At 36.1% G+C, this 101,920-nt stretch overlaps 4 protein-coding genes across 11 annotated transcripts; 3 read left to right on the top strand and 1 right to left on the bottom strand.

Annotated features, from left to right (window-relative positions):
- The first annotated feature begins 7,106 nt into the window (after positions 1–7,106).
- On the top strand, positions 7,107–8,668 carry LOC126690988 (uncharacterized). Its single transcript, XM_050386077.1, has 3 exons — positions 7,107–7,439; positions 8,121–8,208; positions 8,298–8,668. The coding sequence occupies exons 1-3, from the start codon at positions 7,107–7,109 to the stop codon at positions 8,666–8,668; spliced, it is 792 nt and encodes a 263-aa protein (XP_050242034.1).
- Positions 8,669–16,875: 8,207 nt separating this feature from the next.
- LOC126692119 (MDIS1-interacting receptor like kinase 2-like) lies at positions 16,876–99,113 on the top strand. Of its 7 annotated transcripts, none has more exons than XM_050387610.1 (4): positions 16,876–17,430; positions 59,095–60,336; positions 97,621–98,346; positions 98,569–99,113. In XM_050387610.1, the coding sequence occupies exons 1-4, from the start codon at positions 17,025–17,027 to the stop codon at positions 98,982–98,984; spliced, it is 2,790 nt and encodes a 929-aa protein (XP_050243567.1). In that variant the 5' UTR covers positions 16,876–17,024; the 3' UTR covers positions 98,985–99,113. The 7 variants fall into 7 exon arrangements, with proteins under 7 accessions (XP_050243567.1, XP_050243565.1, XP_050243566.1 ...); XM_050387611.1 differs by lacking the exon at positions 16,876–17,430 and adding an exon at positions 97,547–97,620 and having other exon boundaries at positions 58,570–60,262; positions 97,855–98,346; XM_050387608.1 differs by lacking the exons at positions 16,876–17,430; positions 97,621–98,346 and adding an exon at positions 61,300–61,461 and having other exon boundaries at positions 58,557–61,062; positions 98,731–99,113.
- Positions 17,439–20,292, top strand: LOC126692121 (MDIS1-interacting receptor like kinase 2-like). The gene is made up of 2 exons (XM_050387612.1): positions 17,439–19,524; positions 19,751–20,292. Exons 1-2 carry the CDS (start codon positions 17,775–17,777, stop codon positions 20,164–20,166), a joined length of 2,166 nt encoding a protein of 721 aa, XP_050243569.1. The 5' UTR covers positions 17,439–17,774; the 3' UTR covers positions 20,167–20,292.
- On the bottom strand, positions 77,615–79,757 carry LOC126692122 (transmembrane 9 superfamily member 5-like). Of its 2 annotated transcripts, none has more exons than XM_050387614.1 (5): positions 79,327–79,757; positions 79,109–79,252; positions 78,792–78,966; positions 78,202–78,686; positions 77,615–77,991 (listed from the first exon to the last, which is right to left on the bottom strand). In XM_050387614.1, the coding sequence occupies exons 1-5, from the start codon at positions 79,725–79,727 to the stop codon at positions 77,775–77,777; spliced, it is 1,422 nt and encodes a 473-aa protein (XP_050243571.1). In that variant the 5' UTR covers positions 79,728–79,757; the 3' UTR covers positions 77,615–77,774. The 2 variants fall into 2 exon arrangements, with proteins under 2 accessions (XP_050243571.1, XP_050243572.1); XM_050387615.1 differs by having other exon boundaries at positions 78,792–78,951.
- Positions 99,114–101,920: the final 2,807 nt, after the last annotated feature.

Below are 101,920 nucleotides of genomic sequence, written 5' to 3'. Positions count from 1 at the left end.
TTTAACAAGAATTCTAGATAAATTGGTGTGGATGCTGTCAAACAATCAAACTTCACTCACTTCGATGACTTGGTTGATTAAAATGATCGTTAATGGAATTGGAATCATTAGGTTGGATAGGGAGGCCGCCACAAGGACTTATAAGGCCGATGATCAATAGGTTGGTTTGTATAAGCAGGTCGAACGATGTTGGTGGGAATTAAGTTTGACGAGGCGAAAAGAATGTGGAATGATGAGAAGAGATTAAAAAAAGGAAAGATTTTTAGAGAAAGAAAAATATAATAGTAAAGAATAAAATGAATATTTTTATGAAATAAAGAAAGGAGAGTTTGATGCTATTGCATGAAAATATTGTCAACTAAAGTAGAAGAAGTAGCCTTCTTTTTTTTTAACTTAAAATTTAAGATTTGACTTTTAGATTGTCTAGAGCTAAAGCATATTGCGCTTTTCTTCTCCAATTGTAAATTGATCACCAGAATTATTCCAAGTCAAATATTGGGATTATGGTGGTATTGGTATCCGAACATAAACTAGGATCTGTCATTTTCTATGTACAGAAATTAGAGGTAGATAATTGGTCTTACCCCTCACCCCTTATTAACTGAGTTGTGACTTGAGAGTTGGTAAACATTTGCTAATATGTATGCCACTTACATGGTCAGTGGTCAGTGGAAGCATTTTTCCTTTGCAATTTCATTTATGCCTGCATTGATTGAGCTTGTGCTATTCTGGAACTGGAATTACCCTTCTGACTCTTCCAGTTTTTCAACTATTGTTTTGGTTCGGCCACAGAATACCAGATGTTGATCAGAATGGAATTGAGTACTCAAAGGCAAACTGATCGGAGGAAAATATGCCTCCACCAAGAAACTTTTTTGTAAGCGACTCTTTCTAGAACCACCATCCTTTGTGCCAGGGCACCACTACCAACCGCGACACCATGTCATGACCACCTCATACAAGACCAAGAGGTCCAGGAATGCTACAATCACCATCCTCTGCATCTCTACAAGGTGACATTGACTGATACTTGAATTGGGGTGGTTATTTGTATGAAATAAACGGATATGTAGTTTTGCTTTCAATTATTTTGTGACAAAGGGATTGATCCAAGTAATTCTTTTTACCTGGACTTGAGCCTACTAAAACTAAAAGTGACCTGTGCCAAACGTATTTCAATGCAACATGATTGGTAAATGCCAGTCATCCAATTCCTAGACCATGAATAACAATGTAGGTGTGGGTGAGGTCATGGATTTTGAATCTATTGTGTTGAGTTCTTCTACCAAAAAAAGAAAAATATTGGAAAACAATTACTAAGGGCTCCTTAAGCCTGTCAGTCAAGAAAATAACCAAAATGATGTGTTATCTCTCTTTGGGTCAACATGAGAAAGAATTGAGCTTTTTAGTCACCTCCTCTTTAGGACTCGGTCCATGCAATGGAAACCAATTGATAAAGCATAGAAGCCAATGGTTCCAAGCATCAAGAAGACGACGTAGAATATGCAAGCATTGTAGCCCAGAAACACTATCAGGTTCATTGAAATTCTGGCGTTTGCTCTAGCATAGAAATAGAGACCATATGCAAACATGAAAATGGCAATTGATCCCCCACGAAAGACAGATCTGCATTGTAGATAGACTTGGATCAACAGATAGATAGATAGAATTTTTTTTTTTTTTTTGGAGAAATCAGATAGATAGATATTAGATGAAAACAGTGGTGGCTCCAGAAATTTTTTCCAGGGTGTTCCTTAAGAAGCATAAATTATACAATCTAATAAAAAGAGAAATTCATATATTGACAACAACAACAACAATAAAAAAACACGCAAATACATAAAGTTTACAATTGCCTTCTACGAGTTTTCATATTTTGAAATCGTTGCATGATAGTCTCATTATCAATGCTATAAGCTACATCTCTTTCAATATGCACAATCAAGCAATCATTCATCCACTGATCTTCCATTTGATTGCGTAGTTCATTCTTTATATACTTCATTGTTGAAAAACTTTTTTCTACTGTTGCAGTAGCAACATAAAGTGTCAAAACTAACTTCCTAAGCGAATAGACTAATGGATAAGTCTGATGCTTCCTTGTGTTCACTAACTTTTCAACAAGTTCACTAACTCCTTGAAGCTCTAAAAACAAGTCATTGTTGTGCATATAAAAAATGTAATTCTGAAGTTGAGAGTCATGTGCCAAGAGATCTGTCTCAAGAAAATCAGATGGATAGAACTTTGCTAGACGAATCAAATTTTCCTTATCAAAAGCCACTAATGAATCACTTGGATTGAAGCAAGCCATACAAAGGAGCAAATCGGTATTCGCCTCTGAAAAACGGTTGTTAAGCTCTTGAAGTTGCATATCTATAACTATGTTGAATAGCTTAACACGATAATGATGTAAAATTTGTATTTTGTTGGGTGTTGCGTTGCGACCTCCCACTAACTACAAATATTCCATCCATGTTCAAGATAGGAATATCATGTGTGGTACAAAATGAAGACACTTCAGTCAATAAAGATATCCATTCATCATCTCTCATCATTTGCAATTGTTGCTTAGACACTTTAACAAGATCCATAGTATTTACTATATCTTGATTTTTTTTTTTTTTTTTTTTTTGCAATGCTATTGACAACTCATTTGTGATCCCTAAAATGTTTTTCATCAAGTATAGAGTAAAGACAAATTTAAAAGATAGAATTGACTTCATAATAAATCGAGCTTCATCTTTTTGGTTGGAGAGGCCATCTTCTTCAATAATCTCAAGTACATCAACAATAGCAGAGAACATCAAAATCAAGTTGAGAATAGTCCCATAATATGATCCCTAACGTGTATTACTAGGATGTTTAAGATTTGTCTCTTGATTCAAACTTTGCCCACTTTTATGTACACCATTCTCTAAATCTTTTTTAATTTTAGCAAATTGTGCATCTCGAAGAGCATCTCATCTTTTACAAGAGCCTCCAATAACAATTACTAAATTACTAACCACATAAAAAAATTCAGCAATATTAATGTGATTTTTAGCAATGGCAACAAGTGTCAATTGAAGTTGATGAGCAAAACAATGGACATAAAATGCTGACTTATTTAAAGTTTTGAGACCATTGATATCAACTTGCATATTATTAGCCCCGTCATAATGTTGCCCATGTAGTTTCGATAAACTCAAATTATGTTCACAAAGTTAACATTCAATAGCATATTTGAGTGACAAAGCGGTGGTACTTGCTACATATACAATACCAAGGAACCACTCTATAATAATTCTTTTTTTGTTTACATAACGAAGAACGAGGGCCATTTGCTCTTTCACTGAGATATCACGTGACTCATCAACTAATATTGAAAAGAACCCATTGTCAAGATCCTTGATAATGGCTTTGAATGTTTCACATGCAATTGCATTCACAATGTCTTTTGAATATCATGGTGGGTAAGCTTGCAATTTTTCGGAGCTTTTTGCAACAATTCATTGATAAATTCATTGTGATCCTCCAAAATTTGTAGAAGCTCAAGGGAATTTCCTTTATCACTTGAACCTTGAGATTCATCGTGACCACGAAAAGCTAATCCCCGGCATAAAAGGAATCTTATGCAATCAACTATTGCATTTAATTGAACTTGATATTCAATTTTATCTTGATTTGATTGCTTAACTAAAACACTTTGAATGTATTGCTTTTCTTTCATTAGATTTTCACTCTTCTTGACAGCTTGGTTATGAGCACTATTAACTCCTCCAACATGGGAATTTAACTTCATTTTCTGATTCCAAAGTTTGAATCCCTTCATTACAAAAGTCTCACCTCTTCCTTGCTTACCAACATCTTGCCCAAATAGGTAGCAATATAAACAAAATACTGCATCCTTGTCTATACTATATTCCAACCACTTTCTATTTACATACCATTCGGATCTAAGGCTGCGTTTGAATCGGTGGAAAACCAATTTCAGAAATCAATTTCCGGAAAATGCATGCGTTTGGCTGTCACGGAAAACATTATTTTCCGGAAAATGATTTCCTGTTGATCGAAATTTTCACTTTGACCACGGAAATGAATTTCTGCCTTCATTTTCACTTCAATTCATTTCCGGGTCTTGCAAAACGCAGAGAGAGGGAGAGAAAAAACAGAAAACATAACACGAGAGCGAGAGAGAAAGAACAAAAAAAAAACAATCGAAGAACACAACAGCCAACGAGCTAGATCAAGTGCGGAATAGATCAAGCCAACGAACGAGATCAAGCCAACGAACGAGATTGAAGCCAACGGGCGAGATCAAGTGCGAGAGCTCCGATCGATCCAGCCACCCAGAGCTCCGATCCGGCCAACGAGCGAGAGAAAGAACGAGAGCCAACGATCCACAAACCCCGATCGATCCAGCCACCCAGAGCTCCGATCCGGCCAACCAAACACAGAAAGAACGAGAGCCAACGATCCACGAACCGACACCGATCTACCTCACATCGGTCACGCCGAGCTCTACCAGACGACCACCGCGCCAAACGCCGCAGACCCACGGTGAGTGACAGCTCAAACTCACACCGATCCGGCACACACTCACCTCACCTCCGACCCACACGTCCGATCCACACACTCACTCACCTCCGATCCACTCACCTCACCGGTCCAGCCCATCCTCCCGATCCGATCTCTGAAATATATATATATATATATATGTATATATTTATTTAGTTGTTTATTTATATAAATATTTATATATTTATTTATATAAATATTTATATAATTATTTACATGTTTTTATTTATTAATTTTTGTATTATACATTGTTTATAACTGTGTATTTGTGGGTAATGTATATCAAAATTTTGGGACTTTTCTGATTGCAGGTTATTTATTAATTTTTTCAATTATCCATTGTCGATTAAACTGTGTATTTGTGGATTATGCATATGAAATTTTGGGGCTTTTCTGATTGCAGGTTATTTATCAATTTTTTTAATTATCCATTGTTTATGAAACTGTGTATTTATGGGTGATGCATATATCAATTTTGGGGCTTTTCTGATTGCAGGTTATTCCCAATTGGTTTGTGGTCTGAAATTTTTTTTTAGAATTTTGGGGCTTGACTGGTTATGCATGATTGGTTTTTGCTGTGATTTTTATTAGAATTTGGCTAGTTGGGTTATGTGTAGAAATTTTGGGACTTCACCCATGCTTGGTGTTATTATGTTCTTGCAGACCAATATGTGTGTGTTTAAACCTTCATTGAAGGTGCTTTGGGTATATAGGTGATTATAAATAGAATGTAATGTGATGGTATTGTGCTATATCAATGTGCAGTTATCAATGTGATGGTATTGTTATAGTGTAAATAGAATGCAATGTGATGGTTTGGATGTTATATGTTTGTGGCTGATTTTATTTATGGTGTAATCAATAGCATACTTGTTTACATACCTCTTAGACTACAATGTTTGTGATTTTGTTAGATGAAGAAAAAAACCAAAGCCGCAATTCTTGCCTCAGTTGCATCTGTCCTCCTTGTGGGGGTTGCATTGTTAAAGAAATTATGACGTAGACGTAGAGAACTGCCTAGGGCGCCTTATGTTAACCATGCCGCCGAGAGAGAGGAATACATAAATAGTGTTTTGCATGAAAGTGAGAGACATTGTGTGAATCAACTTAGGATGAAGCCTATAGCTTTCCACCACTTATGTCACATCCTCACTGAGGGGGAGCACGTACGTCCGACTGTTCACATGTCTGTTATAGAGCAAGTGTTCATTTTCTTGCACATTATTGGTCATAATGTGAGGTTTCGTGTAATGGCTAGTCGGATCTATAGATCAACTGAGACTGTTCATAGATACTTCAAGGTTGTCCTTAGGGGGGTCCTGAAATTATATAGAGCTCTAATAAGACTGCGTAGCGAAGATACACCTCCAGAGATAAGGAATAGCAGAAGGTTTTACCCATATTTTAAGGTAAATATTGCGACTTGTGTGTTTTTGTAAATTGTGAAGATTTATGTAATTTTAAACCATTATGTCTGTCGAAAATTAGGATTGTGTTGGAGCAATAGATGGTACACATGTTCGTGCATCTGTGTCACCTGAAATACAAGGAAGATTTCGTGGTCGCAAAGATGGAACCACGCAAAATGTGTTAGCTGCCATTAGTTTTGACTTAAAGTTTACTTATGTGTTGGCTGGATGGGAAGGCAGTGCACATGATTCACGTGTATTAAATGATGCATTTGCTAGGACAGGGGGATTTTCAATTCCCGATGGTATTACACGATTACTTCACCCTTTTGGTTTGTTAGTTTAATAAATATTATGTGTTTTCCTAAACATAGTAGTGATTTGGTTTTTTTTTTTTTTAATATATGTAGGTAAATTTTATCTTGGTGATGCTGGGTATGGTAATAAAAATGGAATATTGTCACCGTATCGGAGTGTACGATATCACTTGAAAGAGTTTAGTGATTGTCTTCCTGAGAATGCGCAGGAATTGTTCAACCTCCGACACTCTTCATTGGGAACTACCATTGAGCGAGGGTTTGGAGTGGTGAAAAAACATTTTCGAGTGTTGGATGCAGAACCATATTGGTCTTTCCCAACCCAAGTGAAAGTAGTGTTAGCGTGTTGTGTGGTTCATAATCACATTATGGGGGTTGAACCAAATGACCATATTATGGAAGATGCAATGAACCAAGTAGAGTTTAGTGACCACCAACAAGAAACACAATCCCGTCAGGAGTCCGTCAAAGATAGTAGATCATGGAATGCTAAAAGAGATGAGATATGCCAAGCCATGTAGTCTGATTATATCAGGAGTGGAGAGTAGTACTTTATTTAGATTTCTATGATTGTAATGTGTTTTTTCTTTTTGTTTTTTTGTAAAGACAATGTATGTAATATAGACTTTTGGTGATGTAATGAAAAAGTATTTTTAGCATTACATTGTTATTTGATGGTATTACATTGTCATTTCCATAGTTAGCATGTTCCATTCTGTTGTGCACATTCATAAGTGTGGTTGTATGTGTGTTTGATTTGTTATTCATGTTCCGAGCGTAATTACTAAATGCTACTCTCACTATACTATTTTCATATGTAGTAATGTCAAAGGGCAAAGAAAAAGTTAGCGGCAGTAAGCAATTTAGGTGGCTGCCACCTATGCATGAGATGATGCTAAAGATACTTACAGAGGAGGCTGGAAAGGGCAATAAGCCCTCTAATACTTTTAGGGCCGGCTCCTTTGCTCTTGTAGCGAAGGAGATAACGGCCCATTTCGGGGTTGAGTGCCACCCTGTATTTGTGGAGAACCGGATGCGGACTCTAAGGTCCATGTGGGGAACTATTCAAGCTCTTAGAAAGAAAAGTGGATTCGATTGGGACGAAAATCTGAAAATGATAACTTGTGATGCTAAAACATACCAAGAAGAAGTTATGGTATGGCTTCCAACTATATTTTCTTAATATAGATAATAATATATGTTTTTGCCTTTTATATGAAATTTATAGTGTCATTCTTTTTAGGATTCCATTGCTTTTATAAGGTTTTCCAAACATGACTTTCATGTCACCTTACCTATGTATTATATCTATACATATCTATGCGTTTTCATCTATCTATATGTGTATATGTGTCTGAGCTACAATTTTCTTTGGTTCTCGGTTTGGTTGCTAATAAAATGTTGGGAAAGTAAAGAAAATATTGATACTTTCTTTTTAAGGTGATTTTTTTAATGGGTTTTTTTCAGTTATGACTTGGGAATAATAGGAAATTAAGGACCCACTGTTTTCTTTGATCTTTCTATTTGGTTGCTAGGAAGAAGTGAATGAAAGAAAACAAAGTTTTTAACCAAAAGATTTGTGCTTGCTGTTCTAATTTTTTTTTCTTTTTTTTTTAATTGGGCTCTCTTAGCAGTGAAGTGTGCATAATAGTAACATAATGTATTGACTTGTTTCATCCTTATTTGAGAGTTTTTTTGCATTACTTGTTTGATTACTGAGAAAATGTAGGAAAAAGTATGGAGTATTTGCTTTAATTGTTATTGCATAGTCTTTTATATTGAATTTATGAGTGAAGTTATTATTGCATTGTTATATACGTTCTTTTCTCCCTTACAGGCACATCGGAAGCATACCGAGTATCTGAACAAAAAAATTGAGTTTTACGATAAATTAGCGATTGTGGTGGGGAAGGACACAGCCACAGGTGGCTTTTCTAAGTCCGGAGTGGATATCGAAAATGAGCCAAATAATGGGGATAATGGGGATAATGGGATAGTGCAGAGTTTGTTGCAGATAATGTGGAGGAATGTGTGGTTGAAAAGGGGAAGAACGCAAATGAATCATCCACCACTGGGTCGGGAATTTCCAAGTCCCGCAAAAGAGGGCGTGCAGCTTCTAATGCTGATGATAGTGTGCTGATTGATCTGTCTGATCAGCTGAAGGAAATAGCTGTCGCTCTGAAAGAAATTAATCGGGGCCCGGTAGATTACACAACTTTGTATAATGAGGTAATGGCTATGATGGCGGATGGATATAGCGAAGATATGCTCGCTACTGCCTTCGACCATCTTTGTGAGAATAAGAAGACGGCACGTGGATTTTTAGCCAAGAATGCTAGGTTGAGGAAGCTGTGGTTAGATGGTTATTTTTTCTCACAAATTTGATTTGCTTATTTCATGTTGACTGTGATGGTAGATTTAGGAATTAACTTTTGTTGTAGTATTAATATTGACCTATCAATGTATTATATATGTACTCTTTTGTATTATTGGGACGATACAATTGCCCAAATTATGTATTTGTACTGTTCAGATACCACAAATAGGAATCATTTTTGTATGCCATTGAGGTGTAATGCCAATGGTGAACGATTGATGTGGATGTTTTTATATAAATATTATGGGTATATTCGAATGATTATGTTTGATGTTGAACCAAATGACCATAATTTTTGTATTGTTACAGATATGTATAGGGAATGCAGGTTCTTGAATTTTATCTATAAGAGCAAAATATAGCTTCAAACTAGTTATTTAAGCTCTAGCTCCAGCTCGATTAACACCATGGTTTTGGTGAATTGGAGGCTTATGATAGTTATGGTGATGTTGGTGCCTATCTTCTTTGCGTTTATTGGGCTTAGGATTATGCTTCGGCTCAGCTACTTTTTCCTTAATAGCATTGATCTTCTCCAATTCCTCCAAAACTTCATTCATGGATGGACGATTTTTTGGGTCAGATTCTAGATCATTTTCCGTAAAATGATCCAAACTATTTTCCGTAAAGTATTTTCCGAACCAAACATGGGAAAACGTTTTCCGTAAAGTATTTTCCGTAAAGTATTTTCCGTAAAATATTTGGACGAACCAAACACCGGAATTAATTTTCCGTAAAACGATTTCCGTAAAATATTTGGACGAATCAAACACCGGAATTGATTTTCCGTAAAACGATTTCCGAGACAGCCAAACACCCGAATTCATTTTCCTTTTCCGGAAATTAGCATTTCCGGAAAATATGTATTTTCCGGAAAACGTTTTCCAGCAACCAAACACAGCCTAAATTGATGTGATTTTCCAGAAAAATATGATGAAGGGTAATCATCAAGGTTTTGGAAAACAGGTTGACAAGGGCCTTTTTGTAAATAATATCTTCTTATTTCATCATGATTATTAGGATGATAAGATGATATCTTTTCTCGTAGCCTAGGATCTGAAGGAAGATTTTTTAAGTTAAAGTCAACACGAATTCGCTTAGAAGATGATGATGAATCTTGCACATGAGATGAATCTTGGGTACGTGGTTTTCTTATCAAATATTTGTTCATAATTCTAGCAAAAGAATAAACAATAAAATATAACTTCATTTGAAATATTAATAAAATTATTAATTATTGTTGTTTAGTTGTTTCATTAATTTGTTTCTCTTTTATAAACTATAATTTGTTATATTGTTGTTTCATTAATTATAAAATTATTAATTGTTATTTAGCCTAACATAGTAACATAATTTAATTTGTTTGTCTTTTATAATGTATTTGTTAATTAAATTATTAATTATTGTTTATTAGTTGCTTTCCCCAATTAATTATTAGTTAATTAAATGATTGTTTATTAGTTGCACTACTACACTAGAACACAACCACACACCCCATGCCCCCATCCACCCCCTAATTCAACAGACAAGCCCTAATGCCCCATGGCCCCCAATCACAAGACTAAAGCCAATTAGATGAAGCCAATTAATTGTATCTCACGATTCTTACCAAAAGACACCAACACCAACACTAAAAGACAATTAATTGTATCTCACCAACACCAACACCAACACCAAAACCAATGGATAAAGCCAAAGCAAATATTAATAAAGTTATAAATAAAGCTAAGCAAAGGCAACAGACAATCACAGTGACAAATAGAGAATCAGATAAAGTCTTAAAGAGAGAGAGAGAGAGAGAGTCTCATTTCATAATTTCATTCTTCAGATAAAGAATGAGAGAGACTGAGACAAAGATGAAATACCTTGAGGTTGATGGAGCACTGGAGCAAGGAGGCTTGAGGCTGAGGGGTGGTGTTGTGGGGCACTGGGCAACACGTTGAGGCGAGGAAGACCAATCTCCGATCCGATGTGTTCTGCAGTTCTGGAGCTTGAGTTTGAGGCCCAATTTGGCGATCTCCTTCTCCAATCCATTGGTTCTGCAGACTATCGTTCTAGAGCTTCGATCCATTGGCTTTGCAGACTGCCGTTCTAGAGCTTTCAGTATATTGGGTTAGGTTGTATTTTTTTTTTTTTTCTTTTTCTTTAGGTTAGGTTTCTTTCTTTCTTTCAACATCTATTAGTGTTTGGTTGCACTGTCTGTTGGTTTATGATTTTAGTATATTAGGTTTTGGTTTTGGTTTTGGTTTTTTTTTTTTGGAGAATTCGTGGGTTTGCTACCTATAATTTGTTGGGTTTGCTTTACCTTGTTTTTTTTCTTTAGATTGGGTTTGCTTTACCGATTGATGTTGGGCTTTTTTTCCTAGGTGGGCTTGCTCTGTTACAATTTTTATTTGTTTATTTATTTATTTAGATTTTAGTTCAAATTTTTTTTTGGGCTTTTTTTTTTTTGTTTGAAAGTAGAACAAATAAATTTTTATTTTATTTTATTATTTGAGGGTGTTCCTAATTTTTTTTAAAGGGTAAACAAATAAAAAAAATTTAATTATTATATATAATTTTTTTTTTTTTTTAGGTCAGGGTGTTCCTGGGAACACCCAGGACTGAATGTGGCGCCGCCACTGGATGAAAAGGCATTAGTATATTGCTTCATGGAAATAAAAGAACTAATCAGGTATAAGAGACTTGGTTACAAATTACTCCTTGTAAAAATAAGATGGAGAATGGAATAATGAGTTTCAATACTTACAAGTTGCCTGTGTGACTTATCGTCAAACATTAACTTTGGTTTACTCTAGTTTTGAAGGACTTCTTTATATTATATGATGTGTCAGTTTGGCTAGATTATATTGCAATTTACAACTATAAGTTTGGGTAATTTTGATTTTCCCCTCTAACATTGCATAGTGCATGAGCTTACCATTAAATATAATGCCACATTAGCTCAAAACGATGTTGTTGTGAATAAATCAATTGAATCTTGGAATTACGGTTTATTGAGTCACCATCATATTTAAATTTAATTAAATCTTTCACACAGTATTTCCATCAATCTATGATTTTTGATATCTCTCTATGATTTTCGATATTTCTCTCAATCAATTCAATCTTCTTCGTTTTTGACCAAATTTAGCTATTAATGATAAACTTTATTTTTTTTTTTTATATAAATAAATTTAAGGTTCTTTTGATTAATAATTCAGAAGGCCGTTTTGATTGAGTGGAGTTAGTTTATGCAATAGAAAAGTAGCTGCCTTGATCGGGAAACGATGCATTATGAATAATAAAAAAAAATCCTCGACATAGCAAATACAGACGCGCAATATTTATTTCTTTGACAGTAATAGGGTCATGACTTGAATTTTCTAAGAGCTAACCCATGATTGGGGCTAGGTGAGTTTGGTCCCCTTCTTTGCAATTGCGTGGGTGGCTCCCCTTCTTTGCAAGTCGCCATTAAGGAATTGTCTTCACTGAAATATCAAAGGACCATGACTTCTCTGAACCTTTTTTGCATAGACTGACTCCAGTCAATACGGCCATCAGTCTATTCTTAATCCTAAGTGAATTCTATTTTTGAATCAACATAACTCTATATAAGCAATCAAGAGGCTTTATTACAAAGTCCTTGTAAAAGTAAGATGGAGGGTGGTGGTAATGAGTTCAATACTTTCATAGGTTGCCCCTGTGACTTATAGTCAAACATTAACTTTAGTTTGTTTATTATTTATGAAATTTTGTTTATTTTAGTTTTTGAAGGACTTCTTTAGATTATGTGATTTTTTAATTTGGCTAGACTAAATAAAAAGTTACACTCTTAAGTTGATTTGTCAATTTGGCTAGACTAAATTGTAATTTACACTATTAAATTTGAAAATTTTAAATTTTATCTTCTAAAGTTTCAAAATTTTTAATTTGCACCCCTAACATTGCAAGTGTTTGGAATAAGACCCCTTTGCCCCTATTCATGGATGAGGCAACCATTAAATGTCACTTTACCTAAGACCAATATGATTTTGAATAAATCAATTAAATCTTGGAATTTTAGTTATGGAGTTACCATCATATTTAACTTCAATCAAATCTTGAATGGTATATCCAACAACCTTGATTATATAATTTTTGACATTCTTAATCAATTCAATATTCTTTGCTTTTGACCAATCAGCCCCAAACTTGGGTTAACCACAGTTCAATTTCAATAGGAAAAAAACCAACTTATTCCACACGTAATTTCCAATAACCACAAAAATGCAGGAACGGAGGCTAGCATGAATCCAGACTAAGTACAGTAAGTAGACTGATGGCCGTATTGACTGGAGTCAGTCTATGCAAAGGGACCCCTGCAATGGAAAATTAGCTTGCTTTGATCCAAAATTTTCCAGAGAGCAATATTTCTTTGAGAGTAATAGGATCTTGACTTGAAGTTTATAAGAGCAAAGTAGCTGACCCATGATTGGGGCTAGGTGAGTTTGGTCCACATTGCATTTGCATGGGTGGTTCCCCTTCCTTGCACAGGTCGCTGGTAATCAATTTGTCTTCACTGAAAAATCGAAGGACCACGACTTCTAGCAAGTAGCAACTAGAGCTTTTGCTATATGAGAGCACCAATAATGCTACTCGATCACCTATCAGATTTTTAATACTCAACCGAATTTTAATTTTCAAATATATATCCTCTAATATATTAGGATAAAACTAAACCTAAAAGTTTATACCTATGGATTTTGACCCATTTTTATTTTCTAATCGACTCAATCTTGTGGTAATTATCCAATGTGGGTTTTCTAACACTCAACTAACCATATTACTTCCACGTGAATTTTCCGACAAAATGTGCTAGATGCCGCTGCATTAGGAGGAAAATCCAACTAAGAAAAAAAAAATTCCAGGATGCTTTTACATTGATCTAATCTTCTTCAGCTTTTTATTACTCGTAGCTTATTATCCTACTCCTTGCAACTTCCATTGTTATTGTATCCTTGGTTCCAATGTGACAAAATTAAATTTTTTATCACCCACTCTTTCTTGTGGTAATTATCCAATGTGAGATTTTTAAGAGTTAACAAACAGAATTACTCCCATGCGAATATTCTAGCAAAATGTGCTAGATGCTGCGGTTGAAATAGTCATCCAACTTCAGTGCCATGTGACAATGTTTCCCCTCAGTTGCATTAGGAGGAAAGAAAAAACCAAAAAACAAAAATTCAAAGATGTATTTACACTGGACAAATTTTCTACAGTTTTTAACTCGTAGCTTAATTTATAATATCCTTAATCCTTGCAGACTTCCATTGTTTATTGTGGCCTTGGTTCCCTTTGAAGCATATTTTCTAATTTACTGTTGATTAGTATCAGTTTCATATACCAGGAACCAACTTTGACCGTGGCGGTTCCAAGATATTTTTCTAGGAGAGTTAGCTATGACAAAACTAAAAACTTGTAATGGAGGCAAGTAAAAAATAAAATGCTAATTTTTTTTCTTCTGTATATACAACTTCCATATTATATACAATAATTTAAAATACAATATAACTATATTGTACAATATTAATAGTCTAAAAAATTTATTAATAGTTTAAAAATCGGTAAGATAACAACCATTAAATTCATAAAAAAATATAATTAAATAATTAATACTACATTTTTTTCAAATTAATAGCAACTTATTATATTTATATGTAATATCAATTAAATAAAAATATAAAATAAAGAAGAATAGTAACACACCTAGGAGTAGGACTAGGAGCAGATGTGAAATTAAGATAAAAATAGTAACTAATATAAGTTTTTTCTTTTGAAGTGTATGGCTTTTTAATCATATACGTGGTTACTTTCTTAGAATTTAAGCAAGCACTAAAATATTTTTTGGACTTGGAAATCTATAGAGCATTTATCAGACTACTTGATCAAATGAAGAGAAAAACTAAGAAAATATAGAAGTGAAAGAGAGATAAGGAGAATGAGAGGAGAATCACATATGTAGATAGAGATCTGTTAGTTGTAATGGTAGTGTAATTTTTTGCTTATGAAGAAGAAAAGTATAGAGAAAAACAGCTTCATTCCATTATCAATAACAAAGTAAGCCAAAGTCCCAGAGAGAAGGTTTTTTTTTTTTTTTTTTGTTTTTTTAACAAATGAGCAAAAATTTGGAACAATTTTTTTTTTTTTTTTTTTTATAAAATTAAATACTATAAGTGTAGTGCTACTGGCACAATACTTTCATAAAAATTTTACAACAAAATCTAGATGGCAAGTTGTTAAATATATGTAAAAAAGTAATGTCAATTATGGGTCCAAATAAAAAGTAGTTACAACCTGTCACATATGTGAAGATATTGTGAAACTAGCACTAGGATGATCATATTAAAATTTATTTCAGTTGGGTTTAAATAAAATTTAGGGTAAGATGTTCAAATTTTTATTTCAAGGGTCAAAATTTTTATATATTATTTAAAAAATGGATAAGTCTTTGAACCCCTGGCTTGAACATGGAATATCTAACAATAATTTGTTAATTACATTGCTAAAATGGTGGCTTACTTGAATCACCGCCGCAGCGTATAGTAATTGGACTTGTACAATTCCATAAATAGGGTTATTGTAGTTGGCTCTATGTCACTATGTAAATCTGTTGGGGAAAAATCCTAAATCCCCTTAATGTCTATGTGTGAATTAAAATATATATCTACCAAGCAATAGCAATATTATGGAAACAAAAAATTCAGCAAGCACCACATAAACACAATCACACAAAAACACCAAATCTTACGTGGAAAGCCCTTCGGTGTAGAGGGAAAAACTACGAGGCAGCTCCGAAATATATCCATCATGAAATAGAGATTACAACTATCAAGTTTATATTGAACTTGAATCCACAATAAATTGGATACACAACAAATTAAATCTCAAGGAGTAAAATACAATCTCACCACAATACTAGTAGCAAAATCTTTCTCTGAATACTCCAACTCTCCATGGTTGTAGCACTTAAAAACCTCCAAGAAAACTCCACCAATTTATCTTCCTTATGTCTGTAGCTTGAGCAAAGAAAAATGTCACATTTTTCTTTTTCACTCTCTCACACTCTCACTGTGTATCTCTCTATTTCTTCATACTGCAACTATCAAGCTGAAACTCTCTCTTTCTCTGTGTTTCTTGCTCACTTTGGAGCTCACACAAAATGGCCAAAAATGGCTCTCTTGCTTCAGCTCTCCACTTAAGGCCGAATGGCCTTTCTTTTCTTTTTGGCTTCATTTTTTTCTTTTTCTTCACAGTGGCAGAGCTAGGAATTTATATTTGGGGGGGGGGGGGTCAAACATAAAATTAGACAATTAATTATTTCTCTGTGTATATATTAATTATATCCATACTAATAGTAATGTACATACAATTTAATAATCAAAATCTAAAAGTGTATTATTTTTGAAAACTTGTCCATGAACCTAGATTTTTCAAATTAAATTATCACCTATTAAAAAATAATGACTAATTTTTTTTTTAAAAAAATACTAATAATTTAAAGATTTTTAAATAAAAGACAAACAATCATTCAAATTTCAATATATAAAAATATATCTATAACTACAACCAAATACATGTTATATTATTTTATATATAAATTAAATGATAAAAATAATATATTTTAATCGTATACATTTATAATGTTATGATATATTGATTATTTTAATATTTTAAGAACAAATAAAAATATGAGAAAAGTCGAATCAAACAAAATGAAAAATAAAATAAAAGTACATGGTAAAGTGTGAGTAGCCTACACAGCTACACACCAGCTTTTGCAAGAAGTATTTTAACCACACACGAGAATAATTTAAGTGCTATATCCACAATATTTTTACAATAATTTCATAATAAATCTTAAGTGGTAAGTTGTTACTAATTTTAATTTTAATCCACAACTTAAATAACTTTTTTGCAAACTTATAACAGCCAATAATAGTTTACCACTTAAAATTTATTGTAAAAATATATTGTATATAACATTTCTTTATCAAAATAACTCTACTCTATATATGTGTAAATATATACTAATTTTTTTCCTAATGTTTTGGGGAGACCAAGGCCGGTCCCAATGTGACTCCGCCACTGTTCCTTCAGATTGTCCAACACGCTCAAGTCAAGTGTCATTAAGAGACATGGCTCAAAGTAAAAAATAGAAAAGCTAAAAGAAAAATAATAAAAAAAGGGGGAGGAAAAGAAAAATGTAGCACATTCGTCAAATTGACTTACAGTCTTGGGTTGGTAAGGACTTTATTTCAATGATTAAAGTGTGTTGAGTGATGAATATATAACAATCAAACATTTGCCCCTTTGCAACGCACTCATCAATCAATCATAAACTCTAACATGGCTCCCTCTGTTTCCATTTCTATTCTAATAGTAGCATTATGGGTTCTTTATATCTTGATGCACTCCACAACTATGGTTATTGCAGCTGGCTCTGTGGCAGAATCTAATTCATCAGCGCTTGAACTAGAAGCGAAGGCTCTCCTGAAGAGTGGGTGGTGGGATTATTACTCCTACGATCATTGCGAGTACTATGGAATCATATGCAATAATGGTGGAAGCGTCATAGAGATTAACATGGTTAGGTTCCCTCTGCGAGCTGAGATCAGTAAACTCAACATCTCTTCCTTCCCAAATTTAGTCCGTCTTGATCTTTCTTATAATTGGCTTACGGGGAGCATTTCAGTTGAGATAGGCACCATTTCAAAGCTCACCCACCTTGATCTGTCCCATAATTCTCTCACAGGTAAGTTGCCTCCTTCACTTGGAAACCTCACTCGATTGGTGGAATTTAAAATTTCTTCAAATTCTATCATCGGTGAGTTACCTCTTTCACTTGCAAACCTCACTAGATTACAGGTATTTGACATTTCCTCTAATCTAGTCAGTGGTTCCATACCCAAAGGATTAGGTAATTTAACCAATCTTTCCATCTTGGATTTGTCTTTTAATAAAATTAATGGTTCTATAGTGCCAGAAATTGGATTGCTAAAGAATTTGTTGCAATTGGACCTACAAAAAAACAATCTCACTGGTCCAATCCCTTTGTCTATAGGTCATCTAACCAGTTTGGTTTCTTTGTCTCTTTCTATGAATCAAATCAATGGTCACATTCCACTAGAAATAGGCAACATGAAGAATTTGAGTTACCTGTACATCGATAATAACAAGCTCATTGGTCCCCTCCCTTCATCTCTTGGTCATCTAACCAATTTGATCTCTGTGTTTCTTGATTTGAACCAAGTCAATGGTTCCATTCCTCCTGAAATAGGCAACATGACGAATTTGGAAGACTTGCATCTCAATAATAACAATATTGTTGGTCCAATCCCTTTGGCTATAGGTCATTTAACTAGCTTGCAAACTTTGTCCCTTAGTGGGAACCGCATTAGTGGTTCCTTCCCTGTGCACATTTTTAATTGCTCTTCACTCTCCAACATAATATTCAGCCACAACTACTTAACTGGAAGCATTCCCTTTCTGAACAGTAGCCTTTTTCCATTAAGATGGATTGACCTCAGTTATAATTCTATTAGTGGAGGAGAAATACCTCTTACGGGTTTAGAATTTTTGGATGTCAGCTACAATAACTTCAATGGCTCCTTTCCTAACTTAATAGGCGATATGGAGCATCTGCGTTACTTCAACCTTAGCAATAACAAAATTGTTGGTCAAGTTCCTTCTATTATAGGTCAATTAACTAAGTTGGATACGTTGTCCCTTAGTTGGAACCAAATCAGTGGCTCCATCCCCAAAGAAATAGCTGATTGCAAGTGGTTGAGTGAATTGTTATTGAGCCATAACCACTTAACTGGAAGCATTCCATCTCAAATTAGTGACCTTCAGTTTTTAAATGCTATTGACCTAAGTTATAATACTATCAGTGGGGAAATTCCTTCTAAACTAGGGGATTCACAAACTTTAAAGATCTTGGATCTCAGCAACAATAATCTTACTGGAAATATTCCGGATCTTTCAGATTTAATATCTGAAGTGAACTTTTCCCACAATTCTTTCCATGGTCAGATCCCAGATGGCTACTCATATTATGCAACTTCAAAGTTCATCGGCAACAAAGATTTATGTGGTGATGTCGAAGGCTTCCCTCCTTGCCCAAGATCCATTGTCCATCAAATAAAATTTTTTGTTCCCTTAATTGCTTTCACTATGTTTTTACTTCTTGGGTATTTTTTCCGCTCTCGATGTAGAGTTAGGAAAATGTCATCTGAGTCAAGGGAAACAAAGAATGGGGATTTGTTCTCAATATGGAATTATGATGGAAAAATTGCATATGAAGACATCATTGAAGCAACAGAGGACTTTGACATTAGATATTGTATTGGAACAGGTGGTTATGGTAGTGTTTACAAAGCACAGTTGCCTAATGGTAAAGTGGTTGCCTTAAAGAAACTTCATCGCTTAGAGGCTGAGGACCCAAATTTTGACAAGAGTTTCAGAAATGAGGTCAAAATTTTAACAGAAATCCGACATCGAAATATTGTGAAACTGCATGGTTATTGTTTGCACAAACGATGCATGTTTTTGGTCTATGAGTATATGGAAAGGGGAAGTCTATTTTGTGTCCTACACAACAATGCTGAGGCTGTAGAATTGGATTGGATGAAGAGGGTGAACATAATCAAAAGTACAGCACATGCATTATCTTATATGCATCATGAAGGTGTCCCAATAATTGTTCATCGAGATATAACAAGCAACAATATTCTATTGAACTCTGAGTTAGAGGCATTTGTGTCAGATTTTGGCACGGCTAGACTCCTTGATTCAGATACCTCCAATCAAACTTTAATGGCTGGGACTTATGGTTATATTGCTCCAGGTGAATTATATATTATTTTCGTAATTATCCTAGATATTATTTTGAATCTTTAGTCACATGTAGAGCTTTCTATATAGTCATTCTAGTTAGAAACAATTACTTTTATGATGGAAGTTTTATACACTAGCAAGTTTTGTCCAAACGTCTAGAAGAAAAAAAAAAAGATTAAAGTTAAACGAAAGATATTAATTTTTTTTCATACCTATTTTTTGTCCAATATTTGCAGAATTGGCCTATACTATGAAGGTGACTGAAAAAAGTGATGTTTATAGCTTTGGAGTGGTGGCATTAGAAATATTAATGGGAAGGCATCCAGGCGAACTCTTGACATCATTATCATCATCTCAAAGTGTGATGCTAAATGAAATATTAGACAAGCGTCTCCCACCTCCAAATCGTTTGGTTGCACAGGATGTTTTTCTTGTTGCTGCAATTTCATTTGCTTGCTTACGTGCTAAACCAAAGTCTAGGCCAACAATGAAATTAGTGTCTCAAGAATTTCTTTGTCACAAGAAACCAATAATGAACTCCTTATGTGCAGTTTCAGTATGGCAGCTAAGAAACCAAGAAACATATATGGTTGGAGAGAGTGAAACCCATTTTGAAAGTCCTTGTTTTCTGGTTGAGAAAGATAATGTTTGATGAGCTTCTATGAAAAAATTGTTGTGTATTACAATAACAATAGCTTAAAAATCCTGTTTGTAAGTTGTAATTGTTGTTCTTTATGATTCGTAACCTGTATTTTGTAATATGAAATTTAAGTCTTCACCACTTTTCTAATGCAATCACGGAGGTTGCAAAGGCTGATCTATATGCTTGATGCTTAACTCGAAGATTTCATACTTGTTTGACTTACTCACATAAGATTCAACAATAATAATGAAAAATCTATACCTCCCTTGCTATCTGCTCCCAACACACGCAACCCTCTCTCAAAAAAACATAATGAAAGACTTTCTACTTGCACTATCCGTTCTAAATTACACCAATATGATGTTATCCTCTTTCAACCCACATTACAATTGCACACTCAATACCTCTAACTCCCCCGTTCTTTTCCATTCCAATCATCCACTGCTAACACCTTTGTTGTTTTTGTAACCCCATGACCTACTAATTCAACCTTCTAGTAATCAAGACCTTATTATGACTTTTAATTTGAGAATTATAACATAATAATAATAATAAAAATAAACATACATATCAAATTTAATAAAAGATAGATCTAAATGAACGGATTTGTCTGTATAGTGAAGTAGGTCGCCACCATTAGGCAATAAATTCTGATTCTCATGGAGATTCCCTTTTGGTCACCAAATTTCATGTGATTCTACAATTGGCTTAGATAATTCTACTAGTGCCTTTTTACTATTTGAATTATGATAAAAATTTGAGCTCTATGTTCTACATTAGATATATATTGCAACTGTCTTGAAAAATCAGACTAAGCAAGATTGAAAAGGAATACAATGGATAGATTTTATGTGGTTCTTTCATGTGCCTACATCCAAAGGAGCCAAGGAGGGAGCTGCTTTCACCCGCTATATGAGAAATTAGGCTTATAACAATGTTTATATATAGCGTACCCTACCCAGTGGAAATCCCCAAAATACCCTTGATGCCAATAAATAATGCATTGACCTAAAAACAAATATGAGGGAACTCTAATAGCAAGAAAATACTATGATAAACATTGGATAACAATTCTTGTGGTTTTTTTTTTCTTATTTTTTTTTCTAGGTCTAAGAGCCAATTATGCTACTAGAGTTGTACAATGACAATTCAAAAAATAATCTCCCCGTCGGCCTATGGATATACCCATTTTTACACCTAATTTCATAACTTGTTGAATTGTGCAATTGAATGATTGATGAAAGGTTATGTCGTGTCCATGCAATCAGTAGTGGGTTGAAAATGTTCATTACTCACAGGGTCATAGTCGCACAAGTCTTATATAACAAAAATTATCTTTTCATAATTGATAAATCCAAGGAAAAAAAATATAGCAAACTTTCCCATGAAACAAACAAAGACTTAAATAGAACCAAACCAACCTCCTAGGGATGTACTTCACATAATCATATCTTGAACAGTCTCTTAATAGCAATTTAAAAACACCCTTAAAAAAGAAAAAGAAAAAATGACATCCTAACCTTACGTAGATTAGCAGTGTTTATGCCATTACCTCTGCAATTTTGTCAAAAGATAAACATCCAAGGTAGCTTTTCTTTTTTTTAGAACCTAGATTAGATAGGATTTTGACTTAATAATTACCGTATTGGAGAAGTGTGTAATCCTTAGAGACAAAGAGAAGGAATGGAAGGGAGAACGGGATTAAATTACACGTTAAAAAAAAAAATGCCACATTAGCTCAAAAGAATGTGGTTTTGAATAAGTCAATTGAATCTTGGAATTATGGTTTATGGAGTCACCATCATATTTAACTTTAATTAAATATTTCATAGTATTTCCAACAATCTTGATCATATGATTTTCGAAATCACTCTCAATCAATTTAATCTTGACCAAACACACCTTGCCCCAAACCTGGGTTAGCTATTATAAATTTCAAGTAAAAAATTATCAATTTCGTATTCTTTCCCACTTATTACAAACCACTGTTCAATTTCTTCAATAGGAAAGGACCAACTTATCCCGCTCATAATTTCCAATAATCACAAAAATGCAAGAATGAAGGCTAATCTAGTTCCCCTTGATGGTTCTACTTTGATATGTGGTTGAATAGATAATAATCTGTGAGGTAAACCTTGGGTAAACCATCCACTTTTCTTTTTTCTTTTTTAAGGTACTTTTGATTTATAATTCGGAAGCCTGTATTGACTGACTGAGAGGAGTCAGTTTATGCAATAGAAATGAAGCTGCTTTAATGACCAAAGTAATTTCAATACCATAAAAAAAAAAAAAATCACAACTTTTACCACTACTCTTCTACATAACAAACTATAATTGATTGCATGTTACTTTTACATGAACTCACTACTTTTTGTTTGCCACTAATTGTTTACCATGAAGAGTCGGAGACAATGCTCTCTTTGATGTTCAGAAACGCATTGTTAGTTTCTGGGTAGTAAACCTCGAATCCACGAGGAGTTTTTTAGATTCACAAGTGATTGGCTTGGAATCACAAGAGAAAACAATAGACAAATGTCTAAATTTTTATTGATAATAAACTATGAAAAACGTTTACAGACTTAGGGGCCTATTTAAGGTTCCGTAAAACGTGACAAACAAGAAAATATATTCTAAAATAACTCCTAATTGATATTTCACCATAACAGGAACCAAATTTGGCCTAAAAAGCATTAAATGCACCTAAAAATCATTAAATACACCTGAAAATAAGAAAATAAATCACCTAAATCTAAAATAACAAAAATTACATAAGAAAATATTGTGATTAAAAAAATTACAAAATTTAAATAAACTGTGTCCTACATCACAGTTGTAGTAAGAGTTGTGGTAAGAGTTGTACATCTATTTGTGGTACTAGAATTTTTGCAATGGTAAATCTAAAAATCTTGGAGAGAGCAAATATAGATGCGCAATATATATATTAGACAGTAACAGGATCTTGACTTGAAGTTTATAAGAAGAAACCCAGTTGAGTTAAATTGGACCTCATGGGTGGTTCCCTTCTTTGCAAGTCACCAGTAAGGAATTAATTAATTGTCTTCACTAAAAAATCAAACGACCATTACTTCAATAAATGAGACCACCTAAAAAATCAAGAGATTTGTCTTCGCTAAATAATCTACTCGGCCACTGTCAGAATTTTAATTTTCAACTACGTACCATCTAACATGACAAGCCTTGCAAATTGCAATCAACCAGCTGCCACTTGTGAATTATTTATTAATATTGCAGAAAGAATTAGCTCTCCTTATCCTTTTTCATATTGCTACTGTGAGAATCACGTTCGTATTCTTTCAAAGTTGGAATATATATTGATGTGCATTAAATATATATGATAAAATACTCTCATATTTGCATTTTTTTACCATATTTTTATGCTATCTTGTGATTGATTATATATTATCTTTGTTTAATAGGTGATAAGGGTTTTACATGCAACGTGGAGCTAAGTCAATCGCTAACCCATCTTGAAGGACGTGGAGGGCATGAAGTAAAGAAAAGAAAAGCAACACTAGCTAAGCAAGTAGAAAGAAAATTAAAGAAAGGAGGTCCAGGCCTAATGATTCAAAGCCGACATGAAAAGAATAAGGACCTGGAGACATGTGGAGCACAAGAAAAAGAAATTAAAAAAATAACAATAGAAGTGCTTTCATGGGTCAAAGAGATATACAGTAGGCTTGGGGTTTTAATTGCTCTTTGTTAACTTGGGCTTCTCTTTTGGGCTAGTCTTTGGTTTCGGCTAGGCACAACTTGAAGTGTAGCGTGTGGCTTACAATCCTAGTTTCACTTGTATTAGGAATTTTCATAGAGTCAGGCGGCTTCTCTTTTGAAGTGCGTGTCTTTGTGTGATATAAATAGAGAGCAAAACAGAAAAAATAAGGGGACTGAATAGAGAGGCTGCGGCTAGGACTGGTGCGTAGGCTCCTACGTGTTCTTTTTGTCTATGACTTTTCTCTAGCACTATGACTATTTCTTTCTCTATTCTATTTGTTTAGTTTAATGGTTAGTATTTTATTTTTATGTTTTCTTTTAATTACTATGAGTAGCTAAATTTATAATTAGGGTTGAGGATGAAACCTTGTTAAGGATTATTAGTAATATTTATGTGATTTGATTTTTCTCACAATAATTGTTCTTTAATGATTTAAATTGTTCTTGCTTCATATCAATTGACTAAGATGAGATTCTAGATATGAGTTCAATCATGTTTTTCTCATGATTTAGGATTTGTCTTAATTAATTGAATGCTTGGTTTATTAATTCTTGATTATAAAATCGGATATATCTTGTAATTTGTTTGACTACGGATACAATTTATGATTTGATTTTACACTTAAGAAGCGAAGAAGAACATGCTTTTGATTTTTAAAATAAGGGTTTAAATGATGATATTTTCCATGATAACAAGATTGATTTCTAGATTATCATGTAGTGAGTTGGGAAAAATTAATGATCATAAATATATGCTAATATGACTTACAAGGCGGATTCCAAAACCTTAATTCCTTTCTCTTGATTGTTTACATCTTTTTATTACTTTATATATTTTTCTTAGTTTAACTATTTGCTTAATTTTATTAATTGCTTAGTTTATATTATTGTAACCAACCAATTTTTATTTAAACTAGATTAGGATTAATTTGGTTAAGGTTTAATTAATTTTCCTACATTCATACAAGTCTCTGTGGGTTCGACCTCGTTCTTGTCCAACTATACTTCGGTACGGTTTGTACACTTGCGAGTATTTTAAAATTTCACAACATATATCACATACTATGGGGTCTTTGGTCATGGATGTGACAGTCAACATCATCAATCATAAAATTCTACATCTTTTTTTTTTTTTGGTTATAAATTGTGATTTTTAGGGTTTTAGATTCTAAATGTGCTTGAATCTTCTTTTTTTTCTTCGATTGATAAATTTTAATATACGATTCTGTGTTTTAGATATTAAAAGTAAAAAGTTTAAATTTTGTTGTGACTTTATTTTTTATTTTTGGCCTTATCCCTCACCCCTTATTAGCTGACTTGTGACTTGAGAGTTGGTATACATTTGCAATTTTGCATATAAGCAACTCACAACATCAGTGGAAGCGCACACATCCTTCACAATTTTCATTGATGCTGCAGTGATTGAACTGGAATTACCCCTCCAATTCTTCAAGTTTTTCTTTTATTGTTTTGGTCTGGCCATAGGGTACCTGATGTCGATCAGAATGGAATTGAGTACTAAAAAGGCAAACTGACATGAGGAAAATATGCCTCCAAATTCCTTGTAACTTCCAGTGAAGGTGAATTTTATTCCTTTGATAGGAACTGATATGATCATTTATGACTAAATATTGCTTCCATTGCCACTACAATAAGCTTGGTGTTTCATTATTTTCTGTCTCCGTTACCCCACACCATGAAGCTTTTTGTTAAGGGATTCTTACCAGAATCACCATCCATTGCCAGGGCACCACCACCAACCACCGCAACATGACATGACCACCTCATACAAGACCAAGAGGTCCAAGATTGACGCTACAATCACCATCCTCTGCCTCTCTTCAAGATGACATTCCCTGATACCTGAATTGGTGAGACAGTTTGTATTATGTATTTTTGGTTTCTGTTAGTTTGTGACGAATGGATTGATTCAAGGAATTATTTTATTTTATTTTTATTTTTTATGATAACAATCAAAATAATCTTATGGAATTGAAGTAGTTCTTCAAGGGAACTAGGCCTCCTTGGAATTAAGAAGTAAGAACAAGAAATAGAAACTAAGAGATAGACAAGGAAGAGAGCAATTTGCTTACAATTAGCTATAGCTTCTTATAGTACAATTCCCTTCCCAAGACGAGTCCCCAAATCCCAATCCGTTACAACAGTATCAACTAACTAATCCTAACTAACAACTGACTATAATGCCAACTCAAAAGCCAAAGGCTAACTTCCAATGCAACTAACTTTCACCTAACTCAAAAGCCAAGGCTAACTGCCAAGCCAAGGCTAATTTTACCAAACTCGAGTTCCAAAAACAGCCAGCATAACTAAATAACTTCAAACATATGCTATTCACCTAAAGTTTTTCTTAAAATGTACTATTTTGCAAATTTTTCCTGAATTAATTATTTTTTCTATGCCTAGAAAATAAATTCACAAACCAAGAAAATTATTCTTAGAAACTAAATTCACAAACCAAGAAAATTATTCTTACATCCAGGAGGGCAGAATGGCAAATCAAAATACGAATATGCCTCACTGCAATCGAAAATAAATAAATAAATAAATAGAGATGCATCAAATTCATAAGGAGGTCCAAAAAGTATTTTTCTTTTTAATTATCTCATGCATTCACAAAAAGTATACACAACCTTAGTTGCTCACGAAAAATATGATTAGAAAACGTTGAAAGAGATGAGAGATTTCAAAGAGAAATGTAGAAATGAATTACCATGGACTGATGGACCTCTTTGATTAGGATAAGCTATGCTGGCGAGGAGAGGAATGTAATTGCCTTCCTGGTTGCTCTTTGATGACCAAAAAACTGCATTATTTTTGTGTAGTGTTCTTCATATTACTTCCAACATTATATACTTATTTCACACACTTTACTATTTTTTTTTTTTGCTTCTTAAAAAGAAATATTATATATTATTTTTAAATGAAATGATGAGATTAATTAAGATAAGTAAAAAGAAACTCCCTACACTATGTCATTGAAGGTGTGTTGAATGAGGCCAGATGGGGATGAGGATTGATTAGTAGACAAGTTGTCAAAGAAAACAAAATTAAGGTTATAAAATAGAAATAAATCCACTTAACTTTGTCAAGGAGACTTTGAATAGAAAAGCTAATCCATCGACACAACTTATTTACACATTGATTGAAATTGGCTATCAGCACACATTATTGTCCTTACCTCCTTCAGAGTTCAGATCTGCACTAATGTGCCAACACTAAAGTTCAGTGTGGCACACTCGCTGACACTAAACTAAACGCTGACGTTTTGTTTAGTGATTATCAAGCAAAGAACACCAAACGGTGTCGTCCCAAACTATATAGCCTTTGGTTCCAAAAATGTCTCATATAGCGGAGCATGCGGAAAATTCTGTTATAGGAGACTAAAGTTTGTTACAGGGTCTTAATTATGGTGTTATTAATGTATTAGTGAATCGGTGTGAGTGTGTGGAACTATAGAATAATATTCAGTTTTTACAATCTCTCTTAAAGCTCTCTGTTTCTTTTCTCAGAATTTTCCTTTAAACAGTTTCTCTCTTTTTCTTTTACTTTCTTTCCTTGATCAATTGTGAAATAGTGTTGCTTTGCTTCAATCTCTATCTTTTCCAAAGATTAAAGGTTTACAATTTTTTCAAATTGGAGAGAGAGAGAGAGAGAGAAAAAAAAACCTTTTTGGCCACAAGATTCACTAATAAATTCAAATAGAATGAGTTTAAAATTGGAAAATAGATTACTTTATTTTCCAAGAGAAAAAAAAAATGGAAAGCTCTCTCTCTCATGAGGAAAAGGAGGAACTTGTACGTAGCACAAAAAAGGTAAAAAGTGTGAGCCATGCTGGCTTTGGCGAAGGCCATAGCTTTGACCCTGTGTCACCGAGCCATGATGGAGGATAGTGGAATCCAAATGCATCGTTTAGAGATAAACTATTAGGAGAGATTCCAGGGGTGTTCTCACAAGCCTTTAACTTCGAGGATGGAATGGATGATGATGCCAAGTTGGATGAGGAGGTGGAAACGCTCTGGCAAGGGCTTTTAGCTGTAAAAATCCCCAGTGAACTCAAACGGAGAATCTGTAAGCCTTGGGTAAGTGCTTTTATCGTGAAAGTGTACGGTCGGACTGAAGGGCTCAACTTCATTCAAGCTAGGCTCCTGGCTCTATGGAAACCAGCAGGGAGGTTAGATTGTGTTGACTTGGGTCATGGTTTCTTCCTCACAAGGTTGTCGCTAGGTGAAGACTATGAAAATGTTTTGAGGAAAGGTCCGTGGTTTATCGGAGACCATTTTCTTTCGATTAGGCCATGGGAACCAGATTTTAAATCGGCTCTTGCAAGTGTATCTTCCATTACTGTGTGGATTAGACTAAACGAACTCCCTATTGAGTACTATAACGCAGAGGCACTGCAGCTTATTGGGAATGTCCTTCGTGTTGACACTTTTACGACGTCGGAAACTAGGGGAAGGTTTGCAAGGATGTGTGTGCAAGTCGATGTGGAAAAGACTTTGGCTACTGCGATTATGATAGTGAGGCTTGAACAGCAAATTTACTATGAAGGAATTCAAAAAATGTGCTTTGAGTGCAGTCGTTTAGGCCATAGAAAGGAGTACTGCCCTCACATTGTCTGGCAAGGACCGTCGTCCTTGGAGGCGGGATCGAAGGAGGCTGGTGAGACTTGCTCTAGTTCACGCTTTGCTCATGTTCCTGACGAAGCAAGGAGCGGGGAGGGGACCAGTGGTGTACTACTTGATTCTGAGCAAAGTACAGAGCAGGCGGATGTGCATGAAGGTGTGTACGAGCCTTGGATTGTAGTAGGTCATAGGAAGAATGGGAAAAAATCGTTGAGGAGTGGTGGGACCTCGCCTTGTTAAAGCAATGGGATTGATATCAGAAATACTGAATATATGGATAAAGGGAGCTCAGATTGAGCTGCTGTGTTGGATGGGGTAAGGCGAAAGTTGGCTTCGCAAAAGTTTTTAGATATGGCCCAGATTTCCTCGGTGGTCCAAAGCTTTAGGCAAGTGAGTAAGGACCAGGCCCAGCCAAGCCCAACTCTTAAGTTGGAAAGTAGTGATATAAGGCCCATTTTAGCTCAAAATAATCTGAGGCTTTCATCGGTTAAAGGGAAGAAAGGGGCAGCTCGGAGCAGAATCACCAATGGAGATCAAGGTAACGCAAATCAAGGGTTGGTAAGCTCAAATCATACCGGCCTTAAGCTTTCTCAAGTGAGTTTTGATCGGGTTGGGAATGATGGTCATCGCATCAAATGTGATGGGTAGGGAAGATGCGGCGGTGCTGATGGGATTAAATTCACTGTCGGCACGGGGTCATCGAGGAGTGAACCGGGTGAGTTGGGCTTTTGTCCTGGCCAAGGTGCGAGCAAGACGGAGCCGGTTGGTGTTTTTCTTCAGCCTTCTTCTCAAGGAAGCATGGAGAGTGAGTAGGTTGGTGTGGGAAAAGGCATGGGTCACAGTGAGGTTTTTCCTGGCGGTGATTCCGTCGTCTATGAAGGCATGCACGCGGCTGGGGGAGCTTCTACCTCAAATTCCTCAAGTTTCTATGCTATGCAGTGTGAAGCTAAGGAGGGTTGTGAAACAGAGGGGATGGAGCTTGAAGCAAGAGGCGCCTTTGAGGATCCTCAGTGTTAATTATTCCTCTTTTTTTTTTTTTTTTTTTTTCAATAGTCTTTGATGAATGTTATTATTTGGAATTGCAGAGGTGCTTTGAAGCCCTCCTTTAAGATTCGTGTTGGTAAGTTGGTGCAGAGTCATAATCCAGCTATTCTGGTTGTTATGGAAACTCGTGTTGGGGGAGATAGAGTTAGAGAGATCACAAATTCGTTGCCTTTTGATGGCGCTTTTCATATCGAAACCATTGGGTATGCAGGGGGCCTGTGGGTTTTGTGGAATGCTGACAGGGTTGAAATGGCATTGCTTTCAAATATTGAACAGGAAATTCATGCCGAGGTAAAGGTACATTTTACAAACGATAGCTGGTTATTATCTGCTATGTATGTTAGTGTTAGATGTGCCAAAAGACAAGTTTTATGGAAAAATCTGATGAGTGTTGCTAAATTGCATAATTTGCCCTGGGTGATAGCAGGTGATTTTAATGAACCCCTCTTTACTGAGGATAAATTTGAGGGCAGGTCGGTGAGTGTCAATAGGTCATTACTTTTTAAAGAGTGTTTGGATAGATGTAATATGATGGATATTGGGTTTGCGGGACCCTGGTTCACTTGGACTAATAGAAGGGAGGTTCAAGGTTTGATTCAGGAGAGAATTGATAGATATTTTGTGAATCCGAGTTGGTGTGTGATATACCCTGATGCTAGAGTAACTCATTTGACACGGTGTCACTCGGACCATTGTCCAGTGCTTCTGGAGACGCAATCGAGAGCCCAATGTGGGAAGATTAGACCTTTTCGATTTCAGACTGGATGGTTGTTGGATCCTTCTTTTTTTCCTATTGTGCATCAAGCCTAGGAGAGGTATAATAGGCTAGCTGATGTTATTAAATGTTTTACTCAGGAAGCCAAGGAATGGAATAAAAACCAGTTTAGGAATATTTTCAATAGAAAAAAGAATTTGATGTCGAGGCTGAATGGTATTCAAAGAGCTCTTGCTCTTAAGCCTTCAGATTTTCTTGTGAATTTGGAAAATGAGCTTCTAAGGGAGCTAGACGTTGTGCTGAATCAGGAGGAGGAGTTGTGGGCATTGAAGTCAAGGGTGAATTGGATGATTCAGGGTGACCGTAATACAAATTTTTATCATGTTTCTACTTTGATTAGAAGGAAGAGGAACCAAATCATGGCTATAAAAAATGCAGTGGGGGATTGGATTCATGAGGAGAGGGGGATTAAGGACTTTATTAGGTGTGGTTTTGATCGGGTTTTCCTATCTTTTCTTTCTTGTGTGCCTAAAGCGGATCCCACTATTTCTCAGTGGCAGTCTAGGCTCTCGGATTCAAAGAAGGAGAGTATCAGTGGGGGGGCTTCTAAAGCAGAGATTAAGGTAGCCCTTTGGTCTTTGAAGCCTTTTAAAGCCCCGGGACTGGATGGGCTTCATGTGGGGTTTTTCCAAAAGTTTTGGCACACTGTGGCGAATTTCGTGATTGAAGAGGGTCAAAAGATTTTTGCAGTTAGAAGAGTGCCAGACGTTTTAAATTGTACCCACATTGCCTTGATTCCAAAAATTTAGGGTCCTGAAACCTTGGGTAATTATAGACCTATTAGTTTGTGTAACACGCTGTATAAGGTGATTACTAAGATTATTGTGGCAAGGTTGAGGCCTTACTTGGATAAACTCATTTCTCCAATGCAAATGGCTTTTGTTCCGGGAAGGAAAGGGATTGATAATATTATTATTGCTCAGGAGATCATTCATGGCCTTGGGAAGAAGAAGGGTAGGACTGGCTATATGGCTCTCAAGATAGATTTGGAGAAAGCTTATGATAAACTAGAATGGAGTTTCATTAGAGATATGCTTATTCGGGTTAATCTCCCAATAGATATTATTGACCTCATAATGAGTTGTGTGTCAACTGTGTCTTCATCCATTTTATTCAATGGAGAAGCCCTTGATCCAATTTTCCCCTCTAGAGGTATAAGGCAAGGAGATCCAATCTCTCTGTACTTGTTTGTCCTTTGTATGGACTATCTTGGGCAGCTTATTGAAGAGAAGTGTAGTGGGAATCTTTGGCAGCCAGTGAAGGCTTCTCAGAGTGGACTTGCATTCTCACATCTGTTCTTTGCAGATGATTTGATTCTCTTTGCCAAAGCAAATGGGGTGAATAGAGCAGCCATTAGAGATGTTTTGGATACTTTCTGTAGCATTTTTGGTCAGACAGTGAGTGAGGCTAAGTCGAGGGTGTATTTTTCTCCAAATGTGGATAGGGATACTAGAGAATCACTTTGTGATATATTGGGTTTTACTTCAACACCGTTTCTATGGAAATACTTGGGTTTTCCACTGAAGCAGCCGGGTTCTTCTTCACATGATTATGACTTTATTTTGGATCGAGTGAAGCAAAAACTAGCCGGGTGGAAGGCAAATTGTTTATCCTTGGCTGGCTGTAGGGTGCTTATTCAATCATCATTGACTGCTATCCCTTCGTACATCATGTAGTGCTCTTACCTTCCGAGAAGGGTATTGGATGGGCTAGATAGGGTAAATAGAAATTTCCTTTGGGGATCTACAAATTCAGCCAAAAAAATCCATTGGGTTGGGTGGGAGAAGGTGACGAAGCCTAAGGAGGAAGGGGGTTTGGGGCTGCAAACAGCCAGAGGGAGGAACGTGGTTCTTCTATCCAAGCTTAATTAATTGGAGGTTTCATATGGAAGAGGAGACTCCGTGGGTGAGAGTTTTGAAGATAAAATATTGCAACCAAAGAAGAAGAGAAGCTGCAAATGCGGATACTCTCCCTTGCTCTCCAACTTGGGCAGCTATGAAGAAAGGGGTGGACACCTTTAATAAGGGAAGTAGATGGTTGGTGACAAAAAATAGTAACCTGAATATTTGGCACAACAATTGGACGAATGGGGGACCCCTTAGGAAGCTAATTCAAGGTCCTATTTCCCAAGAAGCAAATGGATTGGAAGTTAAAGACATTATGCTTGATGTGGGCTGAGATTGGGAGAAACTTACGTTTGAATTAACTGATGAAATCAAAGGGATGATTAGTGCTATTCCTATTTCGACCTTAGTTGGTGGCTCGGATAAATTGACTTGGGCTAGATCTCCTAAGGGGGTATTTGATGTCAAAAGCGCTTATGGGTTTGTTATGGAGTCTTCTAATACTAGTACCTTTTCAGCTAGTTGGATTTGGAAGGCAGATTTGCTTTCAAAAATTAAAATGTTTATTTGGTTGTGTGCCTATGATAGTATTGGTGTCAAACATTGTTTAGGGAAAAGAGGAGCGGTCCAAGATGAGGTTTACCCTTTTTGCTGCAATGGTGTTGAAACCATTCTTCATGCCTTGAGAGATTGCATCCACCTGAAGCAAGTGTGGAATCAGGTAGGGGTAAATGCTTCTAACTTTGACTTTTGGCACTTCAATTTGATAGACTGGCTGTCTCTTATTGTTAGATCCAATGTTAAACTGAATGATACGGGTTTGCCTTGGAAAGTGGTTTTTCCTTTTGCTATTTGGTGGGAGAGACCTAAGCAAGGTTGGAAGAAATTGAACATGGATGGGGCTTGCATGGGGCTTCATGGGTTGGCTGGTTGGGGTCACTTCCAGTTTTGCCGCTGAGTTGTGGGGTTTGTGTGAAGGCCTTCAGCTTTGTTGCAACTTAAATATTAGCTGTCTTGAAGTTGAGATGGATGCAAAGACCATTGTTGATGTTGTAGGGAATCTAGATTATGTTAATAACATTATCTCCTCTATCTTAGATGATTGTAGACGTTTGATAAGCAGATTCCAACAAGTCCATTTTAAGCACTGTTTTCGGCAAGCAAATCAATGTGTTGATGGTCTAGCCAAGAAAAGCTTAAGGATGTATGCTGATTTCCTTAGTTATGATAGTCCACCTGTGGACATTTTAGATGTTTTTGAGGGAGACCTCAATGGGATGTATTCCGTTAGGATATGTCCTGACTCTTCTTTTGTTGTTTAGCTTTTCTTTAATGTTTTCACCAAAAAAAAAAATAAATAAATAAAATTAAAATAGAATAAATGGTTTTCACATTTCAGTGCAATTCGATTATGGTCTGCTTGACTCTGCCACAATGAATGAATGCGTTGAAATAGTTGTAGATAGAAAGTGGAAAAGGAAAATGGCATTGGAACCAAAGGCTATATAGTTTGGGACGACACTGTTTGGTGTTCTTTGCTTGATAATCACTAAACAAAACGTTAGCGTTTAGTTTAGTGTCAGCGTGTGTGCCATACTGAACTTTAGTGTTGGCACATTAGTGCAGATCTGAATTCTGAAGGAGGTAAGGACAATAATGTGTGCTGATAGCCAATTTCAATCAATGTGTTAATAAGTTGTGTCGAAGGATTAGCTTTTCTACTCAAAGTCTCCTTGACAAAGTTAAGTGGATTTATTTCTATTTTATAACCTTAATTTTGTTTTCTTTAACAACTTGTCTACTAATCAATCCTCATCCCCATCTGGCCTCATTCAACACACCTTCAATGACATAGTGTAGGGAGTTTCTTTTTACTTATCTTAATTAATCTAATCATTTCATTTAAAAATAATATATAATATTTCTTTTTAAGAAGGAAAAAAAAAATAGTAAAGTGTGTGAAATAAGTAAATAATATCGGAAGTAATATGAAGAACACTACACAAAAATAATGCAGTTTTTTGGTCATCAAAGAGCAACCAGGAAGGCGATTACATTCCTCTCCTCGCCAGCATAGCTTATCCTAATCATAGAGGTCCATGGTAATTCATTTCTACATTTCTCTTTGAAATCTCTCATCTCTTTCAACGTTTTCTAATCATATTTTTAGTGAGCAACTAAGATTGTGTATACTTTTTGTGAATGCATGAGATAATTAAAAAGAAAAATACTTTTTGGACCTCCTTATGAATTTGATGCATCTCTATTTATTTATTTATTTATTTTCAATTGTAGTGAGGCATATTCGTATTTTGATTTGCCATTCTGCCCTCCTAGATGTAAGAATAATTTTCTTGGTTTGTGAATTTAGTTTCTAGGCATAGAAAAGATAATTAATTCAGGAAAAATTTGCAAAATAGTACATTTTAAGAAAAATTTTAGGTGAATAGCATATGTTTGAAGTTATTTAGTTATGTAGACTGTTTTTGGAATTCGAGTTTGGTAAAATCGAGTTCCAACCCAAAATCAAGTTTAACAAACTCGAGGTCCAACTAGTATAGGTCTAGCGTGGAATTAAAAAAAAAAAAAAAAAAAAAAACCACATGGAACTTGAGTTTAGGAAACTTCAGCCGCATGCTATTCACCAAAAAATTTTTAAAAAATGTACTATTCAGCAAATTTTGCCTAATTAATTCAATAGGATCTGCTCTCAAATTAGTATAAAATTTATGATTTCCCATTCCTATGCATTTTCTAATCGACATCGCGATAAGTAGATCCAATGCCCAACAGAAAGAAATCGCTTCAAGAAGTTACAGCAGGGGATTGCTATGTCAACACTGGGTATGTATTGAGATTCAAGACGAAAACAGTGGAGAAACTCCTTTGTGAGAAAACTCTGACGAGAGAAGAAGTTGCGAAATTTAGAGATGCAGTTTTAAATGAAACTATGTACGAGTTGTACTATGATAACATTGGATTGAAAGTGAGAGTTGGAGATAACAAGTCCGTAGATGAGTACGGCAAATTCCAAGAGCTGGAAGAGCAACCAGTATCAGAACCAAGAAACTTGTTGTTTCTCTACGAGCCATGGATTCTCTGAGATTCTGAGAGAGAGAGATTTTGACGAACTTGAATATTTAGGAGGGAAAAGCTGTTAGTGTTGCTTGCTTATATACTGTTCGTTACGCGGGTTCTTTTAATCTAGGTCGTCGATCTTTTTTGATGGAATTGATCAGAAATTTTGGGCGGTAAAAGATTGACTTGGATTCTGTTGGACTGGCAGGTAGTTATTTAATTTGGATAACAGAATTTTGTTGCGGGCAGTGATCGAGTCACAAGTTGGTGAAATAACCATCTCACGGTACTTTCCTTCTTGAAACTTTTTATTTATTTATTTATTTGTGTGTGAGAGAGGAGGAAATGGAAATAAACTTGAGTTTGGGTTTTGAGACAATAAAGCGTGGGGCAGTTAGGAAAAAATATTTGTATGCGGATGCATATCTTCATTTAAATACGTTAGCATGACTTAGAACCAAGAAACTATAAGCTTGACATTTCATTATAGTGTCTCCATTACCCTACACCAAGAAACTATTTTGTAAGGGACTCTTTCCAGAACCACCATCCATTGCCAGGGCATCACCACCAACTGCGACACCATGTCATGACCACCACATATACGACCAAGAGATCCAGGATTGCTACAATCACCATCCTCTGCATCTCTTCAAGGTGACATCGACTGATACTTGAATCGGTGTGGCTATTTGTATGAAATAAACGAACATGTAGTTTTGCTTTCAATTATTTTGTGACAAAGGGATTGAATGGCTTACAGATTTGCATCAGCATGCTAAATTAACAACTAAGGGAAGTCATTTTAGGTAAAACACCCATTAGGGGATGAAAATTTAGATAAGCATTAATAACTAGAAAGTTCCTTTTGAAATTAATAACTGAAAGTACCCTTTCAAATTAATTAGGTAGACTCCATCATGATAGCTGTTCCTATAATTCTCCAAGGTATATGTTAAGAGATTCAATAAGTCTAAATGCACAACCAATTTCACATTTTTTTTCCACAATTGCTAGGTTGTAGGTTCCACAACTACTAGGTGGTAGGTTGTGATTGGTGTATAATAAAAATAATGTTAGTACGTAATAGTCCCATGTGAAAGTTATGTTGCACTAATCACATACTTGCACCTCAAATGTAAATGAGTAGTGAAATTTATAGTGTATAACATTGTTGTAAGAGAACTTCCTCCACCACCATTGGTGATCTTGCTTGTATAGCTGATGGCATGTACAGATGATTCCCACAAACACAATTAGTGCAATGATAGAAATGAAGGCTGTAAACATAGTACGAAATGCACCACAAACTTTCAAATTGTACAAGCTTGCATAGATATCATCCATCATAGAGAAGATTAAGCTGAAAGGAAGAAGATCCCCAAGGAACATTTGAGTAGGTGTCCTCATGTACCAAGCCTGATTTATAATCTCATTTTTTAAGTGTTTGGTGGAACAAGTTATTTCAGATTCATTTAGGGAAGTCCGCCTGGAGATGCCACCCACAGTTAGGAAACTGATACCAAAGAATAAAAAAACGATAAGATAAGAGGCTCTATCATCATATTCTGATAAATCTGACACGCTCTCTATTGTTATCGCCACTATAGTTATGGCAAGACCTGTTAAGATCACTGAAACAAGGTACAGGGCCCCAGTTTGAATAACACATTCTATCTGCAAGAAAAATCTTAAACCACATAATTAAAAACCTGAATTGAAGCCAGAATAATAATACAGAAAATACGAGATATTGTACACTTTGATTGTTGCTCTTACCCATCCATGTGTTGTGAAGCCAGAGTGAAACGAAGTAGCCTTGTACCCAGAAAACCATGATGCGAAACTATATATCACAATGAGCGGAATATACAGGCTCTTATCGGAGCAGACATATAGGTAACCTGCATTTGCCAAAACAAAGAGAACGCAAATTCTGCAAATGGAATTCATTAGTGAACTCTAGTTATGATAATATGACTTTCAAAAATTAATGCCTATGAAAAGTTAAGAAATTCGAAATTGTTATATAAGTTTTTTTTTAAAAAGGCTATTAGAAGTATAAATGAAAATGAAACATCATAGAATTCATAAGTGATTATAAGCATTGAAATTGTTTGCAGTCTTTTGAAACCATTGGATGGCCCATTAGTTAACCATGTTAGGCTAGAGTTTTGGTGGACTTAGAAAAAGACAATTGTCAGTGTCAGACATGTTTTTGTACAAACATTCATCTTTGTATCCAAAAAAAAAAAAAAAAAAAAAACTCTGTCAAAGCAACCCACAAAAAATCAAATATAAATCCTTGAAGAAGTACTTTTTTGCTAAGCTTCAATGTCATTAAACAACAACGGAACTACAAGCGAGATTTATATATAAATCCTTGAAGAAGTTGTACTTATTATTCATCTTTTTAAGTATCAGATTAACAAAAAAAACTCTTGTTCATTCTCAACTTATCACCAAATCTGACTGCCATTACTTAGTCATGTATTCTGTATCCAGTATCCACATTGCACCCCAATCTGCACTTCTTTATTATGAGACAACAACGCCGCAGAGTAATTTTAGGGATGCTACAAATTTAATTATATAAGCCTTATAAACTGATGTTTCACCAATTACAAAACAATAATTAAGACATTTATTCATTATGCGGCAGATATGACTTACGTAATGAGCTGTTGAATTCCAACACCTAGAACGGCCCCAAGTAGGGATGAGTACCGAGTGTTGAAGTAAGCACTGAAACTCAGAAACGTAAATTGAAAATAGAAGAAGAAGAAGTATAAACGGTGCTGTCTTGTGTCTTATTTTAAGTGAGGCTGAGTTAAATGAGGAAACGGTGTCGTTCAAGTTATTAGAACGATATCGTTTTATGTATAGCTTCTTTAAGTGCGAAACGGTGTTGTCTCTTTCAGAAGTTCTCTGTGCAGTGAGTACGCAAGGTTCTTGGAGCACTCTGTGTTGCAGTTACAGTTCCAGCAATAACCGTCAATCCAGCCAGGCTGTCACTCCTGAATTTACGCTCCTAAATTTACAGAGCATAAAGTGCAACTAGTTATGAATCTGTTAAGAGCAGTTGTAATTCTGGAATGTTCAATCTGTGTTGTACTTAAGCTATAAATAGAGTAGGTGCTAATGTATTCAGATTAAATTTGATCAAATAGAAACCATTTTCTCTTCTCCTTTTTCTTTTTCTGTTTTCTCTCTCTCTCTCTTTTATCTCTGTGATCCGCCATTGTTAACCATTCATCAAACTTCAAAATCTTTCACCGAGGACATCTGCACGCATCGCCATGACTATGAAGAGGACAGTTAAAATACTCTCTAAGATATGACACAGTCACTGTTGGGTCCATTGCACCATGAGTTCAGCCCACTTGTAATAGACATGATCATTTAATGAGCTTGTCTTTAATGTTTCTTATCTTTTCTTCATCATGTACAAAAGTCAGCATTAGTAATTGGGTTGGTTGGCTTAGGCGTGTCCAACATGCTGAAGGAAGAAAGAAAAGAAAGAAGCAAAAGCAAGAGTTATTCTGCTATGGCAGAGCTGAAAGGAAAAAGGAAAGAAACAAGCAAGGCCATTCGGCCAATGAGAGCTAAAGAAAGAGATTTTGGTTGAAGCAAAGTCAAAGTAAGTGGCTTGCACTTATTGTGACTTGATGTGAAGAGTGTGAAAGGAAGAAAAGAAGGAAAAGATGAAGAAATAAATAGAGAGGCCATTCGGCCAGTGCAGAGTGTGAAGAAAAGAAGTGAAGTCCCAAAGTGTGAGGACTAGTGCAGTCTTGAAGAGCTGCGTGAGTGAGAGCAAGCAAAAGAGAAAAGAAAAATAGAGAGAGTAAGAGAAAATACACAGTGAGAAAGAGAGCAGTGAGTGAAAAGAAAAAGAGAGTTTTTTTACTCAAGTTGTATCTCTACATGTTGTAATCTCTATTTAATATAGTGAAATTATTCGGAGTTTGTCCCGTGGTTTTTTCCTTCAAGGAGAAAGGATTTCCACATAAATCTTTGTGTTTTTATGTGGTTGTGCTTCCGCTGTGCTTGCTAAAATTTATTCATAGTAATATAGAATTTTTTCCAACAGTCACAATACAAATCAACCCAAACCAGAGACACAAGGTGAAAGCAGCATCATAAGGCACATGATCATCTACTCCAACTTGCTCCGAGAACCCCCTGACCTTGTCTTGATTCTCCTTCTTGGATTCCAACCCAGATGACAGAATAAGTGAAATTGATGTCACCCAAAACATCCTCAGTTATATCCACGGCAGAATCGATGTCACCCAAAACATATACCTTTTTTTTTTTTAAGAATTTAAGATCTGACTTTTAGATTGTCTAGAGCTTAAGCAAATTGCACTTTTCTTCTCCACTTGTAAATTGATCACCAAAATTATTCCAAGTCAAATCTTGGGATTATAGTGGTATTTGTATTCGAACATAAATTAGGATCTGTCGATTTTCTATGTTCAGAAACAGAGGTTGTGACTTGAGAGGTGTTAAACATTTGCTTACGTTATGTATATGCGCAACTTACATGATCAGTGGTCTGTGGAAGCATTTGTCCTTTGCAATTTTCATTTAATTCTTTTTACCTAGACTTGAGCTTACTAAAACTAAAAGTGACCTATGCTTTCAACGCAACATGATTGGTAAATGTCAGTCATCCAATTCCTAGACCATGAATAACAATGTAGCTATGTTGGCGAAGAGAGGAATGTAATCGCCTTCCTTGTACTCCCGACCTTCCTTCCCTGAAGGCTCAGTTCTCAGCTATGAAGCACGGGTGCGTTTCGGGACTCGGGTGCGGGTGCGGGTGCGGGTGCGGGACTCGGCAATTTTTGAAAAAGTAGGGTGCGGGTGCGGCGGGACTCGGCAATTAAAAAATTATTAAAAATATTTTTATTTATATTTTCTATATATTTTTACTATTAAAATATTCTTAAAAAACACATTAATATACTTGATTCACAAAACAAAGAAAGAATAAGGCAAGAAACGCATCTGAGGCCAGAATTTCGGCCTCTCCGGCGATTTTCACGGCCGATTTCGGCATGTTTCGGCCGATTCCGGCATGTTTCGGCCGATTCCGGCCTGTATCGGCCGTATCGGTCGCCGGCCGATATGGCCGATACGGACCGATTCGGCCGCGTCGGCGCCGATTTTGCCCGCGTCGGCCCGAGTCGGATCCGCCACGTGGCGCGACGCGGCACGACGCGGGACGGACGCGCGGTCTGCGGCGTCCCTCCCGCGTCGCCATGTCCCGCCGCGTCGGACGCGGGTGCGCCGGCCTGGGAGCCGCGTCCGTGCATCCTTGGTTCTCAGAGATTGAATTGCGAATACCAAAACTGGCAAAGCAATCGGTATCAGAACCAACAAACTTGTTGTTTCTCCACCAGCCATGGATTCTCTGTGATTCTAAGAGAGAGAGAGAGAGAGATTTTGAAGAGCTTGAATATTTAGGAGGGAAAAGCTGTTAGTATTGCATGCTTTTATCTACTGTTCGTTATGCGGGTGTTCTTTTAATCTAGGTCGTTGATCTTTTTTGATGGAGTTAATCAGAAATTTTGGACGGTAAAAGATTGACTTGTATTCTGTTGGACTAATTATATGGGATAATAGAATTAGATGCGGGCACCGAGCAGTGATCGAGTCACAAATTGGTGAAGAGACTATCTCAAGGTACTGCTTGAAACTTCTGGTAGCTGAGGAGTTAATTGACGAAATTACCCTTAATGGGAATCAAAGAAAGATATGTATGCATAATGCATCCAACATATAATGATAGAAGCATGGTTTGGATAATGGGCAAGACTTAGGTACAGTATTTATGTGTTGTTTCTTAGGTTCTCATTTTAAGATTCTGCTATGTGGATTTTTTCTCATGGGATGGAAATGCATATTTTAGTTAAGTAATCACATGGTTAAATCTTAAGAAACGAATCTAAGGAATATCACATAAGATATTATATCTAAGTTTTGTCATTGGATAATTAGTTGTTTGACTTTACTTGCCTTATGTAAGAAGTGTTTGTCACAAATGTGGGCTTAATTGGACTAAATCGACCAAAGTGGACCGAATAAACCAAAGCGGATCGAATGGACCGAATAGACCCAAGTAAACTGAAGTGGACCAAAATAAACCAAATGGACTGAATGGACTAAAGTATATCAAAATACTATATTAATATGGTTTAACAAGAGTGTATATCATTTTTATTTCTTTTTTAGGGTACATATCTTTAATTTCTAATGTTTATTTTGTTTTGTATTTTTAAGTTCAAAACTAAAGAGTTTGGCCCAAACGGAAGAAAAATTTTAACTTTTCAATTAAAAAAAATTTTGAGCCCAAAACTGAAAATGCAACCTAAAAAAAGAAATCAATTTAAGGTCCAAATGGACCGAAATAAATTGAAATGGTCACTCCAACGATACCTCCTTAAATTATTGTCAGTGGGATGGAATTATATGCAATGATGGTTCCATTCCCCTAGAAATAGGCAATATGAAGAGTTTGATTGAGTTGAAATTTAGCAAATAACAAGATAGTTGGTCAAATCCCCTCCACCTTGGCTAATTGCTCGTTGTTAAACTCCTTATCTTTAAGCCATAACTACTTAACCGAAACTGTTCCCTCTGGGATTAGAGACCTGTCCCTCCTAATTTATGTTAACCTTAGCTAAAATAACCTTACGAGCAACATTCTCCTTTTTCTCATTAACATAGCTCAATTTAACTTGTCATACAATTCTTTGGAGGGTCGAATCCTAGATATTTTCCAAAATTATGCATTCGAACGATTTTTTGGCAATAAGGATTTATGTGGTGACATCAAAGGATTTGCTCATTGCCCTCCAACTTCTCAAACCATGTGCCAAGTAAAAATTTTGGTTCCCTTTACCATTTTCTTTGCACTTTTACTTATTGGGTATATTTTTCACTCTCGATGTCAGGTTAAGAAAACAAAATCAGAGACAAGGAGTGCAAAAAATGGGGACATGTTCTCAATATGGAATTATGATGGAAAAATTGCATATGAAGAAATCATTAAGGTCATAGAAAACTTTAACATTAGATATTGCATTGGAACAGGTGGTTATGGTAGTGTTTACAAAGCACAATTGCCTAGCGGGAAAGTTGTTGCGTTGAAAAAAATTCATCGCTTAAAGGCTAAGGACCGAACTTTTGACATGAGTTTCAAGAAAGAGGTAAAGATCGATGTTAACAGAACTTCAACATCGAAATATTATGAAACTTCATGGTTATTGCTTGCATAAACGATGCATGTTTTTGGTTTATCAATACATGGAAAGGGGAAGCTTATTTTGTTTCCTAAGCAACGATGTTGAAGCAATGAAATTGGATCGGAGCATAGCACATGCCTTATCTTACATGCACCATGAATGCATACCACTAATTATTCATCGTGATATATCAAGCAATATCCAATTGGACTTGATCTTGTAGTAATCTTCTTTCCTTTGATGTACAAATCTCCAATCTGTGACTAATTCCTTTGCACGGATCCTAGTACGTGACTAACTTCGGCAACTTGAATAATCATTGTTGGCTGCAAAGTTCTTCACTTCATTAACAATGAAGATCAGGAAGCACTTAGTTACAAAACCCTATGGCGTACAAATGCAGTAGCTTCTCACAGAGAAAATTAAACTCTTGGTTTCTATATCCATGTATGACGGCTTTTAAAATAAGTATTTTAAAATAAGTATATGTCTAGGGTTGTGAGAAAAGAAACCCTAAACAAATAACACAATAGTGGGCCAAATTTCAAATCTGGAAATCTTAAAATCGTAAATCTTGATAGATCGAGCTTGTGTCAAGATATGTGTCAAGCTTCCCCTTTAGTCTCGATAGCAGCTGAAGATGATAAAATATTGGGCCTGATAGGCTTACCTTAATGGGCCTGACGGATTGGGTCTCTTGGGCCTGTGTGAAGATGGTCCCAGCTTTGAAGGCCCATCACTGACTGACACAGTAAGGGCCCATGATCCGAAACGTCCATAGCCCAGAAAAACCCTAAGATCCGGAAATGGGAATCCTTGCTCACCACGCTTAGAAGAATTGGGAGTAGAGTCCCACATTGAAAAGATGTGGAAACCAAAAAGGAAAAGTCAACCCTTTATCACTATAAAAGGCCTAATACCCACAGAAATCGAGGTACGCTTTAATGAACCCTCTCTGACGCACTAAGTAAAACAGAGGAATTCTAACTTGACCGTCGGAGAGCCTTTGGCCGGCACCACACCGGTGCTCTCTGAAGGATTCTTTCGATTGTTTCGTCGTGCAGGTTCGATTCGAGTCGCGAGTACAGTGTGACCCATTGGTGACAATTTTCGACGTCATCAGTTGGCGCCGTCTGTGGGAAACGCGTACGGTAACATTATCGCTTCCTAGACAAAAGAGTTACATGGTACTCACACGCTCGATGGCAACCACAAATGACGTCCAAGAAGAAGCTCCCACGACTGCCCTTGAGAGACAGGTCAAGACGCTCGCCGCAGCCGTGGAGCGCCTCACCAAACAAAACCACGACCTGGTAGAGCAGCTGAATCAAAAGAGTGCGGCAGTGAATAGCCAAGGAGAAGATCAAGAAGGGAACAGTGCGGAAAGGAGAAATAATGACGGACCACAAGAGAGTAACGCCCCAAGCAAACAAGTGCGACGGGACGCTAGCATCCCTTCAGTGACGGATACAGCTCCACAACCCATCATCGCGGAGATGCAGGCGATGAAGGAACAGATGGAAGTACTGATGAACGCTCTCAAGGGGCGAGTGTCCGCTCTCAAGGGGCGAGTGTCCAGTGATCTTGACGACCTTGTCAACCGGACTGACTCGCCATTTACGGCATCCGTCAATTCCTTTCCCCTGCCAAGTAAATTCCGCATGCCAAGTATGGATAGTTATGACGGAATCAAGGACCCTCTCGATCACCTAGAGACCTTCAAGACCCTGATGCACCTTCAGGGAGTGGCAGACGCAATTATGTGCAGGGCGTTCCCTACAACCCTAAAGGGCGCAGCAAGGATCTGGTTCAGCCGGCTAACACCAAACTCCATCGGCACCTTCAAGGAGCTGAGCACTCAATTCACTACGCACTTCATCGGAGGACATCGGTATAAGAAATCCACAGCTTATTTAATGAACATCAAGCAGAGAGAGGAGGAGACGTTACGGGCCTACATATCACGCTTCAATAAAGAAGCGCTCTCGATCGACGAAGCCGATGACAAGATACTAGTGGCAGCGTTCACGAACGGGCTGAAGGGGGGTAAGTTTTTGTTTTCCCTATACAAAAACGACCCAAAGACCATGTCGGAGGTGCTTTACAGGGCCACCAAGTATATGAATGCTGAAGACGCACTATTAGCCCGAGAAGACAGACCCAAGAAAAGAGACAGACAAGAGGACCCCCGACAGGACCAGGGGCGGAAGAAAGGACGGATGGGAGATCGGAGGGAGGAGAGACGTCCAAAACCAATGGGCGGAAGGTTCACAAGTTTCACTCCGTTGACCGCTCCGATAAACCAAGTCCTAATGCAGATTAAGGACGAAGGATCCCTGACGTTTCCGGGAAAGCTGAAGAGTGATCCCAACAAAAGGTCCAGAGACAAATATTGCCGCTTCCACCGTGACCATGGTCACGACACGGCCGATTGCTACGACTTGAAGCAACAAATCGAAGCCCTTATCCGACAAAGGAAGCTGAAGAAGTTCGTCAGCAAGGAGAGAACGGAGCAACACCCACAAGAACAACACCCCCGTCGAGAAAACAAGCGACCAAGGCCCCCATTAGGGGAAATAAGGATGATAATTGGAGGAACAGCCGCGGCCGGATCGTCGAAAAAGGCCCGCAAAACATACCTTCGGATGGTACAGAATGTCCAGTTGGCGGGTACAGTGCCAAAGATGGCAAGAAGGGAAGGCCCCATTATCGGGTTCTCGGAAGAGGATGCAAGACGCCTACACCATCCACACGACGATGCCCTCGTCGTCACCTTGCGGGTAGGCGACTACAACATCCACCGAGTGTTGGTCGACAATGGTAGTTCGGCCGACATCTTGTATTATCCGGCGTTCCAACAAATGAGGATTGATAGGGAGCAGCTAATACCGACAAACGCCCCGCTCGTTGGTTTCGGAGGGAGTAGAATATTCCCTTTGGGCGCAGTCACGTTATCGGTGACAGTAGGAGATTACCCCCAACAAATCACCAAGGACGTAACATTCTTGGTGGTCGATTGCTCGTCAGCCTACAATGCTATTATTGGACGACCCACGCTCAACTCGTGGAAGGCGGCAACATCAACTTACCACCTGATGATCAAGTTCCCAACGGAGTATGGGGTAGGAGAGCTACGCGGAAGTCAAATTGCCACACGAGAATGCTACGTAGCTATGATGGAGGTGGAAGACCATATCCAGGCCTTGAACATAGAAGAACACCGAACGACGGTAGAACCTACAGAGAAGCTAGAGGAGATAACACTCGACAGTTCCAATCCAGATCGAACCACCAAGATCGGAACGCTTGCCAAACCCGAAATCCGTCAAGAGCTCGTAGCGTTCTTGAGGAGCAATAAGGATGTGTTCGCTTGGAGCCATGACGACATGCCAGGAATCGATCCCTCGGTCATGGTACACAAGTTGAATGTGTTGCCCTCGTTCCCACCCGTCCGACAAAAGAAGAGAGTATTCGCCCCGGAACGAGACCAAGCAATAGCGGAAGAGGTCCGCAAACTCCAAGAGGCAAGCTTCATCAGGGAAGTCTACTACCCCGATTGGCTGGCGAATGTGGTAATGGTGAAGAAAACGAGTGGCAAATGGCGGATGTGCGTGGACTTCACCGATCTTAACAAAGCATGCCCCAAAGATAGCTATCCCCTTCCAAGGGTCGACATCCTAGTAGACTCGACGGCTCAACACCAATTGCTAAGCTTCATGGATGCTTTCTCGGGTTATAACCAGATCCGCATGCACGAGGACGATCAGGAGAAGACTTCGTTTGTAACCAGTCAAGGACTCTTCTGTTACAAAGTAATGCCATTCGGCCTGAAGAATGCAGGGGCAACATACCAGAGACTAATGAACAAGATGTTCGCACAGCAAATCGGGAGGAATGTCCAAGTCTATGTCGACGACATGCTGGTGAAGAGCCGGAAGGAGGAAGACCACTTGGAAGATCTCAAGGAAACATTCGGCACGCTTCGATCCTACAACATGAAACTCAATCCGGGAAAGTGCGCGTTCGGTGTAACGGCAGGCAAATTCCTAGGATTCATGGTATCTCAAAGGGGGATTGAAGCTAACCCGGACAAAATCCGAGCCATAATGGAGATGGCCCCCCCGAGAAACGTGAAGGAAGTACAGAGCCTTAACGGCAAGGTAGCGGCATTGAATAGATTCGTGTCGAGAGCGACGGACAAGTGTTTACCCTTCTTTCGAACATTGAAAAAGTCATTCGAGTGGACGGACGAGTGTCAGCGAGCCTTCGAGGAGTTAAAAACCTATCTATCTTCACCACCCCTATTGAGCCCCTCGCAGCCAGGAGAAGAACTCTTCCTCTATTTGGTTGTCTCCCCGGTGGCCGTCAGCGCTGCCTTAATCAGAGAGGAGGACAGGGCACAGAAGCCCGTGTACTACTCCAGCCGGGCGCTCCGCGGTGCCGAGGAAAGATACCAACCTATGGAGAAACTCGCCTTTGCGTTGGTCACGGCGGCTCGCAAGCTCAAGCCCTACTTTCAAGCCCATACCGTGAACGTAATGACCGACAAGCCCTTGCGAAAGGCACTGAGTAATCCTGAAGCCGCGGGTCGACTGACGCTGTGGGCAATAGAATTGAGTGAGTTTGACATCAAGTATCGACCACGTGTGGCCATTAAAGGACAAGCTATAGCCGACTTCATAGCAGAGTTTACGCGGGACGCGTACAAGGGGGCAGAAGAACCCCCCCAGTGGAACATCTACACCGACGGATCATCCAATAAGCGAGTCGGAGGAGCCGGCATAGTATTGCTGTCACCTGAAGGAGACAAGATTGAATGTATGGTCCGTCTCGACTTCCCCATTACCAACAATGAAGCAGAATACGAAGCGGTGGCAGCAGGACTCGACCTAGCCAAAGCCGCCGGAGCTGAAAGTGTGGTCGTGCATTGCGACTCTCAAGTCGTGACCAATCAAGTAAACGGAGATTATGAATGCAAAGGGGAAAGGTTGAAGAGATATCTTGATCAAGTAAGGGCGAGAGTCGACGGGCTAAAAGCAATGTTCGTCCAGATCCCCAGGGGAGAAAATGAGCTCGCCGATCGGCTAGTCAAAGCCGCTTCAGCAGAACATATGACGGCACCGGGTAATGTACTTTCCTTTGTTCAAATCTTTCCGCGCCGATCGGCTAGCCAAAGCCGCTTCAGCAGAACATATGACGGCACCGGGTAATGTACTTTCCTTTGTTCAAATCTTTCCGCTAATAGACCCCGACAACATGCAGGAGATACGCTCCGAAAGAAACTGGACTACGCAGATAACTTCATACTTAAAGGACGGGTTACTGCCAGAAGAAAAGGAGGCAGCAAGAAAGCTAAAAGTCCAAGCGGCGAGATTCGTCTTAATAAAGGATATTCTTTACAAAAGAGGTTTCTCCCGTCCTTATCTTAGATGCCTGGGGGCTGAAGAGGCAGACTACGTGATGAGGGAAGTACATGAAGGAATATGCGGGAACCATTCTGGATCGCGGTCGTTAGTGCACAAACTGGTACGAGCTGGGTATTACTGGCCAACCATGCAGAAGGATGCCGAATCCTACGTTAAAAGCTGCGACAAATGCCAGAGGTTCAGCAATTTTATCGGACAGCCAGCTGAAGAACTAACCCCTATAACGGCTCCATGGCCGTTCGCTCAGTGGGGACTAGACATCATGGGACCTTTCCCAACGGCGATAAGGCAGCTAAAGTTCTTGGTAGTGGGTATTGACTACTTCATGAAATGGGTAGAAGCGGAAGCTTTGGCCACCATTACAGAAAGGAACATTAGAAGCTTTGTCTGGCGGAGCATCGTATGTAGGTTTGGTATCCCTAGAGTTCTTATCTCAGATAACGGGAGGTAGTTCGACAACGGTCACTTCCGGGATTTCTGCACACAGCTAGGAATAAAAAACCACTACTCATCACCCGCCCATCCTCAGGCTAACGGCTAGGTTGAAGTCACGAACCGATCCCTGTTAAATATTATCAAGACTCGGCTCGAGGGGGCAAAGGGTATATGGCCAGAAGAATTGCCGAGCATACTGTGGGCATACAGGACAACGGCGAGGACTCCGACAAGAGAGACACCATTTCGACTGACATACGGGAGCGAGGCAGTCATCCCAGCAGAAGTTGGGCTCACAAGCTACAGGGTTAACAACCATGAAGAGAGCAGGAATGACGAATCCATGAGGCTACAGCTGGACCTGATAGATGAGGTTAGGTCGACAGCAGAGCAAAGGATCGCTAGATACCAGGATCGCATGTCCAGACATTTCAACTCCCAGGTCCGACACAGAAACTTCCAAGTAGGAGACCTCGTACTCAGGAGGGTCATGGGCGCAACTAGAGACCCTACACAGGGAAAACTCGGCCCCAACTGGGAAGGACCTTATAGAGTTACGTCGTGGAAAAGGAAAGGAACATACCACCTGGAGACAACAGACGGAGAGAAGCTACCGCATCCATGGAATGCCGAGCATTTGAGGAAATATTACCAGTAATAGTGATACGACAACCAGTTTTTCTTTTAAGACTTTTTGGCATTATTAGCTTTTCTTTTAACTGTTTAACTATTTTTGCTACAATCTTGTCGTGCCTTTTTAAGCCCGGGGGGGCAGGCACTTTTCCTTTACGCATTTCTATCAACTTTGATTTTCTACTTGGATGTCATTACAATTGCCCACAAAATAACTGAGGTCCACCAAATGTACGGATGCAAAATAAAGTCCATAAGATGGACGGATCCTTCTAAAGGATGATCACTTGAAGTCCACAAGATGGACGGATAAGCCTACGAGGATTATCACTTTCAACAAGATGGACTGATACAAAAAAGAGTCCACAAAGTGGACGGATCACTAAGGTGATGAAACATGAGTCCAAAAAGTGGACTGAAACATGAGTCCAAAAAGTGGACTGAAACATGAGTCCACAAAGTGGACGGATCACTAAGGTGATGAAAAACTGTCCCCAAAGTGGACGGATCACTAAGGTGATGAAACATGAGTCCAAAAAGTGGACTGAAACATGAGTCCACAAAGTGGACGGATCACTAAGGTGATGAAAAACTGTCCACAAAGTGGACGGATCACTAGGTGATGAAAAACTGTCTACAAAGTGGACGGATCACTAAGGTGATTGAAAAACTGTCCCCAAAGTGGAGGGATCACTAAGGTGATGAAACATGAGTCCCCAAAGTGGACGGATCACTAAGGTGATGAAACATGAGTCCACAAAGTGGACGGATCACTAAGGTGATAAAACATGAGTCCAAAAAGTGGACTGAAACATGAGTCCACAAAGTGGACGGATCACTAAGGTGATGAAACATGAGTCCACAAAGTGGACGGATCACTAAGGTGATGAAAAACTGTCTACAAAGTGGACGGATCACTAAGGTGATTGAAAAACTGTCCCCAAAGTGGACGGATCACTAAGATGTTGAAATACATGTCCACAAAACAGACGGAAATAATAGAAGAGCGTGAAAGCGAAGTGGACGGACAACTAGCTACGTTAAAATTTTCTACAAGTCCATTAAATGCACGATACATTTAAAAATGATGTACAACGCCACAAAGTGGACAGTCCTCATAATAAACCTCCCAAAAAAGATGGAAAAGGAAAATCCTCACCGATGTAAATGCTCAATCAACACAAGATAACAAGCCTGCAATGTGGACGGAGTATCACAGATAAACAAATATTCTCACAAAAATCCTTCCTCAAGAAGGAGGACGGATCTTTAAACAGAGTACCAAACAATTATAAAAAGCATATGTGAACATTAAGCCAAAAGCCCCAAAGGCAAATGTTTAATACAATTAAAAAGGACGGATTGTCTTGAAATGTGAATAAAAAAAAAGAATGGACGGATTGTCCTCAAAATGAATTACATAGACGTTAATCTTCCTTTTGCTCAGCAACTTGGACATCCTTCGACGGGACGGACTCTCCGTCTCCTTAAGCAGCACCGTCGCCAAAGAGGTCCTCCGTATTTTCGGAGGCGACAGGGAGGGCAGAAGTCTGGGCTTGGTCCTCAAGTTTGACCATTGACAAATCCAGCTCTGGATAGGCCTTCTTGACTTGACGGAGAGAATCATCGAAGCCTTGAAGGAAGGAGTCCGACAGCTCGCCCAAACAGGACTCCGAGCATCGGTACTCCTCGACGGCTACCTCTTTCGCATGACGGATCTCTTCCCTGAGTTCTTTGATCTCCGCCTCTTTTTTCTCTATGGCCGTCAGCGCAGAGGCCGTCTTCTCCTCCAGCTCCTTCCTTGCCTTCTCAGAAAGCTCCAACTTCTTCTCCATCTTGGACCTCCATTTATGGAGTTGTCCGAGCTCTTCCTCCGTCTGCTCCGCCTTCGCGCGCACCCGGTCCAAGGTACTCTCACGGTGGAGACATCGGTCCAGTAGTCCCTTCATCATGACCAAGAACTGCGAATAGAAAAGAGACCGTCACATAATGTAAATAACAACAAGAAAGAAAAATAAAAACTTATTTGACGAACATAACCAACCTGAGCGACGGCAAAGAGGCCCGTCTCCCCCATGGCCTCCGTCGAATGGTTTCCCAGATCTTCATAGTCTTCTGCCGTGATGATGGACGACAGCTTCTCCAATGCATACTTGGAGTCATCACGGAGAAGGGAAGGAGGTCTCTCTTGCTTACCGTCTGGGGCCGTCATCAATCCCTTACCCTTCCCCTGCTTCGCTGGGGTGACGGTCTTGTTACCCTCAGCCATTAAACCAACCACAGGTTCAAGAGAGACCTTTGGTTGCTTAAATGGACGGTCAGATTTTGATGTCGGTTTCCTCTTAGGGGCTGAGGTCGACACCTTAGGTACCACCTCGCCAGATTCCCTCTTCTTGACGGCTTGGGATTTTATCAAAGCTCTCCTTTTTGCGTCCTCCATCTCTACAAATAGTGACGGATGAAATTAAAACTAAGTAAGGGCAGTTAAATGGCAAAGTAAAGTTGACGGGCTTACGTCTATGAACTCGTTCGTCGTATCTAATTGCCTCTTGGGTGGGCTCAGGACCGTCTCAATACCAATGTATGGTCCTCAGGTTCACCAACTTAGCCCAAGTCCTTTCCTCCGGCGTAGTTTTCCTGCAAATCTTTTCAAGGAAACTAAACTCCTCAAGGCTGACTTGTGGGCGCCGTCTACCTGCAGAGAAAGATGATCAAGATATACACATAAAACTGGACGGATATGAAAAGCAATACAGAATTAAGACGGACGCATACGTGTCTGGTTTATCACTGCCCAAGTTGTGTCGACGGGCATGTACTCCGTCTCCCCTGGATGGTTCATCCATCTGTCACCCTCCAGGAAGAAGTACCGACTCTTCCAGTCTCTATTTGAGTCTGGGGTCTCAAAGATCACCTTCAACAAGGGGCTCCGACTCGCAAAACTATATATCCCCCTTGATCCAGAAATCTTGTCTGGACGGTAACAGTGAAGAAATTCACGGACCGTCAATTTCCTTTCCCCGTTTGACATTGCACCATAAAGAATCTCCATGGCTATGAAGACCCTCCAGGCGTTAGGGGATATCTGGGTGACGGACAGCCCCAGATACTGTAAGAGTTCCCTATGAAGTGTAGAAAGCGGGAATCGAAGTCCAGCCTTCAACGCTTGCTCGTACACTCCGACACCGCCTACCCCTTCATAGTAACACTTCTCCGACACGTAAGGTAGACGGATGGAAACATAGTCAGGGATTTGGAAGTTGGTTCTGAAGGTGCTGAAGTGTTTCTCTCTGATGACGGATGTAAACCTATGCACCGTCCACTCTGGCAACATGATGAACTGCCTTAGTCCATCAGCACCTACAACGGACTCCAGTGCTTGATCCCCGTCGTCATCGGAACCCTCTATTTCAACTATCTCCACATCCTCATTTGTTGAGGATGAAGAGGAGGCAGACGGACTCCTATCTTCGCCGGGGCTCTCTTGGTCTTTATGACCGGACGGGTATACATCCTCGTATTCCGTCCCATCACGAACCACCGACTGGTTACTTGACGCACTAGACATTTCCTACAATTGACAATGAAACCTAAGACCGACGGGTTTGAAAGTGTTGACGGGTATGGAAAGCCTAACAACAATACATGGACGGAAATGTAACTTGACTATAGTAAATTAGAAGCACTTACCAAACTTAGTAGAGGATAGGTGACGGTTGGTGTAATCAGTAGATATTCGTCCTCGACGGATTACTCTGACAAGGTTGACGGCTTCGCTCTGACAAATGTTTTCTGAGTGAAAAGTGAAAAATGAAAGAGTGAGGCGCCTTATATATATAGGAGGTGCACGGAAGACGAAGCGACGCTTCGATCCTATACAACGACCATTCAGAGAGTGACACGTGGCATGCTTAATAAATGCTGACAACCTGTCAGTACGTACCAACAGATTTGTACCCGTCATGTAACCGTCAACTTGATGAATCTTCCTATGACGGGTTGATCCATCTGGAACTGTCGTCCTATCTTGCATGAATACGTCATAAAATGACCGTCATACCCATACGTAAGGACCGTCACCCCATTGATCCTTTGACCTAAAAGGTGACGGACCATTGGGGTGAAGGGGGCAACTGAAGATGATAAAATATTGGGCCTGATGGGCTTACCTTAATGGGCCTGACGGATTGGGTCTCTTGGGCCTGTGTGAAGATGGTCCCAGCTTTGAAGGCCCATCACTGACTGACACAGTAAGGGCCCATGATCCGAAACGTCCATAGCCCAGAAAAACCCTAAGATCCGGAAATGGGAATCCTTGCTCACCACGCTTAGAAGAATTGGGAGTAGAGTCCCACATTGAAAAGATGTGGAAACCAAAAAGGAAAAGTCAACCCTTTATCACTATAAAAGGCCTAATACCCACAGAAATCGAGGTACGCTTTAATGAACCCTCTCTGACGCACTAAGTAAAACAGAGGAATTCTAACTTGACTGTCGGAGAGCCTTTGGCCGGCACCACACCGGTGCTCTCTGAAGGATTCTTTCGATTGTTTCGTCGTGCAGGTTCGATTCGAGTCGCGAGTACAGTGTGACCCATTGGTGACAATTTTCGACGTCATCAGCAGCTATTTGTTGAGCTATGTGTCAAGCTTTAATAAAACAACTTTTCTTCCTTTATTTCTTGGATCAATCTTCATGTCTTTAAAGATACTACTTGATATGTTTGATAAACATACTTCTTGATATATTAAACCAACTTAGATCTACCTAATTACAAGTAAAGTGCGTTTTGTCAAAGAATTAACCAGTTACATAGAAAATATGACCCTAACAATTATTATCATTATTCTATAGTTGGGGGAAAGGAGATTTGGCTCCGGATGTCTTCATTGGAAATACTAAGAGGTGCCAACTATTTGAACTATAAAGATCTTGACACCAATTCATTTAATATGATTGATTTTATGGGAACCTAGAATACAAGTTAAAAAGTAAATTACTAAGCTAGGGCTTTACCTTAGAGGGAGCTCTTCTAGAAATTCTCAAAGACTAGGGCCAAACCCAAGCGGGTTTGAAAATAGTTTTCTCTTTTATTTTATTTTTTATTTTTCCTACCATTTTTGTTTAATTAATGGTGATGGTTTCTGTGTGCGTGCGCACATGTAAGCAACTAAGAGACTTGGTTACAAATTCCTCCTTGTAAAAATGATATGGAGAATGGGATAATGAGTTTCAATACTTACAAGTTGCCTGTGTGACTTATCGTCAAACATTAACTTTGGTTTACTCTAGTTTTGAAGGACTTCTTTACATTATATGATGTGTTATTTTGGCTAGATTATATTGCAATTTACAACTTTAAGTTTGGGTAATTTTGATTTTCCCCTCTAACATTGCATAGCACATGAGCTTACCGTTAAATATAATGCCACATTAGCTCAAAACGATGTTGTTGTGAATAAATCAATTGAATCTTGAAATTATGGTTTATTGAGTCACCATCATATTTAAGTTTAAATAAATCTTTCTCAGTATTTCCATCAATCTATGATTTTTGATATCTCTCCATGATTTTCCATATTTCTCTCAATCAATTCAATCTTCTTTGCTTTTGACCTAACTTAGCTATTATAAACTTCGGGGTTTTTTTTTTTTAATATATAAATATAAGGTTCTTTTGATTAATAATTCAGAAGGCCGTTTTGATTGAGTGGAGTTAGTTTTTTTTTTTTTTGCTGAATGAGTGGAGTTAGTTTATGCAATAATGCAATAGAAAAGTAGCTGCCTTGATCGGGAAACGATGCACTATGAATAAATAAAAAAAATCCTCGACATGCACAGACACGCAATATTTATTTCTTTGACAGTGATAGGGTCATGACGCGCAATATTTATTTCTTTGACAGTGATAGGGTCATGACTTTGAAGTTTCTTAGAGCTAACCCATGATTGGGGCTAGGTGAGTTTGGTCCCCTTCTTTGCAATTGCATGGGTGGCTCCCCTTCTTTGCAAGTCGCCATTAAGGACCATGACTTCTCTGAAGCTTTTTTGCATAGACTGACTCCAGTCAATACGGCCATCAGTCTATTCTTAATCCCAAGTGACTTTATTATAAAGTCCTTGTAAAAGTAAGATGGACGGTGGTGGTAATGAGTTCAATACTTTTACAGGTTGCTCGTGACTTATAGTCAAACATTAGCTTTAGCTTGTTAATTATTTATGAAATTTTGTTTATTTTAGTTTTTGAAGGACTACTTTAGATTACGTGATTTTTTAATTTGGCCAGACTAAATAAAAAGTTAAACTCTTAAGTTGATTTGATATTTCAGAGAAGTCACTTAAATAGACTGAGTAGGCTTCTCTTAACTTTCTAAGAGAAGTCAACTTTTTTATTGAACTCATCAAAGGTCCCCAATTAACAATACCTAAGTGAATTCTATTCTTGAATGAACATACCACCGTCCAGCATATCAAAAAAAATAAAATAAAATACCACCGTCCATGTTACTTTTACAAGGACTCTGTAATAAAGTCTCTTGATTCCACTGTTATTGTATCCTTGGTTCCAATGTGACAAAATTAAATTTTTTTATCATCCACTTGTTCTTGTGGTAATTATCCAATGTGAGATTTTTAAGAGTTAACAAACAGAATTACTCCCACGCAAATATTCTAGCAAAATGTGCTAGATGCTGCTGTTGAAATAGTCATCCAACTTCAGTGCCATGTGACAATGTTTCACCTCTGTTGCATTAGGAGGAAAGAAAAAACAAAAAAACAAAAATTCAAAGATGCATTTACACTGGATAAATCTTCTACAGTTTTTAACTCATAGCTTAATTTATAATATCCTTAATCCATGCTGACTTCCATTGTTTATTGTGGCCTTGGTTCCCTTTGAAGCATATTTTCTAATTTACTGTTGATTAGTATCAGTTTCATATACCAGGAACCACTTTAACGGTGGTGGTTCCAAGATATTTTTCTAGGAGAGTTAGCAATGACAAAACTAGAAATTTGTCATGAAGGCAAGTAAAAAATAAAATGATAAATTTTTTTTTTTTTTCTATATATACTATATACAACTTCCATATTATATACAATAATCTGAAATACAATATAACTATATTTTACAATATTAATAGTCCAAAAAATTTATTAATAGTTTAAAGATCGGTAAGATAACAACCATTAAATTCATAAAAAAAATAATTAAATAATTAATACTACATTTTTTTTCAAATTAATAGCAACTTATTATATTTATATGTAATATCAATTAAATAAAAATATATGATAAATAAGAATAGTAAAACGCCTGGCAGTAGGATTAGGAGCAAATGTGAAATTAAGAAAAAAATAGTAACTAATATAAATTTTTTCTTTTGAAGTGTATAACTTTTTAATCATATACGTGGTTGCTTTCTTAGAATTTAAGCAAGCACTAAATTACTTCTTTGACTTGGAAATCTATAGAGCATTTATCAAAATACTGGGTCAAATGAAGAGAAAAACTATGAAAATATAGAAGTGAAAGAGAGATAAGGAGAATGAGACAAGAATCACATATGTTGATAGAGATTTGTTGGTTGTAATGGTAGTGTAATTTTTTGCTTACGAAGAAGAAAAGTATAGAGAAAAACAGTTTCATTCCACTGTCAACAACAAAGTAAGCCAAAGTCTAAGAGAGAAGGGTTTTTTTTTTTTTTTTTTATTATTATAAATTTTAACAAATAAGCAAAAATTTGGAACAAATTTTTTTAATAAAATTAAATACTATAAGTGTAGTGTTACTAGCTCAATACTTTCACAAAAATTTTACAACAAAATCTAGAAGGCACGTTGTTAAATATATGTAAAAAAGTGAAGTGGGAGTAGCCTACACAGCTACACACCTGTTTTTGCAGGAAGTATTTTAACCACACACGTGGTATCTGGTGGAGGAGAATAATTTAAGTGTTACCTCCACAATATTTTTACAACAATTTCATAATAAATCTTAAATGGTAAGTTGTTATTAGTTCTAATTTTAATCCACAACTTAAATAATTTTTTTGCACATATGTAACCGTCAATAATGATTTGTCACTTAAAATTTGTTGTAAAAATATTATAAATATATTATTTTTTTATTAAAATCTCTCTCTCTCTCTCTCTCTCTCTCTCTCTCTCTCTCTCTCTCTCTCTCTCTCTACTGGGGGACCAAGGCCCCCTTTGGTCCTGACGTACTGTTCCTTCAGCGTGTTCAACATGCTTAAGTCAAGTCTCATTTTATTTTTATTTTATAGGAAATAAATTGACGTAGTTATTATTTTTTTGGTTAAGAGGAATTTTATTAAAAAAGAACTAAAGCTCAAGCAGAGAAACAGGGCAAAGCCTGTTCATGTACAAGCCTTTGGAATCAAACTCCAACAAAACTGATATGTCCACAGGAGGACTTTCAAAAACAGTAAAATCATCCTCTAGAAGACCTCCCATCCTAGCTAGAGTATCCGCACAGCGGTTAGCTTCCTGGAAACAATGCTTGAAGCGAACTTGAGGAATTTGCTGTATCAAGTGTCTACAATCATCCAAGAAAGCAAAAGCAAAGATATTAGAATAATTGGGATTCACAATAGCATCCACAATAGACTTTGCATCCAACTCTACATCTACTGCTAAGATGCTGCGATTTACACAAAGACTAAGCCCGTCTCTAAGAGCCCATAGCGACGTAGTTATTATATATATGTACAGACATGGCTTGCTTGAAGACTTTTGGAGGCAAGCTCATATATGAGCGTTGGCAAGGCACGTGGGCTGGACCCACACGGTGCTTTGCACCCCAAAAATCATCAGCTCTAAAACTAAAAGCGAAGGAAACCTTTAATTTTTTGAGAAACCTTTAATTAAGTGTTAGAAATAAATCAGGATCATTACATCATTTATTGATTCCACTAATCTAAGGATATTATGCAGGAAAAATTATTGAATGTTCGAAGTGTATTATAAATACATATTTTTCTTTCTCACATAAATTGTGAATTTTACCATAAATTTAATTAATGATATTCACAGTTATGTGAAAAAGAAAATTACACATTTATAGCACTCCAAAAATATTCAATAATTACCCCTCATATAGAACTTTTTTTTTTTAGAAGCTTTTTTTGAGAAGCAGAACCTTTGATAAAGTGTAAGAAATAAATTGCGGCTATTAAACCATTCGTGGATTACACTATTCAGATTCTTAAAAAAAGAAGAAAAAAAAAATTTGCAAACTTCGCAGCAATTCCACTGTCAGTAATCTAACAAGGGCGCAATTGCATTATGAGTTTCTATTCAAAAAGAAATTTCCAAGATGATTACGTGGAAATCATGCCGGTAGATTCATGTAAATTTCTGCACTTCAACAGGGTTCAAAAAGACGATGCTTCGTGATAATCACGTTGGTATTCATTCAAAGTAAAAAATAGAAAAGCTAAAAGAAAAATAATAAAAAAATAAAAAAGGGGGAGGAAAAGAAAAAAGGAGCACATTCGTTAAATTGACTTCCAGTCTTGGGTTGGTAAAGGACTGTATTTCAATGATTAAAGTGTGTTGAGTGATGATAATATAACAATCAAATATTTGCCCCTTTGCAACGCACTCATCAATCAATCATAAACTCTAACATGGCTCCCTCTGTTTCCATTTCCATTCTGATAGTAGCATTATGGGTTCTTTATGTCTTGATGCACTCCACAACTATAGTTATTGCAGCTGGCTCTGTGGCAGCATCTAATTCATCAGCGCTTGAACTAGAAGCGAAGGCTCTCCTGGAGAGTGGGTGGTGGTATGATTACTCCAACGATCCATCCTTAAATCATTGCAACTTGGATGGAATCATATGCAATGCTGGTGGAAGCGTCATAAAGATTGACAGGAGGGGTATGCTCAATTACATAGATGCGATCAGTAAACTCAACATCTCTTCCTTCCCAAATTTAGTCCACCTTGATCTTTCTCGTAATTGGCTTAAGGGGAGCATTTCAGTTGAGATAGGCACCCTTTCAAAGCTCACCCACCTTGATCTGTCCCTTAATTCTCTCACAGGTAAGTTGCCTCCTTCATTTGGAAACCTCACTCGATTAGTGAAATTTGACATTTCTTCAAATTCTATCAATGGTTCCATTCCCAAAGATTTGGGAAATTTAACAAATCTCACCCATTTTAGTGCCCAAGGTAATCCACTCATCGGTGAGTTACCTCTTTCACTTGCAAACCTCACTAGATTACAGGTATTTGACATTTCCTCTAATCTAGTCAGTGGTTCCATACCCAATGGATTAGGTAATTTAAAGAATCTTCTAGAATTAAGATTGAGAGATAACAAATTTACCGGAGCAATCCCTTCTGCTCTTGGCCTTTTAACCAATCTTTCCATCTTGGATTTGTCTTTTAATAAAATCAATGGTTCTATAGTGCCAGAAATTGGATTGCTAAAGAATTTGTTGAAATTGGACCTACAAAAAAACAATCTCACTGGTCCAATCCCTTTGTCTATAGGTCATTTAACTAGCTTGCAAGCTTTGTACCTTAGTGGGAACCAAATTAGTGGTTCCATCCCTGTGCACATTTCTAATTGCTCTTTACTATACATAATATTTAGCCACAACTACTTAACTGGAAGCATTCCCTTTCTAAACAGTAGCCTTTCATTTAGACGGATTGACCTCAGTTATAATTCTATTAGTGGAGGCGAAATACCTCTTACGGGTATAGGATTTTTGGATGTCAGCTACAATAACTTCAATGGCTCCTTTCCTAACTTAATAGTTGATAATATGGAGCATCTGTATTACTTCAACCTTAGCAATAACAAAATTGTCGGTCATGTTCCTTCGATTATAGGTCAATTAACTTACTTGGAAACGTTGTCCCTTAGTTGGAACCAAATCAGTGGCGCCATCCCCAAAGAAATAGCTGATTGCAAGAGTTTGAGTGAATTGGAATTGAGCCATAACCATTTAACTGGAAGCATTCCATCTCAAATTAGTGACCTTCAGTTTTTAAATGCTATTGACCAAAGTTATAATACTATCAGTGGGGAAATTCCTTTTAAACAAGGGGATTCACAACCTTTAGAGTTCTTGGATCTCAGTTGCAATAATCTTACTGGAAATATTCCGGATCTTTCAGCTTCAATAAAAGAAGTGAACTTTTCCCACAATTCTTTCCATGGTCAGATCCCAGATGGCTACTTAAATTATGCACCTTCAACCTTCATTGGCAACAAAGATTTATGTGGTGATGTCAAAGGCTTCCCTCCTTGCTTGCCATCTTCCCCAAGCAAAAGTAGATCCATTGTCCATCAAATAAAATTTTTTGTTCCCTTAATTGCTTTCACTATGTTTTTACTTCTTGGGTATTTTTTCCACTCTCAATGTCGAGTTAGGAAAATGTCATCTGAGTCAAGGGAAACAAAGAATGGGGATTTGTTCTCAATATGGAATTATGATGGAAAAATTGCATTTGAAGACATCATTGAAGCAACAGAGGACTTTGACATTAGATATTGTATTGGAACAGGTGGTTATGGTAGTGTTTACAAAGCACAGTTGCCTACTGGTAAAGTGGTTGCCTTAAAGAAACTTCATCGCTTAGAGGCTGAGGACCCAAATTTTGACAAGAGTTTCAGAAATGAAGTCAAAATTTTAACGGAAATCCGACATCGGAATATTGTGAAATTGCATGGTTATTGTTTGCACAAACGATGCATGTTTTTGGTCTATGAGTATATGGAAAGGGGAAGTCTATTTTGTGTCCTACGCAACAATGCTGAGGCTGTAGAATTGGATTGGATGAAGAGGGTGAACATAATCAAAAGTACAACACACGCATTATCTTATATGCATCATGAAGGTGTCCCAATAATTGTTCATCGAGATATATCAAGCAACAATATTCTATTGAACTCTGAGTTAGAGGCATTTGTGTCAGATTTTGGCACTGCTAGACTTCTTGATTCAGATACCTCCAATCAAACTTTAATTGCTGGGACTTACGGTTATATTGCTCCAGGTGAATTATATATTATTTTTGTAATTATCCTAGATATTATTTTGAATGTTTAGTCACATGTAGAGCTTTCTATATAGTCATTCTAGTTAGAAACAATTACTTTTATGATGAAAGTTTTATACACTGGCAAGTTTTGTCCAAACGTCTAGAAAAAAAAAATAGAAAAAATAGAAAAGATTAAAGTTAAACGAAAGATTTTAATTTTTTTATACCTATTTTTTTGTCCAATATTTGCAGAATTGGCCTATACTATGAAGGTGACTGAAAAAAGTGATGTTTATAGTTTTGGAGTGGTGGCATTAGAAATATTAATGGGAAGGCATCCAGGCGAACTCTTGACATCATTATCATCATCTCAAAGTGTGATGCTAAATGAAATATTAGACAAGCGTCTCCCACCTCCAAATTGTTTGGTTGCACAGGATGTTTTTCTTGTTGCCACAATTTCATTTGCTTGCTTACGTGCTAAACCAAAGTCTAGGCCAACAATGAAATCAGTGTCTCAAGAATTTCTTTGTCACAAGAAACCAATAATGAACCCCTTACATGCAGTTTCAGTATGGCAGCTAAGAAACCAAGAAACTTATATGGTTGGAGAGAGTGAAACCCATTTTGAAAGTCCTTGTTTTCTAGTTGAGAAAGAGAATGTTTGATGAGCTTCTATGAAAAAATTGTTGTGTATTACAATAACAATAGCTTAAAAATCCTGTTTGTAAGTTGTAATTGTTGTTCTTTATGATTTGTAACCTGTATTTTGTAATATGAAATTTAAGTCTTCACCACTTTTCTAATGCAATCGCGGAGGTTGCAAAGGCTGATCTATATACTTGATGCTTGACTCAAAGATTTCATACTTGTTTGACTTACTCACATAAGATTCAACAATAATAATGAAAAATTTGTAGGGAAAACAATTAATAAAATCTCTACCTCCCTTGCTATCTGCTCCCAACACACGTAAACCTCTCTCACAAAAACATAATGAAAGACTTTCTACTTGCACTATCCATTCTAAATTACACCAATATGATGTTATCCTCTTTCGACCCACATTACAATTGCACACTCAATACCTCTAACTCCCCCGTTCTTTTCCATTCCAATCATCAACTGCTAACACCTTTGTTGTTTTTGTAACACCATGACCTACTAATTCAACCTTCTAGTAATCAAGACCTTATTATGACTTTTAATTTGAGAATTATAACAAAAAAATAATAATAAAAATAAACATACATAGCAAATTTAATAAAAGATAGATCTAAATGAACGGATTTATCTGTATAGTGAAGTAGGTTGCCACCATTAGGCAATAAATTTTGATTCTCATGGAGATTCCCTTTTGGTCACCAAATTTCATGTGATTCTACAATTGGCTTAGATAATTCTACTAGTGCCTCTTTACTATTTGAATTATGATAAAAATTTGAGCTCTATGTTCTACATTAGATATATATTGCAACTGTTTTGAAAAATCAGACTAAGCAAGATTGAAAAGGAATTCAATGGATATATTTTATGTGGTTCTTTCATGTGCCTACATCCAAAGGAGCCAAGGAGGGAGCTGCTTTCACCCACTATATGAGAAATTAGGATTGTAACAATGTTTATATATAGCGTACCCTACCCAGTAGAAATCCCCAAAATACCCTTGATGCCAATAAATAATGCATTGACCTAAAAACAAATATGAGGGAACTCTAATAGCAAGAAAATACTATGATAAACATTGGATAACAATTCTTGTGGTTTTTTTTCTTGTTTTTTTTTCTAGGTCTAAGAGCCAGTCTATGCTACTAGAGTTGTACAATGACAATTCACAAAATAATCTTCCCTTCGGCCTATGGATATACCCATTTTTACACCTAATTTCATAACTTGTTAAATTGTGCAATTGAATGGTTGATGAAAGGTTATGTCATGTCCATGCAATCAGTAGTGGGTTGAAAATGTTCATTACTCACAGGGTCATAGTCACACAAGTCTTATATAACAAAAATTATCTTTTCATAATTGATAAATCCAAGGAAAAAAATATAGCAAACTTTCCCATGAAACAAACAAAGACTTAAATAGAACCAAACCAACCTCCTAGGGATATACTTCTCATAATCATATCCTGAACAGTCTCTCAATAGCAATTTAAAAACACCCTTAAAAAAGAAAAAGAAAAAATGACATCCTAACCTTACGTAGATTAGCAGTGTTTATGCCATTACCTCTGCAATTTTGTCAAAAGATAAACATCCAAGGTAGCTTTTCTTTTTTTTAGAACCTAGATTAGATTGGATTTTGACTAAATAATTACCGTATTGGAGAAGAGTGTAATCCTTAGAGACAAAGAGAAGGAATGGAAGGGAGAACGGGATTAAATTACACGTTAAAAAAAAAATGCCACATTAGCTCAAAAGAATGTGGTTTTGAATAAGTCAATTGAATCTTGGAATTATGGTTTATGGAGTCGCCATCATATTTAACTTTAATTAAAATTTTCATAGTATTTCCAACAATCTTGATCATATGATTTTCGAAATCACTCTCAATCAATTTAATCTTGACCAAACACACCTTGCCCCAAACCTGGGTTAGCTATTATAAATTTCAAGTAAAAAATTATCAATTTCGTATTCTTTCCCACTTATTACAAACCACTGTTCAATTTCTTCAATAGGAAAGGACCAACTTATCCCGCTCGTAATTTCCAATAATCACAAAAATGCAAGAACGAAGGCTAGCATGAATCCAACGAGTAAAAAAATCTGTGAGGTAAACCTTGGGTAAACCATCCACTTTTCTTTTTTCTTTTTTAAGGTTCTTTTGATTTATAATTCGGAAGCCTGTATTGACTAACTGAGAGGAGTCAATTTATGCAATAGAAATGAAGCTGCTTTAATGACCAAAGTAATTCTAATACCATAAAAAATAAAATAAAAATAAAAATTACAATTTTTACCACAACTCTTCTACATAACAAACTATAATTGATTGTATGTTACTTTTACATGAACTCACTACTTTTTGTCTGCCACTCACTGTTTACCACGAAGAGTTGAAGACAATGCTCTCTTTGATGGACATAAACATATTGTTAGTTTCTGGGTAGTAAACCTCGAATCCATAAAGGGTTCTTTAGGTCCACAAGGTGATAGAATTGGAATCACTAGAGAAAACAATAGACAAATGTCTAAATTTTTATTGATAATAAACTATGAAAAACGTTTATAGACTTAGGGACCTATTTAAGGCTCCGTAAAACTTGACAAACAAGAAAATATATTATAAAATAACTCCTAATTGATATCTAACCATAACAGGAACCAAATTTGGCCTAAAAAGCATTAAATGCACCTAAAAATCATTAAATGCACCTAAAAATAAGGAAATAAATCACCTAAATTTAAAATAACAAAAATTACATAAGAAAATATTATGATTAAAAAAATTACAAAATTTAAATAAACTGTGTCCTACATCACAATTGTAGTAAGAGTTGTGCATCTATTTGTGGTACTAGATTTTTTGCAATGGTAAATCTAAAAATCTTCGAGAGAGCAAATACAGATGCAAGTCACCAGTAAGGAATTAATTAATTGTCTTCACTAAAAAATCAAACGACCATAACTTCAATAAATGAGACCACCTAAAAAATCAAGAGATTTGTCTTCGCTAAATAATCTACTCGGCCACTGTCAGAATTTTAATTTTCAACTACGTACCATCTAACATGACAAGCCTTGCAATTAACTAGCTGCCATTTGTGAATTATTTATTAATATTGTAGAAAGAATTAGCTCTCCTTATCCTTTTTCATATTGCTATTGTGAGAATCACGTTCGTATTCTTTCAAAGTTGGAATATATATCACATACTATCAGTGGCGGAACCAGGAATTTATATTTGAGGGGGCCAAACATAAAATTAGACAATTAATTATTTCTATATATATATATATATATTAATTATATTCATACTAACAGTAATATACATACAATTTAATAATCAAAACCCAAAAGTATACTGTCAAAAAAAAAAAAAAAAACCCAAAAGTGTATTATTTCTGAATTACCAACTTCTAAACTTGTCCATGAACCTAGATTTTTCAAATTAAATTATCACCCATTAAATATAATGACTAAAATTTTAAAAAATACTAATAATTTAAAGATTTTTAAATAAAAGACAAACCATCATTCAAATTTCAATATAAAAAAAAAAATAGCTATAACTACAACCAAATACATGTTATATTATTTTATATATAAATAAAATGATAAAAATAATATATTTTAATCATATACATTTATGATGTTATGATACATTGATTATTTTAATATTTTAAGAACAAATAAAAATATGAGAAAGTGAGAGTAGCCTACACAGCTACACAACTGCTTTTGCAGGAAGTATTTTAACAACACACATGGTTATGTAGTGGAGGAAAATTATTTAAGTGCTACCTCTACAATATTTTTACAACAATTTCACAATAAATCATAAGTGGTAAGTTATTATTAGTTCTAATTTTAATCCACAACTAAATAACTTTTTTGCACACACGTAATAGCCAATAATAACTTGCTACTTAAGATTTATTGTAAAAATATTATGAATATAACATTTCTTTATTAAAATAACTCTACTATATATACTAATTTTTTCAAATATTTTGGGGGGGCCAAGGCCCTCTTGGGTCCCAATGTGGCTCCGCCACTGCATACTATAGGGTCTTTGGCCATGGATGTGACAGTCAACATCATCAATCATAAAATTCTACATCTTTTTTTTTTTTTTGGTTATAAATTGTGATTTTTAGGGTTTTAGATTCTAAATGTGCTTGAATCTTCCTCTTTTTTCTTTGATTGATAAATTTTAATATACGATTCTGTGTTTTAGATATTAAAAATAAAAAGTTTAAATTTTGTTGTGACTTTATTTTTTATTTTTGGTTTTAGATACAATTCTGTGTTTTAGATATTATAAAGAAAAAAGTTTAGATTTTTTTGTGAGTTTATTTTTTCTTTTCGGTTTTGAATGGTAGTTTTGTTAGATTTCAAATTGTTCTTTTCAATTTATTTTTTAACTTTTCACTGATTTAATATTTTTAAAGAAATATATTTTGTGTTTTTGTAGATATTAGGTAGAGAAAGTTTGGATTTTGAGAGTTTTATTTTTGTCAATAATTGCCGATTTTTAACATATTTCGATGATGCATAATAAAATTTGTGTAAATCTTATTTATGAATAAATATTTTTCTTACTTTTCCTTTTGAATTCTTGAGATTTTTTTTTTTCATTTTAATAATAGAGTAATAATATTAGTAGCAGTTCAAAAGGCCTGTTAATTAAGGAAGTAACAAAATGTCAAAAATCATATATATATATATATATATATTGGAAATTCAAATACTATGATTTGTGAATAAAATAGAATGAAGGAAAAGAATATAGGACAAAATTTAGCTACAAAATTAGTTTTAGCCTTAGGCTACAAACTTAATATCTTTTTATTGGAAGTGAATTTTGACAAATCCACCATTGGACTACATCTTCTTCTTATATCCCTTATGCTTGCAAAATTTCAAGAAAATAAAATATCAATAAAATTTTTAAATTACAAGTTTTTGTAATTTAAAATTATACACAAAATACAAGCTTATAGATCATAGAGTAAATAATATCTGATTGACACAAAATTCAACATGTGTATTAAGAACGTAAAGAATATGTAATTCAATGGTTAGATGTTCAAAATATGTTGTAATATTTATTTTATTGAGTAAGTTTGTAACCTTAAACTACAATCAATTTTGTAGTTAAATTTTGTCCCAGAATACATATTTGTAATTGGCCCAAAAAACTCGGGGATCAATGACCAAGGCTTTGTAGGTGTTGTTGTTTATTTTGATAATGGAAAAAAGTGTTTCATAAATTATTATCCTTATATATTTATCACTTTCATATAAAACTTTCTTACACGAAGGGCAGGTTGGGTACTAGCTCCACTAATTAATTAATCTAAAGACCTCATATGAAACCTTCAATAAAGTGTAAGAAATAAATCGTGGCCTTGAACCATTTACTGATTGCACTAGTCAGATTCTTCGCAACAGTCCTAAAATTGCAAGGATTCAAATGTGGAAATGATTGCTAAGAAAGACAGGCTGGTAAATTTCCAAAATGATTTCATGCGAATAAATTTCATGTAAATTTCTGCAATTAAATAGGATTTTCAAAAAGACGATACTTCGTGAGAATCACGTTGGTATTCATTGAAAGTCAAAAAGTAAAGAAAAATGTAGCGCACTCATTAAATATCAATCATATACTTCAACATGGGCATCCAAAGTTTCCGTTTCCATTCTTTTGATTAATAATTCAGAAGCCCGTATTGACTGGACTCAATCTATGCAAAGGGACCCATGCAATAGAAAATTAGCTGCTTTGATCTGGGTTATGATGGCACTATGATTTAATAATCCAAAAATATTTTAGAGAGAAAATACAGGTGGAATATTTGTTCGACAGCAACTGAAGTTAATTTTTACCATTTGAGTAGAAGAGAAAATTTGGGGTTTGGGGTTTGTTTTGATTTAGGAGAACCTGTGAAGCGGTGTGGTATGATTACAGATTTTGTGTTCTGATTTCTGAGCAAAACAGCACCGTTTTGAAGAGCAGCTCTTCACTTTAATCCAATTGAAACAGCGTCATTTTGGGATGATTTGGCCAAAACACCCAAAACTAACTGTGGATGTGTTTTTGCTAAGGGAACTACACTATAGTGTAAAATCAAATTTCTAAAATTTCAAGATATAAAATCTAAATACCAAATTTCATGGGTATGATTTTGCAATTTACCATATAATTCCATAATTTCAAGAGATTATTTGTAAGAAATTTGAGATTATTTGTAAGAACAAAAACTAGGATCTGTTGATTTTCTATGTTCAGAAATTAGAAGTAGATAATTGGCCTTATCCCTCACCCCTTATTAGCTGAGTTGTGACTTGAAAGTTGGTATACATGTGCAATTTTGCATATAAGCAACTCACAACATCAGTGGAAGCGCACACATCCTTCACAACTTTCATTGATGCTGCATTGAACTGGAATTACCCCTCTAATTCTTCAAGTTTTTCACTTCAGCAAAGCACAACTCCTATCGAATTAAGTTCCTGGTCAATGATTGGAAATAGTTGATGAATGATAGAAGCCAATGGTTCCAAGTATCAAGAAGACAGAGTAGAATATGAAAGCATTGTAGCCCAGGAACTCTAGCAGGTTCATTGAAATTCTGGTGTTTGCTCTAGCATAGAAATAGGGGCCATACGCAAACATGAAAATGGCGACTGATCCCCCACGAAACACAGATCTGCATTGCAGATTGACTTAGATCAACAGATAGATGGATAGATATTTGATTTTTAAAAAAAATCAAATTAGGAATAAAAGCTAGAAAAGCATAATTTGAGCTTAAAATTAAATGAATTTAAACATGATATAATACTCAATCTTGCACCACAAATGTGAAAAAGTTGTGAAATTATAGTGTTTATAACATTCTTGTAAGAGAATTACCTCCACCACCATTGGCGATCTTGCCTAGACAGGTGATATCGTTCACATGCCACATCCACTGTCATAATTTGTATGATGACAATAAGGAAGGCCCCAAACATGGTACTAATTGCACCACAGACTTTCAAATTGTACAAGCTTGCATAGATTTCATCCATCAAAATGTAGATCACGCAGAAAGGCGGAAAGCCCCCAAAGAACACTTCATGAGCAAGTGTCTTCATGTACCAAGCCTGATATGAATCTCACTTTGGAAGTTTATGCTGGAACTAGCTATTTCGGATTCTTTTAGGGAAGACTGCCCCAATCTACCACCCAAAGTTAGGATTCCAAAAGCAAAGGGTAACAAAATGATTTTCCAAAGAAAATTATACCAATCATGCGGAAGTGACACCCCTGTTGTGATTGCCTTTAATGTAATTATGGCAAGACCTATTATGAACACTGGGACAAAGTACAGGATCCCAGTTTGGAAAACACATTCTCTCTGCAGGAAAAAATCATTTGCCACATAATTAAAAACCTGAACCGTAAAGACTTTAAAACACAAACTACTGTGATACTGTATACGTTAATTACAACTACTGTATTACCCATCCACTTGTTGTGAAACTAGAGTGGAATGAAGCAGCCTTGTACCCAGAAACCAATGATGTGAGAACATAACTCGTGATGATCCAAGTATACAGTCTCTCATGATTGCAGGAATATAGGCTACCAGTATATACAGCCAAAATGAAGGGGACGCAAATTCTGCAAATGAAATTCTTAAGTGACATGTGACAACATTTTTCAGAATAAAATTGGACCAAAAAACCCAAAATAGCTGGAATTCAGAATTGGAGGAAAAAATCGAATTAACAAACATATGGCTTACATAATGAAGAGTTGAGTTCCAACAACCAGAATAGCCCCAAGTAGGGACAAGTACCGAGGACACTTGCACCTATAACCATTAATACGAAAAGAGTTCCTGCATTAGAATTTGATTTGATCATCGTTAGGTGAATACAATGGCCTGCTTGAATGGAACTACACCAACATAAAGGAATGGAGCGAGTACCAAGTAAAATAATCTCTAAGGTATGTCTCAATCACAATACAAAGCAACCCAATCCAGACGAAAATGATGATATTTGTAGCATAAGAAGACATAGGATCATCTCCTCCAACGGGCTCAAACAAGTCACTGACCGATGACAGAACATGCGTTTTGTCCAAAAGCTTTTCATTGGGATCAAAATCATCCCAGTACACAGAATACGTGAACTTGACATTGACTTCACTGTCCTCAGACACATCCGCTACGTACAGTCTCGTCGTAATTCATAACATATATAGCTGTCACTTTGTTTCCCAAGTAAAGGATATGAAAGTCCAGGTGACTGAAAATATAAATCCTTTGACCTATTACAAATGGGTCCTGGAAATTGCCGTACTTATCTACGGACCTGTTATCTCCAACTCTCACTTTCAATCCAATGTTATCATAGTACAACTCGTACATAGTTTCATTTAAAACTGCATCTCTAAATTTCGCAACTTCTCTCGTCAGAGTTTTCTCACAAAGAAGTTTCTCCACTGTTTTTGTCTTGAATCTCAATACATACCCAGTGTTGACATAGCAATCCCCTGCTGTAACTTCTTGAAACGATTTCTTTATGTTGCAGTGGTGACTTCAGGAATTTTTTCCAGGGTGTTCCTTAAGAAGCATAATTTTTCCCAATAGCGGCTCCAGGAATTTTTCCCAAATGTATTATTGTTTAGTTGTTTCATTAATTTTTTTGTCTTTTATAAACTATAATTTGTTATATTATTGTTTCATTAATTATAAAATTATTAATTGTTGTTTATCCTAACATAATTTAATTTGTTTGTCTTTTATAATGTATTAGTTAATTAAATTATTAATTATTGTTTATTAGTTGATTTCCTTAATTAATTATTGGTTAATTAATATCCCAAACAAACAAAATTAATTAGTTCAACTAATTACCATGGTTGTTCGATACTTGGAATATCACACTATTATTCAACCAAAAAAAAAAAAAAAGTCAATAAATTGTGCAGCACAAAAATATATAGGCCCTGTAGCTTAAGTCCAAGTCTAAAAAAGAGTGATTTATTACAAGCCTCATGCCTCGTGCCTTATACCCCCAATCACAAGAGCTAGCTGTCAATCAGAAAATTTCACAATCACAAATCACAATACACATTACACTAAAAGACAATTAATATCTCACCAACACCAACACCAACACCAACACCAACACCAACACCAACACACGACAACACCAACACACACCAACTATAAGATAAAGCCAAATTCAAAAAGTCAAAAAACAGCAACCAAAAAAAAAAAATATATATATATATATATATTAATAAAGCTAAAAATTCGGCCAGCCAATGAGCCAATCACAGAGTCACAGTTCAAAAGAGAAAGAGTTAGACTCTTAAAGAATAAAGAGAGTTAGACTCTCATTCATTCATTTCATTTCATATTTTCATACTTTTCATTTCAATGAGAGATTGAGAGATTGAGAGAGAGTCAGAGAGAAAAAAAGAGAGAAATACCTTGAGGGAGGGTCTAGAGGGAGCATCGAGCATCGGAGTAGTCGAGGCGCCGAGCGATCTACGATCTGCAATGAGGGGCGAGCGATCCAGCGATGATGTGCTCTAGACTGGACCAATCCCCAACGATGTGCAAGCGATCTCCGATGAGCGACGATGTGCTCTGGACTGCGACTAGACCGATCTCTGATGAGGGGCGACGATGTGCTCTGGAGTCTGGACTCCGACTGGACCGATCTAACTTCTAAAGGGAGGCATTGCTCTGTTGCTCTGTTTTTAGGTTTGCTTTAGCTTTAGTGATTTCTGATGTACTGATTTGAGGTATTTGATGTATTGATCAGTCTGATCTACTCTGTATTGGGTTTTTTTTTTTTTTTTTTTTTTTTTATTTTGATAGTAGAACAAATATATATATATATATATATATTTTTTTTTTTAAATTTGAAGGTGTTCCTAATTTTTTGATTGAGGGTGTTCCTATTTTTTTTTAAAGGGTAAACAAATAAAAAAAATTTAATTATTATATAAAATAAAATAAAAAAATTCAACTCAGGGTGCTCCTGGGAACACCCTGAGCATAACGTGGCGTCGCCACTGTTCTGTTAGGCATTGGATCTATATATCAAGATGTCAATTAGAAAATGCATAGGATTGGGAAATCATAAATTTTATACTAATTTGAGAGCAGATCCTACTGGATTAATTAGGCAAAATAGTACATTTTTAGAAAAAAAATTCGGTGAATAGCATGTGACTAAATAGCAATCCCCTGCTATAACTTCTTGAAGCGATTTCTTTCTGTTGGGCATTGGATCTATTTATCGCAATGTCGGTTAGAAAATGCATAGGAATGGGAAATCATAAATTTTATACTAATTTGAGAGCAGATCCTATTGAATTAATTAGGCAAAATTTGCTGAATAGATTTTTGGTGGATAGCATGCGGCTAAAGTTTCCTAAACTTGAGTTCCACATTTTTTTTTTAAATTCCATGCCAGACCTATACTAGTTGGACCTTGAGTTTGTTAAACTCGATTTTGGGTTGGAACTCGATTTTGCCAAACTCGAGTTCCAACAACAGTCTACATAACTAAATAACTTTAAATGCATGCTATTCACTTAAAATTTTTCTAAAAATGTACTATTCAGCAAATTTTGCCTGAATTAATTATCTTACCTATGCCTAGAAACTAAATTCACAAACCAAGAAAATTATTCTTACATCTAGGAGGGTAGAATGGCAAATCAAAATACGAATATGCCTCACTGCAATCGAAAAAAATAAATAAACAGAGATGCATCAAATTCATCAGGAGGTCCAAAAAGTATTTTTCTTTTTAATTATCTCAGGCATTCACAGAAAGTATACATAACCTTTGTTGCTCACTAACAATATGATTAGAAAACGTTGAAAGAGATGAGAGATTTCAAAGAGAAATGTAGAAATAGGGGCCATACGCAAACATGAAAATGGCAACTGATCCCCCACGAAACACAGATCTGCATTGCAGATTGACTTAGATCAACAGATAGATGGATAGTTTTTTTTAAAAAAAATCAAATCAGGAATAAAAGCTAGAAAAGCATAATTTGAGCTTAAAATTAAATGAATTTAAACATGATTTAAGCTTCAATCTTGCCCCCACAAATGTGAAAAAGTTGTGAAATTATAGTGTTTATAACATTCTTGTAAGAGAATTACCTCCACCACCATTGGCAATCTTGCCTAGACAGGTGATAGCGTTCACATGCCACATCCACTGTCATAATTTGTATGACGACAATAAGGAAGGCCCCAAACATAGTACTAATTGCACCACAGACTTTCAAATTGTACAAGCTTGCATAGATTTCATCCATCAAAATGTAGATAACGCAGAAAGGCAGAAGGCCCCCAAAGAACACTTCATGAGCAAGTGTCTTCATGTACCAAGTCTGATTATGAATCTCACTTGGGAAGTTTATGTTGGAACAAGCTATTTCGGATTCTTTTAGGGAAGACTGCCCCAATCTGCCACCCAAAGTTAGGATTCCAAAAGCAAAGGGTAACAAAATGATTTTCCAAAGATAATTATACCAGTCGTGCAGAAGTGACACCCCTGTTGTGATTGCCTTTAATGTAATTATGGCAAGACCTGTTATGAACACCGGGACAAAGTACAGGATCCCAGTTTGGAAAACACATTCTCTCTGCAGGAAAAAAATCATTTGCCACATAATTAAAAACCTGAACCGTAAAGACTTTAAAACACAAACTACTGTGATACTGTATACGTTAGTTACAACTACTGTATTACCCATCCACTTCTTGTGAAACTAGAGTGGAATGAAGCAGCCTTGTACCCAGAAACCAATGATGTGAGAACATAACTCGTGATGATCCAAGTATACAGTCTCTCATGATTGCAGGTATATAGGCTACCAGTATATACAGCCAAAACGAAGAGGATGCAAACTCTGCAAATGGAATTCTTAAGTGACATGTGACAACATTTTTCAGAATAAAATTGGACCAAAAAAACCCAAAATAGCTAGAATTCAAAATAGGAGTGAAAAAATTGAATTAACAAACATATGGCTTACATAATGAAGAGTTGAGTTCCAACACCCAGAATGGCCCCAAGTAGGGACGAGTATCGAGGACACCTGCACCTATAACCATGAATACGAAAAGAGTTCCTGCAGTAGAATTTGATTTGATCATCGTTAGGTGAATACAATGGCCTGCTTGAATGGAAGAACACAACCATAAAGAAATGGAATGAGAACCGAGTAAAATAATCTCTAAGGTACGTCACAATCACAATACAAAGCAACCCAATCCAGACGAAAATGATGATATTTGTAGCATAAGACATAGGATCATCTCCTCCAACGGGCTCGAACAAGTCACTGACCGATGACAGAACATGCGTTTCGTCCAAAAGCTTTTCATTGGGATCAAAATCATCCCAGTACACAGAATACGTGAACTTGACATTGACTTCAGTGTCCTCAGACACATCCGCTACTGTCTCGCCGTAATTCATAACATATATAGCTGTCACTTTGTTCCCCAAGTAAAGGATATGAAAGTCCAGGTGACTGAAAATATAAATCCTTTGACCTATTACATATGGGTCCTGGAAATTGCCGTACTCATCTACGGACCTGTTATCTCCAACTGTCACTTTCAATCCAATGTTATCATAGTACAACTCGTACATAGTTTCATTTAAAACTGCATCTCTAAATTTCGCAACTTCTTCTCTCGTCAGAGTTTTCTCACAAAGGAGTTTCTCCACTGTTTTCGTCTTGAATCTCAATACATACCCAGTGTTGACATAGCAATCCCCTGCTGTAACTTCTTGAAACGATTTCTTTCTGTTGAGCATTGGATCTATAATATATTGAGATGTCGGTTAGAAAATGCATAGGATTGGGAAATCATAAATTTTATACTAATTTGAGAACAGATCCTATTGAATTAATTAGGCAAAATTTGCTGAATAGTACATTTTTAGAAAAAATTTTGGTGAATAGCATGCGGTTGAAGTTTCCTAAACTCAAGTTCCAATGTGGTTTTTTTTTTTTTTTTTGGGTTGGAACTCAATTTTACCAAACTCGAGTTCCAAAAGCAGTTTACATAACTAAATAACTTTAAACCCATGTTATTCACCTAAAATTTTTCTAAAAATGTACTATTTAGCAAATTTTGCCAGAATTAATTATCTTATCTATGCCTAGAAACTAAATTCACAAACCAAGAAAATTATTCTTACATCCAGGAGGGCAGAATGGCAAATCAAAATACGAATATGCCTCACTGCAATCGAAAAAAATAAATAAACAGAGATGCATCAAATTCATCAGGAGGTCCAAAAAGTATTTTTCTTTTTAATTATCTCAAGCATTCACAAAAAGTATACACAACCTTTATTGCTCACTAACAATATGATTAGAAAACGTTGAAAGAGATGAGAGATTTCAAAGAGAAATGTAGAAATGAATTACCATGGACCTCTTTGATTAGGATAAGCTATGCTGGCGAGGAGAGGAATGTAATCGCCTTCCTTGTACCCCTGATCTTGCTTCCTTGAAGGTTCAGTTCTCAAAGTTCGAATTGCGAATACCAGAGCCGGAAGAGCAACCAGTATCAGAACCAAGAAACTTGTTGCTTCTCTACGAGCCATGGATTCTCTGTGATTCTGAGAGAGAAAGTGAGAAAGAGATTTTGAAGAGCTTGAATATTTAGGAGGGAAAAGCTGTTAGTGTTGCTTGTTTGTATACGGTTCGTTACGCGGGTTCTTTTAATCTAGGTCGTTGATCTTTTTTGATGGAGTTAATCAGATATTTTGGACGGTAAAAGATTGACTTGGATTCTGTTGGACTGGCGGGTATTTAATTATTTTGGATAACAGAATTATGTTGCGGGCAGTGATCGAGTCACATGTTGGTGAAATAACACATTATCCAATAGGCCAATAACCCATGTAATATTGAACCAAATAACCCACATGAACGATTTTTTTTTTTTGGGATAAAATGTAAGATACGTTTGCCTAATTTATCTATGCAATATATAAGAATGAATGACAATAGTTAATCTTCATTATTTTGGATGTGAAAATTTGAGTTTATATCAAAAGATAATTTACATGGCTATTTATTAGAACTAGCTATTTACGCATCATTTGAACTAGCCATAGATACAAATGATGCGTGAAAATAGATAATTATTTTGTAATTGTGTTATAATAATAATTTGTTCTCTAAAATTTGTTGAAGATAATTTATTCTCCCTAAAAATTAAACAATTTTTAAAATTATTTTCCATTTTTCTATCTCTACTAATATACCAAAATTGACTGAAATAGACCAAATAGACCCGAGTGGATTGAAATGGACCGAATTGGACCAAAATTGATAAAAATGGATTGAAGTTGACCAAAATGAACCAAAATGGACTAAAATGGATTGAATTAGGGCCAATATCTCTCGTTTCTAATGTGGCTTAACATGAGCATAGTAACAATAAATGCTACACTTTAGTTTTTAAATATTATATAGATGATAATCGTCCTAAGAAAAAGAGAAATTTGAAACTTAAAAAGTTTAGTTGTACAAAGAAGAGACTAGGAAAACATAATGCACTTTAATAGAAGTTAGAAGTTATTTTTTATTTTTTATTTTTTATTTTTGAGAATGCAGTTAGAAGAATTTGAATCACCTCAAAAAATAATAATATCAATTGAACACATCCAAAATAATATAATGATATATTCATGGAGAGTCAAGAGACAAAGAAATGGAACTACTCTTAGAAATTTTTTTATTTTTAGTAAAAATAAATTATCTTTAGCAAATTTCAGAAAATAAATTACATATTATACCTCATTACCATAATAACTATATATTGTCATGAATCACGTGAGGTTGCTGCTAGTTTAAACTTTTAACTAAAACTTAGATAAGTCGGTGTGAATGTTGTGCTTTTCTCCTCCACTTGTTTATTGATCTGACTTTTAGATTGACTACGGCTTAAGTAAATTGTGATTTTCTCCTCATATTTGTTTATTGATCACCAAAATTATTACAAGTCAAATCTTGGGATTATGGTGGTATTGGTATCCGAACAAAAACTAGGATCTGTCGATTTTCTATGTTCAGACATTAGAGGTAGATAATTGGCCTTATCCCTCACCCCTTATTAGCTGAGTTGTGATATGAGAGTCGGTATACATTTGCAATTTTGTATATAAGCAACTCACAAGATCAGTGGAAGCGCACATGTCCTTCACTATTTTCATTGATGCTGCATTGATTGAACTGGAATTACCCTTCTAATTCTTCCAGTTTTTCATTTATTGTTTTGGTCTGGCCATAGGGTACCTGATTTCGATTAGAATGGAATTGAGTACTAAAAAGACAAACTGATAGGAGAAAAACATGCCTCCAAATTACTTGTAATTTTCAGTGAAGGTGAATTTTATTCTCTACTTTGATCATTTATGACTAAATATTGCTTCCATTGCTATAAGCTTGCTATTTTGCACGGGACTATCACCAGAACCACTTTCCATGCCATGACCACCTCATACAAGAGCAAGAGGTCCAAGATTGACGCTACAATCACCATCCTCTGCCTCTCCTCAAGATGACATTGACTGATACCTGAATTGGTGTGACAATTTGTATGAAATAAATGAATATGTAGTTTTGCTTTCAGTTATTTCGTGACAAATGGATTGAATCAAGGAATTACTTTTTTAATTTTATTTTATATAATAAGAATCTTTGGATTCTAAAGGAATTGAAGTAGTTCTTCAAGAGAACTAGCCTCCTTGGAATTAAGAAGTAAAAACAAGAAATAGAAAATGAAAGAGAACAATTTGCTTAAAATTTCTGATATGATCCTTTACAATTAACTATGGCTTCTTATGGTACAATTCCCTTCCCAATACACATCCTAACTAACGACTGACTATAATGCCAACTCAGCTGCCAAGGGTAACTTCCAGTACTTATCTAAGCAAAGCACAGCTCATATCATCCCACAGATCCTATTGAATTGAGTTTCCAGGTCACAACTCTTTTAGACCTCGGTGTACACTTTTGGAAATAATTGATGAAGCATAGAAGCCAATGGTTCCAAGTATCAAGAAGACAGCATAGAATATGCAAGCATTGTAGCCCAGGAACTGTAGCAGGTTCATTGAAATTCTAGCGCTTGCTCTAGCATAGAAATAGAGGCCATACACAAACATAAAAATGGCAATTGATCGCCCACGAAACACAGATCTGCATTGCATATAGACTTAGATAGATCAATGGATAGATAGATATCGGAAGAGAAGAGATTAGTATATTGTGTCATGGAAATAAATGATTTAATTTTTCATCAAATTAGGAACAAAAGCTAGAAAAGCATGATTTGGGCTTCAATCTTCCACCTCAAATGTGAAAAAGTTGTGAAATTTATTGTGTTTATAACATTTGTAAGAGAATTACCTCCACCACCATTGGTTATCTTGATTGGACAGCTGATAGTGTGTACAGCCCATTCCCACCGATACAGTCAGTATGATGACAAGAAGGAAGGCCGTAAACATGGTACTAAATGCACCACAGACTTTCAAACTGTACAAGCTTGCATAGATATCATTCATCATGAAGAAGATCATGCAGAAAGGCAGAAGGCCCCCAAAGAACATGTGAGCAGGTGTCTTCATGTACCAAGCCTGATTACGAATCTCACTTTGAAAGTGTACGGTGGAACAAGTTATTTCAGATTCTCTTAGGGAAGACTGCCCCAATATGCCACCCAAAATAAGGATTCCGAAAGAGAGGGGTAATGAAATGATTTTCCAAAGATAATTATACCAATCGTGCGGAAGTGACACCCCTGTTGTGATCACCTTTAATGTAATTATGGCAAGACCTGTTATGAACACTGGAACAAAGTACAGGGCCCCAGTTTGTAAAACACATTCTCTCTGCAAGAAAAATCATTCGCCACATAATAAAAAACCTGAACTGTAAAGACTTTAATACAGAAACTACTGTGATACTGTATATGTTAATTACAACTACTGTATTACCCATCTACTTCTTGTGAAACTAGAGTGGAATGAAGCAGCCTTGTACCCAGAAACCAATGATGTGAGAACATAACTCGTGATGATCCAAGTATACAAGCTCTCATGATTGCAGGGATATTGGCGACCAGTATATACAGCCAAAACAAAGAGGATGCAAACTCTGCAAATAGAATTCCTAAGTGACATGTGACAACATTTTTCAGAATAAAATCGGACCAAAAAACCCAAAATAGCTATAGACTTTCAACCAAAGAAGCTAGAATTCAGAATTGGAGGGAAAAAATTGAATTAACAAACATGTGGCAGATATGGCTTACATAATGAAGAGTTGAGTTCCAACACCCAGAATGGCCCCAAGTAGGGACGAGTACGGAGGACACCTGCACCTATAGCCATGAATACGACTTGGAAGAACAAGCCCTGTTGCTTTGGTCATCATTTCAGCTTGAAAAGCATTCCTCCTGCAGAAGTTGATTAGGTGAATACAATGGCCTGCTTGAATGGAACTATACAAACATAAGGAATGGAGAGATACCGAGTAAAATACTTTCTATGGCATGTCACAATCACAATACAAAGCAACAGAAGCCAGGCGCAAATGACTATATTTGTAGTATAAGGCATAGGATCGTCTCCCCCAACTTTCTCCGACGAGTCACTGACCGAAGACAGAATACTTATTTGTTGGTTCAAATATAACTCTATATATTCAAAATCTTCCCAGGAGACAGAATACGTGAAGTTGACATAGATTTCCTTGTCCTTAGATATATCCTCAGCAATATCGTAGTCATCAATAACATATATGTATTTGACTTTGTTTTCTAAGTAAAGGATATGAAAGTCCAGGTGATTGAAAATATAATGCATAGGATCGTAGGAGGTTGCACTCTTTTCTCCAACTTGCATTTTGAAGCGAATGTTATCAAAGTACATCCCGTACACAGTTTTATTTTCAATGGCTTCTTTAACTTTCGCAACTTCTTCTCTCGTCAGAATTTTCTCACAAAGGGGTCTCTTCTTTGTTTCCGTCTTGAACCTCAATTCATACCCAGTGTTCACATAGCAATCCCCTGCTATAACTTCTTCAAACGATTTCTTTCTGTTGGGTATTGGATCTACATATCGTGATGGATATTAGAAAATGCAAACCTGCCCAGAAACTAAGTTTATAAAAGTCTAAGATAAATTTTATACTAATATGCAATAAACCAATGAATTCATTATGTTATCTATGCCTAGAAAGCTAGGATGCACGTATACTTCATTTGGGGTGCCGTACCCATGTCATAACGTGTCCTATCTGCCCTGTCATGTTATAATTTTTTAAAAATTGCTTGTGTCACCATATCATACAATACCACCCATGTCTGTGCATTCTAGGCTCCTAGTTAGAAAGTAGAAACTAAGATCATAAGACAATATGTGCAAATTGTAAAACTAAAACAGAGCAGTAACCTTTTCTCAAAAAAAAAAGAAGAAGACAGAGCAGTTACCTTTTGAACTGAGAAGTTAGAGGCAGTTACCATTTGTGATACACGTGTACAGTACCCGCCAAGTGTGGGAGTTAGTTTTGCTTGACCTTTACTTGCTTATATTGTATATAAATAGGATCAGTAGCTATGTATTTCACTGAGTTGCTTGTATTCATTCCTACAATCAATAATATCTCAGTTTTCCAGAGTATTCTAGAGTTTTATAGATTTACTTAACAAACAGTTTCTTAAACAAAATCAAGATATTGAGACCTAAAACTTCATTTTTTTTAATTTTTCAAATTCTTAGCACAAATTCAATAGATAAAAAAGAAAAACAGAAATTCTCAGCAACAAATTATAAACAAATAAAAATTAGAACCAAATCAAAAGAATAAAAATTAAAAAAAATAAAAAATAAAATTCCAAGCTCAAGTAGGAGATCATAAGCAAACGATGAAAATATGAGATTTCACAGAGAAATGAGGAAATTACCATGGATTTTGATTAAGATAAGCTGTGTTGGCGAAGAGAGGAATGTAATTGCCTTCCTTGTACTCTCGATCTTCCTTCATTGAAGGCTCAGTTCTCAGAGTTTGAATTGCAAATACCGAAACTGGCAAAGCAATCAGTATTAGAACCAACAAACTTGTTATTTTTCTACCAGCCATGGATTCTCTGTGATTCTGTGAGAGAGAGAGAGAGAGAGAGAGAGAGAGAGAGAGAGATTTTGAAGAGCTTGAATATTTAGGAGGGAAAAGCTTTTAGTATTGCTTGCTTATATACTTATCGCCATGCGGGTTCTTTTTAATCTGGGTCGTTGATTTTTTTGATGGAGTTGATCAGAAATTTTGGACGGTAAAAGATTGACCTGGATTCTGTTTAACTGGCGGGAACTTAATTATTTTGGATAACAGATTTATGTTGCAGGCAGTGATCGAGTCACAAGTTGGTGAACTAACTATCTCAAGGTACTCATTGAAACTTCTGCGAGCTTAGGAGTTAATTGACGAAATTACCCTTAATACGACTGGAAACTGAACTTGCACATAAATCTACAAATACAAAAAGACCTAGCATTTCTTAATTGAAATAGAATATATAATGATAGAATGTTATTTTATTATATAGCATGACTTGGATAAGTATATGTATGACTTTACCTATCTTAATTTACTACTTTATTTATAAAGTGTTCTTTTACAATGTGGCCTATGTTTTGATTTGAAGCCATTTTGTGGGTGTCTTAAAAAATATAAAAATAAGTAATATTGTAGTCTACTTACTTTTCGCCACCTAGCTTAAAATGGTCTTATACTTCAAAATTTTCAATAGATCATTTTATGTATAGAAAAATTAAAATGAAGAATGAAATCACCGATGAAGAGTACATGATAGGAAATGTGTGGTAGAAACCTTAGTTAAAATCCAAGCAAAATATATGCCCTAATGCATATTACAAAAAGAGGTCAATCTACAAAGCCAAAATATGGTTAGAAGCATACTGCAAATATCATATATGAAATGAGTAGTATGTTAATCAAAATTTTCTATTTCTCTCTCATCTCTTTCAATGGAATAAGCCTCTCTCTCCTCAAAACCTAGCTTCCATAAAATGCTTACTCATTCTTATTTTCTTCTCTGTACAGATATAAGGGACTATTTTATACAAAAACATCATCACATCTTTGCTATACAATAAGAATGTCAACTTCATATGGTACCATTATTCTCACTTAATAATAGGAGTGCCCTTTTCACCATATAAGCTACATTTTTTTTCTCACTTAGATCAAAAGATATTTTTGATCATTAAAATTTGTCAACTTCTTTTTTGTGAGAAATATGTAAAAGTTGAAGTGCAGTATTTATTGTTGCTATGTTCCTATTGAGCACATTAACATAGCATTTTGGTCCATTTGGTCTATCTCGGTCCACTTAAGTTTATTCGGTCCATTTTAGACGATTTGGTCCATTTCAGTCTATTTCAACCCATTACGATCTACTGCAGTCTATTTCAGTCCATTCGATCCATTTCAGTCCACTTGGTTATTGGCACTAGGTACTCTAAAAACCACTTGCCATATATGGGCGGCTTAATAGAGAGAGTCTTGATCTTACTGCGAGAGCCTCACGCTTATCTTAAAAGATAGCTTTACACATCAATACTATAAACACCATCACTTTCTTGGCGTTGACCTTTGAAAGATGGCGAGGCTTAAGAGACAACAATTGCTGCCACCCAAGCTAAGTACTTATAATATGCAATGGCTTGGACACGTTGGTGATATATGCTGACCCCAATTGTTGGAGTTCACTTCCTGAGGGTGATGTTGAGTGATAGGTTGTAGTAAAGAGTGTTGTTGTTGGTGACAAAATCAAATTCTAAAAAAAAAAAAAAAAAAGGAAGTTTTTTTTTGGGAGATATAAAAAAATAAAATGAATATTTCTATCAAAACAGGAAAAGAATAGAGAGTTTGAGTTTGATGAGTACATGAAAAATTGGCCAACTCAACTAACATAAAATTTAACTAAACTTCTAGAGAAGTTGGTGTGAATACTGTCAAACGATTAAAATTTGCTCACTTTGACGACTTGGTCGATCATGTCAGTTCTCCTTGCAAGGACTTCAAGGATACCTATAAGGCATGGGCGGCTTTACATTAAGGCCAGGGGTTCAAATGCCAGGGGTTCAAATGAACCCCCTGACTGGCCCAAACAAAAATTTTATATATAAAATTTTTATTCTTTTTTTCATTTTGACCCCTACAATAAAAATTTGAACACCCTAATCCTAAATTTTCTTTGAACCCAATTGAAATAAGCTTGAAGCTTGAACATGATCATCTTAATTTTAATTTCACAATATTTTTACAATAATATGAGGTAAATTGTAACTGCTTTTTATTTGGATCCACAACAAACAATTTTTTTTTTTTTTTATCTACCTTTAACAATTGACCACCTAGATTTTGTTGTGGAATTTTTTTGAAAGTATTGTGTCAGTTCCAAAAATTTTGCTTATTCATTAATATATATATATATATATATATGAATATTCTTTCCATGATTTTGGCTTACTTTACGGTAGGACTGAGCAATGGACCTAGCCCACCCGAAAACCCGACCAACCCGACCCGGCCCGACAGGTTTTGGGCGGGTCTGAGAATATTCGGGTCGGTTTTCGGGTTCGGGTCGGTGTCGGGTCGACGTCGGTTCATATATATATTCTAGTCTGAACCCGATTTAAAAAAAAAAAAAAAAAAAAAAAAAAAAAAAAAAAAACCCTACTCCAACAAAGGTCTCTCTGCCTCCCTCAGCTACCTCCCAAGTCTCAATCTCACAAAACATCACAACCCACCATCAGTGTCGACCTCAGACAACTCACCATAGCCATCATCCACGTACCGTAGAGACAACTTTGTAAAGATGAAACGGAACTGCGATCTTCATTTCAAACAAACCAAAACCCACGAAATAAAACCCATTCAGATCTCGACCCACAACAAGATAAAAAAGTTAATGATAGTCCAAAATGTACAGCAAGAAAGCCCAATAAGCCCAGCCCAGAAGAATATTCTCATCATAAACCGGTCCATCTCTCTCCAAACTAGAAACGCTGACTGCGACAATTACAAAATCAACCCCCCAAATTCCCAATTCTCCATTTCATTCATCGAATCAAGGCCGAGCGAGCTAGAGCTCTCACTGAACCCTAGTGAACAAGATCAAAGATTAAGAAGCGAGAGCAAAAGAGAGAGACCCAGCAAGCCAAAATTGCCATGGATTCAGCTGCTAGAAGAAGCACCGCCGGAGGAGGCATCTTCGAAGGGCTTTACAATGAGTGGCTTTCTTTTTCTGTGAGAGATGGGTTAAGAGAGAAGGGAGAGAGAGCCGACAAACCTTAGAGGATGAGTGGCTCAGTGGGCTCAGTGGGTCTGGTTTGTAGAAACTGGGAAGTGAGGAATTTAATGGGTTGGAAGTTTGTGAAAAAAAAAAAAAAAAACAAAACAAAACAAAATGAGGTGGGTTCGCTCAGCAAGACCCAACCCGAGACCCGGAAAACCAATCCAATTACAGACCCGATTTTTCGGGTCGGGCCGAGTTTCAGGCAACCAAACCCGATTTCTATTGGGTTGGGTTTCGGGTCACAGTAAACCCGGCCCAATATCAGTCCTACTTTACGGTTGACAAAGAAGTGAAGTTGTTTTTCCTTGCACTTTTCTTTTTTATTAATAAAAGAAATTACATCACTATTACAACCAACACATCTGTACAAATTTGTATCTATATCTGTAATTTTTTCCTCATTCTCTTTATCTTAGTTTCTCCCTTCTATTTTTTTCTTTGTTTTTCTTTTTATCTCCAATTCAAAGAGAGTGACTATGTCTATGTGTATGTTTAAGAAGTCATCCACTTCAAACGCAAAAACTTATATCAATTACTATTTTATTTTCTTAGTTTCACATTTACTTCTAGTCCTACTCCTGAGTGTGTTACTAGTCTTCTCCTTCTTCATCATATATTTTTATATAATTGATATTACATATAAATATAATAAGTTATTATTAACTTGACAAAAATGTATGATTAGTAATTTAATTATATTAGTTTATGCATTCAATAGTTGTTGTCTTACCTATTTTATAACAGTTTTAGACTATTGTATAATATAGTTATATTGTATACTAAATTATATTTAGAATATTATTTTAAATTATTGTATATAATATGGAAGTTTATTTATACAAAAAAAGATTGATCATTTAATTTTTTACTCACTCCTCATGACAAATGACAAATTCCTAACTTTGCCATTGCTGACCCCCTAGAAAAAAATTTCTGGAGCCGCCACTGCTATAAGAGGATCGTTTTAATGGAGTTGGAACCATTGGCCCCAACGAGATTTGATAGGGAGGCCGCCACAAGGATTTATAAGGTTGATGTTCAATAGGTTGGTTTGTATAAGGCGGTCCAACGACGTCAATGGGAAGCTTGACGAGGCAAAAAGATTGTGAAATGATGAGAAGAGATTGAAAATATATGAAAGATTTTTAGAGACAGAAAAATATAATAGTAATGAATGAAATGAATATTTATACGTAATAGAGAAAGAAGAGAGTTTGATGCTATTGCATGAAAATATGGTGAACTAAAGTCGAAGAAGTAGTAGTTTTTTTTTTTTTTAGAATTTAATATCTGACTTTTAGATTGTCTAGAGCTTAAGCAAATAGAACTTTTCTTCTCCACTTGTAAATTGATCACCAAAATTATTCCAAGTCAAATCTTGGGATTATAGTGGTATTTGTTTTCGAACTTAAACTAGGATCTGTCGATTTTCCATGTTCAGAAATAGAGGTTGTGACTTGAGAGGTGGTAAACATTTGCTTATGTTATGTATATGCAACTTACATGATCAGTGGTCAGTGGAAGCATTTGTCCTTTGCAATTTTCATTTAATTCTTTTTACCTAGACTTGAGCTTACTAAAACTAAAAGTGACCTATGCCGAGTGTATTTCAACGCAACATGATTGGTAAATGTCAGTCATCCAATTCCTAGACCATGAATAACAATGTAGCTATGTTGGCGAAGAGAGGAATGTAATCGCCTTCCTTGTACTCCCGACCTTCCTTCCCTGAAGGCTCAGTTCTCAGAGATTGAATTGCGAATACCAAAACTGGCAGAGCAATCAGTATCGGAACCAACAAACTTGTTGTTTCTCCACCAGCCATGGATTCTCTGTGATTCTGAGAGAGAGAGAGAGAGAGATTTTGAAGAGCTTGAATATTTAGGAGGGAAAAGCTATTAGTATTGCATGCTTTTATCTACAGTTCGTTTTGCGGGTGTTCTTTTAATCTAGGTCGTTGATCTTTTTTGATGGAGTTAATTAGAAATTTTGGACAGTATAAGATTGACTTGGATTCTGTTGGACTAATTATAAGGGATAACAGAATTAGATGCGGGCACCGGGCAGTGAACGAGTCACAAATTGGTGAAGTAATAACTATCTCAAGGTACTGCTTGAAACTTCTAGTAGCTGAGGAGTTAATTGACGAAATTACCCTTAATGGGAATCAAAGAAAGATATGTATGGATAATGCATCCAGCATATAATGATAGAAGCATGGTTTGGATAATGGGCAAGACTTAGGTATAGATGTTGTTCCATAGATCTTCATTTTAAGATTTTGTCATATGGCTAAATCTTAAGAGGCGAATTTAAGAAATAACACATAAGGTGTTATATCTAAGTTTTGTCATTGGATATTTAGTTGTTTGAATTTACTTGCCTTATGTAAGAAGTGTTTGTCACAAATGTGGGCTTAATTGGACTAAAACGACCAAAGTGGACCGAATAAACCAAAGTGGATCGAAATGGACCAAATAGACCCAAGTAAACCAAAGTGGACCAAAATAAACCAAATGGACTAAATGCACTAAAGTATATCAAAATACCATATTAATATGGTTTAACAGAAGTGTATATCATTTTTATTTCTTTTTTAGGGTACATATCTTTAATTTCTAATGTCTATTTTGTTTGTGTTTTTAAGTTCAAAACTAATTAAAGAGTTTGGCCCAAACAGAAGAAAAATTTTAACTTTTCAATTAAAAAAAAAAATTTGAGCCCAAAACTAAAAATGCAACCTAAAAAAAGAATCAATTTAACGTCCAAATAGTCCAAATGGACCGAAATAGACTGAAATGGTCACTCCAACGATACCTCCTTAAATTATTGCTAGTGGAATGGAATTATATGCAATGATGGTAGAAGCGTTATAGGAATTTACATGGATGGGATCTATGTGGGAGGTAAGTTTAGGGAATTCAACTTCTCTTCCTTACCAAATTTAGTTAAGTCTAAGTTTTTGGAATACTAGACTTTGAGGGAGCATCCCTCAACACTTTCAAAGCTCACCTTCCAATCTCTTTCTAGTAATAATCTTACAGATCACTTCCCTCTTTTTCTCACGAACCTCACTCAATTGGAATCTTTTTACATTTACCAAAATCTAATATGTGGGCCCATTCCCAAAGAATTGGGAAATTCTAAAATCTTCAAATATTAGAGCATTCACATCAGTTCTTCTAAATTTTCTGTCTATTTTACACGAAAAAACCTAATTTTTCTATTTTACACATCCATTTTTACAAAATCACCCACATCAGTTTATCTATTCTACACATTTATTTATTAAAATATTCATTATTTTACTAATTTTTATTATTCACTCCCTCACTGCCCCTCTTTCTCACAAACCCACAGCCACCATCACCACCCAGCCACCATCACCACCCTCATCAGAAACCAAACAAAAATTAGATCAACCCACACATACCGATCAACTCACACGAAAAATCATCAGAAACCAAAGAAAAATCCGATCAACCCACACATACCGATCAACCCACACGAAAAATCATCAGAAACCAAAGAAAAATCAGATCAACCCATACATACCGATCAACCCACACGAAAAATCAGATTCAACATCAGATCAACCAACACCGATCAACCCACACAAAGAAAAATCAATGCCGATCAAAACGCCATCGTCTCCATGCCTCCACGCCTCCACACATACCCAGATCAACCCACAACCTAAATCAACCCAGACCAAGCAAACCCACATAAACCAAGACCAACCCACACCATAAACACAGATTAAACCACCATCAAGACCTCCCCACATCGCCGCCATCGATCATCGACCCAAACCCACACCGCCACCATCGAGACCACGCCACGCGTTGATCTCACCACGCTGTGACCCACAGCGCTGATCTTGCCACGCTGTGAACTCCGGTGGCATGCTTTGAACGAGAGAGAGATGTGAGAGAGGGAGAGAGAACTGAGGATGAAAGGATTGGGTGGGTTTTTTGTGAGAGAAAGAGAGAGCACAGAGAGGGAGGTGAGAGACAGTGGAAAGGAGAGAGAAAAAACTATTAAAAAACTAAATACACGGGCTACAGTGCCCGTGTAAATTTACACAGGTACTGTAGCTCGTTGAAAAATTTAGAAGATTTTACACATTTTTAAACGGACTGATGTGGAGTGTTTTTTGGTTTAAAATGTGTAAAAGTAGCCAAAATGTATATTTTACACATTTATACACAATTATCCAAGAGCTGATGTAAATGCTCTTAGATCTGCGTTATAACAAACTCACAGGATCAATTTCTTCAACTATGGGCCTTTTAACCAATCTCCAGTATTTGGATTTGTCTTTTAATATGATTAGTGGTTCTAAAGTATCTGAAATAAGATTTGTAAAGAATTTGTCATATTTGTTTCTTGATTCAAACCATATCAACGGTTCCATTCCCCTAGAAATAGGCAATATGAAGAGTTTGATTGAGTTGAACTTTAGCAATAACAAGATAGTTGGTCAAATCCCCTCCACCTTGGCTAATTGCTCATTGTTAAACTCCTTATCCTTAAGCCATAACTACTTAACCGAAATTGTTCCTTCTGGGATTAGAGACTTGTCCCTGCTAATTTATGTTAACCTCAGCTACAATAACCTTATGAGCAACATTCTCATTTTTCTCATTAACATAGCTCAATTTAACTTGTCATACAATTCTTTGGAGGGTCGAATCCTAGATATTTTCCAAAATTATGCATTTGAACGATTTTTTGGCAATAAGGATTTTTGTGGTGACATCAAAGGATTTGCTCATTGCCCTCCAACTTCTCAAATCATGTGCCAAGTAAAAATTTTGGTTCCCTTTACCTTTTTATTTGCACTTTTACTTATTGGGTATATTTTTCACTCTTGATGTCGGGTTAAGAAAACAAAATCAGAGACAAGGAGTGCAAAAAGGGGGGACATGTTCTCAATATAGAATTATGATGGAAAAATTGCTTATGAAGAAATCATTAAGGTCACAGAGGACTTTAACATTAGATATTGCATTGGAACAAGTGGTTATGGTAGTGTTTACAAAGCACAATTGCCTAGCGGGAAAGTTGTTTCGTTGAAAAAAATTCATCGCTTAGAGGCTAAGGACCCTACTTTTGACATGAGTTTCAAGAACGAGGTAAAGATTGATGTTAACAGAACTTCGACATCGAAATATTGTGAAACTTCATGGTTATTGCTTGCATAAATGATGCATGTTTTTGGTTTATCAATACATGGAAAGGGGAAGCTTATTTTGTTTCCTAAACAACGATTTTGAAGCAATGAAATTGGATTGGACTAAAAGGATGAACATCATCAAAAGCATAGCACATGCCTTATCTTAGATGCATCATGAATGCATACCACTAGTTATTCATCGTGATATACCAAGCAATACCCAATTGGACTTGATCTTGTAGTAGCATTCTTTCCTTTGATGCACAAATTTCCAATCTGTGACTAATTCCATTGCACAGATCCTAGTACGTGACTAACTCCAGCAACTTGAATAATCGTTGTTGGCTGCAAAGTTCTTCACTTTATTAACAATGAAGATCAAGAAGCATTTAGTTACAAAATCCTATAGCGTACAAACACAATAGCTTCTCACAGAGAAAATTAAACAATTGGTTTCTATATCCATGTATGACAACTTTTAAAATAAGCCTTATATATATCTAGAGTTGTGAGAAAAGAAACTCTAAACAAATAACACAATCGTGGGCCAAATTTCAAATCTGGAAATCATGAAATCATAAATCTTGATAGATCGAGCTTGCGTCAAGATATGTGTCAAGCTTCCCCTTTAGTCTTGATAACAGCTATTTATCGAGCTATGTGTCGAGTTTTAATAAAACAACTTTTCTTCCCTTATTTCTTGGATCAATCTTCATGTCTTTAAAGATACCACTTGATATGTTTGATAAACACAATTCTTGATATACTAAACCCAACTTAGATCTACCTAGTTACAAGTAAAGTGTATTTTTTCAAAAGATTAGCCAATTACATATAAAATATGACCTTAACAATTATTATTATTATTCAATAGCTGGGGGAAAGCAAATTTGGTTATGGATGCCTTCATTGGAAATACTAAGAGGTGTCAACTATTTGAACTATAAAGATCTTGACACCAATTCATTTAATATGATTGATTTTAAGGGAACCTAGCATTCAAGTTAAAAAGTAAATTACTAAGCTAGGGCTTTACCTTAGAGGGAGCTCTTCTAGAAATTCTCAAAGGCTAGGGCCAAACCCAAGCCGGGGGGTAGTTTTCTCTTTTATTTTATTTTTTTTATTTTTCCTACCATTTTTGTTTAATTAATGGTGATGGTTTCTGTGTGCATGTGCACATGTAAGCAACTAAGAGACTTTTTTTTTTTTTTTTTTTTGAGAAAGAAGCAACTAAGAGACTTGGTTACAAATTCCTCCTTGTAAAAATGATATGGAGAATGGGATAATGAGTTTCAATACTTACAAGTTGCCTGTGAGACTTATCGTCAAACATTAACTTTGGTTTACTCTAGTTTTGAAGGACTTCTTTACATTATATGATGTGTTAGTTTGGCTAGATTATATTGCAATTTACAACTTTAAGTTTGGGTAATTTTGATTTTCCCCTCTAACATTGCATAGCACATGAGCTTACTGTTAAATATAATGCCACATTAGCTCAAAATGATGTTGTTGTAAATAAATCAATTGAATTTTGGAATTATGGTTTATCGAGTAACCATCATATTTAAGTTTAAATAAATCTTTCTCAATATTTCCATCAATCTATGATTTTTGATATGTCTATGATTTTCCATATTTCTCTCAATCAATTCAATCTTCTTCGCTTTTGATCTAACTTAGCTATTATATATAAACTTCGGGTTTTTTCCTTTTCTTTTTAATATGTAAATATAAATATATAAATATAAGGTTCTTTTGATTAATAATTCAGAAGACCGTTTTGATTGAGTGGAGTTAGTTTATGCAATAGAAAGTTTATGCAATAGAAAAGTAGCTGCCTTGATCGGAAAACGATGCACTATGAATAAAAATAAAAAATCCTCGACATGCACAGACGCGCAATATTTATTTCTTTGACAGTAATAGGGTCATGACTTTGACAGTGATAGGGTCATGACGCGCAATATTTATTTCTTTGACAGTAATAGGGGATAGGGTCATGACGCGCAATATTTAATTCTTTGACAATAATAGGGTCATGACTTTGACAGTAATAGGGTCATGACGCGCAATATTTATTTCTTTGACAGTAATAGGGGATAGGGTCATGACGCGCAATATTTAATTCTTTGACAGCGATAGGGTCATGACTTGAAGTTTCTTAGAGCACTGTCAAAGAAGGGGCACCAAAGTCATGACTATGACTTCGACAGTGATAGGGTCATTTCTTTGTTTATTTTAGTTTTTGAAGGGCTTCTTTAGATTATGTGATTTTTTAATTTGACCAGACTAAATAAAAAGTTACACTCTTACGTTGATTTGATATTTCAGAGAAGTCATTTAGAATTCACTTAAGTAGACTGAGTAGGCTTCTCTTAACTTTCTACGAGAAGTCAACTTTTTATTGAACACATCAAAGGTCCCCAATTAACAATACCTAAGTGGATTCTATTCTTGAATGAACATAACACTATTTAAGCAAAAAGCAATCAATCCCACCGTCCATCTTACTTTTACAAAGACTCTGTAATAAAGTCTCTTGATTCCATTGTTATTTTTTTGATAATCTTGATTCCATTGTTATTGTATCCTTGGTTCCAATGTGACAAAATTAAATTTTTTATCATCCACTCTTTCTTGTGGTAATTATCCAATGTGAGATTTTTAAGAGTTAACAAACAGAATTACTCCCACGCGAATATTCTAGCAAAATGTGCTAGATGCTGCTGTTGAAATAGTCATCCAACTTCAGTGCCATGTGACAATGTTTCACCTCTGTTGCATTAGGAGGAAAGAAAAAACAAAAAAACAAAAATTCAAAGATGCATTTACACTGGACAAATCTTCTACAGTTTTTAACTCATAGCTTAATTTATAATATCCTTAATCCATGCTGACTTCCATTGTTTATTGTGGCCTTGGTTCCCTTTGTAGCATATTTTCTAATTTACTCTTGATTAGTATCAGTTTCATATACCAGGAACCACTTTAACCGTGGCGGTTCAAGATATTTTTATAGGAGAGTTAGCAATGACAAAACTAAAAATTTGTCATGAAGTCTAGTAAAAAATAAAATGATATTTTTTTTTTCTGTATATACAACTTCCATATTATATACAATAATCTAAAATACAATATAACCATATTTTACAATATTAATAGTCTAAAAAATTTATTATTAGTTTAAAGATCGGTAAGATAACAACCATTAAATTAATAGCAACTTATTATATTTATATGTAATATCAATTAAATAAAAATATATGATAAATAAGAATAGTAACACGCCTAGGAGTAGGATTAGGAGCAAATGTGAAATTAAGAAAAAAATAGTAACTAATATAAATTTTTTCTTTTGAAGTGTATGACTTTTTAATCATATACGTGGTTGCTTTCTTAGAATTTACGCAAGCATTCAATGACTTCTTTGACTTGGAAATCTATAGAGCATTTATCAAACTACTGGGTCAAATGAAGAGAAAAACTAAGAAAATATAGAAGTGAAAGAGAGATAAGGAGAATGAGAGGAGAATCACATATGTTGATAGAGATCTGTTGGTTGTAATGGTAGTGTAATTTTTTGCTTACAAAGAAGAAAAGTATGGAAAAAAAATACTTTCATTCCACTGTCAACAACAAAGTAAGTCAAAGTATCAGAGAGAAGGTTTTTTTTTTTTTTTTTTAATTTTAATTTTAACAAATAAGCAAAAATTTGGAACAATTTTTTTTAAAATAAAATTAAATACTATAAGTGTATGTTACTAGCACAATATTTTTACAAAAATTTTACAACAAAATCTAGAAGGCAAATTATTAAATATATGTAAAAAAGTGAAGTGGGAGTAGTCTACACAGCTACACACCTGTTTTTATAGGAAGTATTTTAACCACACACGTGGTTATCTAGTGGAGGTGAATAATTTAATTGCTACCTCCATAATATTTTTACAACAATTTTATAATAAATCTTAAATGATAAGTTATTATTAGTTCTAATTTTAATTTATAACTTAAATAATTTTTTTGTGCATCTATAACTGTCAATAATAATTTACCACTTAAAATTTGTTATAAAAATAGTATAAATATATTATTTCTTTATTAAAATAACTCTACTTTTTCTTTCTCTCTCTCTATATATATATATATATACTAATTTTTTTTCAAATATTGGGGGGGACCAAGGCCCCTTTGGTCCTAACGTACTGTTCCTTCAGCGTGTTCATTAAGTCAAGTCTCATTAAGAGACATGGCTTGCTTGAAGACTTCTGGAGGCAAGCTCATAAGAGCATTAGCATCAGAAGATGCTAAAGCCATATCTAAGGGTATTTTAGCATAAATGCATCAAATAACCACTGCATCAGAGAATGCTATAAGGAAGTATTGCAAAATTATTTAGAATTGTGCTACAGTACAATTCTAAAGATAGAATAGTACTGTAGCACAATTGTATAAGGTATATTAATTTTTTATTCCTTTCTTCTGACTCTCTCTCTCCCTTTGTTTCTCTTCATTCCTCTCCCCAACGGCTCTCTTCTCTCTCTCATCACGTCTCTCTCTCACCACAACGGCTTCTCTCTCTCATCACGTCTCTCTCTCACGGTGGGCTTTTCTGGCGTGGGTCGTGGGTCCGGCGTGGAGGTGAGACTGGGAAGTCCGATCGACGTTCAACTGGTGGCGATTTCTGGGTATTTTTGATTTGCAGCGGCGATTTTTGGGTTTCCGGTGTGGTTTGCAGCGGCGAGATCGGTTTGTAGCTGGGTTTGTGTAAATTTTGACTTGATTTTTTTTTTGTGGGTCATCTTGTGGATTTGGAATTTGCTATTGGTTTGATTTGATTTTGGGATGGATTTTTTTTTGGTGGGTTCATGGTGGTGGTGTTGGGGGTTGCCGTGGTAGTGGTGGTGGTGGAAGGGGGTGGGGTTTTTATTATGGGTCATATGTGGGTTCGTGGTGGTGAAGGTGGGGGCTTGCCGTGGAGATGGTGGTGGCCATGGGTTTCTGGGGTTGCCGTGGGGTGGTGGCGTGGTGGAAGGGGGTGGGGTTTTTATTATGGGTCATGTGGGTTCATGGTGGTGAAGGTGGTGAAGGTGGGGAGTTACCGTGGAGATGGTGGTGGCCATGGGTTTCTGGGGTTGCCGTGGGGTGGTGGCGTGGTGGAAGGGGGTGGAGTTTTTATTATGGGTCATGTGGGTTCATGGTGGTGAAGGTGGTGAAGGTGGGGTGTTGCCGTGGAGATGGTGGTGGCCATGGGTTTCTGGGGTTGCCGTGGGGTGGTGGCGTGGTGGAAGGGGGTGGGGTTTTTATTATGGGTCATGTGGGTTCATGGTGGTGAAGGTGGGGGGTTGCCGTGGTGATGGTGGTGGCCATGGGTTTCGGGTCTGAGGTTTCTGGGTTGCTGTGTGGGTTGCTGTGTGTGTCTGGAAGAGAGCTGAAAATGGAAGAGAGGAGAGAGATGAGAGAGAACAGATATAATTTTGATATATATTATTTTATTTTGTAAATATATTATTTTAATGAGTGAAAGAGGAAAATAGAAGTTTGGGATGTGGAGGTATTGTAAAATAAGATGGTATAATGATAAAGTGAGTTTTTAGAATTGTAAAATAGAATAGCATTAGCATTTCCCAATGCTAATGCTCTAAATGAGCGTTGGCAAGGCATGTGGGCTGGACCCACACGGTGCTTTGCACCCCAAAAAATCATCAGCTCTAAAACTAAAAGCGAAGGAAACCTTTAATTAAGTGTTAGAAATAAATCAGGATCATTACATCATTTATTGATTCCAATAATTTAAGGATCTTGTGCATGACAAATTATTGAATGCTTGGAAAGTATTATAAATGTATATTTTTCTCTCTCACATAAATGATAAATTTTACCATAAATTTAATTAATGAGACTCATAATTATGTGAGAAAGAAAAATATATATTTATACTACTCCAAAAGTAACTACCCCTCACATAGAACCTCTGATAAAGTGTAAGAAATAAATTGCGACAATTAAACCATTCGTGGATTACACTATTCAGATTCTTAAAAAAAGAAAAAAAAATTTGCAAACTTCGCAGCAATTCCACTGTCAGTAATCTAACAAGGGCGCAATTGCATTATGAGTTTCTATTCAAAAAGAAATTTCCAAGATGATTTCGTGGAAATCATGCCGGTAGATTCATGTAAATTTCTGCACTTCAATAGGGTTCAAAAAGACGATGCTCCGTGATAATCACGTTGGTATTCATACAAAGTAAAAAATAGAAAAGTTAAAAGAAAAATAATAAAAAATAAAAAAGGGGGAGGAAAAGAAAAAAGTAGCACATTCATTAAATTGACTTCCAGTCTTGGGTTGGTAAGGACTGTATTTCAATGATTAAAGTGTGTTGAGTGATGAATATATAACAATCAAACATTTGCCCCTTTGCAACGCACTCATCAATCAATCATAAACTCTAATATGGCTCCCTCTGTTTCCATTTCCATTCTGATAGTAGCATTATGGGTTCTTTATATCTTGATGCACTCCACAACTATGGTTATTGCAGCTGGCTCTGTGGCAGCATCTAATTCATCAGCGCTTGAACCAGAAGCGAAGGCTCTCCTGGAGAGTGGGTGGTGGGGTGGTCACTCCAACGATACATTCTTAAATCATTGCGAGTTTTATGGAATTTTATGCAATGATGGTGGAAGCGTCATAGAGATTGACATGAGTAGGGTCTATCTCGAAGATGAGATCAGTAAACTCAACATCTCTTCCTTCCCAAATTTAGTCCGTCTTAATCTTTCTCATAATCGGCTTGAGGGGAACATTTTTGTTGAGATAGGCACCCTTTCAAAGCTCACCCACCTTGATCTTTCTCATAATTGGCTTACGGGGAGCATTTCAATTGAGATAGGCACCCTTTCAAAGCTCACCCACCTTGATCTTTCTCATAATGGGTTTATGGGGAGCATTTCAGTTGAGATAGGCACCCTTTCAAAGCTCACCCACCTTGATCTTTCTCATAATCAGCTTAAGGGGAGCATTTCAGTTGAGATAGGCACCCTTTCAAAGCTCACCCACCTTGATCTGTCCGAAAATTCTCTCACAGGTAACTTGCCTCCTTCATTTGGAAACCTCACTCGATTAGTGAAATTTGACATTTCTTCAAATTCTATCAATGGTTCCATTCCCAAAGATTTGGGAAATTTAACAAATCTCACCCATTTTAGTGCGCAAGGTAATCAACTCATCGGTGAGTTACCTCTTTCACTTGCAAACCTCACTAGATTACAGGTATTTGACATTTCCTCTAATCTAGTCAGTGGTTCCATACCCAATGGATTAGGTAATTTAAAGAATCTTCTAGAATTAAGATTGAGTGATAACAAATTTACCGGAGCAATCCCTTCTGCTCTTGGCCTTTTAACCAATCTTTCCATCTTGGATTTGTCTTTTAATAAAATCAATGGTTCAATCCCTTTGTCTATAGGTCATTTAACTAGGTTGCAAACTTTGTCCCTTAGTGGGAACCAAATTAGTGGTTCCATCCCTGTGCACATTTCTAATTGCTCTTTACTCTACAACATAATATTCAGCCACAACTACTTAACTGGAAGCATTCCCTTTCTGAACAATAGCCTTTTTTCATTAAGACATATTGACCTCAGTTATAATTCTATTAGTGGAGGAGAAATACCTCTTTCGGGTTTAGAATTTTTGGATGTTAGCTACAATAACTTCAATGGATCCTTTCCTAAATTAATAGGCGATAAGGAGCATCTGCGTCACTTCAACCTTAGCAATAACAAAATTGTTGGTCAAGTTCCTTCGATTATAGGTCAATTACCGAAGTTGGAAATGTTGTCCCTTAGTTGGAACCAAATCAGTGGCTCCATCCCCAAAGAAATAGCTAATTGCAAGTGGTTGAGTGAATTGTTATTGAGCCATAACTATTTAACTGGAAGCATTCCATCTCAAATTAGTGACCTTCCGCTTTTAAATTTTATTGACCTAAGTTATAATACTATCAATGGGGAAATTCCTTCTAAACTAGGGGATTCACAAACTTTAAAGTTCTTGGATCTCAGCTGCAATAATCTTACTGGAAATATTCCGGATCTTTCAGCTTCAATAAATAAAGTGAACTTTTCCCACAATTCTTTCCATGGTCGGATCCCAGATGGCTACTTAAATTATGCACCTTCAACCTTCATCGGCAACAAAGATTTATGTGGTGATGTCAAAGGCTTCCCTCCTTGCTTGCCATCTTCCCCAAGCAAAGGTAGATCCATTGTCCATCAAATAAAATTTTTTGTTCCCTTAATTGCTTTCACTATGTTTTTACTTCTTGGGTATTTTTTCCGCTCTCAATGTCGAGTTAGGAAAATGTCATCTGAGTCAAGGGAAACAAAGAATGGGGATTTGTTCTCAATATGGAATTATGATGGAAAAATTGCATATGAAGACATCATTGAAGCAACAGAGGACTTTGACATTAGATATTGTATTGGAACAGGTGGTTATGGTAGTGTTTACAAAGCACAGTTGCCTAATGGTAAAGTGGTTGCCTTAAAGAAACTTCATCGCCTAGAGGCTGAGGACCCAAATTTTGACAAGAGTTTCAGAAATGAGGTCAAAATTTTAACGGAAATCCGACATCGGAATATTGTGAAATTGCACGGTTATTGTTTGCACAAACGATGCATGTTTTTGGTCTATGAGTATATGGAAAGGGGAAGTCTATTTTGTGTCCTACGCAACAATGCTGAGGCTGTAGAATTGGATTGGATGAAGAGGGTGAACATAATCAAAAGTATAGCACATGCCTTATCTTATATGCATCATGAAAGTGTCCCAGTAATTGTTCATCGAGATATATCAAGCAACAATATTCTATTGAACTCTGAGTTAGAGGCATTTGTGTCAGATTTTGGCACGGCTAGACTTCTTGATTCAGAAACCTCCAATCAAACTTTAATTGCTGGGACTTACGGTTATATTGCTCCAGGTGAATTATATATTATTTTCGTAATTATCCTAGATATTATTCTAAATGTTTAGTCACATGTAGAGCTTTCTACATAGTCATTCTTGTTAGAAACAATTACTTTTATGATGGAAGTTTTATACACTAGCAAGTTTTGTCCAAACGTCCAAAAAAAAAAGAAAGATTAATGTTAAATGAAAGATATTAATTTTTTCATACCTATTTTTTGTCCAATATTTGCAGAATTGGCCTATACTATGAAGGTGACTGAAAAAAGTGATGTTTATAGCTTTGGAGTGGTGGCATTAGAAATATTAATGGGAAGGCATCCAGGCGAATTGTTGACATCATTATCTTCATCTCAAAGTGTGATGCTAAATGAAATATTAGACAAGCGTCTCCCACCTCCAAATCGTTTGGTTGCACAGGATGTTTTTCTTGTTGCTGCAATTTCATTTGCTTGCTTACGTGCTAAACCAAAGTCTAGGCCGACAATGAAATCAGTGTCTCAAGAATTTCTTTGTCATAAGAAACCAATAATGAACCCCTTACATGCAGTTTCAGTATGGCAGCTAAGAAACCAAGAATCTTATATGTTTGGAGAGAGTGAAACCCATTCTGAAAGTCCTTGTTTTCTGGTTGAGAAAGATAATGTTTGATGAGATTCTTCAAAAAAATTGTTGTGTATTACAATAACAATAGCTTAAAAATCCTGTTTGTAAGTTGTAATTGTTGTTCTTTATGATCTGTAACCTGTATTTTGTAATATGAAATTTAAGTCTTCGCCACTTTTCTAATGCAATTCGGAGGTTGCAAAGGCTGATCTGTATGCTTGATGCTTGACTCGAAGATTTCATACTTGTTTGACTTACTCACATAAGATTCAACAATAATAATGAAAAATTTGTAGGGAAAACAATTAATAAAATCTCTACCTCCCTTGCTAGTTGCTATCTGCTCCCAACACACGCAACCCTCTCTCACAAAAACATAATGTAAGACTTTCTACTTGCACTATCCATTCTAAATTACACCAATATGATGTTATCCTCTTTCGACCCACATTACAATCGCACACTCAATACCTGTAACTCCCCCGTTCTTTTCCATTCCAATCATCCACCGCTAACACCTTTGTTGTTTTTGTAACCCCATGACCTACTAATTCAACCTTCTAGTAATCAAGACCTTATCATGACTTTTAATTTGAGAATTATAACAAAATAATAATAATAAAAATAAACATACATAGCAAATTTAATAAAAGATAGATCTAAATGAACGAATTTCTCTGTATAGTGAAGTAGGTCACCACCATTAGGCAATAAATTCTGATTCTCATGGAGATTCCCTTTTGGTCACCAAATTTCATTTGATTCTACAATTGGCTTAGATAATTCTACTAGTTCCTTTTTACTATTTGAATTATGATAAAAATTTGAGCTCTATGTTCTACATTAGATATATATTGCAACTGTTTTGAAAAATCAGACTAAGCAAGATTGAAAAGGAATACAATGGATAGATTTTATGTGGTTCTTTCATGTGCCTACATCCAAAGGAGCCAAGGAGGGAGCTGCTTTCACCCTCTATATGAGAAATTAGGATCATAACAATGTTTATATATAGCGTACCCTACCCAGTGGAAATCCCCAAAATCCCCTTGATGCCAATAAATAATGCATTGACCTAAAAACAAATATGAGGGAACTCTAATAACAAGAAAATACTATGATAAACATTGGATAACAATTCTTGTGGTTTTTTTTTTTCTTTTTCTTTTCTAGGTCTAAGAGCCAGTCTATGCTACTAGAGTTTTACAATGACAATTCAAAAAATAATCTTCCTGTCGGCCTATGGATATACCCATTTTTACACCTAATTTCATAACTTGTTGAATTGTGCAATTGAATGGTTGATGAAAGATTATGTTGTGTCCATGCAATCAGTAGTGGGTTGAAAATGTTCATTACTCACAGGGTCATAGTTGCACAAGTCTTATATAACAAAAATTATCTTTTCATAATTGATAAATCCAAGGAAAAAAATGTAGCAAACTTTCCCATGAAACAAACAAAGACTTAAATAGAACCAAACCAACCTCCTAGTGATGTACTTCACATAATCATATCTTGAACAGTCTCTCAATAGCAATTTAAAAACACCCTTAAAAAAGAAAAAGAAAAAATGACATCCTAACCTTACGTAGATTAGCAGTGTTTATGCCATTATCTCTGCAATTTTGTCAAAAGAAAAACTTCCAAGGTAGCTTTTCTTTTTTTTAGAACCCAGATTAGATAGGATTTTGACTAAATAATTACCGTATTGGAGAAGTGTGTAATCCTTAGGGACAAAGAGAAGGAATGGAAGGGAGAACGGGATTAAATTACACGTTAAAAAAAAAAAATGCCACATTAGCTCAAAAGAATGTGGTTTTGAATAAGTCAATTGAATCTTGGAATTATGGTTTATGGAGTCACCATCATATTTAACTTTAATTAAATCTTTCATAGTATTTCCAACAATCTTGATCATATGATTTTCGAAATCACTCTCAATCAATTTAATCTTGACCAAACACACCTTGCCCCAAACTTGGGTTAGCTATTATAAATTTCAAGTAAAAAATTATCAATTTCGTATTCTTTCCCACTTATTACAAACCACTGTTCAATTTCTTCAATAGGAAAGGACCAACTTATCCCGCTCGTAATTTACAATAATCATAAAAATGCAAGAACGAAGGCTAGCATGAATCTAACGAGTAAAAAAATCTAGTTCCCCTTGATGGTTCTACTTTGATATGTGGTTGAATAGATAATCTGGGAGGTAAACCTTTGGTAAACCATCCACTTTTCTTTTTTCTTTTTTAAGGTTCTTTTGATTTATAATTCGGAAGCCTGTATTGACTGACTGAGAGGAGTCAGTTTATGCAATAGAAATGAAGCTGTTTTAATGACCAAAGTAATTTCAATACCATAAAAAAAAAAAAAAAAAAAAAAAAAAAAAAAAAAAAAATCACAACTTTTACCACAACTCTTCTACATAACAAACTATGATTGATTGTATGTTACTTTTACATGAACTCACTACTTTTTGTTTGCCACTAACTGTTTACCATGAAGAGTCGGAGACAATGCTCTCTTTGATGTTCAGAAACGCATCGTTAGCTTCTGGGTAGTAAACCTCGAATCCACGAGGAGTTTTTTAGATCCACAAGGTGATAGGCTTGGAATCACAAGAGAAAACAATAGACAAATGTCTAAATTTTTATTGATAATAAACCATGAAGAGGGTGGATGGGTAGCTGTGTTTGCTCGCAAAATAGGAATTACAACAAGTTTTCTTGCTGAACTCTGGGCTCTTAGAGACGGTCTTAATCTATGTGTTAATCACAACATATTAGCAGTAGAGGTGGAGCTAGATGCAAAGTCTATTGTGGATGTTGTTGCAAACGCGAAGTATTCTAATATCTTTGCTTCTGCTCTCTTGGATGATTGTAGACACTTGATCCAGCAAATCCCTCAAATTCGTTTCAAGCATATTTTCTAGGAAGCAAACCGTTGTGCGGATGCTTTAGCTAGGATGGGAGGCC

The sequence above is a fragment of the Quercus robur genome, chromosome 7 (assembly GCF_932294415.1).
Source record: "Quercus robur chromosome 7, dhQueRobu3.1, whole genome shotgun sequence".
NCBI lineage: Eukaryota > Viridiplantae > Streptophyta > Magnoliopsida > Fagales > Fagaceae > Quercus > Quercus robur.
The sequence above is the reverse complement of the archived record's forward strand: the minus strand, read 5'-3'. Positions and strand labels throughout refer to the sequence as shown.

What these genes read in the sequence shown, in the direction of transcription:
- LOC126690988 (XM_050386077.1), top strand. Translation starts at nt 7,107, where the DNA reads ATGTCAAAGGGCAAAGAAAAAGTTAGCGGCAGTAAGCAATTTAGGTGG. An exon ending in CATACCAAGAAGAAGTTATG is followed by an intron (nt 7,440 to 8,120) that starts GTATGGCTTCCA and finishes TCTCCCTTACAG; the next exon opens with GCACATCGGAAGCATACCGA. An exon ending in GGGGAAGGACACAGCCACAG is followed by an intron (nt 8,209 to 8,297) that starts GTGGCTTTTCTA and finishes AGTTTGTTGCAG; the next exon opens with ATAATGTGGAGGAATGTGTG.
- LOC126692119 (XM_050387608.1), top strand. Translation starts at nt 58,674, where the DNA reads ATGGCTCCCTCTGTTTCCATTTCCATTCTGATAGTAGCATTATGGGTT. An exon ending in TTACGGTTATATTGCTCCAG is followed by an intron (nt 61,063 to 61,299) that starts GTGAATTATATA and finishes CAATATTTGCAG; the next exon opens with AATTGGCCTATACTATGAAG. An exon ending in ATTAGACAAGCGTCTCCCAC is followed by an intron (nt 61,462 to 98,730) that starts CTCCAAATTGTT and finishes AGCGTCTCCCAC; the next exon opens with CTCCAAATCGTTTGGTTGCA.
- LOC126692121 (XM_050387612.1), top strand. Translation starts at nt 17,775, where the DNA reads ATGAATCAAATCAATGGTCACATTCCACTAGAAATAGGCAACATGAAG. An exon ending in TTATGGTTATATTGCTCCAG is followed by an intron (nt 19,525 to 19,750) that starts GTGAATTATATA and finishes CAATATTTGCAG; the next exon opens with AATTGGCCTATACTATGAAG.
- LOC126692122 (XM_050387614.1), bottom strand. Translation starts at nt 79,727, where the DNA reads ATGTACTTTGATAACATTCGCTTCAAAATGCAAGTTGGAGAAAAGAGT. An exon ending in GTTTCACAAGAAGTAGATGG is followed by an intron (nt 78,687 to 78,791) that starts GTAATACAGTAG and finishes TTTTTCTTGCAG; the next exon opens with AGAGAATGTGTTTTACAAAC. An exon ending in GATAACCAATGGTGGTGGAG is followed by an intron (nt 77,992 to 78,201) that starts GTAATTCTCTTA and finishes TATGCAATGCAG; the next exon opens with ATCTGTGTTTCGTGGGCGAT.